This window comes from Lytechinus variegatus, chromosome 10 (genome assembly GCF_018143015.1).
Source record: "Lytechinus variegatus isolate NC3 chromosome 10, Lvar_3.0, whole genome shotgun sequence".
Taxonomy (NCBI): domain Eukaryota; kingdom Metazoa; phylum Echinodermata; class Echinoidea; order Temnopleuroida; family Toxopneustidae; genus Lytechinus; species Lytechinus variegatus.
Window position 1 is genome coordinate 12,849,773 of NC_054749.1, and position 122,666 is coordinate 12,972,438.

Consider the following 122,666-nt stretch of genomic DNA (forward strand, 5'->3'; position numbering starts at 1 on the left):
GATGTCATAGAGAACCTGAGGGAGAATATGTTGAAGGTTAAAAATGTGTCAATTTAATTGAAAAATGGCAATTTGAGTCTTCATTGCATTGCATATGAAGGATTTTGGGGACCATTTTTACGTTTTTTGTAAATATGAACAAAAGATAACCCACCATGCAATAACTTTTTTCTCATATATATATATTTTTTATATCTTTGTTCTGATGTATGGTGTTGTTAGGGATTTAAATCAGAAGTTACAAGACCAAAATGCAATATGTGTACTATTTATCAGTATTAAATGAGTTAACACCGTCAGAGATTATTTCGAAGACGGTTCTACACATCTTTTCTCTGGCCATGTGTCTTGAAATCACCCCACAAAAATGTGGTAGTGTTACGCTTTTTCAGTATTCATTTCAGTTTAACATACGATATCTCAGTTGAACGGAGAGATATTCTCATGAAATTGTATCAATTTTAAAGCTTAACATGCTCTATCATATCTGATAAAATGATTGCAATAGCATGTATATTCGGGACACCGCGACTGGTAGAATACAAAATGATGAGGGTGGAGGGGGGGGGGGGAAGGGGAAGCGGTACACACAAAGTCTCTGGGAGAGGCACGTTTCATTTTTTATATGTGAATAATATAAAAGGGTGCTCGAGATTTAATTTTGGTCTCATTTTAAAGCTTATGGTTAGTAGTATAATAATCTAACATTATTCACAATCTATTTCAATTAATTAATTGTAATTCATGATGATTATGATAACCCTAAAATTCTTTACATAAATTCACCAAAAGTTCTCACAGGGGAACACATTAAGATGTAATTTTTTTGCCAAATGGAAAGGAATTGTCATGATATTGGTGTCATTTGAAAGCTGAGTATAAGCTCTATTAGGGTTGATAGTATAGGTTTATAGGCACATCAATTTGCGACACTATGCTCGATAAAAAATAACAAAACAAGGGTAATTGAGGGGTGGTGGAAGCGGTACACTACATACAACTCTATAAGATTGTAAAGATTTAAACATGTGTAACATTTTCAGTGGGGTAGACCTTTGATTTTGGTCTCATTTTATAGGCATATACAACATATAAAACAGAATGCCTCTATACACATAGAATCGTTGATTATGATATGTTTGAAAACTTAAAAAAATTGAAATGTTGCATTCTCAAAATTTACGTAACTTTGCATATCGAAATGACCTTTATGAAATTAATGAATCGGTATAAGTTATATATCATCTAAAAGAAAATTATATGAGCAAACCAAATATGGGAAGTAATTAATGGTAGGGGTGAAGAAAAAAATATGGATGTTTGAATTTAATTATATTCGGGGTCCTAAAAAGTCAAATATTTTCGCTCATAAGATATGAGTTTTTCACCCTACCTCATTTCTAATGCCTTTTTTTAAAATCCTCATGAAAAATCTTTTCAGAAAAAGTATACGCTTGTATGGATACCCTATCAAACAGTAAACATATAATCATGCGCGATCATTGGACTTCAGCGATGTAACACAAATGGGGCGAGTTCAAGAGGCATGGCCATCTTCAAATTTGGGAAACTTGTTTGTGCCTCTCTGCTAATAACGTATCTACTATGGAGTTACAAAGTGCCAATACATGTACTCAACAATAGAAAAAGAAAAAGGAAACAAAATGAAAAATAAACATTGATGAGTAAACCTGACTTGTCCCATGTTCAATAGGGTATTTAAAGGACAAGTCCACCCCAACAAAAACTTGATTTGAATAAAAAGAAAAAAATTCAACAAGCACAACACTGAAAATTTCATCAAAATCAGATGTAAAATAAGAAAGTTATGGTATTTTAAAGTTTCGCTTATTTTCAACAAAGTAGTTGTATGAACGAGCCAGTTACATCCAAATGAGAGAGTTGATGACATCACTCACTATTTCTTTTGTATTTTATTATATGAAATATGAAATATTTTGATTTTCTCGTCATTGTCATGTAAAATGAAGTTTCATTCCTCCCTAAACACGTGGAATTCCATTATTTGAACATTTTGTGCTTCAGGCAAGGAGGTCCTAATTGTCAAATTCGTAAAAATTTAAATATTGTTTAATTCAAACAATAAAAAACAAAAGAAATAGTGAGTGAGTGACATCATCGACTCTCTCATTTGGATGTAACTGGCTTGTTCATATAACTATTTTGTTGAAAATAAGCGAAACTTTGAAATGTCATAACTTTCTTATTTTACATCCGATTTTGATGAAATTTTCAGCATTGTGCTTGTCTGATTTTTCTCTATTGATTCAAATGAACATTTTTCTGAGGTGGACTTGACCTTTAATGATAAAATACATGTACTTGTGTGTATATACTATTATTCCTGTTTGTAATATTTGAACTTTTACTATGTACCTAACTTGCACATTGTACAAATATTTAAGCAGCTGTATTATTATGATACATAATATGAAGTGCCTTTATTATGTACAATGTATATTGTCCTTAATTTAGACATTTTTTTTCCTTCAAAATGTACAAAAAATATTTAGAAGAAAAAATATATATATCTTGTCACGATATGCATTACCTTTGTGCCACCAGTCTTCATTTAATAATATGCATTAGATTGTGTAAATGTGCAATATGTATTGCACAATTTTCTCTTAGTTTTCATTTATAATGTTTGGTTACCAATTTAACATTGGTGGTGGTGATGGTGATTGTTTTTACCATATTGCTAGGAAAGCATGAATGCTTGTAAGCATTCAACCAGAGGACCAATGGCTAAAGGTCCTATTCAAGGTACCTGGTAATGAGGGTTAATGCCTTACCAAAGGGCAATAGCGTACCAAGTGGGAATAGAACCCGGGTCCTTGGAAATTGAAACCCCTGCTCTACCGACTGAGCTATCGCGCCTCCTTGTTGTTTCCATGTAGTTATGTTTTTATCATGACTCTTGAAATTTTGAACTCATTTTCATGTTTAGTTACAGCTTTGATTTCTATACATTATATTTATCTTTTATGTAAATTCCAATTCCTATAATCTTGGTGAAAATAACATGATTTGCTGTGTATATGAAGATGATGTTAAATCTTAATGTGTGCTATTCCAGTGAGATTTTTTTTTTAGGATTAAATATTCCTTCACTGTTCATGTTAATACATCTTGTATTTCTACAGGAGTTATTAATAGTGCCTTATGTCTTGTGACTATGGTAAATATCACCTTAAGTTAGTTTCTCTTTCGAACTTCAAGATCTATCAGTTGGTCATAGCAGACCTACGTCAATGCCAAAGTCTGTGTTGTATTTTTTATTCTGTTAATGACAGCTTATGTTTGTAGTAGAGGAACACGGTATTTAGTGAGTAAACAATGAACAGAAATACATGTACATGTATTTAGGGCAAGATTAAATACAAGGTAAGATAAAAGATGGAACACTAAACAAAAATTGTCTAGCCTTTTTAGTTGTCAAGAGGGCTGTGTAAATGAAGATAATGGAACCATGTAACAAACCAAATAGTAAATAGAATATCTAATTCTAAAGTGCGTCTTTCAGGTCATTTGCATTTTCTTTTTTTTCATGACAGGAAGCTCTCTACAAAAATAAAAGTCTTTAAAGTATTGTCAACAATCATGTTTCTTTTTCTTATAATCTTTGGAAGATTTACATTCCAATAATTAACAATATTTTCCAATAACCTTGTTGTGTTCTTCTACTTTGAATTCTTTAAGGTCACATGTTTACATATTTCTCTTTGTCGTACGATTTTGATATTCAAAATACCTGTTAACTTAGCATCTCTGCAATAATGGGTGTTTCTTTTATGTATTATTGAAAATTTGTAAATATTTCATAAATGTTTACTTAACTCTGTATCTTGTATCTTTGCATCTCCAAGCCTAAAGCAGGAGCAATAATATCTGAGTCCTTTGGAAGTGCATTTATTTTGCTTAAGGCTTGGTCCCACTGCCCTTACGGATGCAGAGAGGATGTAAAACGGAAAAGAATCTTGCCATCGTTTGGAAAACATTATGTATCCATTGTGTACTCTTTGCATACGTGTTTCATACGTTCTATATCCATCAAGCATCCGTCCACTGTTATTTCACTGTTCGCCCATTTTGTCCATTGTCTGGAGCGGATGAAAACGGATGGAGCCACCCCGAAATTTTGCTTGTCCGCTGTATCCATTATATGTTTTCAGTCCGTCAGCCAGTGGGACCAGGCCTTTACTGAACGGTATTGCTGTAAAGTGACTTGGCTTGCAACTTACAATGAAATTTTGAAATCTATGAACTACATATTTTATGCAACTCTTATTTCTTCTCATGAAATGTATTTATAACAAACTTAATGTCATTATTTTCATTAAAATAACAACTTTTGAAATTTGTTAGTGTATGCTTTTATGTACTTTTTCTCCATCGAGTGTCAATTTCCAATTATTTTGCTCTCAAGTCTCTATTACATAACACCCCCAGGCATGCTACTGAGTGAAAGACTGTTCTGAGATTGACATTGATTTCCCCATGATTTGACAATGGTAGGTCGCTTTAAAGGTCAAGTCCACCTCAGTAAAATGTTGATTTGAATCAATAGAGAAAAATCAGACGAGCATAATGCTGAAAATTTCATCAAAATTGGATGTAAAATGAGAAAGTTATGACATTCTAAGTTTCACACTTATTTTTAACAAAATAGTTATATGAACAAGCCAGTTACATCCAAATGAGAGATTCGATGATGTCACTCACTATTTCTTTTGTTTCTTATTGTTTGAATTATGCAATATTTCAATTTTTACAAATTTGATGATCAGGACCCCCTTGCCTGAAGCACAAAATGTTAAAATAATGGAATTCCACATGTTCAGGGAGGAATGAAACTTCATTTCACATGACAATGACGAGAAAATCAAAATATTTCATATAATAAAATACAAAAGAAATAGTGAGTGATGACATCAGTTCCCTCATTTGCATGCCGACTGAGATGTACATTTTTGTGAAATGTACTGTTTTGTGAAATGAAGCGAAACTTTAAAATGTCATAACTTTCTTATTTTACATCCGATTTTGATGAAATTTTCAGTGTTATGCTTGTTGAATTTTGCTCTTTTTATTCAAATCAAGTTTTTCTTGGGCTGGACTTGTCCTTTAAGTGTGTTTATACATATGCCCATCATGTGTGTGATTCATATCACATGATTCAATCTCAACCCCAAAAGTGCCCCAAAATGAATGAAAAACTAAACAGTATTTTACGATTTCATGGCACCAAACACATTTATTTCATTGTGCAATAAATTTTGAATAAGATTGGAATATTCTAGAATCTATAAATTGCAGCCTTAACTACATCATCTGCTTAAAGTTATATATACACTACAGAAATGACTCATGATTGATGTGAGACATGAATTTTAAAAGCCAAATGCTACATTTAAAACATTGTAATAATGCAAAATTCATAATTAACAAATCAGTCATTGCAATCTTATTCAATTAGATTACATTTACAGCTGTAGATCTGCTTGAATTTCATATTTATCAAATTTTCCATTTTTGACATCTAAGGTACATAATTCCAATGAGATCAAATAATAACACAATAGAAATAAAATGCAAAATGATATAATTGGGTGGTTTTAGGTGAAAAACTTGCACATGGTATCAATGTTGAATAGCTAAGCTTGTATTTTGCATTCCACAATAGCAAATTTCCGTGACGTGAAAAATGGTTTGATATAAAAAGTCAAATGTATAGATTATAATATTTCATTATTTTACAGTGTCAATAACAAAATCAAGATGACTATATAGTAGTTATCAAAAGTAATACTGATAGAATGATGTGCATAGATTAATATGGAAGGACGGAAAAAGAAATCTGGGCCCTGTCTTACAAAGATTTGCGATTGATCCAATCAATCATAACTATGAAAATCCATCAGTGTCAAAAATTTTCTACAGGAAATGTGCAAAATGTCCTTTGTAAACAAAGGAGAACACACCGATCTGTCAAGAAATAAATGAATTTATGGATGTACATTCATATCTAGAATTTTTTTTGAACAAACATGCATTGTATATGTTCACTTTGCTGGCTTTCCATAGTTGCGATTGATCGGATCCATCGCAACTCTTTGTAAGACCGGCCCCTGTTGTCCTATGACAAAAGGATGCAACTACTTTTTTTTCTTTTGAATTTACCTTTCCTTGATTTGGGATATTTTTTGTATGCTCTACATGATGCTATTAACCAGGAATTCAAGTCTCATAGCCCCCTAATTTCTGGAATATAGACATTTTGAACATATTTCCTCACAAAACGGTAACACATTTTCCTCATTTACTAAGAAAGTCATTCCACAGAGTTGCTTCATTTTGTCATAGATGGTGGAAATACTATGAGCATGAATCAGATGCTTCATGAATGTCAAATTGACATGGTCATTCACACACAGACAAATGGAATGTCAAGTTGTTAACACCCCCCCCCCCCAAAAAAAAAAGTAATAGTAATAGTTAGATCACATAGAGACATGTATACACCACTTGGCCTGTATTCTGAAGTCAGGTTGAACTTGGACCACGGTCTAACTCTGTACTAAATTATGGGGAGCCAAAAATTCAAAACTTCTGTTTATACTGTATATCTCTTATGTCTACTATTTTGTTTCCTCTTGCTTTCATAATGAAGAAAAATACTTCAGTTATCATTCCAAAACAATTATGAAAAATTTGAGTGTAAAATGAGTTAATAAATTGGATGTAAACATTTGTGCTCCAATTGGCTCTCCATAGTTAAACTACAACTTTGAACCAGGGTTTATTTAAACCCGAGTTCTGAATACGGGCCCTTGACTCCACGAGAGGAAAAATGCAGAAAAAGTCTTTACCACTCACTTGTATCATGTGATGCAAGCAACGTTGATAAATTCCCAATCATTCAGCTGCTTAAAGGTAGCCAAAATAATTCTAGCAACATAAAATATATATTTAACAATAAGATCATAATAATGTGCTGTTTTTTTTAAACCCAGGTTTGTAACATTAGAATACAGGTACAAAACTGCTAGAGCATTCCTCCAAAGTATGATCATTACTCTCCTCTAATCAAAATGCCAAATGCCAAGCTGGAAGTCAGAATGGTCTCATTTTGTAAGTCTTTAGTATGGTTTATATTCATTTGGTCCATTGTCAACTCGTCTACTATCATTTGGTCTACCATCAGTTCATCCAATATCCACATGGTCTAATTGCTATTTCGTCCAATCACCATTTTGTCTAATACCAGTTGGTCTAATAGTCATTTAGTCCATATACCATATGGTCTAATTAGACTAAGTGTTAATTCGGCAAAATAAATGAAAATCAAAAACGAATATTAGACCAACAGGAGGGTGTTTCATCAAAGTTGTCAGCACTGACTAAATGGTCAGTGCTGACTATTTCAGTGAAATCCTTGGTTTTGATTGGCTAAAAGGCACTGGCCTCTGTTACTATGGTATCTGTTGGAGAAAGACAACTTATCAATGCTGACAACTTTCATGAAACGGACCCCCGGTTATGAGACAGAATGGTCATAGATGAACTGGTGATTAGACAAAGTGATGATTGGACCAAATGGTTATTGGACTAAATGGTTGTTAGACAAAATGTTGATGGACGGAATGGCATTAGAATAAATGAAGGTAGACCATGTAGACCAAATTGGCAATTTACCTATAGCATGACTCAACCAGGGTTCAAACCAACCCATGACCCCCTGTACACGAGTAAGGCACCATCTACCACTGATCGAACATGCCAATAACAATTACTTTTAATAAAAAGTTGACACAATTAAAAAAAGTTTCACGATCTTGATATTTATCACTGCATCGCCAACACAAGAAATGTACAAAACTTGAAATGATGAATTTTAACGATAATGCAATCATAATGTACATCATATCTCTGACTTGTATAGAAAAAAAAGATATATCCGGATTCCACATGTAGAAGGCACAATGAGGTAAATTCAAGTAATGGTAAATGTATTACATACTTGGGACACATACCAGAAAATTTCACTGACAAATGAAATATATCAAAATTAATACAATGTTGTTTAATTATGAAATGAAGATGATCAAGTGAAAAAAAAAATTCCAAACAGTCTTTGCACTGTCCAGAGACCCGTTTCAGAAAGACCTACAAATATTGTAAATCTGCCATTAATACAAATTTCTTACATATTTCACTCCCAAAAATCCTTCGGCGATCGAGCCTTGCTCATGCCGGATCATCCCTGTGGAATTTACTACCACAGGAGCTGAAGAACTCAAACTCTGCAACATCCTTTAAGGGCAACCTAAAATTCCATTCGTGCACCAGGTTTTTTTCTCAGTTGAAATTCACCCTTTCTTGTATTTCTCCAAGTTCTCTTTACTTTTATGTTTTGCTCTCTTCTAAGCGCCTTGAGAATTTAATTAAAATGGAAAAGACGCTATATAAATCATATGTATTATCATTGTAACTACTGTACTATGGGAACCTTGATCATGATTGGTTACTGAGCCCTGTTATCATAGTAGTTGCCGTAATGACAAAGTTACTATTTAGTAAGTCTATATGAAATAGGTCCAAGAAGTAAAATGAAAGCTGACATTATTAGCACAACAAATACACGGCCTTATTTCTATAATTCTTTATAAAACAGATCAAGGCCACACAATTCAGTACACACAAATGCAGAATGTACCTGTTCCATTTATATTTACATTTCTAAGGCACATCTGAGGAAAAACAACACCTGTACAATGTACAATAGATAATTCATGAATGATTTTCAAGCAAACAGCACATGGTAACAAAAAAAAAAAAATCGATGACATGGACATTGAATCAATCAACTTATAATATTGCACTTGGAAAAACTAAAGAAAGTACGGTAATCCTTTCAGCCTCAACCATAATGAACCAGATTTCAAAAAGCTTATTATTGAGTACACTGCTATACTTAGTTGCAGAGCTGCCAACCTGAACAAGAACATTTCAGTATTTTTAAACCTGAAAATCAGTATTTTGGCGAGAAAATCAATATTTTCAAAGAAATACCATAAGACAACACATAAAACTGAAACTTGAGAAATCAGTATTTTGTGTGAAACCATCAGTATTCTTCTCATTTTTTAGTACTAAATACTGAAAATCCGTACTACTTGGCAGCTGTGTAGTTGAATTGGGAAAGCATACATCTAGCAGGTAAATCATGCTGAAGAATACAAGAGGCCTAAATATTTCATTGATTACGATATGTTACATTGACACCCAAAATGCCACATGCCAGTTCCCATCATATCTTTCAGCTTCCAGGATAACATCTTCTACACTCATTTCCTTTGCGGAGCTCTCCTTGGAGGCACACTGCTGGACCTCTTACCTCTTGCTACCTGTAGCCACATCTTTCTCTGTTTTATCTTCTCCTCTTCGTCCTGATCCTGGAAGTACTTCTCCTGGATTCCCGTCACGTACTGAAGATAGTCTTCCGTCTGCTGCCTGGTCCTGACCTGAAACTCACCATGGTGGGTCAAGGGATCTTTGACAGGCTTTTGGATCATGCTCAGTCTTGACGTGGTAGATGGCTTCTGGTTCAACTCTGATTTCCTCGCCTCCGACGGGTTTCCGCTGCTGCCTTTCCCGATCAGCATGGGTACAATGGTCACTGGTTCCGTATGGGACGTTGTCCAGCCGTGGCTTTTCTTTTTCCGTACAGGACTGACTGTATGGCTCACTTCAAACTGAGAAGTAGGGGATAACATGGACGATCTCAATGCCGATGCGCTTTGGCACCGACGGAGAGGTGCTGTGTTATTGGTGTTCATGTTTCCAGGTTGTCTCATCTCTGTTCTCTCTAGAACTTGTGCAGTCTGTGGTCTGATCAGGTTTGCTTTAGGGACTGTAGAAGCAGTGGTCTTTGGATGAATGCTCTTATGTGGCTTAACATCCTGTTCAACATGTTCAAGGGTTTTAACAATGATTTCCTTTGAGATAGGGGCTGTTGGATTCTTAGAAGTCGTGCCTTTCTTTGATGATGCTCTTGATATCGTAGACATACTTGAAGAGTTTGATGATACATTAGAGGGCCTGCTTTGGGCTGCATAGCCTACATAATCAATTTGCAGAGCATTAGCAAGGGTATTGTTGACTACTTCATTGTTCTTCTTGCTTTCCTCTATGTTACTCCAAGTCAGAAGAAGACGATCCCGCTTCACTCCCTCATTTGTGATCCTTTGCTGAGAGTGCAGAAGAGACTTAGCCTCTGACAGCGAGACAGCATCATCGGCAGTCTTGTTCCGTCTCACAGGAGCACTGTGGCCTCTCATGGGAAGCTGGAACTTTGTGGACTTAAGCCGACCACTCTGAGTTGACATGGCCGTGGTTGGACGCTTCTCATTCAATTCCCGACCAAGGGATACACTTGAAGTAGCAGCCTGCGACAGTCCTGGAGATACTCCTCTTGATATCCCTGAATGTGCCGTGGTGGGTCTCGACTCCACTCCCTTGATTGATGATGCTACACCAGACGGAGACCCTGACAGAAGCTCAGAGGATCCCTTGCTACTTAACAAACTAGACTTAGACCTTGATTTTCCAGTTGGTGGTCGAGAATTCACCCTGTACGTGGACGTCTGTCCATTAAGATCCATCAATCCCAGATCAGTTTCTGCATAAAGGTCTCCAGATCGAACGCCTTGTACGTTACGATACAAAGGTCCCTTCACGTTCTGCGTCAACGTGACATTGACACATACATCCTGGGTCTTTTTGGCACTCTGCAAGCTCCTGTTGCTCAAATGCCTTGTGCTATGGGTCAGGTTGGTCCTGCTCCTGTCCGTCTGGGCATTGGTGTGCGCTATGATTTTGGGATTTGCTGATCTGGCTAGCTGGCTTCGCTGCGCCCGCACCAAGGAATAGCTCTGTTGCCTAAGAGGAGCGTCGCCATAGTGGTTCTTGTACCGCAAGAGCTCAATCTTCTCGTCCTGATCATAGTTCCACTCGACTTCCTCAAAGCAAAGCATCAGGAGGTTGGTGATGGTTTGAAGCAACAACCTGGATTGATAAAAAAGACATTCATATTGTTTAACTGCTGGAATGCACTATAGGAGGATGTATATGGGTTAACGATGAAAAACAGAGTATTAACGGGAATGGAATGGGATACGTCAATGAAATCATGTTGTTAACAATCATAATTGATAGATCGCTAAATTTTTTTAAATTCAAAGATGCACCATGATAACGTGTGCATATTTTTTTGTCACTCTTCTCTCTGTTTGTAACAACTCATAGAGTAATACAGTACAGTATATCAAACATGTATTATAGCCTACATGTTTATGCAAAGGATAATTTTCAATTAATAGCTAGTAAAGGCTGATCAAACAGATGGGTCTTTAACAATTACACTTTTTCTGTCTGTCTCCCTATGCCGTCTTTATCCTTCCCCATCTTCTCTTTTCTAATACTTTCCATTCAGGCATGTACAATGTGCCTCATTATAGTGGTTATAATTTGCATATGTAATATTTATTATGTTCAATAGAACAACGTATGATTTTATTTACTTTCAACAATTTATTTCCTTGTATTACATGTACAGTAAGAAGTACCAGTAATTTCATATCATTTCATGTTTGAATTTGAGTATTATTCTGTTGTTGTAAATTGTACACGTTTTTATTCAGCCTTTGGCTGCGAGGCATGTTTTTATTAAAACAATTATTGAATTGAACTGAATAGTCAGTCTGTCTTCCATAAGTCCAATCATTACCTAACAGGGATCATCATTTTAGACTAGAATAGGCAAAACATTTTTTAATAAGATCTAAGTCATATTTCATCTCAGTCAAACAAATTTTTGTTGTCCCAAGAGGTTCGAGTTAAGTAGAGTCACCTGGGGGTGTTTCACAAAGATTTAAGTATGACTTACGTCTCACTTAAATGCCGACGCGTACATGATATGCAATGCGCAATCTTATTGATAGATACGCATTTGTGCTTACAGTGGCAAACCGAGACCCGGAGGAGACAAAGCACAGCATTGTTCACAAACAATACAGTGCCCCTCCAATCATTTTCTCCTCCGGGTCACGGTCCGCCACTGAGTGTGTGTCCTCATGACATGATCTGACCAATACGGTCAAGCCTTTCTCACCGTACGCAACTCGGTATTTAAGTGCGACTCTAAGTCATACTTAAATCTTTGTGAAACAACCCCCAGTACTTGAAACCATCATATTGATGGTTTCGTCCTTCAAGAAATAAAAAAAAAGCGAGGAAAACAATAAACCGTACCGTTCACCACATGGGTTGATGGCGACGATGGGATCCGAGCGACTGTTGCCTCTCATAACCCTGAGACAGTCTCCAGTAAACATGTTCCAGATCCTCAGCTTCCCATCTTCACATCCCGTAACCAACCGCAGGTGAGCCATGTGGATGCACAGAACCGGACTGTTGGTGATTTCAATCAAAGAACACAAATATTCAACTAATTGCTAAATATTACCAACCAGGTCAAAACCATGTAAAATTAATTGACCCTGTTTTATGTCCGATCCCAACATTTTTTTTTTCATTCTGACTTTTCTTCCAGAATAGCTATTAAAAAGCCAAGCGAACTTGAGAACGTTACATACTTAAACATAAATTAGAAAACAGAATGAAATGGTTTCAGGACAATCTCACATCAAGACCCTAATATTTTTTTCCCATTTTTACTTCACTTCAGGAGTTGCTTAAGCCATTATAGTTTGAGGGCATTACAACCATACTACAAACTATAAAACAGAATGAAATCATGTTTGGTAGGTTCCACAATTCGTCAGAGTTCATCCGAACCGTCTCATCAGCCAGTTTCGGTAAAAACAAGTGGAATGCCTCTGGCCGTCTCACCTGCATCACGCAGTTCAATATAGCAGCAGTGCTGACTTTGAATACTACTCTAACTCGCACAAGATGTTCAGTGATACATGGTTATTCTTATGTCCACTTTTTATGAACTAGACCAATAAAATTACAGAGATATGATGGTTATTCAACAAAAAACCCCAACATGGCCAAAGTTCATTGACCTTACATGACCTTTGACCTTGATCATGTGACCTGAAACTCGAACAGGATGTTCAGTGATACTTGATTACTCTTATGTACAAGTTTCATGACTCAGATCCATAAACTTTCAAAGTTATGATGGTAATTCAACAGATACACCCAATTCGGCCAAAGTTCATTGACCTTTGACCTTGGTCATGTGACCTGAAACGCACACAGGATGTTCAGTGATACTTGATTACTCTAATGTCCAAGTTTAATGAACTAGACCAATAAACTTTCAAAGTTATGATGGTAATTCAACAGATACCCCCGATTCGACCAAAGTTCATTGACCCTAAATGACCTTTGACCTTAATCATGAGACCTGAAACTTGCACAAAATTTTCAGTGATGCTTGATTACTATTGTGTCCAAGTTTCATGAATCAGATCCATAAACTTTCAAAGTTAAGATGGGAATTCAACAGATATCCCCAATTCGGCCAAAGTTCATTGACCCTAAATGACCTTTGACCTTGGTCATGTGACGTGAAACTCATGCAGGATGTTCAGTGATACTTGATTTACCTTATGTCCAAGTTTCATGAACTAGGTCCATATATTTTCTAAGTTATGATGACATTTCAAAAGCTTAACCTCAGGTTAAGATTTCGATGTTGAATCCTCCAACATGGTCTAAGTTCATTGACCCTAAATGACCTTTGACCTTGGTCATGTGACATGAAACTCTAATAGGATGTTCAGTAATACTTGATTAACCTTATGGCCAAGTTTTATTAACTAGGTCCATATACTTTCTAAGTTATGACATCATTTAAAAAACTTAACCTCAGGTTAAGATTTGATGTTGACGCCGCCGCCGCCGCCGTCGGAAAAGCGGCGCCTATAGTCTCACTTTGCTTCGCAGGTGAGACAAAAAATCGATTTGAGATTTTTTGCAGAAAATCAAAGTCCAAGACCTGTTCTGTTCACAACTAAAAACATTTTAGTTTCTTAGATATGAGGGGGTTTAAGTGGTGATGCCATACAATTTATTGATAAAATGTGCATACCTCAAAGCGAAAAACAGCTGCGCGCATTTATATGCAAATAAGCAGTCAGCCAAACTGTCATATCAGCGCTGCATTGACTTTGCATGCGAAAAAGTGAATACGACGTTTTGACTGACTGCGCGCGTTGAAATCGTGGTCAGGGTTTGTTGTATCCCCTATGGCATTTCTGTACGGGGGAAATCCAAACCGCTCAAACCGAAATTACAAGCATGTAGCTGTTTTGCGATGATTTCTCTCATCCTTGGTTTTGTGTAAAAATTAAGATACTAATGTAAAGTAATTGTCTTGGTCTTTCCAACCATGTATTTTTCTAGCAATGAATGTGTTGTAAGGCTAGGGAACTAAGTGTGAATATCACAGTACTTTCAAGTCGATTTTCTCTGAAATGTGTTTGCACCGTTGTATGTGTGGTACGACTGTTCGGATGACCGCCGACGAATTAGTGTACAGATTTTGGAATATGTTTTGGCCCTGAGCAAAGAGGAAGAAAGAGATGTATACTTACTTTGGATGTCTTATGGCATTGATACATCTATCATGGTTTCCTACGGCACTCCATACCAGTACATAGCCATCCATACTCCCCGAGACGATGTGCCAATCGTCTACTTTCAGACTGGTGATTGCACCCTGATGGGTGTTTGGGTTGGGGAGACCAAGGCGGTTCAGACGCTTTGGTGATTGGTAAAGCACCTATGAAGATCAATAAGAGAATACTGTGATGATCGATGGTAACTCTTAAGTTTATTTTCATTACAGTTTTATTAGTTCTGTCAGTGATTTATACTGCCGTTGGGGCAATATCTACTAATTCACCAAATTAACCACAGCAATGGTTGATGTAGGAATGACCAGCAAGAGGTCTAAAAGGGGGCCATTTTCTCTTCAAAACTTTTACGAAAAGCAAAAAATACAAATAAAGGCAATCACATCAATTACCCCCCCCCCCACCCTTTCCCCGATGCAAGGGGATTTATTTTTGCACACATTTCAAATTCCTTTTTAAAAGGCTTCACATCTTTCTTTTTTTTTCTACATCAGTTCCTCGCCCTCCTCCCAATCCAACATTATATGAAAAATGAAGACCCTTTCAGAAAAAAATAAAGTAAAAATAAATGGAGTAGCTAAAATACGCCAGTGGAGAGCTTACGATCCACAGAAACTCATTTGCATGTTAATACCTTCAAGAGACAAGCATCCTTTATACTCCACACTTTGACCTTGCCTTCTTCGCATCCGCTGACGACGGTGTCTTTATGAACAGCTATAGCATTGATCTGATAGCGATGTTTGAAGGTACGCCAACATTTCCCCGTTTCAAAGTTCCACACTATTTACACAGGTAAAAAAAAATATAGAAGAATCTATGTGAAAGAAACAAGTTCATGTACAGATAACTTAACCCTGAACCCATATAACTCCAAACAAATGTTCTACGAGAATGGATCTATGCCCTTTAAAATAAAGTATATGCATGACCAAATCATTTTCAAACACCCCTTATAAAAGTTTTTTCTCTGCAAAATAACCCCCTGAACAAGTTTTTTGTGGGCTTTATTGACACACTTTGGCCCCTAAACAAGTAGTTGCCAGAATATGACCCCAGGGAAAAAGCTTGGGGGAAAAATATACATGTACCCCAAACACATTTGGCTAGTGTTTAAAAAAGCTTTGGAAAAAAAAATACCCTAAATACGTTTGACCCCATGATTGACTATTGACCAGTCTTTAAAAACAACCCCCCTATGGGATTTACCATAAACAGATGTGGAAACAGAAAATGTTGACATTTTCTGCTTCCCATAACTCCAAAAGCGATAGACTGCACATGGTCCGTGGACTTCAGAATACGGGCCGATCATTCAATACAATTGAATTATTTTCCTCTTTAAATCTTTTTTCATATGTACAATGATAGCTGAATTAACATAACATATAGTAAGATATACTTAAATTTCTACAATAACAGCATTACAGGGCCTCAGCTACAGGTACTGACTACATGTAATTCTGAGCATGCTCACTGACCTTTGACCTGATTGTCTTTGCTTCCTGACACCAAGGTGTTTTCATACATATCTAAACAGAGGATGGTTCCTACATGACCGTGAAAGATCTTCACTGGACGCCCGCTTACAATGTCCCAACACCTGAAGAAAAAAAATCAGAGAGTATAAATTCATCTTAATTTACATGTACATTTAGTGTCTGTGCCGGTAGCACAGAAATTTTGTTAGCACTATTATATTAAACAATGCACTATAAAGAGAGGCCCTGACACAACCAGTAATGTCACAGTGATGCCTACTGTTACAGCAAAATATGTTATTTGCAGCTTTGAGTTTGATCAACGTTTGACATCACAATCACAATAATTGACGTTTGACATCACAATGACAGATTGTGACTTGGCCTAGTTTTAGTGCTCTGTTAGTGCTAACAATGTTTCTGTGCATCCCGTTTTGTACAATAATGCAATTAGTTAGTGATTTAAACTATTTTGTTCTGAGCCAATGACGGGCAAGGGTCTATAGCAGGGGTTCTCAAACTTTTTCTTTGAAGGGCCAGACGAGACTCCAAGTAAACCTGAAAGGGCCAGGGTGAAGTGGATACTTAAAAAATGTGCGCGAAGCGCAAAGACCACAAGTCAGGGTCCTAGATGCTTGTGATTTTTTGCATGGCCAGCCCCTCCCCCACTTTAAAAACCGTTCCGCGGCCCCTAAGGTACTTCGGTATGAGTTAGTTCTTTAAAATGTTCATTGTGGAAAATGCACTTTCGCACCTGTATGCAGATCCAATAAGAAAGTAGATCGACAGGACAGAAAAGACTCCACAGTCTCCACTAATTTGTTTAAAAGACAAATATATTTGACTGCCATTACTTTTATTATGGTTAGGTCTACATGGATACACAATGTAATCATATTGAGCTATGTTTCATATTGTGACTTAAAAGTGATTTTAAAAAAACCCAGCAGAGTCTCGCGGGCCGGATCTGGCCCGCGGGCCGTAGTTTGAGAACCCCTGGTCTATAGTATACAAATATACCAGGCTTTGAGTAAGTATAGCGGGAATTATTTGTCTGAGTTTGGACTGGCATTATGATTTTTCCTGAGGGGTGAAGCCCCGAGGGAGTATAGTTACTTTGCCAGCACAACCGAGGACGAACAATTCGCTCTAATCTTTTGAAATAAAGGCCTGATTTGTTTTATATCCTACATGTACATTTAATAAGTTACAACAAATATTGATAATATACTTCTTGTACATGTAGTTCATCCGTTTTTTAATCTGAACCAAAATATACATGTAGATAATGCGCTGCGCTGAAGACCTTCTTTTCCTGAAGCCACGCAATCAGCGGAACGCGGATTTGTGCCTGAGCGGTCCCTTCACGGGACTTGACCGGTAGAGTCACCTCACTGACAAGTGCGCCCAAGAGATTCCATGATCTGTGACGTCAATGATAATTTTTTCCTCAATGGGGGTTTCATTTTCAACATCAGCGCACAAACTAGTGAGAATATGTTTGGTCACATGATGCTATTTAAACTAATCAGCATTATTTACAGGATATAATTGATGTAGAATATAATAGCTGCTCATAACAGTGAATATTTCAGTTCAGTTCAACTTATTAATTTTCTCAGCATAATAATGATATACGATCTTTACATGTAGGAACGATAAATGACTAGGTTTTAAGTCTTTATACACATAAAAATATTAAAAAAAAACAAATAAACAAAAAAAAGCTTTGCAATGATCATCAACCCTTCATGGTTGTGGATATCAAAGAGAAGATTTCAGGCTCTAAATAGATTACATAAAAAAAATCAAACACAAACATGTATGTTGCCAAGAGACTGGTAGAATTTGATCAATATACAATAAACATTATATGCAGTTAACCCATTAAGAGCTACATTATAGATCCTATCTGAAATCACTTGGGCTTGGGTCTATGGAAAATGTGTATTATACTGAAAACGAAATCAATGAGCTACATGTAATAAACAAACAAGCTAAAAAAATAAAAAACAAAATGTATGTTGCTAGGATACTGGATGTGAGATAGGTATCAATGTTTCAATGGAAAAATCAATTAACACAACAAAAGTGTCTAAAATCATAGGCCAGGTTCTATGGAATATATGTGTTTATTATAGAGAAAGGAAAATATGAGCCTACACCAGAAATGCTCCCCCCAAATTACATACAAATTTCAAACACAAACTTGTATGTTGCTAGAATACTAGACATGAGATAAGATCAATATTTCAACGGAAAATCTATACAATTAACACAAAAAAATGTAATCAGTATCTGGCAATCAAACCATTCTTATCTTATTCTAGTTACGATGGTAATTCAACAGATACCCCCAATTCGGCCAAAGTTCATTGACCCTAAATGACCTTTGACCTTAATCATGAGAGCTGAAACTTGCACAAAATGTTCAGTGATGCTTGATTACTATTATGTCCATGTTTCATGAATCAGATCCATAAACTGTCAAAGTTATGATGGGAATTCAACAGATACCCCCAATTCGGCCAAAGTTCATTGACCCTAAATGACCTTTGACCTTGGTCATGTGACATAAAACTCATGCAGGATGTTCAGTGATAATTGATTAACCTCATGTCCAAGTTTCATGAACTAGGTCCATATATTTTCTAAGTTATGATGACATTTCAAAAACTTAACCTCAGGTTAAGATTTCGATGCTGATTCCTCCAACATGGTCTAAGTTCATTGACCCTAAATGACCTTTGACCTTGGTCATGTGACATGAAACTCTAATAGGATGTTCAGTAATACTTGATTAACCTTATGGCCAAGTTTCATGAACTAGGTCCATATACTTTCTAAGTTATGATGTCATTTCAAAAACTTAACCTCAGGTTAAGATTTGATGTTGACGCCGCTGCCGCCGTCGGAAAAGCGGCGCCTATAGTCTCACTCTGCTATGCAGGTGAGACAAAAATGACCATATGATTGTGATTTTTTTTGCATGGGGTCAGCCCCCCCCCCCCACTTTGAAAAACGTTCCGCGGCCCCTGCAATCTGACAGATTGTGACTTATTCTGACAGATTGTGTGCGTCCCGTATTGCTCAATAACCCAATTAGTTAGTGATTTAAACTATTTTGTTCTGAGCCAATGACGGGCAAGGGTCTATAGTATACAAAAATACCAGGCTTTGAGTATAAAGTATGGCGGGAATTATTTGTCTGAGGTTTGACTGGCATTATGATTTTTCCTGAGGGGTGAAGCCCCGAGGGAGTATAGTTACTTTGCCAGCACAACCGAGGAGGAATAATTTCCTCTAATCTTTCGAAATAAAGGCCTGATACATGTATATTTGTTTTATATCCTACATGTACATTTAATAAGTTAAACAAAAACTAATAATATATTTCTTGTACACGTAGTTCATCCTTTTTTAATCTGAACCAAAGTATAGATAATGCGCTGAAGACCTTCTTTTCCTGAAGCCACGCGATCAGCGGAAAGCGGATTTGTGCCTGCGCCGTCCCTTCATGGGACTTGCCCGGTAGTCACCTCGCTGACTAGTGCGCCCAAGAGATTGCATGATCTGTGACATCAATGATCATTTTTTCCCTAATGGGCGTTTCAAAATAGTGAGAATATGTTTGGTCACATGATGCTATTTAAACTAATCAGCATACAGGATTTAATTTATGTAGGATATAATAGCTTCTAATCACAGTTTCAATTGATCAATTTTCTCAGCATAAAAATGATATATGATCTTTACATGTAGCGACAATAAATAACTAGGTTTTAAGTCACTTTATACACTTAAAAATATTTTTTTTAACACACAAATAAACACAAAAAAAGCTTTGCAAAGATCATAAACCCTTCATGGTTGTGGATATCAAAGAGAAGATTTCAGGCTCTAAATAGATTACATTAATAAAATCAAACACAAACATGTATGTTGGCAAGAGACTGGTAGAATTTGATCAATATACAATAAACATTATATGCAGTTAACCCATTAAGAGCTACATTATAGATCCTATCTGAAATCACCTGGGCTTGGGTCTATGGAAAATGTGTATTATAATTATACTGAAAACAAAATCAATCAGCTAATAAACAAACAAGCTAAAAAAAATCAAAGACAAAATGTTTGTTGCTAGGATACTGGATGTGAGATAGGTATCAATGTTTCAATGGAAAATCAATTAACACAACAAACGTGTCTAAAATCATAGGCCAGGTTCTATGGAATATATGTGTTTATTATAGAGAAAGGAAAATATGAGCCTACACCAGAAATGCTCCCCCCAAATTACATACAAATTTCAAACACAAACTTGTATGTTGCTAGGATACTAGACATGAGATAAGATCAATATTTCAATGGAAAATCTATACAATTAACACAAAAAATGTAATCAGTATCTGGCAATCAAACCATTCTTATCTTTTCGATCACTATGCTGGAATCCTTTCTATTGTCAGATTTTCAAGGCAATATTGATTATGTTTCCTGTTCAATTTAGGATTGTAACTTCCCTTCAATGGTGCTTTACAGCACTAAAACTTGATTGTATGATTATACTCTCCTAATATTTTCTATTATTATTATTATTTGTTTCGCATCACCTGTGCCTGGGAGGCGAAAAGCGACCTGAATCACTATGACCCACAGGTCTCTCCTCCCGATATAACTGATTGGGGGAGTGCAGGTGGACCACTACACCGGGGTTTCCCCCTACTCTTATACGAATAGTGCAGTGGGTTCTTAACGTGCAAAGGTGGTGACTCTCCCCTACACGGGGCCTCCATTTAACGTCCTATCCGAGGGACAGAGTATTTTCCACTGTAACATGGCCTGCACCAACGGAACATGGGAAAGACACATAACGCACTGGCTTCAGTCATCCGCCCTGGATCTTTGGTTCGACGGGCAGTCGCGTTACGGACTGAGCCAACTTCCCTCTCTGATTTTTTTGCTGAACTTCTTACCCTATTGTGTCCCTCTTTTCTTTCTTTGATATCAGTATCACATACAAGGCATAGGCCTACCTAAAAACCATTCTGCCTACTTCCATTATACTAATTATGATGTTCATGTCTATTTCAATATCAGCTAAATGCATCAGCATGGACAAAAAAAAACAGGATGGACATTCTTTCATATGATTCACAAAAATGATGAATGTTGAATTCTATTGCATCTATTTAAACCCAAAAAAAGATTATAGAGTAGTTGAGAAACTATGAATATGAGACAATGAACAGTTTGGATAGCATAGCTTTTGAATTTTTTTTTGAAAGGGTAGAACAAAAAATATTTCAGTGCAAAAACATGTAGCACCCCTTCCCCCCAAACCCCCCCCCCCAAAAAAAAAACAACTAATATGTAATTAAAATAAATCTCCTTATATGGTAAGGAAATTATCGGTCTGTCCCATGAAACAGATATTCATTCATAAATTTACAATCAATGAAAATTACCATGGTAAGATATAATCAACAACCAATAAATATGAAAGACAGTAAGCAATAATCGCATATCTCCTGTACAGCAGCGTAATCAATCAAAACATTTGAAATGGCAGAAAAATTTTCTAAAAATTTTTTAATGAAGCAAACAAGCCACCAAATTTGAAAAAAAAAATAAAATGAAAATAAAATTTTGTGACCAATTTTCAACAAAACATTAAAAATTGTTTCAAATTCTACCCTTGTCCTTTTGATTTCCTTTCTTCTCTTCTTTTACGGGGTGGGAGCAACACTCCCTCAAGCTGCTCCCCCTGTATAATAACGTGAGCATGTAATTAATTTTACTTTGAATTAATTCATGTACGTCTGCAGTGAAATTTTCACTATACCTGATACTGGTGTCATAGCTTCCACTCATGACAAAGCCTCGGGCCTCATTGATATAGAGTGATTTGATAGACCCTGCATGCCCAGTGATGATAGGACCAGTTTCTTGACCACTGATACAGTCAATGAATCTTACATGACGGTCAAACGATCCGATGGACACAAGCTGACCAAAGTTATAATGGACTACCCTGTTAATGTCCTCTCTGTAGAAAACAGAAGAAAAAAGAAAAGTAAAATATCGCAAAATGAAAAAAATTATCCTAAATTACTACGACTCTGTTACAATCATATGGCTTTCAACCAATTCATACACAATTCTTGTAGGTACAGTAGCAACAACATACATGTAGAGAAATCTTGCAAAAAGTCATTTATTATGCAACAACTTTACATTATTTTAGCTTTAATGGATTTTTACCACTCCAAATAAATTTTTATTATAAAAAACACAGAAAATCCTGCAAGAGATAATGAATGAATATTTTTTTTTAAGAAGGAAAAATAAGGATTGCGGAAGAAGAATCTGTGGAGCGTTGCAGAAAAGTTTTGATGGCGATTCTCACTGACTAAGTCGCTCTCGGCCAATCAGATGCAAGTATTTCAGTAGCTTACAACAAAACTGAGTGAAAATCACTGACTATTTGTTTTATGAAATGCTCCCGTGGTCATACTCACTGGTCACTCAGCACCATAACGTTGTAAGCCCCACAGTAGATATTCCTTTCCTCCATCGTCACATCCCGGGTGACGACCCCGCTGTACGACGACTCCAAGGTGATGTCACTCTTGAAATTGATCTCCTCCGGCGGTACGTCAGCCAGGAGGACGTCGTAGGAATCGCCTGCCAGCCGAGGCACGGGAACTTCTACGTGCTTGGCAAACATGGGGTTTCCCCCCTTGGCCGATGAACCCTTATGAATAAAAAAAAATAAAATGCATTTTAATTGGAAAAAAAAATCCACCAGAATTGTACTTTTATAATTTATAAGGATTTACTGGAAAGTACACAGTGATGAGCTTGTCTCTCAAATGTAAGGTTCCCACTGTATTTCAAATTTCAATCACAAAAACATGGATAATAATAATAATGATATATTTACAAAGGGTAGCCACTTCAGTTTCGAAAACTGTTCTCCCAGTGGGCCCTGCTATTATTATGACCCGGCTAAGCTAGGCTACCTATTCAGGTGCACACAGCTATTTGAGGAATTACTTCCTGCCGATACCCATTTACCTCATCTGGGTCGAGTGCAGCACACTGTGGATGAATTCCTTGCTGAAGGAAATTACGCCATGGCTGGGATTTGAACCCAGGACCCTCTGTTTCAAAGTCCGGAGATTAATCCACTGGGCCGCAATGCTGCACTGTTAGCTTTCTACATGTGTTCTTCTTTTCAATTATAAAATATGATTCTCATGGTTTACTTCGACTACCCATTTATGCTTGTGTGTTTTAGTAGTTTCTTTGAATAAGATCTGACTGTATTTCATGTTATTTTTATGGGGTTTTAAGGAGAATGAAACCCTGGGAGAAAGTTGGCTTGTGTGAAGAAACAAGTCACATTTTAAAGTCCATCAAAAGATCATGCGTTATCTTTTCAAGAGAAGACATGTAATAGAGATCAGTGTTGTAGTCAAGGCTCAAGCCTCCAAGGCCAAGGCCAAGGCTTTAATACCCAAGGCCAAGGCTTCAATAACCAAGGCTGAGGCCAAGGCATGGAAACCCAAGGCCAAGGCCAAGGCCTGAAAACCTCAAGGCCAAGGCCAAGGCCAAGGCATTTCAATTGTACAATATATGGAAAAAAAGTTAGACAACAATGCTTAGGCGGCATACATGACACACAGGACCAAATGTATAAAAGGTGTGAGCGAGCAAAATTTTTGACACTTGTACATTTAAAACGAAAATAATTTCATGATAGATCATGTAGATTTAGACATAAAAACATTTAATTATTGTTCTAGGCGATTCACATTGCAATAATTATTATTACCAAGGTGATCTGATCCTGGCATGCCCATTCTCAACATATGTCTTTCTCCTCTACCTGGTACAGGGGAGGCAGAATGTATTTTTTTTTTGGGGGGGGAGGTCAAAGCCAAAAATGCACTTACAATATAAGTCAAAATGAAAATTTTGGTGCAATTCAGTAAAGCTTTTTTTATTAAAAAGTGATTTCTAATTGATAAGGCAGTTATTTTGATTTAGGCTTTGATTTCCCGCTATAGAAAGCATAGCGAGCAAGTGGTTTTGAAAAAAAAAATCAATTTTGAAGTTGTAAAACTCGATTTTGGGTCAATTATGGTGCTAATCACTGTTAAAAGGGCATCCTTGCGAGATGTTGTAATAAGATGTAATAAGAAATGAAATTTGAATATTTCAAGCTGTTTTTGTAATCATGAAAAAGGTGTGCATCTTACTAAACAAATTAACGCGAGCACAAAACACAAGCTGAAATTTTTACTGACCAGAAAAGGAAGCTGTTCTGGACTGCATTTAGTGACTCATAAATAGGATACATAACTCACCAATCAAATAATGCGAGCACAAAGCGCGAGCTAAAAAATTTGTAATATTCCGACCTAAAAACTAGACATTCTAAGCATTTTTTTTGGTGTAAATTGAATGCGAACCTTACTTAACAATAATTTATGCAAGCACAATCCAAAATTTTTTTATTTTGAAACCTAAAATTTTGCTCTGTATGCCATGCTTGGCCCCTCAAAATTTTTGGCTCATCATGCCATTGATGCCATAGCCCATTTGGAAATGACGAAATTGAAGTTTGTGTTCAAGTTTACCGAATCTTTTCAGAATATCATTAAGACTTAAACATTCTTGTTGGTCAAAGAAAATAATACAAGGAAAACCTAATGGAATAGAAATCAACCTTGTTATCATTCTTTAGAGTAAGCTATTTTTAAAGTATGAAAATTGTTGTCAAAATTGCAGTCAGATCTGTCAGAATTATTCCTGTCATAAAATCACTATAATCAGTGGCGTACCGTGGGTCACGGCATTGGGGGGCACCAGCAAAAACTTGGAACTGCCTATAGTGAGCTCGCGAAGCGCGCCCAGTTGCCAGGTTTACTGACCTAATAGAGATATTTTTATAGGGATAGTGCCAATAAACGGACATGTATCTCACTAGTCAAATAATGCGAGCGCGAAGCGCGAGCTTAAAATTTTTGATATTCAAACCTAAAAAGGGACATTACAATCAATCTTTTGTAATCATGATACGTACCTGTCTCGCTAAATAATGCGAGCGCGAAGCGCGAACTGAAATTTTTGTAAATATTGACCCCAAACAGGAAGATTTTAAGGACTATATTTAAGGAATCTTTTATCTATTAAGATTATACACATCTCACCATAGTCATTTAATGCGAGTGCCAATAAGCGCTTGCTGATTTTGTTAGAATTACATCAGGGCTGCCAACCTTTGAGAAGAGTTTGGAGTGAGACATACCCATCTCACTAATCAAATCTTGCGAGCGCGAAGCGCGAGCTTAAAATTTAGACCTGAAGAGGGGCATTTTAAGGCTTGTTTGTAGGAATTCAAGAAGACCTTACATGTATGTAGTTCACTAACCAAATGATGCGAGCGCGAAGCACGAGCTGAAAATTTTTGATATTCAGATCAGAAAACAGAAAAAGGGACATTTTAAGGACTCATTCTAGGAATTGATGGAGAGCAGACATCTTTCACCAATCCACTACTGCGAACGTAAGCACGGATAGGAAATGTTTTATATCAAGACCTTAAAATGGGACAAACACTTAAAGTATTCATGAAAAAGAAGCATACTATTGTACATGTAAAAGAATAACTCGAAGTGCGAGGAAATATATTTGGTAGTTTGGTGTATATTGACTTGAAAACGGGAGGTTTTAGTATAACAGGATTATATATCTCGGTAAACAGACAATGGGAGCACCAGGAACAATGAAGACATATATGCCCTGAGCCAATTACATGTATGTTTCATTTATATGAAAAAAATGTTTCTTATGTAATGTAACATAACATAATAATAACAATATAATAAACATTAATGTCTTCTTTCCCACTACGTTTCTCTTCCTTTCTCCCTGTTTTCCTCCTTTTTTTAGTCAGCCGATGGGGGGGGGGGGCACGTGCCCCCATGCCCCCCCTGTAGTTACGTCACTGACTATAATCCTAATCATAATTATCATAATTATCATAATTACTATTGATATTGTCATTATCCTTATTAGTCATTATTACATCATATTACCAATAAATAATATTAATTTTCATCACTTCTCTTTGTTACATACATGTAATTATGTGATGATAACTGCAATTGATGGCACTGCTAAGTACACTTACTGCTTCTGCTGCTGCTGACTGGTAGTATTTAGTGTCATTAGATGTACAGAACAATTGAAACATTTATAATTACTTTTATAAAACAAATGAAAGTACAAAATACAAAATGCCTTGAAAAAGCCTTGAAAATGCCTTGAAATTTCAAGGCTCAAAATCCTCAAGGCCAAGGCCAAGGCCCTCTCAAGGCCAAGGCTTTGAAAAAATAGGCCTTAAGACGCCTTAAGGCCAAGGCCGAGCATCAAGGCACTACAACGACTGATAGAGATTCTATAAAATTTACCATGAACAAAGAAGCTATGCTATCATCAAAATGTGCAAAAGTAGACACTTTGGGGAATATTGTCAGTGTAAAAAGGGAGACTTGTGGCATTCAAATGCTATCATAACTTCCTCATTTTTTTTGTCCAATTATTCTTAAATTTTCATTGCTCTTATTCTTTGACTTTGATTTCATGTACCTTACTTGTTCAAAGTGCTAAATCACTTTCCTGTAATGAAAAGATGTGCTTAGTATTAAAGTTTGTTTTGTCCCGGTTTGTTTTGTTTTTTATTGTCTCATTTTTAGTGTAATTTCTACGTTATTTCAATTTTTACCATTAAGTATCTTGGGCCGTCATTTATATAAGGTTCGTCCTTTCTTGCCACTGCCCTCACCCATGTTTACTACAGATTTTATTGTGTATTCATGTACATATGATTATATGTTTGTTGATCAGGGCCTTGGGAATTATTTTATTGAGTGGGGGTGCTGACGTAAATTTTAAAAGCCCCCCCCCCAAAAAAAAAGGGTGACACTGCAAAATGAGGGTCCTTTTTGTTAAATTATTTCAATTTTCCACATCTTCCAGAAACTCTACCTGGGGATGATGCCAATTAATGGAAAATAATACATGCAGCACCCCCGCTTCCCAGGGCCATGTTGTTGATTGATTTTTCAGTGGAAAAATGAAAAAAGTATGAAATTCTTGAATTGAATTAAACTATGGACCAACCTGCATAAGCATGACCTCCTCCCACACAATCTGCCTTAGCTTCATGTCCTCTTCCACCTCTTTAGAGATATAACACCAGTGGGGGCTCACCCCTCCGCAGTTCATCAGATCCTCATAGTCCAGGAAACTCAGGATGTATTTGGACAGGTGGACCGGCAACTCCCGGACAAAGTCCACATACTGTCTGATCCCGGAGAGAGCCTTCCCCATGGCGGGCACCACCACGCGGGTCGGATCCAGGGAGGCCAGGCTGGAGCTTGACAAGCTGCTGACGGCGTCGTCCTCGGACTCGTCCTCCACGGTAACGTGGTCGGGGGCGAGGAGATCGTCATCCTCCTGGAAGGGGCTGATGGGGTGGGAGTAAGCGGAGGAGGCCGCGCGAAGGAGATTGTGATCGGGGTGCTCGAAGGACTGGTAGGAGAAGACGGTATCCGCTAGAGACTCGTTCTCGTAGTCTGGCAAATAAAGATGGAAGGTAAAAAAGTAAGATAAATCCCACATTATCACACATCGACACCCTTAATACTTAGTTTCACATCAATTTTTTTTCATGTAGAATGTACTGGGGAGATGGCATATACAAGAGGGCCTATATGCTAGCTCCCCTATCTTATTTTAAGTATGTTTACAATGAGGCCCTATGTCATTGTAAAATTAATTTGTTTCTTGTTAAAAAAGAGTCCTTCTTTGTAAATTAGTGAGTTATATGTGTGTGAAAATTATATTAAACATTTTACTATGATACTTGCGCAACAAATAAAAAGAAAGTATAACTATAGGCCTACTATCACATCAAAAGAAGAGAATGGGAAAGAAGTTTTTATCCTTTTATAAAAAAATTATTTGTTGACCATTGTGGTCTTATTGTTTTGTTTCGGATGGGATATGTGCTTTGCGAGGCAGTAGTAGTACTGGTGAAGCACATACATGTATGGCTGATGCAATACACCTGTACAGAGATGCCCAATGAAAGATATTCACCAAGCAAGACACACTGTCAGCAATGCAAACACAAGACAAAAGCGCACCAATGTATCAATCTGATTGTGTTGCTACTCTTTTGTCCACAAACTGATCACAGGGTAGCTCTATTCCTCAATGTATTGACACTGTGTCAGGAGGGTGTTAATGGAAAGGGATTAGGCCAGCTTTGTTTTCTATTGACACCTACACATAGCATTCTAATCCCTTTTCAAACACACATAATCCCTCTTTGAATCAAGATAATTGCCATTCCAATACATACACATGTACATGTACATGTAGATACAGAGTTGCCAACTGGCACTGATTTTCAGAAGTTTGTACTGAAAAATTACAAAAATACTGATGGTTTCAAGCAAAAATATGATTTCTCAAGTTTCTGTTTTAAGTGTTATCATATGGTATTCTACTTTGCTGTCCAAACCAAAATACTGATTTTCAGCTCCTGAAATACTGCAATGATCTTTTTCAGGTTGGCAGCTCTGTAGACGCTTGATTAATGCAAGAGGCAAAATGGGTATGGGCATCAACCGGTGGACCCATTCACATTCGTAAGATTAGACAGATCAGAATCAAACAGCAATTCAGGATGAGAATAGTTACAAATCAGCAAAATACTTCTGCTCATTTCAATTGCAAAGAATCCGCAATTTCAGCTGCTCATCTAATTGCAATATCATGTGTGGGTAATCTCCTTTTCACCGACATCGTCCATGTAAAGTGTAGGTAACTGTAACATCTTTGAACCATGATGCATCACAAGTAAAAAGATATCTGTATCCTGTAATCGAATTTAATCATTTTAACATCTTAATTGGGCGAATCATATTCTGATTTTTTTTTCTTTAGATGGGGAACATAAAAAATATCTACTGAACTTAAAAACTTACCAACATTCTTGTTCCTTTGTAATTGTTTTTGCCGTTCATTCATCAGCATGGTCTGCGATAACTTGTATACGGCATGCACCAATTCCCCATTGCATGTCTGCAGCACGCCCAAGGCATAATTAGACTTACTCCAATACGGGGCACCAGCAAACCATCTCAGAGTATCAGACATCATGGTTTCTATCACCTGTTTTCTTAATGCACGATCACAGCCTGCATCGACGTGATCACCAACAAGCCCTGGATTGGCCCTGGAGCGTGAATACAGGTAGTCCTTGCCACAGAGCGGTTTCAGAATGCCGACTATGTAGGAGAACAGATTCGCACTGTTGAAGCGCCGGACAAGCCCCAGGACAAATTTCTTCCTGGAGGTCTCCCCAGCCCTCGGGAACCACTGCCTGGTTTCCAGCAGTCGGGTGCGGACCACGCACGACTCGCAGCGGGTGCAGGTTGTTGTGCCTTTGGCTGCCAGACATCGAAGGTCAGGGGACTGGCCGATGTTGAACTCAAAGTTCTCTGTGGACGTCGGCGGATGTTTCATGATGCTTACAGAGCTGGTCGCTAGATCAGAGACAGGCATCATGGCAGGGATCCTGGGTAGCTTCAAGATGGAGTCCGTTTCCTCACTCCTATCTACACCATCTGAATATAAAAAACATATAAATAAATGATAAACATTCAAATCAACCAAAGTGAAGTGTTTGCCCACCGCTATATACACCATCTGAAAATAAGTTCAGGTAAATAATGAACATTGTAATGAAGTGCATATCGCTTGACATTATAGTAAAACTAATTTTAAAATGTGTATACACGTAAGCCAGAGCTTACCTAATGGCAATAACATTCAATAACAATTGATACCAATACTCCACAAGTGCTCCATAAATTATAATTTGTGTTCTTAAACAAAACACCTACTAGATTTTCGACTTGGCCCTCAAAATGTAGAACAATTTCAAAGCTTGACAACATGAAACCATCCAAACAATGTCAAAATGATATTTATGAAAGCTCCATTGTACCTGTAATGCTTGAATACATTGCAATTTTTCTTCAAACTGATACAAACAAATCAATGCACATAACAAGCTCATCTCATGTCTTCCGGCTAAATGAAAAGAAAATCATTGTTGTCAATCAGTTTGAGGATCTCCAAGGATGTGACAGTAGATCTACACTACTGCTCTTCTATTTGTAGATCAACACCACTCCACATTAATGGACACGCCGCATCACAACAATAGCATGGAAGAGTATCAGTCAGCTAAAAACATTGGTGGTCAGATTTTTAAAGGGGAAGTTCACCCTGACAAAAAGTTTATTGTAAAAATAGCAGAAAAAATAATAAAAATATTGCCGAAGGTTTGAGCGAAATTCATCAATAATTAGAAATTTATGAGAATTTCAATTATTTGATTTGTGACGTCATATGCGAGCAGCATTCCTACATGCATAGCGAATGGTAAAAAGTCAATGAAATGTCCTTTTCTCAGACAATTGAACATGGTTTTCATTGTACCTTTTGTATATCAATAGACAAATCATTTCACACCCAATCATGAATAGAAAACAAAATTAAGTCAGCAAGAACCATACAAAATTTGAAATTCGTGCATTTCATATTACATAACACATGGGGCAGCTGCTCGTTTAAGACGTCACAAATCAAACACTTTGAACTCTTCTTACTCTTTAACGGATTTTCCTCAAACCTTCACCAATGTTTTTTTTACTACTTTTTCTGCTATTTTTACAACAAAATTCTTCAGGGTGAACTTCCCCTTTAAGTAGCCCATTCAAAATCAGGCCTCTCTGTGTGATTGGAGGCCCTAATTTGGCATTCACCTTATCACTCAACATTAGACAACCATTGTACAAACTACATTCACGACATTTTTTATATCAATACAATACATGAATAAAATAAAATACAGTGAAGGCTAGATCTAAATCTAAGTAAAAATGAATAGAGTAACACGCCCGGAAGGCAAACTCATTTCACAAGCCAGCACAGTCAATCACCACAACACACACCAAACACATCATTGGGTCAGCTGAATAAAAATTAGTAGCAATCATTGGCAAGCAATTGCTTTATAAGCACAGGCAAAGCAAAAGATCATGCAATTTCAGCAAGTGCTTTATTTCATATTATAACCCTTTGCTAGTGCTTGAACCTTTTTCGTGCCTTCAGAAAGCAATTGCTAGCGGATTGAACAAAAGCAACGTCATGCTGCAGCGCTCTGGTGCAAACACGACTCACAGAAAAGGCTGGATTCGTAGTGCAAATTACCGCTTTCATATAACATCTTTTCCACAGAAGTGGTGTCAAACTAACTTATTTCTTAAATTTATGCACTTAGGAAGAAAACATGTACATGTAGGCTATGGTACTAGTACACCTCTCTCTCGGGTGCATTAACATGATTAAAAAATTGTGAACGCCCTGGTCAAGCAAACGCTCAAGCTGCTCCGACAGAGCAAAAAAAAACCCAAGCAAGTGCTTAAAGGCAAAGGTAAAATGTTCGCTTTATGCATACACTTTTTAGCAAAACCTTTATCCTCAAGGAAATGCTAGCGTCAGTTAGCGATTGCTTGAACTTACTAGCAAAAGCATTTTCTAATTTATATGTATACATATGGAATAAAGCAAAAGCCTAGATATAGCAAATGCATCTGACCCATTATGTACAGGCACTATCACTCACCACATGAAACTCACAATTTCAACTCCAAAATCCCCCTTAAAAAGTAAAATTTTGAGCTTAAAAATGCAAAATCTATGCCATATTTTCAGAGCACAAGGTGGCCTAGCCTAGCCAAATGAAAAAAAAATTTGTGGTTACGTTCCGAGTATGCAAACATTCTTGCAAATTTATACGAAATGACCAATCAAAAAAGAAAAAAAATACAGAGAAAGTGTACCATATTGAATTTGCACAGAAATCAAGTTAATGATTTTGACTTCCAGAGATTCTTATGACCCTTGCTAATTATGGGCTCCAAAAGATCGATGACCAAAAAAATCTCGTACTTATAACAAGGAAATGACTTCCGCAAGAAATATTGCCGCCGTGATCACACATGTTTGATCCATCGCAAAAAAATGGGTTCCCCATGGTGGAAAATTCGACACCCTTCCAAATATGGCACGATCCCAAACATTGCACATATCGGCCAATAGAATTGGAAATATGTGCTGTTGATGCTTGTTGCCAGAACGAAGTCGCGCGCAGCAGAGCGAAGACATCCGATGTTTAGAGCCGAAAGAGATCTGTTTGGCAAGTAAATCATCATTATTTACCAAATTCTATATCAACTTTCTTTATAGTAATAATTAAAATCGGAATTCATGCAGCTAAAATAAAGTATTTTATCAACAATTAAGAAATTATTTTGCAGTCTAGAGCGCAAAATCGCCGAAATTGATCACAGGGCACGACTCTACGCATTCGATATTTGGAAACTGCGTCCGATTTTTTGAAAAAAACAAGCTTCTCCCTTCTGGTAGTGTGTGTATTTTAGTTTTGTCAGACGTGTTTCAATCAGATATGATTATTTACGTCTGGGCCCGACCTTTAACGTCACCATCCGAAAGACGTGACCAGGGCTCGAACCTCTGCATCAATTTGTAACTTCCCCACAGCTTGGATTACAGGCACACACCACAACGCCCAGTTGTAAGTAAATAATTTCCATTTAAACTCTACCATAATTTTTTCAAATCTATTTCTTATGACATTAATATTCAACATTTGTACGAAAATAATCATGATTTTTAGTATTTGGTTCAATGATTGTATTTTTGCATTTACTATTGTTGGTCAAATTATGCTAAAATGATAATGTCCGATATTTAGGCTCTTTACTCTAGGATCTAGATTTCCAAATTCAAGACTTTTTTTATCTGTTTATGAAATTGAAATAGGCCTACTGAGATTGAGAAAGGAGAAATCAGAAAATAAACATTGCAAATGAAAACAATTAATTAGACTCAGTCATGTCAGTCACTCAGTCAGACTACAGCCAGCACAGATCTCAAATGTAAATTCAACAAATATTGATGCAAAATTCATTTTGTGAAAAGACATTTCTTAGAACCAAAATATATATTGTATAAAATATTAACTGTCGTCATTTCTAGGCGGGTTACTTTGATTGTAGTCTTTATCCAACAACAATTCCATCGCGTGGGACTAAAACTAAAAGATTCAATCTGAATCTAGTTTACAAACATGATCATGACAAAATACATATTTTAGAACTTTAGAAGCATCAAAAATTTATTTGCCATACCTTTTGCACAGTCATATATGTAGCTAGATCCACAACATCAGACCCATACAAATAGTTTGATTTAAACAAGTAAATTCCATGGTATCGATTGGCTTTCACGTTCTTCAGTCTGCTTGCATATCACTCATTGTTGTGAAAAGAAATCGCATTGTTTGCGCGTGTGCAAATCAATCAATCATATAAATAACGACTGGTAATAGTGGTATACGTATGCTGCTGCTACGCGACGGATACTAAAGTTTGTCCCTCGCAAGATGGCAGCAAAGCTATATGATTTAGTGTAAGTTGTGAGTGTGTAGGGAGTTGTAAGGTGAGTGTGTAGGCTAATAACCTTCCTCTAATTCTAATTAACCTTTAAAATAACCTTTTATCATTTTTTCTTGTGCAATAAATATATGTGCAAAAGAGATTATTTTTATTCTATTCAGGGAAAAAAGTCATCTTTTGCAAAGTATTTTTTTATTTGTCGATTTATATGTTTTTTCCCCCCTTTGCTTTCACATTGTTATGGAAGAGAAATTAGGCAGTTAACTTTATTTGTAACCATTCTAAAATATTTGTAATATCATTGATATTGATATGTTTATTTGTATCGTATACATGTACAGAATCTTGATTTATATGAATTGTGATTGTAAACTGATTTGTAATTGATTTGAAAGAGGAAGAAAAAAAATAGTATTCAAAACAAAAAAGTGAGTTGTTTTTGTAAGTTTGTTTGGGTATGGGGGGCAGACAAAAAGGGCTATTTTCCACAGCCAATTTTGTTTTCTATCCATATTAATTATGAATGTGTTATCATTATATGTATTTTGCTTGAAGAAGAGAAGAATAAAGAAATGAGATCTTCAATAATGGGTTCATCCATTTGAATGGACAAAACGTAATGTTTTTTGCCCCTCTGTATGTAAAGATGGGGAGATAAAGTTTTCAACCTTTTCAAAAATTGGTTTAGATCGTTTTGATATAGAAGAGATACTCGATTTTTTTTCCCCATACATTTTGAAAGATTCTGAAAAAAAAGAGGGTCAAAGTATCAAAGACAGCGATTTAAATTTAGGGTAGGGTTTTTGCCTTGCAAGACATCACATAAAAAAGAATCTCTTTAGAACGGATTATACCCAATGCAAGAAATCTTAAGGAAAAGTACAATATAACCATCCCCCCAAAAGAAGATATTTCTAACCTTTTTAAGACCACGAAAATCCACTCTGAACAGAAGACTCATAGAATTTCAACAATATACACACAAATATTTGTATTCATTTGAAATGAAAAAAATATATAATTTATGTTCATTCTGCAGTAAGGAAGAAGAAATGTATTTATATTGATATATTTATATATATATTCATTGTTTTCCATTCATTATTTTCATATAACGTCGCCTCCTATTTTAAATCTGGGTTCTTCACCGTTTCCCACTGTTAACAAATTTAGATGTTACTGTGAGTACTCCTTTTATTTTCTCCCTTTTAATAATAAAAAGAAAGTGTCCTCTGCCTAATAGGCCCTTTTGTCTTGGTTTATCCCTTGTCTTGTCAAACATGTCAAGCTTTTGTTAAGTATAGGAAATAGGCTTTCTTTTTATATATTTTCTCTTCCACTCAGTGGCGTAACGATGCTCCGATTTTAAAAAGATACTCCAGGCTGAAGATTATATGATTTGAACACATAACGAAAAATCAGAAGAAAAAAAAACATTGAAAAATTGATAAAAATCGGACAAGCAATAACAAATCTATGACACTTTAAAGATATGCAATATTCCAGTGAAATAGTTCTAGAAATGTCTTCATGAATATTCAGTGAGCAAACTGAGATGGCATTATATCCACACTGTTCTTTTGTATTTTATTATATGGTTTATTCAATTTTTTTTCTGCCAAGAATTAAAAAAAAATGGATTGACAACTGATTTAGTGCATTAGATATTAATTGCTATAACTTAATTCATGTTCATTGGGCGGGGGGATGGGGGCGCTTCGGCCCCCACTTTTTCCAAAACCGTGTACAAAAAACGTAGAAATGACCATATGATTGTGAGTTTTGCATGGTCAGCCCCCCCCCCCACACACACTTTCGGCTCTGCCCTCCCACTGTGAAAACCGTTCAGCTGCCCCTGAATTATTCACCGGTTTATGAAAAATGAAACAATGATGATTTCATGTTGAACATTAGAAAAAGGAAAGAGTGGGTGTTACTGACAGTCTGACATTTTCAGTCCACCTAATGAATATTCAAGATGATATAATATTGTTTTGAGAAAACATTGCTAAACTTTAAAGTTCAATAACTTCGTTATTTGTTATCAGATTATATCAGATTTTCATCCTTTTGTTTTGTGAATTTTCCTCTATTTGATTAGAAATAAATATTTCCAGCCCGGAGTACCCCTTTAGGCAGCTTAATTTGATCATCGCTTTGTCACCGATTCAAGTGTCCGAAGCATAAATACATAGACAATGATTCTCTCTTGATGAATATTACGCTGTATTGCACAGAAGAGATTCCCAGTGACAAACATTTTTGCAAAGGCATATCATTGCTTTGACGTTGCCAGCGAGAGATTGGAAAAAATAATCTAGGTGATCCAGGATAGGATGAATAAAATTTAAATGACTTATATTTTCAATTTCAAACGTCATTTGAAAGCAAAGTTTTAATTTCTGTTATCAACATTCTGTTTTTGTACCTATTTTGTTAATCTGTTTAAGCTTGTAATGAAAAAAAAATCAATCAAAGTTTTTTTTCGGTAGGCCTATAATTTGAATCAAACTGAAAATGTTATTTTACTGGCATGTATTTGAGCTCATTAAGGGGGAATACAGCCTTGGTCATAAAATGGTGTGTTGAGAAAAATAAATAAAATAGAATGTTGAAATAGCAAAAAGAAAGTTATGGCTGTTTCAAAATTGAGATCCCTAAGACTATGCAGATTTAAAATTGGCAACTGGGTAATTGACAAGGGGCAAGGGCAACTTCCCATAGGCCACTATATACTTAAAGGACCAGTCCACCCCCAACAAAAACTTGATATGAATAAAAAGAGAAAAATTCAACAAGCATAACACTGAAAATTTCATCAAAATCGGATGTAAAATAAGAAAGTTATGGCATTTTAAAGTTTCGCTTCATTAAAAAAAAAACAGTTATATGCACGTCTCGGTCGGTATGCAAATGAGGACCTTTAATTATAGTCGACTATAATTTCTTCATTTCCAAGGGGATCAACACTTTACAAGCTTTGCTTTTTAGTGGATCTCTCATTTCCATTTATGGTCTGTATTATACTGGTTTTTTTGTCTGTTTTACGAAGTAAGAATGCCCTTCTGTAAAATTGTACTTGATTTTTATTGCTTTATATTACTTTGTATTAAAGGGGAATGAAAACTTTGAAACAAATAGGCTTGTGTAGAAACAGAAAAATCAAAGAATGAGAATAAAGAAAGTTTGAGAAAAATCGGACAATAAATGAGAAAGTTATGAGCATTTAAATATTGCAATCACTAATGCTATGGAGATCCTCCCATTGGCAATGCGACAAGGATGTGTGATGTCACTGATGAACAACTTTCCTTTTGGTGGACTATATACCCTCAAAATGTCTCTTTTTGCTTTTTCTTATGATGATACAAACTCTTTATCCATGATGTATTTCAAAAAAATATGTATTACATGCCCTCATGTAGAAAGAACACATGATCTATGGATAGATGTGATAAAAGAGGCAATTCAAGTGAAATATATACTAAAGTAATGGGGAGAGTTGTTCATCAGTGACATCACACATCCTTGTCGCATTGCCAATGGGAGGATCTCCATAGCATTAGTGATTGCAATATTTAAATGCTCATAACTTTCTCATTTATTGTCCGATTTTTCTCAAACTTTTGTTGATCTGTTTCTTCAATTTTTCTGTTTTCACACAAGCTATCTTGTTCCAATGGTTTCATTCTTCTTTAAGTTTTGAATGCTGGAAATGAAAATAAAAAGAATTGAATTGAAAAAGAAACGAGGAACTGATGACATCACCCACTCATTTATTATATGAAACATGAAATATTTTTATTTTGTCGTCATTGTCATGTGAAATGAAGTTTCATTCCTCCCTGAACACGTGGAATTCCATTATTTCAACATATTAATTAGTGTCAGCTGGCAAACTTATATCTCTTTTATCCATTTGGAGAATGATTCAGTAATACCTGGCGTTGAATAACCCGCAGTTGTTTTTTTTCATTTGGAAAATAAGAAGAAGGCCTACTCCCAGCCTATATCTATCACGCAACAAATCTGCATGTTTGAAATAATATATAGGATTTAATTATTAACCGAACGAAAAATATAATTACTTTTTTTCAATCAATTTATTTTTTCAATATTAGCCCAACAAAAAATCGTATCTAGTAGGATAATATTAGGCCCATTAAAGATGAACCTCTTTTAGAGCTTTTTTTTTCTTTCGCAATTGGTCTATTAATAGATATCGTAACCGAAAGTCTAAGAAGATCAGAACGTGAAAATCTTTGCACCAAAAATTGAATATTAGGTTTAAAAATAGGTAAAAATGGCTGAAGATGGCAGAATACAGAAAATGGAGGTGGATTACACAGAGACAGTGGATAAGAGAATACCAGAATGTGAGCAACTTGGAAAGGTGAGGTGCTAATAACTGGTAATATTTGTGGGCGACAAAGTCTGACAAATGCAAGTCATCGATTGAGTGATGGACCCATTAACTGCAAATGGTGTTGGTTTTACGTTTGGTTTATGCTGCGCCTGGCTTGGTGCATTGGCAATGACAAACTGTGGTGTGTGGTTCTGAGACTCAGCTATGCCCTAGCATTTTAGCAAGGCTCCACCAAAACCTTCATCTAATTTTTTTGGTGGCCCGATATTAAAGTTTGGTGATCGGCGCGGTGGCCCGAAATTTGCGAAAAATATAATTGTAAATTGAAGAAAAACATTAACAACATAAACAACAACAACAAAAACATTAAAAATCAATATTAAATTTAAAACAGACTTCTGAAAAAAGTGAAATACGATTCAGCAGCCACTTTTACTTTATTTTCACCTTGTACATCTTGACATGTAAACCAAGGCTCGACATTAGCGGTGGCCCGGGGCCACCAAAAATTCATCTCGGGCAACCATTATTGAAAAATGTTAAGTTTTGGTGGCCCGAATCGGGCAACCAATAATTTTCAAAGTAGCGCAATTTTTCTCCCGATTTTGCATGCATTTATCAACTTTCTACAGGGTGATTCCATACGTGTCGTACGGGACATTTAGAGAACATTTGACAGTTTTTGACAAGAAAAAACAAAAAATATTCCAGTAACTATAGGTGGTCATCAACTACTACCAGAGTGTAAGAAAAACCAAGACTTAACATGACTTGAATTCACATCCTGTATAATACAGATTAAAAATAGTAATGTCTCGTACGGACGCAGAAAAAGTGGCTTTTTAGAAACCTCAAGTTTGTACTCAAAAGTCTGTGAGTTGGGCAGATAAATATCATAGAAACTGAACTCAAATTGACACTCAATTACCCAAGAACAAAAACATTTATAAAAGAAAGCAAAATAACCATTCATGAATAAATAAAGCAAATTATAATTTTCGAGAACATTGTGGCGTACGGGACATTCAAAAATTGTCGTACGGGACATCTCTAAATTGAAGCCAAACTTTCTTACTTTATGTCACTTTGACTTCTTCAATCACATTATTTGGCTGATGGTAATGATAATCCTATCAAACTAAGACATTCATTAGGTTAGAAACCGCTATTAGGTGAATATTTCTGTCAATATATCATAAACAAAATAATGTGTCGTACGGGACAATTGTGTGTCGTACAGGACACTTCTGTGTCGTACGGGACACTTGTGTGTCGTACGGGACACTTGTGTGTTGTACAGGCACTTGCGTGTTGTACTGGGCAGCCTGAATAAATAAACATGAACTTTTTATCAATCAGAAGGAGCAATGCCCCTAAATTCTTGCTTATTTATGAAAAAATCTTTTAATAAGTAGTCATTCAGGACAATACAATTAAGTAACCTCAATATATACAATTGGGAACAATATGTTATATTTTTTTCATGATGGAAATGTACAAGTGTTCACAGCATTTTACAAGCCGAAAAACTTCAGGTTTTGTGTGAAGTTATATTTTAGGGAATTAATTGATGATTTCCAAACACTAAACAATGAATGAATGAAACTTTGTGTAAAATATGGGGCTAAAATGTTTTAATTTTTTTAAATAAAATGTATATCTACATGATATATGTCACAACTGTCACTTTTTTGCTTTTTTTAGTCACAATTAATTTTTTCTAAAGAAATGCGGTTCTACTTTTTCAAACCCATCTGCATTTCATGAAACCATATGGTTTGTCTTATTTTCCAGATTTTTTTTACAACTTGAAAAAAGTAAGGAGTTTCAATACTGTATTTAAAAAATAGTGATCATCAAGGGAAGTCCAAATAGATGATCATGATGATTGATATGTATTTTTACATCTTATAATAATTCCACATTAGCATGCAAGAGGAAGTCATCTTCCAGGCTAGGTTGAAATGATTATAAAAGTTTTCTTTTCATGCTCAATGAAAAGAAATTAACCTTGCTCTGATCAGTGAAAATCACCAGTTTAGCTGAAGGGATTCACAAAAGAATAAGCCTACATGAAATCAGTAAAAATGTTTAGATTCACTTATTTCATGTTCTATGGAGATAAACAAAGTCCTTTTTCAGTTCACTTTATGTTAAATCAATTAAATGAATTTAAATATGCCTACTATTTATGGTTTCTGAATCCAAATCCTGCAATTAAATGCATTATTATATTGTGTGTCGTACGGGACATGTCCCGTACGACACAGTGTGTGTCGTACGGGACAACTTTTAATAGGACAATAATTGAAAAATGAAGGGCAGTAATTAGATCCTTATGGGATAAATCGATCACCCATGGGTCAAACAAAGAGAAACTGATTTTATGAAATTGCATCATCAAGAATAAAATTGTAGGAAAAACTTTTTCATTGTCATGTGTCGTACGGGACATTGCCAAAAATAGGTTCGGAAAAATCAGGGCTGCCCCTATTATGGATCATGAAAATGTTGTAGATATTATTTGGAACCATCATTGATATATTATTCTATTGACCTGCAATATTTTCAATCTTCTCATGCTTTGCAAATAATTGTTTCAGGCGGAATTTGTACTTGACTATTCAATGAGCAAAATTATTGAAAATTTAAAATTCCATTGTTCTCCCCAAAAAAATATATCTGTCTTCACTTTTGGTTAAAAGTCATAATTTTCATAATATTTAGGTATCATAGTCAAATATTACACTACTTATGACTTATTGAAAGCATGTTGAAATTTATGATAATTTTGACGTTCTAGTGTGGAATCGCCCTACAGTTCAAATTGCAAGTCTATTCGTCATGCGCCTTTTTTGTTAATCTACACACAAATACACACACACAAAGATTGCATAGTCATGACAGTATGTAGACCTACCGCTAGCATACAGTAACTATTATTCAGCCGGTTGTCTGGCTGAGCTTTGCATGCGTGAAACCACTGCAGCTGGCTGTGCGCTAGCAGACTATTCAGACTCGGGGAGCTGCGATGCGAAATGTTACTGCTAAGAAATCTTCCCCAGAACTTTGAAAATCTACGTCGAAGTCACATTTTACACCAATGAAATGCCCTTCTACAGTTCATATTACTGAAGCCTGATAATTTGCAAGCATTAAAAGGAGGAATTATGACCTCTCTTTTGACTCAAAAAGACCGATTTCCAAATGCATTAATACACATAAAACACTTAGGTGAGTACATCACAGTCCCACATGTGCATTTGTATGTATGTTGATATTTGGTTTATTTTCGAAGCTGTCTTGAATAGACAGCTTCTTTCTTTCTTGTTTATAAATGACTTCTTAAACCACTCCTAAGGAAGTAAATAATTTGGGGAGGCATTTTATTGATATGAAATGTGAATTTTTTCCATCATTTTGTCAAATATAGGGAAAGAATTTTCTCACTGTTTTTTCCAGATAACTTTTGCCGTTTTCTTATTTTTTTCTGTCATTTTTTTTTACAGTGATTAAACCATTTATACCCCTTCCCATTGAATATGCCTGATTAAAGAACATGTTTCTACTGAATAATAATAATAATTTTCCCATTTTTTCTGATAATTTTGTCTTATTAATTTTTCTTACATTTTCTTTTGTTTTTTTCTCAATTTTTTTTCCTGTTCTTTGTTTTTTCTTACTTCATTTTTTTATTTGTCTTATTTCACTTATTCATTTTTACAATTTTTGTTTCTTTTTTCAATATACTATTCTAAAAATTATTTTTGTTTATTTCCCCCTTTTATACATTGTTCTAATTCTGCAGCATATTTTCTGTGATTTTCTCCTGCTATAATATGCTGGAAAATAAACTGGATTTGGGGCCTGCATAATCTAGGTTTTACGATCAAAAAGGAAGAAAGGAAAAATCATTGTTTTGTAAATCAATCTGAGTTTGCTATATGCACTATTTATTTACTTTACCATTATGAGTGTGTGTCTATATGGAGATTAAAAGTCCACACAACCTGGGAACAATACAATTCTTTTATTCTCTTTCAATCATTTCATATTCACAATGATAGAACAATTTATATATTACCACAAAATAAGCAAAGTAAAATAACAGCAAGCACGATTTACGTACAAGATGTACAAAGAATAGTGGTACATGGTAGTGACTGCAGAATATTTCAGTTTGTTTTATTCATTTTTAATTAATGTTTTTCTTTATATTTTTCGGGCCACCAAACTTTACTAATGGGCCACCAAAAAAAATCATTTGAAGGTTTTGGTGGCCCGAACGGGCCACCACCAAAAAAAGTTAATGTGGAGCCTTGTGTAAACCCTGTTTCGTGTTATTTTAATTTGCAAATTGATTTGTGGTTAAATATAAATTGTTCTATCATTGTAAATTATGAAATGATTTAAAGAGAATAATCAATAAATGAATTGTATTTTTCTCAGGTTGTGTGGACTTCAAAAAATCTCCATATAGTCACTCATTCAATGAACAAGGTTATGATACAAGATAGTCAGACACACACTCATAATGGTAAAGTAAATAGATTATGCTTAAAAAACTCAGGTGTACAAAACAGGAATTTTTCTTTTCTTCCTCTTTGAATCTTAAAACCTAAATTATGCAGGCCCAAATCCAGTTTATTTTGTTTTCTCTTTTGCAGCACACATGTATTAGGGTGTCCAGATCATTTTCTATTTTTTTAATTAAAACAATATATACATACATTCCTATCTACCATAGATACAAATTTATCTTACGAAAACCACTTACCAAGGTTAGTTATGATGTAAAATCATCCAGGGAAGCTATATTTTGAGGAATAAATTTTAATTTTTACCAAATAAAAATGCTCCGATATTCTGCATGAGCCCTTGAAAATCAAGTTCTGGCACTGTGGTAGTAGTTTGCCAGGTATAGCACCGTAGCGACCAATAAGCATAGACGCATGCCAGTTGCTGTATGAAAATTGCTGATGCGTTTAGTATGTATGGTCCATTAGTTCGATCAAAATTGCATAGATTTTAATTCAAGAGCCACAATATCAAATTATTTGTGTTTCTTGATATATTTCCTTTCTTGTTTCTTTTGTATTTCCTTCCCTCCTTTCTTTCTTTCCTTTTCTGTCTTTCCATTTATATGTCCTTTTCAATCTTACTAAAAATCCTTTACTTTTTATTTCCATCCCTCTTTGTTTCTCTATCCCCCTCTATTAATTTTTTTTTCTTTCCTTCATTTTCTTTTTTTCATTATGTTGTATTCAAATGTTTGTTAGATATAGAATTATTTTATGATTGAAAGATATTTTGAAATAAAAAAATAAATTAGTACTTCACTTTCCTTCTCTTCTTGGTCTTTCTTTCCATTTATTTGTCCTTTTAAATTTTCTTAAAAATTATTTACTTTTTGTTTCTTTCTTTCTCTCTCTATCCCTCATTTCTTATTTTTCTTCTCTCTTTCCTTCATTTTCTTTTCCTTTTTATTATGCTGTATTAAATACGTTACCAGGTATAGAAGAATAAATAAAGAATAAATGCTTCACTCTTATTTCAGAGATGTATTCATCATAGGTGATACTGGAGGGGATTATTATTATTTTTTTTTTTTTATAAGTATCCTTCCTTGAGGTTTTTTATGAGTTTAAAATTTCATGTTTGATCATTTTGAATTATTGTTGTTGTTATCGAAATGTAAATTGGGTATTTGTCAACCATCTTATTTGTATTCTGCTAAATATGCAACCTTGCCTTGGGATAATTTTTTACTGAATGATAATATCCTCTCTTGTTTTTCTTTCTTTCTGTCTGTCTGTCTGTCTGTCTTTCTATCTTCCTTCCTTCCTTCCTTTTTCTTCCTTTTAATTATTTATTTCTGTTTTCTATTCAGTGATTCCGCCTTTTTATTGTGTGCTGCAATCCCCCCATAAAAAAACATGAATATGATAAGAGTAAATTAATTAAAAATTATATTTACAATGATACTGGGTCATGATAAGTAACGACGCATTTTTATAAATAATGTTACCGAAATGCTACATGTATATTCTAAAATGGGATGCTCTCCAAGACAAGAGAACAAGTAGCCATTATATTTTTGTTTGAAGAAATACACAATATAACTCCATGAAATATAAATCAAATCACTTCCAAAGCATCCTCCATGCCAACAAACAGAAAAACAGACAGACTCATGATTTAAACTTCAAATAATAAAGCAAATAAGGACTGCTATAAATATTCCCTCTATCCTCTTACGATTGTAGAGTGGAATTCACTTTCTCCCACTACTAAAAATGCATCAGATCAAGCTGCATTCAAAAAACAGCTTAGCAAAAATATGCTGATTAAAAGAAGTAGGGGAAGGCAGGTTAAGTTGTGACAATTTTTGCATTTTGCATGTTAGAATTGATATGACTAATAATATTGTAGTTGTAGGTACATTACCTTTAAATTTGATTCTTGGGAAATATTTTTGACCTATATGGGTCAATCCACGTCAAATCAACCAATTTTCAGACAATTTGTCACCCGACCCCTTTCGATTTTCTTTAAACTCGCGCCAAATGTTCCCCCAAATGTCTGACGGAAAAATCTGAAATATTTTGCCCCAAGGTCAAACGGTTGCTAAGATACGGCCTCCCTTAGCAACCAATTCGTGGCCAAACAACCAAGTTTTAAAAAAATTTGCTATTTTTGATCGACTGCTGCAACCAAGTTTGATGAGGTAGAGTGCTTATTTTCTGGAAATTGGAAGAACTTTTTAGTCTTAACATGCACAGTATATTACGGCACGGATCTGACCAGCCGTTATTGCGCACAAGGTCGCCGAAAATGGTGTTAAGCATCCAAGTCAGTGATTTCGGGTGCATGTTTGGAAGCTCATAACTTCCAAATTCAATTAGCTTCTAGCCCAATATCATGCATATTTGAAGACTATCACTTGCTCAACAGACCTACAAAAAATTGGCCCAAACGTGCACGTCGATTTCTTGTAGGGCGCCCTCAAAGTTGGATTTTTTCTAAAAGTTGCCAAGTTCAAGGTCACAGATCACCCCTCGTCCCATCGAGGAACAACACCAATTTCTGTATACTGATAGACAATTACCTATATTTTCATGGGATACTTAAATTTTTTGTGACCGAAATGTTTAATAGCTCGTTTACGCATTCGAAAATGGTCGTAAACACCCCAAAACCAATGCAAAACGATACATACAGGTTTATCAGCACACTTTACATTGCAATAAATCAGAAATGAAAAGCCAACAAACACTGGTATTGTCTGTAATGGTAGGCTGTAATAAGTACTAAAAGGATATGCGTCACAAATAGTTTGACTTATTGGCAATGACCTTGAAAAATACAACTGAAAATCATTATAAACAATAAATCAGGTCAATTTTCCATGATTATAGGGCACTAAACTGTATTTACAAGTACTTTCACTTGTGTGTCATTTCAAAACGAATGATGATTTCAAGCTGATAATTGCAAATCCTGTTCCTTTCAGGTTGTATTTTAATATCCAAATAATACATAAAGTCACATCTGTATCTTTTGACCTTGACATTGATCTAAAAATAGCTGAAAAATGCCTTAAAATTAGAATATTCACAACACCCGTGAGTTTTACAACACATGTCAGAATTGATTTTCTCACAGACTAAAAGCCTGATCATGTTGATATTTGCAGTACTGATAGTCCATAATGTGTACTTGGATGATCTTTTATTAATTCATTCTTTTTCACACCACAATGACCTTGAAAAAATGGCTGAAATTCATCCAAAAATCTTTAATCCGCCAATATCCCACCATTAAAGGTTGTTTACACCGACTTTCACTTATGTGTCGTTTCAACACCAATGATGATTTTAGGCTGATAATTGCAAATCTTGCTCCTTTTAGGTTGTATTTTAATATCTAAATGATACGTAAAGTCACATCTTTATCTTTTGACCTTGACATTGATCTAAAAATAGCTGAAAAATGCCTTAAAATTAGCATATTCACAACACCCGTGAGTTTTACAACACATTTCAGAATTGATTTTCTCACAGACTAAAAGCCTGATCATGTTGATATTTGCAGTACTGATAGTCCATAATGAGTATTTGGATGATCTTTTATTAATTCATTCTTTTTCACACCACAATGACCTTGAAAAAATGGCTGAAATTCATCCAAAAATCTTTAATCCGCCAATATCCCACCATTAAAGGTTGTTTACACCGACTTTCACTTATGTGTCGTTTCAACACAAATGATGATTTTAGGCTGATAATTGCAAATCTTGTTCCTTTTAGGTTGTATTTTAATATCCAAATGATACGTAAAGTCACATCTTTATCTTTTGACCTTGACATTGATCTAAAAATAGCTGAAAAATGCCTTAAAATTAGCATATTCACAACACCCGTGAGTTTTACAACACATTTCAGAATTGATTTTCTCACAGACTAAAAGCCTGATCATGTTGATATTTGCAGTACTGATAGTCCATAATGAGTACTTGGATGATCTTTCATTAATTCATTCTTTTTCACACCACAATGACCTTGAAAAAATGGCTGAAATTCATCCAAAAATCTTTAATCCGCCAATATCCCACCATTAAAGGTTGTTTACACCGACTTTCACTTATGTGTAGTTTCAACACAAATGATGATTTTAGGCTGATAATTGCAAATCTTGCTCCTTTTAGGTTGTATTTTAATATCTAAATGATACGTAAAGTCACATCTTTATCTTTTGACCTTGACATTGATCTAAAAATAGCTGAAAAATGCCTTAAAATTAGCATATTCACAACACCCGTGAGTTTTACAACACATTTCAGAATTGATTTTCTCACAGACTAAAAGCCTGATCATGTTGATATTTGCAGTACTGATAGTCCATAATGAGTACTTGGAAAGATCTTTTATTAATTCATTCTTTTTCAAACCACAATGACCTTGAAAAAATGGCTGAAATTCATCCAAAAATCTTTAATCTGCCAATATCCCACCATTAAAGGTTGTTTACACCGACTTTAACTTATGTGTCATTTCAACACAAATGATGGTTTCAAGCTGATAAAATCAGCATATTCACAAACCCGTGAGTTTTACAACACATTTCAGAATTGATTTTCTCACAGACTAAAAGCCTGTGACTGATATGACTTTATGTATCATTTAGATATTAAAATACAACCTCAAAGGAGCAAGATTTGCAATTATCAGCTTAAAATCATCATTTGTGTTGAAATGACTCATAAGTGAAAGTTGGTGTAAACAACCTTTAACGATGGGATATTGGTGGATTAAAGATTTTGGGTGAATTTCAGCCATCTTTTCAAGGTAATTGTGTTGTAAAAAAAATAAATTAATATTAGATCATCCAAGTACTCATTATTGACTACCAATACTGCAAATATCAGCATGATCAGGCTTTTAGTCTGTGAGAAAATCAATTCTGAAATGTGTTGTAAAACTCACGGGTGTTGTGAATATGCTAATTTTAAGGCATACAGCTATTTTTAGATCAATGTCAAGGTCAAAAGATAAAGATGTGACTTTATGTATCATTTGGATATTAAAATACAACCTAAAAGGAACAAGATTTGCAATTATCAGCCTAAAATCATCATTTGAGTTGAAATGACACATAGGTGAAAGTCGGTGTAAACAACCTTTAATGGTGGGATATTGGCGGATTAAAGATTTTTGGTGAATTTCAGCCATTTTTTCAAGGTCATTGTGGTGTGAAAAAGAATGAATTAATAAAAGATCATCCAAGTACGCATTATGGACTATCAGTACTGCAAATATCAACATGATCAGGCTTTTAGTCTGTGAGAAAATCAATTCTGAAATGTGTTGTAAAACTCACGGGTGTTGTGAATATGCTAATTTTAAGGCATTTTCAGCTATTTTTAGATCAATGTCAAGGTCAAAAGATAAAGATGTGACTTTATGTATTATTTGGATATTAAAATACAACCTGAAAGGAACAGGATTAGCAATTATCAGCTTAAAATCATCATTTGTTTTGAAATGACACACAAGTGAAAGTACGTGTAAATACAGTTTAGTGCCCTATAATCACGGAAAATTGACCTGATTTGTTTATAATGATTTTCAGCTGTATTTTTCAAGGTCATTGCCAATAAGTCAAACTATTTGTGATGCATATCCTTTTAGTACTTATTACAGCCTACCATTACAGACAATACCAGTGTTTGTTGGCTTTTCATTTCTGATTTATTGCAATGTAAAGTGTGCTGATAAACCTGTATGTATCGTTTTGCATTGGTTTTGGGGTGTTTACGACCATTTTCGAATGCGTAAACGAGCTATTAAACATTTCGGTCACAAAAAATTTTAAGTATCCCATGAAAATATAGGTAATTGTCTATCAGTATACAGAAATTGGTGTTGTTCCTCGATGGGACGAGGGGTGATCCGTGACCTTGAACTTGGCAACTTTTAGAAAAAATCCAACTTTGAGGGCGCCCTACAAGAAATCGACGCGCACGTTTGGGCCAAATTTTTGTAGGTCTGTTGATCAAGTGATAGTCTTCAAATATGCATGATATTGGGCTAGAAGCTAATTGAATTTGGAAGTTATGAGCTTCCAAACATGCACCCGAAATCACTGACTTGGATGCTTAACACCATTTTCGGCGACCTCGTGCGCAATAACGGCTGGTCAGATCCGTGCCGTAATATACTGTGCATGTTAAGACTAAAAAGTTCTTCCAATTTCCAGAAAATAAGCACTCTACCTCATCAAACTTGGTTGCAGCAGTCGATCAAAAATAGCAAATATTTTTAAAACTTGGTTGTTTGGCCACGCATTGGTTGCTAAGGGAGGCCGTATCTTAGCAACCGTTTGACCATGGGGCAAAATATTTCAGATTTTTCCGTCAGACACTTGGGGGAACATTTGGTGCGAGTTTAAAGAAAAACGAAGGGGGTCGGGTGACAAGCATTTGTTGATTTGACATGGATTGACCCACATATGACTTTCTAATTCTACCCCCACACTGAAAGTCATTGTGACCTTTGAAAAATACGATGTCAAATGGCTCAACTTGCCCCATCTGTGGGGTAAGTTGTGCCACCTTCAGGGGTAAGTTGAGCCACAAACACTATGTACAAAATGTATGCGGGAAGAACCAGCATGTCCATTTTTTATTTAAAATCTTTTCATTAATTCTCTATATATACTAACATCCTCTAAAAGTAAAAGAACTCTACTATGAATTTTCTCTGTTCTGCCTGCATATCAATTGCTTTTAAAGGTTTGCTTGTTTTTATTACACATTACCATAAGAATTACCATGGCTCAACTTGCCCCATGTTGGCTGGCACAAATTATCCCAGTCTGAACTTAATGCAATATTTTCATATCCACACATTTCTTATGCATCCATCATGTAAAAGACTATGACAAGAATGATAATCCATACCTGGACTAACAATATTGTTCTTATTTCTTTATTATATTTCAAGATGTGTGTGGGTAAAAAGTTTATCTATTTCACACCCTTTTTTTACTTTTTTGGCTGAAATTGTATTTTTCCCTCTCAAAAAGTACTTTTTGTTTCAAAGTTGAAAACAATGTGGTGGGGTTAAGGGTTATGTAATGGGTCATCAATACATGACACTACCACGATGTCTGACTCATTCATTATTGGCCTGGGGGTGGTGGCTCAACTTGCCCCTATGCTCAGCTTACCCCACCTTCCCCTGTATAGTGTATAGCAGCAGCGATTGCATGAATGGCCTGCACGTCTATAGTATCTTGAGGCGTTCAACTGCAGTACTTACAAGACGACAAAGTCTGAATTAGATCTAAGTTGAAGAGAGGAAAGAGAATATTCCTGTTTAGAAAAAATTGAAAGGACAACAAAAGCCTGAAAGGAAAATTTGAAGAGGAAAAGGGTAAGGTCTACATCTACTAGGAAGGGGGGGAATAGATTGTTAGAACAAAACATCCAGGAATGTTGAGAAATGAGAATGACATGAAAGAGGGAGATAGAGGTGGAAATTAAAATTTATCGTGAAAACCCGGGGGGGGGGGGCACTTCCATTGACGAGTGGATACCATGCGTGAACGCGGGGTCTTGAAAGCACCCTAAACACATATTTTCCATATTCTGAAAATGCACCTCTTAACAAGTATTGGTGTGTGAAACCCTACCCTTAACAAGTATTGAAAACAATTGGCAAGTATTCCTAGAACTGAGCCCCTAAACAAGTACAGCGATGTATTTTCCATTTTCTGAAAAGGCACCCCTTAACAAGTTTTGGAAACAAAACGATACTCTTAGCAAGTATTACTGAAATGAACTCCTAAACAAGTACAGAGATATTTTATTGTTATGTCACGCATCTGCAGTCGTCGGTTTTACTTTAGACACCATTATTTTGGTTTAGTACGGCCCCACCTTCCACACTTCGCGCCTCAACACTTAGTGTTGAGGCAAAAAGCACATCCTTTATAAAACATTTTGATTTTGTTTTTATCATCCCTGCATATTTGACCCTAAACACATATATTTTTCTGATCGAAATAGATACCCTTTTTTCAATATTTTTTTGTTTTTGACACCCTAATCACGTTACGTACGTGCCCTATCTTGAAAAAGACATCCTTTTTACATGTGTTTTTGGTCGGGCATGTTATCCACTCGTCAATGTTAGTCTAGGACTTTACTAGTTTTTCAGAGAGTTCGATCCTTTGACTGTATGATTTGTATACTTTTCGATTTTTATTAATCATCTGAATATTTATTGCAATATCTTTATCATTATTATTTTTTCTTGAATAAACACAATCATATATAAAACACAAACATTTTGTTTTCTTTTCAGGATGGAAAGTTGAGTGAAGCTTTGGAGAGTCTGCTCTCCCTGGAGAAGCAAACAAGAACAGCTGCTGACATGCATTCCACAGCACGCATCCTCGTGGCTATCGTCAAAATCTGCTTTGAGGCGCGTGATTGGGACGCCCTCAATGAACACATTGTTCTCCTCTCAAAACGAAGAAGTCAGTTGAAGCAGGTGGGTGAATTTCCAGGAAACTTTCTCAGAAGATATAAGTCAAGAAATTTGACTTTATTTGCATTGAGCGTGTGTTACTCAGTCACAATCATAGCCGTAAAAGCTGGAAATGTATATATTTTTTAATAAATAGAATCAATATGCAAAGTATTATTCATGTGAAATAGAACATTCAGTGAATGATTTTACTACATTCAATGAATGACTTTACTAAGTATGCATGAGTACTCAGAGTTGTGAGTCATGTACTGCACTCATTACATGACATTTTTTAGCTATTATGTGTATATCTATGGTTATTGAAAGATATTTCATGGGACTTTTTGTTCTTCAAATCTTTTTTTACCTATCAGTACATTAAAAAGAAGAAGAAGTATATTATGAATCAAGTTTTTTCTTGTCAAAACCTCAATTTACCATCTTTTGCATTCTGACACTTTCCCAGGCTGTAGTAAAGATGGTACAGGAATCGTGCACCTACGTGGAGCAGACGCCAGACATGGAGACCAAGCTGAAACTAATCGATACACTAAGAACCGTCACAGCAGGAAAGGTATGCTGAAGAAATTACTTCCAACTACTTAAGGGGATGTTGCAAGAAAAGACGCATGGGCACAGCCATTTTTTCCCCTGCTTGTTCAGGAATCATCTATACTCTGCTATCTGCAGGGGAGCAACTAAAGAGTCCTACTTCTGGGGACCGTTTCATCAACATTTTTGTCTGACAAGTTGTCAGATCTGACATCTTTCCTTGATTCTGATTGGCTGAGAGGCACTGTTACTGTAGTAACTGTCGGATAAAATGGGACTTGTCGGATAAAACGTCAGACAAGTCCTTTCATGAAACGCTCCCCAGGGAACCATTTCACACAGCTTCACAAGACTTCAAGTAGTGATTAATTTTCTTGTGTTTTAATGGATGACTTTCATTTAAATGGTGATGCATTTCTAAATTTATTGGCTGGAGAGGTTTAAAAAGCTGATGCAATCAAACTCCAGAGTTTATTGCATCGGAAATGATTAGTTGTTCAAGTATTATCACCATCGATGAACAGTTGGGGATATGTGAAGACTATAGTGTGTGTCTTCGTTTTAGCCCGACCAGTAATAGATAATAGATGGTTTACTGAATGTTTGCTTGATTTACTTGCTTCCAGATTTACGTTGAGATTGAACGGGCTCGTCTGACGATGACCCTCGCAAAGATCAAAGAAGGACAAGGGAATATCACAGAGGCTGCTGACATCCTACAAGAACTCCAGGTATACCCACCTTCATATCCACCAGCAATCACATCAATGGGTGATTTCAAGTTCAGTGTTGACCTTTTGGTGTTGGTGTTAAGGTCAATTTTTACACGAGTATAACACCAAACATAAAATGAAGGCGGTCCTGAAAAGTCACTCACTAGTTGTTAAGAAGTCAATAATGTGATCTGGTTCAGTTTTACAAACTCAGAATAAGTTTTGGAACTAGGGGAAGCAATTTTTTCCCCTATATCTCTTTGTGTGTCTGTCTCTATCTATAGTCTTTTCTTGTGAATGCAAATATTTATGGCCGTCATGTGCAGCACCTTATCAAAAGCCTGTGATGTGCCTTTTTAGCAAGAATCTCATTATGAAGGCACCATGCCTCTATCACAACAGCCTTTCCCTTATTCCTCATCGTTTGTCTTTGATGAACGTGAGGATTCGCAATAAAAATGCGCTTCCAGTATTCCCGTGTGAAAGACCCTACATAGACCTTCGGTTTGGTGTCTAAAGTTGGCCTAATCCCAACTTGGATGAAAAAGATGGGACGATATTACTTAAGTGGTCATTTTCAAACGTGAGTGACACGACAATCGGAGAGGTTTAAGGGCTCATATCTTCAAACTTAAAGGTTATGAATCAATCATGACTACTATATTATATACAATGTAGGACTGGCATGGGCCACTACGAGTTTGATTTGAATTCAACAATTCGTTTAGTAGATATGATTAAAAAACGGTGCGTGAGTGACACGACAAATTTTGGACATGGGTTTCTGACCACTAACACATACGGTTGGATTCGTGCCCAAGTAGTTGTCATGGAGTACTGTGAGTACCAGTAAATGGACATAAATAGTGTACCTATCTAACACATATAGTCAAAATCAATCAAACCTTCTCTATGGAAAATGGTACCCTCCTATATACCGTGAGTGACACGACATCCAAAACGTGAGTGACACGACATCCAAAACGTGAGTGACACGACAAGTGCAAAAATACAACATTTATCTCAACATTGAAAGTATTTTTGCATGATGTAGAAGAGTAAAATACCATTAACCAAAAAACAAGCTTAATTACATAATAACTGCTTTCTTTTAAGTTCATAATATGTCATCCTGATGTTTTATTCTTGGTTTATGGTCATATTTGCCCATCAACTCACATTCCCTATACCATACCACATTGTCACACTAGGGCTTCTACCACTCTCCTCTTTAGAGGAGGAGGGGGCACTTGAAGGAGGTGTTATGAGGTCTTGGCATTGACATCAACTCAAACATTCTTTTTGTGGCCTGATATCATTCAAAACTTTAACTCTTTCTCCCTATCTGTATATGACAGTTTACGTGTTTATACAATTCAGCATCCACAACAGATGGAATAATTTTTCCTTGTAATGTAAGAAAGGTATTCTCAATAGTCACTTGCATCATCTGGCATGGTCTGGAAGCCAATGATGTCATGTATGACTGCCTTTTCTTGAAATATTGGATTTCAATATTATCCTCCTTTAATATTTTTATAGGCATTGTCCAAATAGGACATGGCAGTTTAAATGTCTTTTTTGGTACCAAACCACAATCACGTTGCTGCACACTTCAGATGGACTATCAGCAAATCGCCTTGAGAAAATTGGAAATTCAACTCAACAAGCATAGGTTTTCTCCTGAACACTGCTTGTATGTGGACCCTCCCAAGGCAGTACATATGTAGGCACTGTACCAAAATTCAGAGCTATGCTTTTTGCTGGAATTTGTAAGCGCCTTTTCATTGCTAATTATTTGATCATATACCATACCACGGGAATCCAGGGAAAGCCACAAGGTGAAAGACGCAGTCAGTACCTGATTCTTGCAGTCTGCTACTATTACATAACAACTACAAGTCATTAGCCTTTCCTTTTCTAAGCCCTTGGATGTCACACTAAAATCCAATTCAACATCCCAACCAGGCTCCCTTTACACCTCAATAGCTTTTTCCCCTCCTTATCAGGGTACCCCCCCCCCAAAAAAAAATGATCTACTGGTACATGGCAACCCATCCAAAGTTGCTCAAATCAAAATGCGGTCTCGGTTGGGACTTGTTGGGACCTACATGAACATGCACCATTTTGTTGTAATGAATATGTGTAAATGCAAATCTGCTCTGAACACACATCGCCCCCCCACTTACGGTAGTTTGCTGTACAGACCATACATGTAGTTAATCACTAGCGGTATGAATGGTGGCCGAACAAATAATGATTTTGAACTTGGCATGTAGCTGCTTCAAGCAATATCCAAAATGTTCTATCAAATCTCAGTACATTCTCACCTGAAATGTTTGTTTTCTTGCAAATTTTTCATGTCCTGGAATACAAGCTTTATGGCAAATGAAAAGGTTGATTTAATCAATCAGAAGGTAAAGAAAAATATTTTCTTTTCCGAATTTGAAAAAATGTTTGGTGTTCATGGTGATCTCTTATATCTCATGTACACTAATTTACCACTTAAATTTCTGCAAATTTCAAAAAAGGATCTGTGACTTTTCTAGCTGAGTATAACAAAGAAATAACATTACTCAAAAGAAAGGTGAACTTTCTGCTTATTTCTGTAAATGGAGACAGAGAATGTTCGAGTAATACCTAGGTATGACTTGAACCATCACCATCACCAACCCTTTATGCATTGTAAATATGTCCATTGCTTAAGTATAGTGGTTTTTCTCTTGATACATTCATAATTTTGTGTTGATTGATTATGTTGTTATATTTTTAATCACAGTACATTCACCAAAAAATCCGAGTCTTCACACCAATGGAAAATTGTCAGGATTTTTTAAACCAAGGCAACCACGGAGAGGAGAGAAAATAGATGAACTCAATGTCAAATTCAATATTTCCATAAAAAGGAGTAAAATTAGGAAGATGGAGGAAATTATTAGCCTAAAATAGGCCTAAATGATGTCAGGAACAACATTTTGACTGTATCCCTGGTAAAACGCTTCAAAAATTACTGGATGTCCTTTTTTATACACAATATAATACCGTGAGTGACACGACATTTCGTGAGTGACACGACATTGTGAGTGACACGACACAACTTTGACTGTTAATTTTAGCTTTACCTTAACACATTGGACCAAGTTACTTTATATACAATAAGGTACAGATAAACTGTATTTGCTCCAGTACTGGGATAAATTAATTTTCAGAATACACAGCTCTAGAAAACTTTTTGCATTTAAAACGTGACACGACAACCAGTTTTGAAAACTTTGAAACCCAATTTTTTTCAGAAAAACACTTCACAGAATTTTTTTTTGCTTTTTAGGAGTTAGATACAATACACAGCTTGTATCTTGCCAACAAATGTGCTTCTAATACAAATTTTATATCGTGATAGGCAATATGTGAATTTTAGTGCAAAAATCAACATTTTGTATCATTTAATTTCCCTTGCATAAAATTCACTGTATCTCAAGACATAATTAATAATTTTATGTAAATGAAATGGAAAAATATACTTTAAGATGTCTAGTTTCAGAAAACATTGAAGCCTAATGATTTCTAGCAAGTTTTAATTTTCACCCCCATGTCCACTTTTGTTTGAAAATGACCAAGTACATAAATTTGAATAATTTGTTGTTGATTTAACAAACCACCCCTTTTCTGGTTCACCCCCCTCTCCGAATCTGACCGGCTCCAGGTGGAGACCTTTGGCTCCATGGAGAAGAAGGAGAAGGTGGAGTTCATCCTGGAGCAGATGCGGCTTTGTCTCGCCAAGAAGGACTACATCCGCACTCAGATCATCAGCAAGAAAATCAGCACCAAGTTCTTTGATTCTACTGATGAAGAGGTCCAGGTATGGCATGTGCATACTGCATGCAGAGGTTCTTTCACTTGGTCTACGAGTAGTTGGTCTGCTCTTCTGATAGTCTAAAACCACCTGGGCCAAAGCCATTTGGTCTATTTTCAATACACCCACTTCGTAGTTGCTTAATGGGCTATTTGGGTTGAATGACCTTTCATTTCTTTCATTATGATAGGCAGATTTCAAAGCAAAATATTATGTAAGCTTGCCTTACATAGCAGGATGGAGAAATTGAATAGACCTGGGGGGTGTTTCACAAAGATTTAAGTATGACTTAGAGTCACACTTAAATACCGGGTTGCGTACGGTATGAAAGGCTTGACCGCATTTGTCAGATTGTCTCAAGAGGACGCGCACTAATGCGTATCTATCAATAAGATCGCGCGTTGCATATCTTGTACGCATCGGCATTTAAGTGCGACTTAAGTCATACTTAAATCTTTGTGAAACACCCCCCAGGTGACTTGAATAGCACACCAATGAACACTCTATGAAGGTATTTGTTGCATTTCTACTTTGAATGCATCAGCATGTTGTTATAACAATGTACTTTTCCCAACTGTGAAATACCAGTCGCTAGTGGACGTATTGTTATTTTTTGTGGATCTAATGAAAGACACAATTTATAAAAATATATGAATAATCAAGACATCAAAGTTGGTGCTTATCTCATTAAATATTAAACCACCATTTCACTTAAGGACCAATGACCACCTTCTGATCATGCGCGAATGAACTACGATATGGCTTATCACTAGAATGTGGACACCACGGACATACACGGACTTTCAAAATGGATCCTAAACAAGTAAACATCCGTCGATATCAATAGTACCCTAAACAAGCATTTTTGCTTGTTTTCCATGAATACCTCAAATATTTCATTTTCATGTTAGGTTTTAATTTTGTGTCTTCCGAAATTGACAATTTTGATACCCTTTTCATGATACACACACACAGTGCCGGACCGAGAAAAACGACTACTTTGTTTGCTTTTGTGTAAGAGTTTGGTGTCCATTTGATATAGTAATTTTGTTGTATCTAAACCATAACAGGAGCAAAAGTTGAAGTTCTACAAGTTGATGATTGAGTTAGACCAGCATGAGGGGGCGTATCTTGATACCTGCAAGCATTACCGTGCCGTCTATGACACGCCCATCATCCAGAAGGAGGATTCTAGGTGGAAGGAGGTGAGTACCAATGCATGTTGCATCTTATTCTTTGTCTCCCTCCGATCAGTGACGGAGAACAACAGCTGTCAGCTGGAGGGAATTACCGTTAACTCTGAAGTACAGCTGCATACTAGTCAGTTCGTCAAGAAAAAAAAAAGAGGTTCGGTTTTAGATCTGATCAAATTTCAGATCTGTTCCAAGCGTACCTCGTGCATGCTGTTCTCACTAATGCCTTCGATGCTGAGATTTATTTGTTAACCATAATATCTACATTTTCTATGTATTTGTGAATTTCGCCTCGCAGTAGCAGAGCCCGCATTTCACAACCAGCTGATATATTGCTATTGTCGGATATGTGGCTGATCATTGGCTAACTGCAGATCTGCCAACTGTTAGGAAAAAGGTCTGCATGTTACGCAAATATGACAGGATCATGAATAAAGACCATCCAAAAAGTATGAATGAAGGGCTGAACTTTATGAAAAGAGAAAAGAAAAAGAAGAGTTAGATAGATATTTTTGTATGAATAACTATTATTGTATGTAAACATACAGGCACTGATAAACACACTTAATGCTTTAATTAGTGTTGAGTGCTATTTGTCCATATGATGTATAACAAAGGTTTGAATCTTCCTGAAAGTTCTGGATGACAGTGGAATGACAATTGGGATGCTAGTAATCAAAATGTTGAGTCTAGAGTTGATGCAAGACAGATCTTTGTGATTAATTATCAGGTATTCTGCTCTGCATTTCAGGGTTGGGCGGTAAATACCGGTAGCGGTAATTACCGGTGGTAAATACCGTCCGGTAAATAAGATGGGCGTCCGGTAAATATGTAAAAAACGGGAAATATGATTTATAATTCTTTTTTTTTCAATCATTTTTGTTGTTTTTAACCTCAACAAATGAAAATAGTGTTCTGAAATAATTAGAATCACAAAACTCATAGAAGAAACACACAAACAGATAAAATCTATACTGCATACATGTACATACCCAAACACACATAGGATCTAAGTCTACACATACGTACACAAACTCAAATTATGTTCCTGGAAATGGAATAATCACATTAAAACATAAATATTTCTCCTGGGGTTTAAATTTTTACATGCCATTGTATCTTATTACAATATGATTTTTGTTTTTAAGTATGAATAAAGCTCAGTATTCTACTTTGAAGCACATGGCATTTTGTTCATATCCTAATACAAGTTTATGCTCATGTACATGTAGGTATTCATGAATATGGCACCCTAGGGTTCATTACCATCCTGTCTGTGGGGAATCTACAGGTAGGACTATGGTATGCCAATGCTGTACACAGCACACAATTTAGAAATCATTAAAATATCACTTTTGTGACCAAAAATACTAATTTCCATACAGTTTCAATTTATTTTTCATTAGTAACTTGGGGGTGAGTTTTGTATTCACCAGAGTGCTCGAAAACTTGAATGGAATTTTTTGCATATTTTTGTGTACGCCCTATATTGGTGGAAAGTAATATGGCAAGACAATTGTAGTTTTTCAATCTCTATTTTTAATGAATAAAAATAATTTGAAGAATCAAGTTTACTTAAGGAGGATGAAAGCTTTGAAATAAGTAGGCTTGTATCGAAACAGAAAAATCCAAGAATAAGAACCAAGAAAGTTTGAGAAAAATCAGACAAATAATGAGAAAGTTATGAGCATTTAAATATTGCAATCAGTGATGCTATTGAGATCCTCCCATTGGCAATGTGACAAGGATGTGTGATGTCACATGTGAACAACTTTCCCTTTGATGGACTATAAAAAAATACCCTCAAAATGTCTCTTTCTACTTTTTCTTGAAGTGATACAAATTCTTTATCCATGATGTATTTTAAAAAAAATCTGTATTACATGCCCTCCTATAGAAAGAACACACGATCTACTGATAGATGTGATAAAAAGAGGCAGTTTAAGTGAAATATATACTAAAGTAATGGGAGAGTTGTTCACAAGTGACATCACACATCTTTGTCGCATTGCCAATTTGAGGATCTCCATTGCATTAGTGATTGCAATATTCAAATGCTCATAGCTTTCTCATTATTTGTCCAACTTTTCTCAAACTTTCTTTTCTGTTTCTTCAATTTTTCTGTTTTCACACAAGCTATCTGGTTCTAAAGGATTCATTATCCTCTAAGAGCCAAGTTATATGATGAATAGCTGTAATGGAACCTGACAGTGTAAAAAAAAATCAAGCATTTGTCTCAAAGAAAAAGATAAAATAAGCCAAACATTGCCGAACTTATTTCACCACACAGGGAGGAGTAACAGAGAACAAGGTTATATCATAACCTTGTTCATAGAATGAGTGTGAATATGGTAATTATTGACTGAATAATGAAGAACATCATATCTGAATTAGATGTATATTTTGGATCCTTTTAGTATTTTATTGTATTTTTTTTCCAGCATTTCATGTTAACAGACATATATAACACCCAAACACAAACACACAGACAAACACACACACACTCAGACAAATGGTACACACCAGAGCAACTATACTCACCACCTTTGTTTTTATGTTCAAAATTTGACAATCCCTATAGAAAAGTGAGTGGAAAATTATATTTCCCGGTATTTCCCGGTGAAAAGTGGTAAATACCGGAAAAAAGCGGTAAATACCGCTTATTTCCCGGCGTCCGGGAAATAAGCCTTCAAAGCGGGAAATATGCCAACCCTGCTGCATTTGGATGACGGTGGAAATCGTCATTCCCTCTGTGCTTTTCATACCAGCCTTTTTTTTTATCACCCCTCGGCCAAGGTCTTGGGGTGAAACATTGTAGAAGGGCCAGAATGAACCTTGGGGAAATGATAAATGCTATAGGCCCGTATTCTGAACTCGGGTTTAACTTAAACTTGGGTTTAAAGTTGTGGTTTAAGTATGGTTAGCCAATTGTTACATGAATCACTAACAATAGAGATTTCACCTCATTTGTCTCTCAAATCAATCATAATTGTGTAGGAAGTATAAAAAGATGATTGTCTTCACCATCAATGAATCAGGAAAGAGCACAGCAAACATAAAAAACATACAACTTCATAAAAATTTTGACACTTTTGGCTTTGCATAATTTTAGCAGAGAGTTAGACTGTGGTCCAAGTTAAACCTGACTTCAGAATATGAGCCATAGTCATTCTCATGAGCATTTTTATTATAACCAAGGACAGAGTTTATTTCCTGGAATACTACAAACCTGTGAGGGCTCACATGGCCACGGGCAACATTAGCGAGTTTAGTCTTGTGAACCCCTGGCCCAAAGGGTAACTTCTTACTCTCGTCTTCTTTCCTCAAATTTTTTTAATTCATTTGTATTCAATTATGGAAGTTTTCAATTTTTTCATTGATTTTAAGATTTGTCTGGCTGATTTTTATGGCTGAATAAATAGTAATAATAAAAAGAACAACTAGATTTTGGTGATTGATTACTGAAGAATACTGATGATTTTTTTTTCTCAACTGTCTTTTTCAATCTGCATGAGTTGATAATTCCCTCTAAAAATTACCTCACTAAACATTTTTGGTATCCTTTAGCTTATTGATCAGGCAGTGGTCTTGTAACTTGGGTTCAAAGATCAAAGAGATGTTAATGCTTTAATCTCTATTGATTAGGCACATACCCCTATAGCAATTCTGTTGTAGAGGAATAAATGGTTCCATGACATTTGCTCTGGTGACATTTGCTCCGCTGCTAATTCACCTGTTAATAAATGACCATCTTCAACCCTGGATTTAAAAACTATACCCTATCCTAAACTTAACACTAAACCCAAGATAAAACCTTCTTGGAGCCCTAACTCTTTGTCTTTGACGAAATAAAGCCCGGAGCAAATGTGTCGCTGATAAACATTTAAGTGCTCTGGTCACTTACTTTCATATGGATAGATAAACAACTATTAAACTCTTGGTAGTCACTTTAGTTCACATGTACTTTTATTGGAGCATTGTGGCCCAGTGGATTAATCTTCTGACTTTGAAACAGAGGGTCGTGGGTTCGAATCCCAGCCACGGTGTAATTTCCTTCAGCAAGGAATTCATCCACGTTGTGCTGCACTCAACCCAGGTGAGATGAATGGGTACCTGGCAGGAATTTATTCCTTGAAATGCCACCGGGCTATATAAGGCTGCGCGGCTAAAGCCAGGGTAATAGTATCTAAGTCCTTCGGAAGCGCATAGGGACATTATGACATAATGTGATATGCACTATACAAGCACCGGCCATTTGATCCCAGTCTTAAGCAGGCAACAATGTTTCAAAGTTGCCCTTCTCAGATGTCTGATACGGTTAATAATATTTATTATCATATTTATTGTTATCTGAATTAGACAATGAAAGTGTTTTTAAGTTGAAATATTGAAATTGTATTATATCCGTATCTTGAAATGTACTATTCCATATGTTGGAGGCATGAATTTTGACTTCCACTTCCAGCTTATTTTGTGTGTTTAATACAAATCTGTCTTTGACAAGGCAAGCTTATTTCTTCTCTTCTTTGAAAGGGTTTGAAGAATGCAGTCCTGTACCTCATTCTGGCTCCGTTTGACAATGAACAGTCTGACCTGATTCACAGGGTCAACCTGGAAAAGAAGCTTGAAGACATTCCAAAATACAGGTGAGTGCATATTAAGATAGTATTAAATTGCTTGGTAAATCTTTGATGACAATGATTTATGTGAAATATGTCACCATTATTCAGGTGGTGGGGACACAATCATACAAACACAACACTAATGGGGGGTTGCAAGAAAATTGCGATCAATTGCAAGTCTATTTTTGTTCCTGAAATCAAGCATATGCCGTGCAATTAATTGCAAATATGCGATTGATTGCTATTCTGCTCCATGGAACGAGTGTAAAATGATTTGCTATAGTTAAAAGTGATCAATCAATTGTAAAATTGCAACAGAATATTTGCGATTGATTGCAAATATTTTCTTGCAACACCCCCTAAATGGAAGTGCCGTGGTGTAGCGGTTCTGACTCTCGCCTTGTGATCAGAGGGTCATGTGTTCGAATCCCAACATGGCCTGGCATCTTTTGGCAAGGCGTCAATCCACAATTTGCTACTCTCCACCCAGGTGTTAAATGGGTACCCGGTAGGATGCGAAAGCTTTTGTAGTATGCCTAGCAATTGAGTCTTGGAACTCTTGTTGGAATGCTCCCCAGGGAATGGAGAAGGTGCATACATTGTATGCGGGCATATAAGGATCCGATGACCGGGGTAATATATCTGGAAAGCGCTTTGAGACATCGTTCCGATGTGTTAAGCACTATATAAATGCGAAATATTATTATTATTAAATCATTCTTGGTAATGGTCCAATGATGTGAATTATACTGCCTCAAGTATCATCTAACATACCCAATCTTACTTGTTTTTTAGTCGTCGATCCTCTGTGCACTTTCAAATATGTAAATCTTAGAGATATCTAGTGCCCTCTATTGGGGATGTACGTGTATTTATTTCTTTCCAAAAAGTGGATTGGATGTCAGAAAGCCATTGACAAAGATTAGAACCTGAAATTTTCAGCCTATCCCATGCATTTGGATAGGCTGTGTATAAAAAAAGGTAAAATATAACAGGCTGATTTTTGTTATTTCGATTGGGTGCCCTATTACAATAAATGTCCATGTAAAATAACCATGATTTATATCCTGCAAAACACGTAATCATTTTATGTTCTCTGTTTTAGAGCATACACCTCCATATTATCTAGTATTGAATTGAAGCAGTTATAGACCATTAGGGGTTTACCAAAATAGGAGACAGTCTTAAAGTTGGGTTAAACACAGTTTCCAGTTATGGTATCAATCTCAAAATAAGTTCAAACGAGAACTTGCAATTACAATGCCCTTTGCTGTTTTGTCACTCGACTTCCACCTTCAGGGATTTGTTGAAGTGTTTCACGACCCCAGAGCTGATGCGATGGCAGCAAGTTTGTGCAATCTATGAGAGTGAATTAAAGAAGGGTTCCACCGGAAGCCCCCCAACGGATGTCTTTGCCGAGACCGAGCAAGGTGCACTTCGATGGAAAGATCTTAGGAACAGGGTCGTTGAACATGTAAGGGTTTTTATTCTGCTTGTGTGAGGCAAGGTGGGAGGGAGTGGGATTTTTCTTTTCTCTTCTCATGCACTTTAGAGTGTAATAGCATTTTGAAAAAGATTTTGCTGTACACTCCTCTTATTTATGAAACTTTCTTCCCATCTTTCACTTTTGTTCCATGAAACATCTTTCATCTTTCATACTTTCATCTCTTTATTTTTCATTTCATCAGAATTATTTTTCTGTCTATTTTACTCTCTTTTGTTTGTTTCCTCTTTATTCCAGTTTTATCCCTCTTAAGTTTTCTTTTGCTTATTCTAAAGGTGTACTTTTTACAGCATGCTACACACTGTAACTAAATTGCCATTTAAAATAAGTATACAGATAATTGCCAATTGTAACAATTTCAAATGAGTACGCGCAGAATATAATCAAATGACCAACCAGTTTTCTGTGTGCATAAATGATAAATATGTGCCAAAGATTCGGGAAGAAACTGTGTAATTGCTTCGAAATAGGCAAAATAAGAATGGGATTTGACCTAAAAGTTAGGTCTTTTTCCAAACAGTAATATTACACTGTCCCACATGTGCTAATGTGTGCTGGCAATCTACAGTGTGATAATATTTCAGTTTAGATTTCATGATGTTACAACGTTCAGATCAAGATCCACAATGATATGTCACAATTAATCTCTGTTTCACAGATCTTCTCATGAAATCAGCGTTTACTGCAACCACTTTCTTTTATATGTATATTTTAACGTCGATCCCCACAGAATATCCGAGTGATGGCCAAATATTACACCCGTATCACAACTGCAAGGATGGGAGAACTCTTAGAACTATCAGGAGATGTAAGTTTGAAAATAGGAAAAAAATATGGAGAATCACGTGTCAATTTCATGGAGAGAGATATGGGAGAAGGGAATAATATTATTTTTTGTCAAAAGAGAAAAGTCTTCAATTGCATTTTCTAGTGTCCTATGAAAAAAATTGCTATAAAGATGACTTTTTGTGTAGCTGTCTTTACAAGATATGTCGCGAATTGAGATGTGATACCAGGAAAATTATCCCCTGGGGGAGTATTCCATGAAGAAAATGATTATCACTGAACAATTCCTTCTCAGCCAATCAGATTCAAGGATTTTAGTAGCTAATATGTTTCACGAAACTTTCCCTAGGTCTTTTCAAGTATTGGCAGCAAAAGAAAATTGCTTTGATATTCAACAGGGGGACTTGGTTATACATTAGAATGGCACAGAATTTTATAAATGCCCATAAACATATATTGTCATTTTTTATCCTTTTTTCAAGTTAGTATTTAAATAATTCTATTTCATCCATTCTGCTTATTCAGTGTGATTATATATTTAATATATGTTTTTGTTTGTCATATTCTCAAGCATATTTGCTAACAATGACAGTTCATCTTCCGCGAGTGATTTTATGTTCAATGATGCATATATCTGGTTTATTGTCAAAACTTCTTTGTTATATTTGTGTTACCATAGTATATTGTTATGCAGAAGAATGATAAATCAATCAAATCAAATAATTTCTTATTCACATATTTCTATTGAAAAAATTGCTTTCCCTTTTACCCACCAAATAATGATAAACTCTATTGAAAATATATTCCTTAATTGAGGAATTTTAAATCACACGTTCACAGAAAATATTCAAGTCAACATGGGGAAAAGAAATTTATATACATTAATTTATACACACAGCCTTCTTTTTATTTTAGTTTTTTTTTATTAAAGAACAGTCCACTTTCTCTCATTTTGACACCCATAAACATTTATTTGTCAAGTAATTTCCACTTTCTGTGTACATGTTACCCTCTAAACAAGTGCAAACCCTATATAAACTTATTGATTGAACTTAAAATTAACCAGCTAAACTTCTCCAGGAGATAATTATCCCACAAAAACTTTACAAAACATGCATAACTTTCATGATCTTATCTACGTCATTATTAGTGTAGAAGCATGCAATGCCATAGAATATCGCCAGCTACAACAAAAAAATTATAAATCAACCAAAGATAATTTTCTACACACGAAATAAAACCCATTTCGTGACAGTATCTTACATTGTTGTACATTGTGTGTTTATGTTCTCTTGTATCATGCGATCCATTCTAGGAGGCGGAAGCGTTCCTGTCCAAGCTGGTTGAGAAGAAGACCATCTACGCCAAGGTAGATCGGCTGGCTGGTATCGTGGACTTCATGCCCCACAAGGACCCCAACGACATTCTCAACTCTTGGTCCAACAACCTCAACGATCTCATGCACCTTGTCAATAAGACTACCCATCTTATCAACAAAGAGGAGATGCAGCACCAGTTTGCTCACTGATTTCCGATTATTATTTATGAAGAAAAATTAGTTCCACTTTACAAATATTGGCAACGTGCAGGAAGAGAAATAAATAGGGGATGCACTAAAAGTTAGCTCTCTGATCCCTGAAAATTAGTTCTACTTGAACATTTTGCAATATGCATGTAGAGAAAACAATAGGGAATACAATATCAGTTAGCTCACTGAACCCTGAAATTTTTCTACTCAAACATTTTGCAACATGCACAGTGCCGCACGAAAGTTAGTCAACCTTGCCAGAAAATGAATATTTAACGTATTCAAGCTCTGCCATGTTTTAGATATTTGATGGTTAAGTCAAGTGATAATATATTACATTAATAAAATTTGTTTCGCTTGGCTCGCCGAATATTGTAATGTCTTTGTCTACAATACATTCATTACTCCTCATAAAGGAGTGCATTTTGTGAAGGGGTTCACTAACTTTTGAGCACAACTTTACAAAGAGAAAACGTTAGGGGATCCACTACCAGTTCACTCACTGATTCCTGAGGATTATTTCAAAAGAAAACATAGTTCTTCTTCATAGACAGTGTGCAGCGTGCATTTGGAGAAAAAAGTAGGGGAGGCACTACCAGTTCCCTCTCTAGTTCCAGATGATTATTAAAGAAATATAATTAGTCCTTGATAAACATTTTGCAACATGCATGTAGAGAGAACAAGGCACACTGCCTTAATCATCACTTTGCCCTGATCTCCATACAAGTCAAATAAATAAAATAAAATCCCTGACATAATGACTTCGAAAAAAGAGCAGTGTTTTGTCAACACGGCATCGTTTCTCGACAATACGGAAAAAAAATGTATGTCTGTGAAGAATGTAGTCGGTTAATATCTTTCCCAGGAAAACTTACATGTACCTGCGAGACTGAGGGGGTTCCGATTGATGGCTTTCATACTTAATCAGAAATATTGGGCAATTGTTTTCAGGATTTCTTCAACAGGTAGTTTGTAGTAGCTGTTTGTCCTGCCCTGTTATAAAAGAGAAGATTGTTGGCTACCTTTATATACATGCATGTTAAGGAGCTAAGAACAGTCACATACCAACATCAAAAGTCACTGTAGCTTATTAATTGGAGTCTGCCTACAACATACCCACTTGACATGCCACATATCCAATGGTTCTACTTTTTATGCCTCGTATATTAATTTCAACTGGAAGATTGAATAATGTTTGGGGACTCATGCAGGTCAATAGTTTGCAAACTGATCTCTCAATGTTTTTTTTATGGTCAATATATACTGTCAAAAGTCTTGTTTATGGCATTAAATGTATTGTCTAAACATGCTTTCATGAATACATTTTCACCACAATTTCTTGATGAGGGCAATGAATATGGTCTTCATATACCTTAATGAATGTGTTTTCCCCTCATTTTTTTTTATTCGGGCGATAATGTTCGTGATTTCATGTTACGCAGGTAAGATGGTGCGTATCCCATGTGTTATTTATGGAATATCTTCTTGAACCCTACTTGTATATTATGCCTGTGAACGTTTAGGTATGTACCTGCTCAAACCCTGTAAGCATCTTCGCTATTATTGTTTGTATTGAGTCTGTAAAAGACAATAAATGATTTTGTATATATGAATGATACGTTGACCTTTCTCCTTGGTTTATTTTCAATGGCCCGTATTCTGAACTCAGGTTTAAATTAAACCCTGGTTTAATTAACAATGAAGAGCCCATTGGAGCACAAATCACTAACAGTGCACATCCAATTCATTAACTTATACGACACACAAATTGTTCTTAATTGTCTGGGAATGATAACTGAAGTATTATTCTTCATTATGAAAATAAAAGGAAACAAAATAGTAAACATAAGAAATATACAAAATAAACATTTTTTTTCCTTTGGCTCCCATAACTTTAGCACAGAGTTAGACCGTGGTCTGAATTAAATCCGACTTCAGAATACGGGCCAATTTCTCTATGAGAAATAGGTCTAATACTCGCTTATCAATTCGTCTTGTGTCTCCTGTGAAAATGGTCTGAATTCCTCATGTACTGTACCAGTCATTTTGCACTTTGTCAAAATGAATATTTGATTCACAAATCTCTCTCTTTCCCACTCTCCCGTTTTTGTTCTCTTTCTCTCTCATCCACATTATCTGTCTCTCTTGTTTTCTCTCTGTTCTTGCATTCCTCACATTCACACACTCAATTTCTGGTTGTGACGAAAGTCTGCGTTCGCAGAAGTGGAGTGGGGGTGACTGCACCCTTTCAAGAGAACGGGGGGGGGGCTTTCTAGAATGGGTGGGTCGAGTGGGTGGGTCGAGTGAGGGGACTTGGGAGGCAAATTAAAGCGTCCTTTCGAGACAACAGGGGGGGGATTGAATATGTTTTTGAACCAGTCGTCCCTAAATTATGCAACAGAAACCGAAATATAATCTAATAATTGACCAATTTTTTGTTTTCACCTTTATCTTTCTCCTAGCAAATAGGAGAAAACAAGTTTGTTCAGTTTCATTTTTTTTAACACGGAGCCTGTGTATTTTGATAGGAATGGGGCAAGGTGATTGAAAGATGTCATTTTTTATATTATGAATAACATGATAATATGGAGTTCAATGACCGACATTTCTCTGATATTTATCTCTCCCTTTTCCTCACCCCTTTTTTCTCTTGTTTTTCTACTTGACATCAGGGAATGGTAGTCCACTCAGCCCCCCTTTGCAATTCAGCACCGCCTCGTGTGTGTGTGTGCAAAAATCAATGAAAACATTTAAAAAAAAAAATTAAAGTGGCTAAATTGTTGGATGTTATTTCTCGTATTTCAAAATTTGTTCTGTAGGACTTTGTGGGGTTTCTAGAATTATGAACTTACCTAGTAATGCAAATCTATTGAAACTCGGCAAAAAGTGGAAGCCCCCTCTTAGTATTATAATAATGTTCTTTGATGTATGAATTTCATAGAAATGACTGACTACTCAACTACATTCCTATCATGGTAAACCCCCCTCAAGGGGGTGTGGCTACTTGCCAATTCAACCCCACTCTTCTCCCGCTCTGCAAACGACTGTCACAAGCCTCAACTTTCTCTTTCGAACAAGCAACAATTCACCATGCCTCATTTTCACACCATGACCCTGTCTTACAAATAGTTGCGATTGATCTGAACTATGGAAAGCCAGCAATGTCAACATCTAAACTGTATGCTTGTTCAAAATATTTTATAGATAGGATGTATATTCATGCATTCATCATTCTGAAAACTTGGCACTGTGATTCTGTATGTTTACTCAGGAGATTGTGAAATTTTTTCCTGCAGAAAGTTATGGCATGGTTGGATTTCCATACAGTTGAGATTGATTGGATCAATCGTAACTCTTTGTAACTCCTTGCCAACAATAAAACAGGGGCTAAGAATGGACAAATCAGAAGCACTTTCAGAAACGTCCAGCAAACATGTATTTATCCAAACGACGATAAACAATAATAAATGAAGATTGTGAATTAGAGCCCTTCTTTAACATCACTTCAGGATCGTTCAAATCATTTGATACTGCTTGAAAAGATGAAAGAACATTTAAGAAAAGACAAAATAAAGAATGAAAATATCGCTCTTGTTTAGATAGGAAATACATAAACTTCGATGGCAAACATTAAAATGGTTTGAAATAACTTGATCTCTCTTCGAGTAAATACTGTTACATGAACAGCAACTAAAACACTTTTGTTATGCTGTTTTCTTGTACATAAAAGTAACACTGGTAAATAAAAAAATCCATTACATCTACTACTACATGTAGTTTTTATACGACCAATGTGCCCAGTAATTTTACTAGGGCTTATCATCCACATACTCATTTCATCATCACTTAAATGGTCGACCTCACTTCAGTATAGGCCTACCCTTCAAAGAAACCTAAATATCATGATCATCATCATGATAACGACAATTTAAATATAACATATTCATGACCATAGATTTTCGACAATAAAACAACCGATGATATTCTAAGCTACATGTTTCATTATGTAACATGACAATTTCTGTGTAAATTGCAAAAAAGGGCAAAACTCTCAATCATTTAGTAGGCTTGTCGGACAGTTGTCCCCAAAAAGAACAAAATTGATAGAAAACAATGTACAGTATATACAAGTGATGTTCATAACTTTTATACTACATAAAAGTATAACTTTATGATCATGATTGTCAAGCGCAGTAGACTATATGCAATTGTAGTAGCTGCGCTATACAAATGGAACATATTATTACCATTATTAACTTTAAAAAGCAGAAGCATATAGTTACAAATGAAAATAGGCTTGCCGCTGTATTTCCCTTCATATGTCATATATGAAGGCTTATATATTTTTATATATATATAAATATATATATTTTCTATTACAGACATAGCAACAAGGCTGCATATAGATTTCAGTATTTACATTGAGTTTTTTCGCTTTCATTTTTTAAAAAAAATATTCAACTCAACAGAACAACCTTTTACCGCTTTTGCTATTCGTTCTCAAACGTTTAGTTTCCATATTGACACCGTTTTTAGAACAGGCCTTCACTGCCTTGGAAAATTACTGTATTTCAAAACCGACAACATTATGTACATACATGTAGTTACATAAAAACCTATCCAAATAACAAACCTTTCGATTTTTCAGCATACAGTACAATGATATAATACATTCATAAGCTCTTATGCAAGTAAAAGTACTTTTATATTTTTTGACATGGGGGCTAATTGCCCCTTAAAGGATTTCACTTATATCCAGTTCTGTCAAATTTGAGCTATTCACAATACCTTATGAGGAAAGAAAAAAATCTGTGTGAGATTGGAAGGGGGGGGGGGGGGAGGACACCTCCCAAATTCCACTTCCCCTTAAGGCTTATTAAACAGTATGCAAACATTTCCTATTTTTCAAAATTTCAGTGAAATCGACATAAATCACATACACGTATTTAATATGGAAATTGTTTTTTTCAAAGAATAAAATTTGACAAATGGTTAAACTTCAAGAAAATATAAGCTATATACAAACAATGCAATATCAGATGAACATCTGTTGTATACTTGAAGTATTTTCGTTCCTCTCATTCAAGAGTGATGTAAACCTTTCAGTTTACTGGCCAAAATGAAGTACAATGATTTCTGTATTTAAAAAAAAAACTTAAACACCAATTTATATTTACATACACATACTTAATGGAAATGTCTTTTCTCATTGAATTAATTTTGGCATGATCCACTTTTGCAGGCTATATAATATCAGGCGAATATCAATTATGTATAGATAGATATATATATATATATATATATATATATATATATATATATATATATATATATATATGCTAATGAATGAAGATTGTTTTTCTCTACCATATCTCTTTCATTGAAGAGGAAGATGGTTTATCATGAGCATGCAGTTCAATTCATTTTGACGTACAGGATATTTAAACAATCATTTTCATGTACTTTACTTAATGCTTAGTTACAATCACCAACAGCAATAAGACCTATACATTCATGCGTACTTCATTGCGGGTGTGTCTTCTCACTGAATGAATTTTTACATATAATATTTGTTGAAGCGCTAGAAACTCAGGCTTGTATACAGACAATATCTAATGAACATCATACACTTTCATGATATATCTTTTTCTTTCTTTGAAAAAAAAATTGGACATAATCAGTTGAGCACAGTACTCAGTTTCAAATGTAGCATTATATGAAATTAAATTCAATTTATGTGTTTTTTTAATATATAATTCTCACAATTGTCTTCTAGGCCGATGTGAACAGAGATTGAAGAGAACTTGAACACCAAGATCGTAAAATATGTAAACCCTATATGGGATGGAGATGAAACAAAGTTGAAGAGTTGCACTACTTTCCTCGTCATAAATATGTTCGAAGAAATATAAGCAAGACAAATAACATTTGTAATGTCGATAAAAACCTGGTTTAAGTATGAAAAACATTTACTGCATATAAAAGGCAATATACTCCACAGAAAACATTAAAACTCTTGCATCATGGTGACACAAAAATACATGAATAGAACGTTATTCTCACAAAGAAATTTTACGATTGGAATATAAAACTTTCATAACATTCTGTTAACCTGCAAAAGCGTTACAAGAAACTACAAAATATCTGCTAATATCGTATGTCATCGCAAAGTTTAATATGTTCAAAATCAAAGATAATAATGTTACACTTTCGAATATGAAGTGCGTACGTTAGCAGTTTAAAAAATCCTTGCACAATATGAATTTAGCAATGAGCAATCCAGATACAAAATACGACTACCGTATCACTATCAATATAAGGTATTATTTACAATTATGAATGAGCAAAATATGATTATACAGAAAAAAGTTAAAATGATTCATAAATCATAGCGACAACTTAAATTACAATTACATGGTAACTCAAAATATCAAAGAAAAGGTGCATTTTTTTAATACATAGTATTTATGAATAATTTACACGCAATGATATAAAGGTATCTATGCTACAACAAGAAAAGTGATGGAAAACATATGAGCAAAGAATTCTCCTTGAAACGCCTATTATAACACATCTCTTTTTCAGAATCCCACACAAAATAAAGATTCCATCAGCATATAAAACAATGGTCTACATCCAGGCAAATTCTAAAAGATAACCCATTGGGCTAAACAGAACAGAGTTTTGAACTTAAAAATGATTTGAACCTTCCAAACACTTGAAAGTCTCAATTGTAAATAATATTTCTGGCATAATCATTTGGGATATACATGTATTTACTCAAAGTATTTTCAAAGTTATGTGACTCAGGAAAATACAACAGAGAAAAGATAATTATCATCCAAGTACCAAGTACCAGTGTTACTTTTATGTACGATTCTGTTATGTGTTACGATTGGATAAACATTTACATGCGTAAATCGGCGATAATCGGTATGTCAACGAGAATAGTGTATATCGTACCAATACGAACACAATTCATGCAATTCACATTAATTCTCATGCTTGAAATCGTCTGTCTACACAACAAATTTAGCGATACAATCCATACAATAATACAGTTCAGCAAACAGGGTAAAACAAAATATATGATTTTTAACGAAATAAACATCAGACCACAATCGTTTCAATAATGATATGTAGTATGTAGTTTAACTTTCTATTATACTCTCGGGCATTCACCTTCACTTGTTTACAAACTTCCCCAATGTCATCTCAGAATTCCAAAACCCCTATTACCATTTAAGTCCTAAACCATGACCATAAATGACCAACCCTCAGTGACCGTCAGCTAACTTCAAGGAACAAAAGTTCTAAGTATTGACTCACACTACCTGTCCCAGTCAGTGCGCAGAACATTCACCACACCCCTTATACCACAGAAAGTTTGATAGACATTTACCTGTAGACCAATCAGAGCAAGTTTATTTCACTAACACTTTAAATGGTTACATCCCAAAACTAATGATATATAGACCTCTTGATTATTAGATAGATATACTAGACCCACACTCATCCAGATAGACTGACATTAAGACTGAATTAGACGTCCATCCACTATTAATTCAACTTCAGGATCTTAATCTTATACTTCGAAAATATATCCATCGTCTCATGTATTATCCGAATCTCCATTGATATCTCCACGTTACTTCGAATTGTAACTGTAGCTTATTATTGAATAAATACCTGGACATTGAATTGTATATAACTTTCTCAAGAGTTTCTTTATTTACGCTTCCCTTCTAAAAAGATATCGGTCTCCTACACGACACTTATAGCATCATATTCTATTGTCAAATTATATCGTGTACACACAAATTCCAAACTAGTGCTACAGTATCGTAACCATGGTAACAGTAATTCTCGGCAGTGACGACACCGGAGTAGACTTGCCTTATTGTATGTATCAACGAAACTCCTATATCGTTTTCGATAATTTTCCTTCAGACAAATATGATATACATTATAATTGAAGTATTAAGACTCATTTAATTAAGGCAAAACACTCACTGCAATAAGCCAAACAAGTAAACTCTTTCGTTTATAGATTTTGCCAGGATATTGATACTGCGACTGTGACCTATTGGTTTGATGTACCCATTATAGCCACTGTGATATAACACAAAAATATGCAAAAGGAAGATAACATTTCTATTTACATACTTTTGAAATAACATTGTGAATATGAAGTTATTAAAATCACATTAAAAATATTAATAACATGGTAGATCTTTGAGTTTACCTTCAATATTGAATATTGTTATCACTGAGCTGCTCGCAAATAATAGAAATTAAACAGATACATGTACAATGCTATTTCTATGCATGTCATGTAAATTCCTTTTACAAGTAACATTGCGACCATGTATTTTGGAATATCAACTTAAGTCAGAAACAAAAATACAATTCAAATCAATCTTTAAAGATGCAGCAAACGTATCAATAACAACTCAATGGGTTAAATTCAATAAGTTAATCATAGTTCATATGTCACATAGGCCAAAATACAATATATTACAATATAGCCAAATCCATCTGCCTCACTAGCCTACATGCATGTAGATAAAAATTCAACTTGATGTAAAAAATGGCAAAAGGTCTAATTTACATACAAATACAGCAAGCAACCACATTCCACTGAAGCGGTAAATACAGCGAGAATCAAAGCAAAACAACAAAAGTATTTCTCATAATTATTCAGCTAACTTTAGTACGAAGTAACATGTGGACTATTTACAATACATATTTTTCATAGACTTCCAATTCTTGAATTTAACACATTTTAGGCATTCATGGCTTGGTCTATGTGACCATACCAATTTATAGACTTAGAATTACATGTACAAACTGTCAGAGTGACAGATGAATCCTCATAAAATATACAACATGATAATCTTCCACAAAATATCAATCAAAGTGCCATTTAAATTCATGGCTGGAGAATTACCGGAGCATCATTATAGCAATCATAATACTACAATGTTCTAGAAAGTATTTAGCGTATAAACTCATTCAAAAATCCTATGGCTATATACAAGTAATGTTTAATGCTTGATCAGATGCAGATTGTATTGATTGTCACAATAGGAAGATAAATATAAAGGCAAAGATATTCATTATTTGCATATAAACGGTATGAAATGTTCATTATGACAACATCAACAACAACAAAACCCATAACAAATCCATATAACATATATATATATATATACAATATCGGGCATTTTATTTTGAGTAAGTCAAGAAGTAAGATGCAACATGATTGTTACATTGTCTACACAATATGAGATGGCAAATAATTCAACACCATCGTTGATAATAGCCATAAATGGTGTGACTATTTGAAAATATCTAATTATTAAATATCAAAATGCATGGATATCAATAGATGAAAACCTAGCTAAATAACCAATTATCATCTTTAAACCAGTTAGAAGTGGTATCAACAACAAAGAAGGAAATGATACTAGTATTGTCTTTTGCAATAACGGAATGAATCAATTTAATCAAAAACATAGTACAACATACATTGAGTTAGACAATATTGGCTGTCTAGCATGTCCAGTGGAATATGAACTAAGACTGGAATGTTTTTTTTTCATTCAAAGAACTATGACACGTTGACAATATTTCTTCTCCAGTGAAGTCTGAAATTTAGAAATATTCGGGAAAAAACTTTTCCATTCAAATTTTGCGACCACGTGGATAATGCGAACCCTGATGAAGCAGTCGAATAACATTTCATGATTTGGAAAGCAATAAGTAAATGGTGGTGATTTTTTATTTACTTGATTGCCAGGAAAGCTGCAGGACTGCTTGTAAGAAATCAACAAGAGGACTGTGGAAAAGACAGATCAAGATGAAGCAGTTGCAATTACCATTTCAGGATCTGGGAAGCAAAAAGGATTGAACATTTCCAAGAATTAGTCGGGCGAGGTCCATCATTTCCACACCCCGTGACTTCTCTCTAAAGACTTCGTGAGGAATCTGTGAAGAGGCACATCTGTCTGGGTAACGAGCCCGTTGATCATTTACAAGAGAACTGAGCTTGTTCACATTCTGTAGAAAATCAACCGATTTTATTTTGCCTTCAACTTGAAAGGCTAGAGAGGAAATGGAATGAGTGTAGTCATGTTGTCCATCAATGGCTAGTTTAGCTGCTTTGAGTGCCTTTTCTACACTCTGATGACACTTGTAAGCAACCCATTCTAATGACGGCTCGTCATCGTGTGGGTTAAGATCATGTCGGGCAGCACGAAGATCTTCTTGTCCTTGCCGAAACCAACGGCGTGCATTGCGGATATCTGGTGTTCTTGAAGCAGAAGTGAAGAAATCCTCAAAAGAACTGTAGTCGCTTCCACAATTCCAGAAACCAGATCCAAAGCTCCCTCGTCCTCTGAAACCACCTCTTCCCCAAAATCCTCCGAAGTGAGTATACCTCCGACGGTCTTCCCTTGCTCTCTTTTCAGTTGATCTGAAGAGGTCTTCATAAAATGAACTTGTTCTTGAAATACCTTTTTCTAATCGCTGCAATTCACTTTGGAGGTATTTAAACGCTTCATGAAATAGTTCCTGCGGACCTTCTGGATGTTTGTCTGGATGCCATTTCAGCAACATTCGCCGAATAGCCTTCCTTCTATGTTCCTCTGGAAGCTTCCAGATCTCCTCCAATTCGATTGTCACTTGTCGCTTCGCTTGTTCCACGTCAGTTGGAAAAGATGATTCTCGATTCTCAGTGAGAGATGGTCCTGCATCATCCGAGTGAACTTTTTCAGATAGAACAAGCTCCATACCTGATGTGGACTTAGGTATGTGTATCTTATGCGTGTCCAACACATTTGCTTCTATTGGTTTGTCCTTTCCAATATTGATAAGATAGACAGAATTGAGTGATTCGTTGGATATCCTCTTGACAACTATTGCATATATGTAGTATTCGCCATCTTCATCAGTTTGTGCATACGCTATGAAATCATCAACACTGTAAGACGTCCAGGGGTCTTGCTCTATGAGATGATACAAATGTTCTGGAATGGTAGTTCCAGGATCAGGTAGCTTGAAACTTGTATCATCTTCCATGCTCTCTGCAGCAATGTTGAACTTAGCAAGTACTTTGTGTAAGGTAGAAGGTGATTTCTGGGATAATAGGACAGATAAGTAGGTTTTATCTTCAAACACGTTTCCCAGGATTTGATTGACATGAATCGCAACACTTAAGAGTGTTTCCATTATATTTTCGCCTTCACTGTGTTGTACAAACAGCTCACCGTCACTGTTAATGAAGGAAGGTACTTCCGTTTCACTGCCTTCTATGTATTCACCATTGATTTGTAGAATCGAGTGTAATTGCTGCATGCATGTTATCTTCAGGCCACTCAACGAATTTCTAAGGCGTGTCTTGGTTTCCTCATCAACTGTTTGTCCCTTGTGCTTCATGATGATACAAACTGCCTGCAAAAATTCCTTCGATTGCAGGATCTGAAGTCTTCTTGCAAATTCACAAGGTTCCTGTCCAGTTAGAAGACATCTTTGCGACCCATTCCCCGTCTTGCTAAGTATTTCTTTCACCTTCGTGCTTACTGATGTCGGTTTCATCGTCTCTGGAAGCCTATCTATAGCTTCTTGTGCAACGCGTTCCTGACCTTGAAAGAACTTGATGAGGGGAAGCTTAGATTTACGAAGTCGGCGTAAATAGTGGTCAACATCGTTAAGTAGTAGCTGATCTGATCGTTCCAAGTTTTGATGACATGATGGAAGGTAGAGGACTTGTCCAGAATGAAATAAAGCTGCTACCTGCCTTTGATCTGTCTTCCTAAGCTCTTCATACAGTCCGGTTGTTGCCCTCTCTACCATGCTTACTACATTTGGGTTTCCCCATGCATTCTCCCCTCTTTCATAGATACTTCTGAGAACGGAAGCATATTGTCGAATGGAGGCTTTGCCTGTTCCACCAAGCAACTGAAATAACTTGAAGAAAGGAACCCACTTGTCAGGCAACTGGTAAAGAAAAGGCTCGAAATTCCCTTCCAAAGTACGAGAGATCTGCTCTGCTTTCACCATGCGATGTTCATCCTCGAGCTCTAGAAAGACAATTGGAACATTCGGCAATTTCGCTCTAATGATACAGCAACCTTCACATGGATCTTCCTTAGAGCAGCTTTTCCCTGTACACTTGGAAGAGAGGAAGGTCATTATTTTATGTAGCACCCTGGATAGAGCGTCTGAGAAGGATAGCTTTTTGCTGTTATTTTCTTGGAGTCTATTGCTTATATTCTGCAGATGTTGGATAACACTCTCTAGTTCAGGCTCTTGTGCCTTGCCCAGTTGATCATCTAGTTGGGTTTTACAAGACCAGCATCGCTTATTGATCTCATATTCTGCATATTCTGGCAAGATGCTATTAGTAGACCATATTAGATTCCTGTGTTGGGAGGATAATGAGCTTGAAAACCTCATGAGGGTTCCATCCTTGATGAAAGGTAAGTGAATGGATTCTAATTGTTGGTCAATCCTGTCAGTAACAAGAAAATCAATCACACTGGCTTCCTGGCAGAAGATATAGTTTTTGTGAAGGCTACAGTTCCCGACCAATTCTGACACGAGTGCAGTGGACTTGATTTTCATATCTTTGGCATCGGGGTATGATTCCCGCACCCGATGGGCAAACGAAAGGAACAAGTCTGCAGTAACGGTGGTTTGTAGTCCTATTTCACGAAGGAATGTGAGTCCCAATTGCTTTATGATATGTTCTGAAGGAAATTTGTCCTTCAACATCAAGGAGAATACCTCGACTTCTGGGTCATACAGGTCCCTGGCCTTCAGCAGATTTCCAGACGTACCATTTATGAAATGCAGATCTCTCAGTCCTAACCTCTGAATCGCTGCTTCCCTAATATCCCTATAATTTTTTCTTTTAGGAATGGGTAGATAACGAAGCAGCTCATTGATTCGTACAAGATGTTCAAGACGACTTTCCTCGCTGAGCTTACCAAAGACTGGCAAAATGTATTTCATGTACACGTCAAACTCTGTTGTATCAGTTAGCACTAGGTTCTTGTATAATGGTTCAAGTGACTGATTGTACTGCAGGAATATAGTACCAGACCCATCAATCCATTTATCTTGTTCCTTTTCAGGAATCATACTTGGGAGAACAAGGACTGTGTCGAATTCCCTGATACTCACAAAGTCACCTGCAATGGTCTTGAAGCAAGGAAGGTACTTCACTCTTCTAAGATCAGCTGAGTCATCACAATAGCAAAAGGATCTGAGGATTTCATTATGTTGTCTTTCTTTCAGAATTTTGAATCTTCCAGAGTCTCTTTCTACCCAGTACATCAAAGCATCTAGAACCCTTGCATTATTCCCCATGTGCTCATGAAGGACAAGATGTTTTATCAGTCTACGATTGTTTTCATCTAGAACAGACTTCTCAATCTTGTAGACATTAAGTGATTCAAGTGCTGAATAGAGTGGCCAATTACCCCTTTTTAACTTGCTTGGCTGATCTATAACCGTTGATGATAAGCTAATAGCTACCTGATATCTCCTTGGTCTGCCATCAGTTGGCTTGGTTTCTGTGACTGGTAATATTGCCCACCTTCCAAGTTCAACTTTTAGATTGTTAGCGAAATCATTGAAGTGTTCAACATTTTTACTCAACGATTCAAGAAGAATCCATAACCTACAAAACCATTCTGATGGATGGCATGTGCGAGGACTTAGCATTTTATTCTCTGTGCACTTGAGAAACGGAAAGCAACCATCAAGAAGCTTGGATACCGCTATCACATCAATCTTACAAAACACATCAGCATTTTGTGACAACCTGTGTAAGAAATCAATGTGTAAGAATCTATGACTTTGAGACTCAAAAAGATCATAGAATTCTGTTTCAAATACTTGATCGTAACGTGAGAACATCCGTAATGTTCCATCCATGGTTAAGAGCAACGGTAGACCATTGAGACTTTCTTGAAGGTTAGGTTCTTTACTCATCTTGCAGTAGTTGATAAGTCCAATCAGTCTATCTTTGTTGTGGATCCTCGAGCTTGAAATTGCTATTGGTAATTGCCTCTGAAGGGGATTGTCTCCATGAAGGAAAGATATCACATGGGAAGGCGTAACTTCACAAACCTCATAGTTTTGTTCTCGGTCACTGTCGATGGCCCCTTGATTAAGATATTTGCATACATTACGCAGATTGTACATTATCCTTGTTGGAGACTCTAGTAATGGGAATGTCACTTCAATCAGGGTTTCTTTCAGATTGTTGATGCTCTCTTGAATCTCAAGCCTAATGGAATAACCGTACATGCTACTTGTGCAGTGGTCAGTCATCTGCTTTGACAGTGTGTTGAAATATCCAAGATCTGACTCATTCGGAGACGAGATGGGCGTTTTCCAACTCAAGAAAAGGTCATTTCTGCCATCATCCTTTCGATAGAGTGAAGGAAACAACAGTAAGGCTTCCACAACAACAATTTCAAACACAGCATCTTGAAGTTTTTTCCAGTACGATCCTTTTTCGGTGTTAGGAAAGTAGGTGTGATATTCTTCAAGAAGCTTCAAAGTCTGGACCTTGCTTTTACTTGCTTGTGATCCTGACCAGTCATATTTCTCTATGAAAAAATTCTGAATCCATGACAACAACTGTATATAAGCAGGTGCAATAACTCTCTGAGTAATGTAAAGATTCCACTTTGTTTGCTCATCCGTCTTGCTACCATCCCACAAGTTTCTTCTGCTTTCATGGTCCAAGGCAAAGTATCCATGCACATGAACCGGAAGTCCCGTCTGAATAGGGAGTGGTAGAAAGCAAAAAGCCTTGCCTTTGACTCCCTCTCCTCTTTTATAACTAATTCCTTCTCTTGTTTCAGGTAGACGAGCAGCAACAGCCCCAACTGGAAGTAACTTGTGTTTTTTCCTTGAGTGTTCTTCATCTGCACCTGAATAACTCACTTGCTGGCATATCACCCAATCCTCTTCTCTTTGTACCCCTTTCAGTTTCATCTGGTAGATGACTTCCACTTGTTCTGATTCCAAAGTTCCATCATCTTGTTTAGTCAAGGCAATGTCCTGAACTTTCTGTAGAAAATCCATTTTCTTTGCATATTCACTTCGAGTCATCTCTGCACTGACAACATGAGTAGATCCAATAACTCCTGAACTCGTTACCTCTGAGATGCTGATTTTAGTGACGTGTTTCAGAAACAAAAGACATTCAAATGCCGCATTCTCAAAGTCCCTAAGTAGCTTCCGAATATGTTGACCTTGCCAGACATTGGGGCTTAGGGTTGAAGCTTCTTGTCGCAATGGAAAACGAAAAATGGTGAAGTCCTCTTCTCCACCTGTGAGTATGTCTTCCATATAGCACTGAAAGTTATGTGGGTAAGAACGACGCACACTGCTATTAACTTTGATCTGACGACCTGGTCGTGTTGGGTTTGCTCCTGGAACATACTTCAGAAGAGGGTCAAACATACACCATCGTTCACCTTTGGAGATGAAACTAGGGCAATCTGTAAGTTGATATACTGCATTGAATCCTACTCCATAACGCCCAATCTTTCCCATATGGTCAGCTTTACTTCCTTCTCCAAGATTCTGTATCCCGCGAATGTCATCGTCGGTGAAAGACTGATTGTTGAAGACACAAAGAGCAGGACCCTGCAAGGCTTTCATGCCATCTCCTAGAAGCTTGTGTCCCTTGTGTTTCCGAGGATCGTACACAAAGTGGATTTCAGTAGCTCCAGCATCGTCAGCATTTTGAAGAAGTTCTTTCAGTATTGTTTCATCGGATGGGTAAGAGTCGAGAATACGTTTGATGCGGGTTGTAAGTTTCTCATGTTGGCCGAATTCGTCTCCTGGGAAATCCATATCAAATGCCTGAAGCATCTGTTGTCGAATATCCTTCACCTTCAGCTTTCTCGCGACCATGAAACTGATTTTTGTATGACACCTATGAAGTTCAATTTCATCATTTTCAAACCAATCCACATCTCTGTAACACAGATTTGATACAGGCCTCATGCAGTTCTGTTCATCTGGGAGAAATGTATCTGCATGTTCTTCTTCTCCGTGGGGTAAACCTGAAAGTCGTTGTGCAGCTAAGATAGCCACCTCCGTGTCATCATTACTTAATGGTTGCCCATTACTCTTTGTGTACAGTTGATGAAGAACACCTTCATAGTCTCTGGCATCAAATTCATTCTTCAATCCTGCCTGTTTTAGAAGACTTGGATATCGTTTAAGGAAACGAGAAGCTTCGAATAGATACGGCGGAAGGCTGTTTTTATCGGCAATCACAGAAATTTCAACAAACCTGCTATCTACAAGGAAGAATGGTTGATTCTGCAGATCATTGGAAATTCCATCAACAACGCTTTCTCTACATGCATTTTCAACACGCTCATAGATGTCTTTGCATATCGTTTCCAAGTCAAGATTAGAAATGGATTTACTATTCATTTCATAATGACTCCGAATGTTCGAAAACTGCCGGATTACATCTTCAGTAGAGGGATATTTGTCTCTGATACCAAGAAATTCCTCAACGTTCAAGGGAAGTTGCCAATCATTTGATTCGTGCACAACATTGTACATACTGCTCACAATATTTTTCTTAGAATGAGAATAGATATCATAAGCAGATGCATAAGGGCAGGTGTTAGTGGTTTCCACCCATGGAAGGGCAGGGTCTTGGTTTCTCTCACATAAGATAGGCAAGAATGGAATTTTCGCAAGGTGTTCTTTGAAATGTCTGTCCCTAGTCCAATGACCCATTCTCAACGTCTCCGACATTCTCAACGTCTCCGACAAATAATTCAGTAGGGCATGGGATCTATTTTGAGCCCCTTCCTTGTTGACTGAATGAAGAATGTCAACTGATCTGCATCTCTCAAGGAAAACATCCTCATGAATATAATCCTTTATCATTCCTAACTGAGTGAGTGATGTTAGTGTCTTGGTGTCATTGAACATGTTTCCTAGGGGAAACACCTTATCAGACTCAGAATACAGCGCCGCAACCTTACCACTCGGGTGTACTAGATCACAAGGTTTCCTAAGGTCAGATCCCCCTACTGCTGGTATGCATTCCACATCTTTCAACTTCTGTTTTAATGCATCTTCACGTTTGTTTAGTGCAAACAAAATCATTTGATTTCTCATGTCACTCGGCACCTGACCGATTCGTTGGAGAAAGGCTTCTGTGAAGAATCTATTGAAATCATACGTACTTTCCAGAACGCTGTCAAGAAGATCTACTCTCTCTAGTGCTCTCCATATTTTATCAGGAAGTGACATCACTTGCTTTGATGGAAGGTAGGCGCTTAGAATTTTTCTCACAATATCCCTCACTGATGCTTCCTTTTGGACTTCTTGACCGAGGAAAACGACTTGTGAGAACTGATGCAATTCGTCATCGTTCCAGAACAATGATGGTTCATGACCTTCAAAGCCATTTACCATTGCCTTGTAGAAAGCATTAAACAATGCTGAACATTCAGAATTCTTCGGAACATCATCGGTATCAGGCCATAGCTGGTCAGGGGAAATATCAGGACCATAAACCTCCTTTACACGCTGAATAAACACAATGTCAGACATGAGTGCAATGTAAGCCCGGCATATCACATCTATGAAAAGCAGGTGATTCCACTTCTCAGATATCAGCCTTCCATTGGGAACTGGCATGTGAAGACTCCTCCGATCCTCTTTGACAGCGAAGGCACCATTAATATGCACTGGAAACATGCTTGTTATTGAGAGAGGAAGAAAGCAATATATCTTTTTCTCAAATGCAGACATCGATGGTTCGTGGAAGGGAAACGCAACCGCACCTTCAGGAGATAATCCACAATCTTTCCCATCTGGAGATCTCGCAAGAGCAGAAGCTTGATCAGAGGTCTTGCAGGTAACTTTGACATTATCCAGGTTTTTACCACTGTCTGGTTCATGAGCCATCACTTCACTTCCTTTTGAAGTCATTGTAAATTTGAAGGATTCTGTTGAAATTTCAATGTTGTCATTATTCATCCTATTTGACTGCTCGGTCTTCTGAATGGCAAATAACTCTTCAGCCATGGAAGGATCGCTACATTTCTCATCAAGAAAAAACAGGGCAACCCTCTTGACATTTTTGGTAAACACCAAGAGGTTGTGAGATGATTCCCACATTTTTTTCATCAAGTCGATCAGTTTCGCCTCATTGTAGCTCTCCTTGCATATCTGACTTTTCTGCGCAGCTTCTTGTGAACGAAGAGGCAGTCTAAACAGCGTTCCACGGTAGTTGAATGAGTCACTCTTTCCACTGAAATCAATGCCAAACACTCCATGGAATGGCTTGAACTGATCGGGAAATCTCCGGAGTGCTTTGCTATTACTCAATCTGAGACGGACACCAGGTTGGTTTTTGTTTCGGAGAACGTTGCCAAGGTGTGAAGTATGAGGGTCAAAAAACTGCATGTAATCTCTGCTAACAAAACTGGGAACATCAGTAATGCGGTAAACCGAGTTAAAGCCAGTCCCAAATTTTCCAATCTTTTGGGCATCCTTTTCCTTGGTACGTCCGCCAAGACGGAGAATGTTTTCAAAGTCTTGGTCCGTGAACACTGCATCGTTGTATACCCAGAGTGCTGGTCCCTGACATGAAATCATTTCAGGATTGAACAGCTTTTGGTTTGCATCTTCATTTTTCCTCATGTCAATAAGAAAATGAACTACTTCAGCACCAGCGTCTTCTGCATTCTGTATCATCTCACTAACAATAGCAGTATCGACATAGTTGTTCTTTAGGATATTATACAAGCGCATAGTCAGGTGTTCGTGCTGGCCAGCTTCTGTGAAACCATCCAATTCCTCTGAGTCAAGAAGAAGTTGACTGACAGGTCGTACTCGAAGGAATGTAATCAGCTCCATTGGGATATCTGAATGAATCAACGTAAAGTTTTCATCATCATCCATCTCCTCATTTTCAGTGCTTTGTCTCAACCATTCCCTGTCTACATATGCACTATCTTCAACGGGGATAAGATGGCATTCCCCTCTTTTAGATGGTATGAGTAATTGCAGCCTCGCATCTTCCGTGAGCTCAGCAGAAGCATGTAAATGATGAAGAATCTGAAGTACAAGTTGGCGCTGTCTTTGTTGGAAACTTTTACTAACTCCAGTGGAGTTACATTCCCTCTTGATGTCATGTATAATTTCAACCAGAGCTTCGGCGTTTGTGTCCATGTTTCTCTTCACTCCAAGTCTTTCAAACAAGTCTTTAAACATACAGGCTGATTTGGGAATTGATGCCATGTAAGGGGCTAGATCAAATGGCAGATCACCTGTACACATCTTGCTTGGTTCAGAAAAGCCACTTCCATTCCACACACAACACTTCACTCGATCTAAGATCAAGTTCCTGACATGTGAATCATGTTCCAATTCCAATTCCAATTCTTTATTAAAAAATCCATAGATCGCCTTTAGCATAGGTATTATGTCGCTAACATCTCGTCCTGTTCTCTCTCTAGCATACTCCACACAATGCTCTAATTGTGTTATGACATCCTCGATCACTGGCTTTTGGGATGTTATTCCAAGCTCGATAAAAACTTTGGAAAAGAGATCTTGTTCGGAAACAAATGATTTAGAAGCTCCAGACGATAGCGCAGCTTGCTTTGATTCGATCAGAATCTCTTGAGGAGTTGCCAGTCGAGACGAACTTTTGCCATGCCATTCAATATCAATTGGGTAATGTTCTGGAGGAGACTGTCTGCAAGGAATGCATTTTTTTCGTTTCATATGATCAATAACATAAGTGGAAAGAAGACCCGGGTTATTGCTAAGGAGTTCTAGAAGCAAGAGAGACTTGTCAGGGTCTTGTGATTCCTCAATCATGTCAACACATGCAATTAGTTCGGATGAAGAAACTTCACATTGCCTACGCATGCCAAGCTGACTGAAAGCCTCTACAATCTGAGGTGAATCAAATGGATCCACTGGAAATACCCCTTGGGATTCAAACAGTTTGTAGATCAATGGGTCTCGTGGATCAAGTAGTTCTGAAGGACTAACCAACGATGCATTCTTATTGGGAAGGAATTTCATTTCACGGAGAATACCCACTATTGATTTGCAGTTTATCTTGACATCTTCCCATCGTTCCATAATCCATTGCAAAGCTACTTGTCTTTCATGTTGTGTGTAAAGTTGCCCTTTACGAATTTCTTCCAAAACATTCACTATGACTTGATACTTTGAAAGTGGACAAGCTACTAACTTTTGTAGTAAACATTGATTTGATTTTGCCCTTCCATCAATCAATAGCCCTGTCAACTTCAATGGGTTAGGAATATCTACCTGATTGCATTCAATATATCCCAAGGATTCTTCTACACTAAATGAATGTTTGTTTGACTGGCCAGTTCCATCTACTCTCTTAAACAATGGAAGGTGCTTCAGAAGGTCCTTCCCATTATCACCAAGCTTCGCTTGTGCAAGATATTCTACAAGGGTATCTCTATAACTGGCAGAGAATGAACGGAGCTTTGGGATCAGCAACTTCTGATCAGAAAGCAAAAGACATTGAACTACCCCATCAGGTGTTGGCATCTTGATATATCCATCCCGAATGACAGATGGATGGCGGAGAATGTAACCAGGACAATCTATGACTCTCATTCCAATATCATGCAGAATGTTTTCAACATCATCTGTCAATCCGACTTTGCCATCAGCCGTAATGTAGCATCTCTGGATAACCCTTGACTTGGAATAAAGTGGAAGAAGTCTCCTGGAGTCACTATCATCTGCAAACAATGGTAATAGATGGATACCATTAAAGAGTTGTAACTCACTTGGACTTTCCCTGTAAAGCATCGACCAGACGTCTTCAAGCCAAGTATTGAGGGTAGGCTCTTGGGGTTCATGTACCCAGATTCCTTGATCATCTATCCAAGATCTCTCCAGAGTCTTCAAGAGCTCTGCTACAATGTCGGTGGTTAAAGTTTCCAGCTGGTAATCTCCACCTACACAAGAAAAGGGCAGAAGGAAAAAAAATCCAGGAATTCATTTCAGCTATAATTCACTATGAAAATAGGGTCATATTTTTTTTATATTCAAATATGAATCATTTGACACTTTTTAATACTTGATTTAAATGGTAGATAATAAACTCCTCCATTATCTACTTTCTATTATTCCGTTTGACAATATACGTATGTTTTGAAGAAAAAAACAATCATGACATGGCAAGCTTATTTTATCTAACATGTCAACAATCAGTGCTTTATCTCTAGTGATACATTTTCAATTAAAACAAATCATGTTACAGCTTCAAAGAGTAATTTTAAGTAACCATACAGAGAACCACTAATAGGTTATGACACAAACATACTCATATTTGATAGGAGTTGGTGGAGTGGAAGTTCGTTTTGTATCGTTCTGATGAAATGATCACATCCACCTGGAACAAGATGTCGATGGAACTCAGGGGTTGGAATGTACACTCTTCTTTCACAAGAACTTGAGAACACATCAAAGCCTCCATTATCAAGGGGAAGAAGACATAACCCCTCCAAGTCTTGCATGGCACCCTCCTGCAAGATGAACTGCAGGATTAGAAGCTTCTCATCATTAGTCAACCTTTCCAAAATAGCTGGATCATCGTGGAGGCAACAGCAAAGGCTGGAGACAGAAACAGTTGATATCTTAAGATGGTAATACTTCCTGATGGACTTTCTACATACGCTTGGGACCCTTGCATGTGCTATGCCTTTGAAGTTGAAGCATTTGAGGATTGCCTGTTCTGTCTCTTCGTCTACTTGCAGCTCATTGAAGTGGACATCAGCAATGTTCTTCCATCCACTGTTATCGCTATGTATGATCGATTCACTGAACAGTGCATTGTACAAGGGTTCCAAGAGAATACCCCAGTTGCCACGAACCTCTTCATAGTCTGGCCATGAACGATAGATGCAATCAGCAGTCAAGGTTTCCCTAGATTTCTGCACATCAATGGTAAATTTGATAGCATCAACGTAAACCATGGGAATCAGTTCTCTAACAAGAAGTTGGTTCCATTGTGCTGGAGTGTCTGTTTGGTCTGGTCCAATCCACTTTATCCCCCGGCGATCACTATTGATACCAAAGAATCCATGCACATGAACTGGTAACCCTGTGCGACTCTCTTCACCAGGTGGCAAGGGAAGAAAACAGAACACTCTGCCATCGTTGTTCTCTGCTTCATCTGCTACATTGCTTGTCTCTGAAGAAGTCATGGGGATGGCAACAGCTACCCATGGCAGATGACCTTGCTTCCCAGCCAGGTCAGTAAGCGCTTGAGACATGCTGTCACCAGCGATGTGATGGCTAACAACCCAGTGCTCTCTCTTAGACTCATTCTGTGTTTCTGTAGTAAATGCTACACAATCAGTGAACTTTATAGACTCTCGGCACCCACTGGTATTAGAGATGTAGGATTGAAGACATGAGGTAATGTCCGCTCCAGGAGGATGCGCTTCTTGATCATGTTCCCGTTGAACTCTTACAATCAGTGACAGGTCTTGGTAATCAGGGGATCTCTTCAACACCTCAATGTTATTCAAGGAGCGCAGAAACAGCATAGTCACATGAGCATCTGCTTGGAAGGCCTGTAACACCTCGTCAAGTGTGTCTTCTTGTTGATAGGTTTTATCGCTCAATTCATTTGCCTCTTGACGCAGAGGAAACCGAAACAAAGTGCCATCAAAATATCCCGATGAAATCCCTCCCGTCACTCCAGGAAATACATCGTTGTAGGGTTGAAACTGGTCATGACTCTTTGAAAAAATTTCCCTGTCTGATCTCAGAGAAAATCGGCATCCAGTCATGACTCGTCCTTTACTATCAAAGAAGTGTTCCTCCAATGGATCGATGAAAGCCAGTCCTTGGTCGCTCATGATGCTCGGTAAATCTGGAAAGGTTAAACAAAGGAGAATTAAAAGGTCAAAAACAAACATTTTCAACAATGTATCCACAAATTTAAGCCTGTTTTGGAACACGTTAAAGATGAAAGAAGTTGTAATAAACACTGATGTAATGAGAAAGGCTGTAAAACCAAGAATAATTGTCTCCATAACTTCCTAGCTCTAGTAGTTATATAAACCAAATTTTGTGAAATGATGAAAACTAAGCTGAAAAACAATCACATAGAAGATCACCAACACAGATTAAACATGTCTACGACAATGTTTTATTAACAAGGCAGTTTGAAGAAATGGCAAGCTTATTTTCGTTATTTCTCAGCAATTACAAAATTTCTTCGAGATAGTTTTGGCATATATTTTTTATTCATAAATACAGACACTTCGGTTGTCATTATATTGCATTTTGTACAAAATCATTTTAAAGTCGTTAACAAAATTGGCGTTTACCTTCATTAATTTCAACACAGCTTCCTTCATGTTATACCTATGGATAGTTTTGTTTTTAAATCAGGTCATTACCCATTTCATAATATAGTTCTTACCTGTTATGTGGTATACAGAATTGAATCCAATGCCGAATCGTCCAACCTTCAAAGGATCTGTCTTCTTCCTGCTGCGGGCTGGTTGTTGAATCCCTTCCCAGTCAGCTTTCTTGAACTTGGCATTGTTGAAGGAATAGACAGCCGGTCCTTGGTAAGGTTGTAGGGAATCTTTGTAGAGCGTCTTGGTACCATGCTGCCTCATGTCATACAGGAATTTGACAGTATCCGCACCTGCATCCTCTGCGTTCTGAACGAGCTCCTGCATTGAAAAAATAAGACAGTGCCTTTGTTAACACGCACAGCGCCGACATATTGGTGCTAAGATAAGAAGTGGGATGGCATTAGAGCGAGCTAGGACAACTCGCTCCCCAAGAAGATAAAACGAATGAGCAGATGAAGAGGAGCAAGAAGAGCATCACCAGAAGACTGGCCTCTCCCCCACTTCCCCTATAATTCAACTGTAATTCAAATGATCACAGGTTGCGAAATACGACTTACGATCCAGTTATCACTAAAACATGTAAAATATGGTCAAGGGCTTTAATTTTTTTTTATTCTTTTAAGCGCTGAGAATCTTCTCTATGTCAATTTTCCTCTGCAAATTGTAAGGAAAATCGACTTTGTAATCTCTAAATCAAGAAACGTATGAAATCATGCAGCCAAGCAAAATGGCCGTTCAAGAACTGGAAGATAAAACAGACAATATTAAGCCTTTTTACTATATAAGAGATCTTCTCATTTGGAATTTTTAAATAAAAAGAGAGAACGTATTTGTTGATTTACACAATTCAAATTTATTTATTTCACTTCCATCAAACAAAAACAAATTGTATACCATATACAAACATAAATATTTGTATCCGTTGCAAAAAAAATAATAATACATATGTTGTGAATAAAACAAAACACTTGGGCAACACATCGTAGGTTTCAAATATGTATACTATTTTTTAATAGAAATTAAATTAAGATGGAAATGGAGGGACCCACTAAAAAGCAATGTTTGTACAATGTGGGCCCCTAAAAAAATAGATAACACAACAAATAACAAAATATAAATACAGATAATCAAATGAGAAAAAAAATAAATGAGAGGGAAATTACTCACAAAATAAATACGAAGTTAACAAAAATATATAGTTGATAAAGGACAAAACAACCCGTCCAAAATATATCCAACCTTCCCCACCCACCCCTCCCCCTCCCCCAGAAAAAGAGAAGAAAAAAGGGGAGAATGCCCTGAGAAGATGGATGGGTGCTGCTGTACGTAGATAGAACACATGCCATCGTGGACTCAAGCAAACTGGAATCAATGTGTATAAAAGGAGTAAAAATATATAAAATAACCTGGAAAATATATAATGCACGACAAATGTGATTGATGGCGTAAACAAATAACCGGTAGGAAGGCGGATAAGCGGACAGGAGAGGATAGACACAATAATGTATGAGGTTCAATAATGAGCACATCTGAGAAGGACTTGTGTCAGATTTTTTTTTCAATAAAAAAGGATAATAATTATTTTATGCTTCTATTGTAGTCTTTAAAGTAATAATGATAACTTGACAGAGATGATGAATTAAACTTAATTTGGGAGTATATTATAAGGTTTTAATAGAGATAATTTGAATTTAGTCTTAAAAGAGTTCAAAGATTTTGCATTTGTTATATCATTATGAAGTGAGTTCCATAACTTTGGTCCATCATATATAAATGTGTTCTGAGCCAGCAAAGTTCTTAAAAGTGGTAAATGAAATTCACCCAATCGCCTTGTTAGTAGTTGTGAATGGATTGCTTTTTTTTGGAAACATTGAATTAAATACATTTGGGAGGTTGTTTTTGTTGTTATAGTTATACATAAACTGACGTAGATTAAACAATGCAATGTTTCACGTACTGTATCAATTCAAATAAACATTTATTTTCCTCCATTTTACAAAATTACTTCATTTTTGTTCACAAGAATTCACTTCAAATCAATTTCTATAAAGAATATGAATATAAACAACTTATGTGTACAGAGGAAGGCGTATGTCCCTGTAGGTTTCACAGGCTTAATTCATTCCCCATAGACTCATGTGTTAAATTGGCACTTTAAAAAATTCATAAAAAATAAGGATGAAATTCGGGGGTTGAATGTTTACTACCAGTGGATAGGATTTATATCTGGCTATCCATATCTGACCAGAAAAGGGTACCTCGACCGGCTCATTTTAAAAATAAATTGGCGTGTTTGAAGACACCTTCGGGGGGAGCAGATTCATCACCTTAAACAGCAAAATAGCCCTAATCCTTCCGCCAGTGAAAATATAGTCCAAAATTGGTGATATTTCTTCCCAATTTGGGAAAAGGAAGTTCAGTAATTACCAAAAATAGAATCAGTTTTAGATGGACAATCATATGCATACACTTTGTCTATCAGCCATATCAAAATAAAAAAAATAGCAATGGGTTGGCTCGAATGAATATTTATGGCCTGCCACTAGTGATTAGGCCCGTGAAACCTAGAAGTACATGCTTGTAGCGGGATACGCCTATGGACAAATATATACAATACACAAAATACAATACAAAGATAAGAAGGGCTAGGAAAGGAGATAAGAAGTAGGAAAGAAAACGGGAAGAAAACGAGAGAGTGAGAAGTGAGCAGGAAGGCGGGCATAAGTAACCGAGTACCGTGCAAATAGTGCCTACAACAATGTATGATGGAAAGAGGGAGAGAGAAAAAAATAATAATAAATTGAAATGATCAACAATAACTTTTAAATAAAAGATCAATGAGTGAAGCTTATATGGGGAGCGTTTCATCAACATTTTTGTCTGACAAAGCTGTCAGACCTGACAACTTTTCTTCACTGCGAATAGCAGAGAAGCATTGGTTACTGTCAAATAGAATGGGACTTGTTAGATGAAACGTCTGACAAGTCCTTTCATGAAACGCTCCCAGCAAGGTCTATACAACTACACCGAAATTATTGAATTGCTCACCTTCAATATTTGACCATCACTATATTCTCGTAAAATGCCCTTTAGATATTCTACTAACGGTGGAACAGATATCCCAAACTTGCCTGGGAGAAAAGAGAAAGAAACAGACAAAAAAGAATATGTGAACTTCTAGGATTTTAACACATTGTGTAACCTAGTGATCATGGTGATGATCATGTGAGTCAGAAAATAAAATGTCTCTTCCTTTTGAAGTTGTATTGTCTTAAGTATGAAGATTTAGTCCTTGACTTATTGATATGTCCTGATAGGGTGATTCCCACTGCTCATTTTGTACAAAATTCATACGGATCTTTTGCATCCATGGCTTACTATGAGACCATCTCCAGGTCGTAAAATCTCAGATGCACCAAGTTACAGGGTGAATAATGAAACAAAGTGTGAAAACAGTAACTTCCGCGCATGCAGAAAGACACCTAACCATCATTCCTCACATAGATACGCCCACACACCACACTCACCCCTACACACCCATCCACCCACACATCATTAAAAGGTATTCTGTTTGTTGTTAATCCATCTCATTTCAAAACTCCTTGGCATGACATAAAGATTTCCCGTAATACACTGTTTCCAGTCAAAACTCCGAGCAAAATGGATATATTACCTTACATCAATCGCTTAAAGAGACACTCTTTTTCCATACAAGATTTCCATTAATTTCACTTTTTCAAATTAACCAGCAGTTCTTTGGCAAATTAAAAGAGTGAGACATGTAATTATATATCAAACCCATGCATGCATCTCATTCTTGCGCCTACGGTTATTGGCGATTGCACACACGCATATCCCGCATCCTCTCTCTCTCACGCACGCACATCCATCCACCCCGATCCATCCCGGCCCCTGGCCCTCCCCCTTGCCTACACATGCAGACACACACACACACACACTAAAACACACTACACCACACACACGCGCGCACAAGGGCAGTAAAGAATTTACTGTCGCATTAGATATGTCTGGGGTTTGAAACACAATGCACTTTGTTTCTATAAACAATTTACTTTTTATGATAAAATAAGTTTTATACTTACGGTCATTGTCTTCTCCCTCTCCCTGTGTCGCCTGTATGAAGTAAGACAAAAAGAGGGGGAAAAATAATACAAAATCGATCCATATGTTTCAATTGGCATATGATATGAAGAACAAAGGCGTTGTTGTATGTAAACGAATTTTCATCAAATTAGGAATTGTTATTGAATTAATGAATTCATACTAGCTATAGGGCCTTACGTTTCGTTTGCATTTAGTAATAAAATGTGTATTTGCGTCCATAGCCCATTAAAGGGGAAGTTCACCCTGACAAAAAGTTTATTGTAAAAATAGCAGAAAAAATAATTAAAAATATTGCCGAAGGTTTGAGAAAAATTCATCAAATAATTAAAAAGTTATTAGAATTTCAATTATTTGATTTGTGACGTCATATGCGAGCAGCATTCCTACATAGCGAATGGTAAAAAATCAATGAAATGTCATTTTCTCAGAAAATTGAAAGTGATTTTCACTGTAACTTTTGTATATCAATAGGCAAATCATTTCATACCAGATCATGAAAAGAAAACAAAATTAAGTCATCAGGAACCATACCAAATTTGAAATTCATACGTTTTATATTACATAACACATGGGGCAGCTGCTCGTTTATGACGTCACAAATCCAAAATTTTGAACTCTAATAACTTTCTTACTCTTTAACGGATTTTCCTCAAACCTTCACCAATGTTTTTCACTATTTTTTCTGCTATTTTCACAACAAAGTTTTCTTCAGGGTGAACTTCCCCTTTAAGGGTTAAATGACCTTTGATTTGGCCAAATGACTTGAAACTCGCACGGGATGTTTAGTGATACTTGATTACTCTTTTGTCCAAGTTGTATAGACTAGATCCATAAGCTTTTAAAGTTATGATGGTAATTCAACAAATACCCCTAATTTGGCCAAAGAAGATTGACCTTTGCCATACGATCTGAAACTCAGTAGGATATTCAGAAATACTTCATTACCCTCATTTTCACGAACTTGGTTCATGTACAATTATTATACAAAACTAAGAAATAGTGCGTGCGTGACGTCATCGGTTTCCTCATTTGCATCACGACCAGGATGTGTAAATAACGGTTTGTGAAATTAAGCTAAATTTCAAAATGTCGATCAGAACTCTCTTGTTTTACACCCGTTTTTAATGATATTCAAGAGTTATGCTTGTTTAGGTTTTCGCTTTTTGTTCAAATCAATTTATTGTTGTTTGGGTGGAGTCAACCTTTAACAATCTATTCTCAATTTTTTTTCAATTCAATTCTTTTTATTTCATTTCCATTCAAAACATAATATAAAGCAATACAAATCAAGTACAATTTTAAAGAAGGGTTTTTCTTACTTCGTAAAAGAGAAAAAAAACAGTATAATATTGAGCATAAATGGAAATGAAAATAAAAAGTAAAGCTTGTAAAGCGTGGATCCCCTTGGAAATGAAGAAATTATAGTTGACTTATTCTTACATGCGTACATGCATGTGTTACAGGAAAGAAAAAGGTCTTGGCGGTTATAGACCATGGCCAGGCGTAGGTGAGGGAACAGTCGCAAGACTAGAGATGGGGGTCAAGGGGGAAATCCCCCTGCAAAAAAAAAATTAAAAGAGACAAAGAGAGGAGGGGTGGAAAGAGATGAAAGATAACGATGAAATGGAAAGAAGAAAAAGACGGTGAAGAGCCTTTACGAAAATGTCACCCTCCCCCTCCGCAACATGCCTAAGGGATCACGTGCGTAAAACATTTCAAATAGACTCCTATCTTAATAGGGCACTGTTGAAAATTCATTAAAAAATAAAGTTTTAAGTAGAGGGTTGAATATTTACTACCAGTGGATAGGATATAATATATCTGACCTTCTATATCCGACCAGAAAAGCGTACCTCTACCAGCTCATTTTTTTTAAATGAATCGACATTTATGAAGACATCCCCTCACGGGATCAAATTCATCGCCTGAAACAGTAAAGTTGCAGTAATTCTTCCGCCAGCCAAAGGTATAGTTCCAAATTCGGGGAAAGGAAGTTTTAATAGTTGCCCTTCCTATAATTAATGTTAGATGGCCAATCATATTCAAACACCTAGGTCAATCAGCAATATCAATTAAAAAAAAAGAATGCGTGGGTTGAATGAATATATTTTGCCTTCATGTTACATTTTAGCTGGTGGCATCCCGAGACAAACAAATAGCAAAGGATAATATTAAGAAATAATAAAAAAAACAGGGGCCGCTGAACGGTTTTGAAAGTAGGGGGGGGGGGGCTGACCATGCCAAAAATCACAATTGCATGGTCATTTCTACGTTTGTGTACACAGTTTCAATTTGGGAAAAAAGCGGGGGAATGAAGCCCCTCCCCCGGTTCCGCAGCCCCTGAAAAAGTAGATCGGCGCAACTTTATATAATACGCAACTATATCAGTCATTCGTACCACCAACGCGACCAACACGCTTTCTACTTGTATTATTTGGTGCCGACTGTCTTGTTTAAGTAGCATAATTAATTTTGTAAATAATCGTATATGAAAGCTATTGGGTGATAGAATAGCCTGTATTGAAGTACGAACTAAGAAATCCGATGAAGAAACGCCCCCTCCCCCCTGCTTCTCAGGATCGCCACTCACGCATTTGACGTCACAATATCCACATTTAATTTCAGAGTACCCAGCCCATTTCGACAGCAATTTTGGACGGTAATTGCGCAACTTCCCGTACTGTCATACTGCGGAACTATATGTCATTGCGAAATACATCAATTTACATATCAGGATTGCAACATTATAATGCCTAGGCCATCATTCCGCAAAAAATGTCTACAATTTGCACATCAATATCAAAGGTAGAAACGGGTGGGGGGGGGGGGGTTGGCAGAGGGACACTGCCATTAAGCACGTAAAAGGGGTTGTTTTCACAATCATGCGATTTAAAAGGGTAGCTCATCTCAATTTCAATAATCACAATTGTTTTCTCTTTTATTATCTTGTATTCATCGAAAAAATATGCTTAACTTCCAGATTAATTTTAATGGTATAATTGAATTATCAAAGATGTAAGAAGAAAAATGAAAAAAAAAACCAAGAGACCTTTCACCGGTGAGCTTTGAAAATATGAAATTGCTCAATTATTTCATTACTCGGAAATCTTACTTTACTTCAGAAGTGATGTTTGTTGTTATGAAACGCAGAGTCGACCCCAAACACACAAAATGACATAATTCCTCATTTGACTTAAATTGACAGTTTGAGAGAGAGAGGGGGCCTTGGAAACGCCGGAGTGCTTTCCGAAACCATCTTTCATCTTCAAAATTAAGTCAGTTTGAAGCCTGATAATTACCTTTTATTTTGATACTAAATTGTCACTGTGTTTGAAGAGCATAAGTGAATAAATTGTAAATGATTGTAAATAGTGATATGATCCATAGCATTTATCATGGTTATATTGCGCCATATACAGTATCTGTTAAAACATCTATAGGCGCAGGCTCATCCATTAAGTTAATCACTACACATCCGAAATAAGTGAAATAAGTTCTTATTAGAGGTGTACCCGAACTTTTGACTGGTACTATACACAACAAAAGAGTAAGTCCCCCCTTGAACAAACATCAATAATTTCCGAACCAATGCGAGTTTTTGATATATTTCTACATGAGCATGTAGGTAATTTCATAAGCTACCCTCTGAGTAAATGTTATGGACGTATTTTACGTCATGCTTCAGTGAGCATGGTCAGAAGGCAAAAATGTCACTTTTCAAAAGTCACAAGCCAAAAATCATGAATTTGATTCCATTTTATTGGAACTGATTCCACATTCTCATCATGAAAAATAGTCAGAAGGCTTGTAAAAGATACTTTCTAAAAGACGATACAATTTTTTTGGCTAAATTTCACGGTTGAATAAACACAAGTCCAAATTTGCTTTAATTGGATTTTTTTACTCATTTTCATCAACAAAAATGATAGAATATGATAACATTTATTTTAGGGAAGAGTATCTTCAACAATATTCATCGTTTCACGGTTCAATGAACATTTAATGAAAATATCATAGGCAAGTATTGTTTCATTTTGGTAACTGAAACCTGGAAACTGATCTTTTATCAACTTTTTCGTTATGTTCAAGACCAATTAACATGCTTTAATGATTCAAAGGCGTTTAATTACACATTCTCACGTGGAAACATTCTCATGTGGAATGTGATTAGCTCGTTTTTACGTTATTGGAAAAAATGCAATTTGTAACTATGGATATCTGTCACAAACCTCCTTGCATGGTTCATTTGATATGATTTTTATTAAAATCCCGATGTTTAATGCATCAGTGAGCACACAATATTCGAAAATTATGCAAATGAGAAGAAAGTTCAAGGCCTTGGCCCCACTCTGTGCAGCATCGAATTGTTATTTTGGTGTGCGCGCCTTTTGGATAGTGTTACTCTGAAGCCACGTGCGAAGTTTCATGAAATAACTGTTGGCAGAAGTAACAAAAACTGTCCATGAAACAAACCCCTTATTTCATATTTGTTAAAATTTTGACTTCCTCTCTCATAGACTTGTGTACATTATGGGTGCATATGTTGAAGAATAAGTAACCCCTTATTCAATATGGTGGAACTTTTTTCAAGGCTGTCTTTAGCAATGTCATTTGGCAGTAATGTTTATCAACCTATGGGCAGAATTCTGTGCAAAAATGAAATCGATTTGTTTATTTACGGATGAGTGAGCACGCATCAAAGTGGGTAAATGGGTATTTTCAATGTCACATAATCATTTTAAAGGGTAATAAGGTGAAGGCAAAGTTAGTTTCAAATGTGATTTTAATTGCTGTTGTTTTAATCATCCATCATTTCTATCACCACACACTTTCCGAACTTTTAACATTTTCATGGTTGAGTGAGCACATTCGAAAACTTAGGAGTGAATACTCTTTATACTGCACAAATGTATTCTTTTCTTAACAATTTCTCATGATCAGTTTAATTTATGGAAAAATTAGTGGTGGATCCCGAATTTAATAATGGGGGAGGGGCCTATAATCGGGGGAGCCACCAACATTTTCAAATTTTAATATGACCTAACAAGTTGTAGAGGATACTACCAAACCCTCTGATGATACGTCACAAAACAGGGCCGCGGAACGGTATTCAAAGTGTGGGGAGGGGCTGAGCCAAAAGTGGGGAGGGGGGGGGGCTGACCATGCAAAAAATCACAATCGTATGGTCATTTTTACATTTTCGTACATGCTTTTGGAAAAAAGTCGGCCCCCACCCCGCTTCCGCGGCACCTGCGATATTGTGCTCACTCAACCATGAACATACGATATCAAAATTGTATGTGGAGTGACTAAATACTGAATAGTAAAACAGCATAACAACATAAAATTCACCTAAAAACAATTTTTGCCCAACTTTGTATTTGCACAATCTGAAAAACTACTCTTGTGACTTTCAAAAATGGTCATTTTTAATTCAATCTTTAATTACTCATGCATGACTCAACTGATCAGTCTCATTTTTCCCAGGAGTTGCTTAATGAGTGTAGAAAACCACCTACGAAATATATATTAAAATAACTCCGTTCAAAAGTTACAGCAATTCCATTTAGGGGGGACTTACTTTTTTGTGTGTATATATTGTGAAAGAAATGGATGAAGAGAACAATATAAATTAATACCATGGACACATTTGTTCTACGGCGACCGTACGGCGAGTCGAAACAGCCGTTTTATCAATTTTGATTCAAACCACCTATATGTATTTGGACAAAAAATGTTAAAACGGCTGTTTTCGACTCAAATGTGACCATGGCATAAGTGTATCATTGTTATATTATATGAAACATACAGTAATTTAGGGTGGCAAAACGTGACAAAAAAACTTGTTTTTGTACAAAGCAATTACTTGTTTGGTGCTAGCATGCTAGCATGGTGACAATCTTATAACATTTGACAGCACCCCCCCCCACAGCCCTATTAGTTGGATTTTTAGGTCATTCCTGAAGTTACTGTCTTGAGAGCATTTTGGTTCAAAAATACGTTACGGATTTTTTAAATGTATTTATTTTATTTTGTCTATTCATTTTATCTACTTATTTATTTATTTATCTTTTTTTTTTTTGGGGGGGGGGGGGGAAATGCACAATGTTTGAATGTCACAACATTCAAACTCTATTTCATACTCATAGTATCCTAACCATTTTTATAGCAAATACATTTTGGACGGTAATTGCGCAAACTTCCTCATTGTCATTACTACTAAAACTTTGTCATTGCGAAATAGTTTAAAGTACATCTAATGTGATTGCAACATTGTCATGCCTAGGTCATCATCCCGCAGAGCAACCTTCTACAAAGTGCACATCAAAATCAAAGGTGGAATCGGTGGGGGGGGCGCACTGTTACCCAGGATGCTCTTCCTTTAAATTGTGTGCAGTAGCATAATGAGCTAAAAAAAATTGAGGGAGCCAAAACATGGCGTATGAGGGTAAAAGTTGTACAAAGTTGCGAGAAACCAAAACGAGTGAGCAAAAATATGAGTTTTTATACAAAAACTTAAGATTTGACATGATGTTCAGAAAAACGTCTTTATACAGTGCATACAAAAAAAGGTTTACACTTTGAAAAAGCCCTGGGAATTAAAAAATATACAACATGTGGGTCATTGTGTCACATATTATCTTGGGTTTGGGTCTCATCTATCCAATGAAAGTAAAAGTTTGACAGAATACAAAGAAGTAAAATACGGGACAATCCCGGGAAATACGGGACGTCTGGTCACCCTGGGCAGATTACAATGAGTTGACTCTTAATTAAATCACAATTGGTAACAACATACACTAGCATTTTCACTGATGAATCGAACTTTATTACACATTTAAACAGGATGCAAGAGGAGAGCCTGGTAGTCTCGCCTGCATTACGTCATTCAATAGCAGCAGTGCTGACTTTGAAAACTACTTAAGAATAATCATTCACACCATTCATATAATGATATAATACTACGTTTATATCCTAAATGGCATTTGACCTTGATCATGTGACCTAAGACTTGTCAGTGATACTTGATTACCCACATATGTCCACATTTCATAAACTATAGCCATTAAATTTGAAAGTTATGATGGTAATTCAACAAATATCCCTAGCTTGGCCAAAGTTCATTGACCTTAACCCTAAGAAGACGGGGGGGGGGCCGGGGGGCTGATTCAGCCCCCCTCGACATTTTTCGCGATAAATCCGCCGCTCGAAATTGTTTTGACCGCGTCGCTCGCTGACTTTTTACTTTCAAGTCTCGCGCAACTTTTGAGACCAAAATTGTGACCCCCGGGTATGCGGTTTCGAAATTACGCAACATTTTGTAAGTGCATGCAGACCCAAAATTACTCAAAAACGTGAATTTTTGTACAAATCCAATTCAAACAGTGTTTTTAGCCAAATTCATAAAATGTATATTATTTTTCCTTTTACTGCTTAAATTCAATTAACTTTATCTTCTTTATGGTCAAAATAAAGTCCCAAACAATTTCCACTGAAAAAAACAAAAAAAGTCGAAAAACAAAGAAATACAAAGAAATTTAGAAAACAATAAAATACATAAGTAAGTAAATGTGATGCTGAAATATTTGAAAAATAGATTTGAGCAGATGAGTATGTGAAACAAAAATTAGCATTTTAGGGGCATTATTTTATTAATTAGAGCAAACTTATGATTTGACGCATAAATTAGCATAATTAATGAGAAATGAGATTTTTCGCAGAATTTGATAATATAGTTTTGTAGATTATGCCATGGGTAACGCGCGTGCCAATTTTCGTCGCGATCGCCTGATCGACGGCCGAGATCACAAGCCCCCCAGTCTTCTTAGGCGTCGAAATAGCCCAGTCTATTTAGGGTTAAATGACCTTTGATTTGGCCAAATGACTTGAAACTCGCACTGGATGTTTAGTGATACTTGTTTACTCTTTTGTCCAAGTTGTATGGACTAGATCCATAAGCTTTTAAAGTCATGATGGTTATTCAACAAATACCCCTAATTTGGCCAAAGAAGATTGACCTTTGCCATGCGATCTGAAACTCAGTAGGATATTCAGAAATACTTCATTACCCTCATTTTTAATTTTCACGAACTTGGTTCATGTACAATTATTATACAAAACTAAGAAATAGTGCGTGCGTGACGTCATCGGTTTCCTCATTTGCATCACGACCAGGATGTGTAAACAACGGTTTGTGAAATTAAGCTAAATTTCAAAATGTCGATCAGAACTCTCTTGTTTTACACCCGTTTTTAATGATATTCAAGAGTTATGCTTGTTTAGGTTTTCGCTTTTTGTTCAAATCAATTTATTGTTGTTTGGGTGGTGTCAACCTTTAACAATCTATTCTCAATTTTTTTTTCAATTCAATTCTTTTTATTTCATTTCCATTCAAAACATAATACAAAGTAATATAAAGCAATACAAATCAAGTACAATTTTAAAGAAGGGTATTATTACTTCGTAAAAGAGAAAAAAACAGTATAATATTGAGCATAAATGGAAATGAGGGGATCCACTAAAAAGTAAAGCTTGTAAAGCGTGGATCCCCTTGGAAATGAAGAAATTATAGTTGACTTATTCTTACATGCGTACATGCATGTGTTACAGGAAAGAAAAAGGTCTTGGCGGTTATAGACCATGGCCAGGCGTAGGTGAGGGAACAGTCGCAAGACTAGAGATGGGGGTCAAGGGGGAAATCCCCCTGCAAAAAAAAAATTAAAAGAGACAAAGAGAGGAGGGGTGGAAAGCGATGAAAGATAACGATGAAATGGAAAGAAGAAAAAGACGGTGAAGAGCCTTTACGAAAATGTCACCCTCCCCCCCCTCCCCCCTCCGTAACATGCCTAAGGGATCACATAAAACATTTCAAATAGACTCCTATCTTAATAGGGCACTGTTGAAAATTCATTAAAAAATAAAGTTTTAAGTAGAGGGTTGAATATTTACTACCAGTGGATAGGATATAATATATCTGACCTTCTATATCCGACCAGAAAAGCGTACCTCTACCAGCTCATTTTTTAAAATGAATCGACATTTATGAAGACATCCCCTGACGGGATCAAATTCATCGCCTGAAACAGTAAAGTTGCAGTAATTCTTCCGCCATCCAAAGGTATAGTTCCAAATTCGGGGAAAGGAAGTTTTAATAGTTGCCCTTCCTATAATTAATGTTAGATGGCCAATCATATTCAAACACCTAGGTCAATCAGCAATATCAAATAAAAAAAAAAGAATGCGTGGGTTGAATGAATATATTTTGCCTTCATGTTACATTTTGGCTGGTGGCATCCCGAGACAAACAAATAGCAAAGGATAATATTAAGAAATAATAAAAAAAAACCAGGGGCCGCTGAACGGTTTTGAAAGTAGGGGGGGGGGGGGGCTGACCATGCCAAAAATCACAATTGTGTACACAGTTTCAATTTGGGAAAAAAGCGGGGAATGAGGCCCCTCCCCGGTTCCGCAGCTAGCCCCTGAAAAAGTAGATCGGCGCAACTTTATATAATACGCAACTATATCAGTCACTCGTACCACCAACGCGACCAACACGCTTTCTACTTGTATTATTTGGTGCCGACTGTCTTGTTTAAGTAGCAAAATTAATTTGTAAATAATCGTATCTGAAAGCTATTGGGTGATAGAATAGCCTGTATTGAAGTACTAACTAAGAAATCCGATGAAGAAACGCCCCTCCCCCCTACTTCTCAGGATCACCACTCACGCATTTGACGTCACAATATCCACATTTAATTTCAGAGTACCCAGCCCATTTCGACAGCAATTGCGCAACTTCCCGTACTGTCATACTGCGGAACTATATGTCATTGCGAAATACATCAATATACATATCAGGATTAATTGCAACATTATAATGCCTAGGCCATCATTCCGCAAAAAATGTCTACAATTTGCACATCAATATCAAAGGTAGAAACGGGTGGGGGGGGGGGGTGGCAGAGGGACACTGCCATTAAGCACGTAAAAGGGGTTGTTTTCACAATCATGCGATTTAAAAGGGTAGCTCATCTCAATTTCAATAATCACAATTGTTTTCTCTTTTATTATCTTGTATTCATCGAAAAAATATGCTTAACTTCCAGATTAATTTTAATGGTATAATTGAATTATCCAAGATGTAAGAAAAATGAAAAAAAAACCAAGAGACCTTTCACCGGTGAGCTTTGAAAATATGAAATTGCTCAATTATTTCATTACTCGGAAATCTTACTTTACTTCAGAAGTGATGTTTGTTGTTATGAAACGCAGAGTCGACCCCAAACACACAAAATGACATAATTCCTCATTTGACTTAAATTGACAGTTTGAGAGAGAGAGGGGGCCTTGGAAACGCCGGAGTGCTTTCCGAAACCATCTTTCATCTTCAAAATTAAGTCAGTTTGAAGCCTGATAATTACCTTTTATTTTGATACTAAATTGTCACTGTGTTTGAAGAGCATAAATGAATAAATTGTAAATGATTGTAAATAGTGATATGATCCATAGCATTTATCATGGTTATATTGCGCCATATACAGTATCTGTTAAAACATCTATAGGCGCAGGCTCATCCATTAAGTTAATCACTACACATCCGAAATAAGTGAAATAAGTTCTTATTAGAGGTGTACCCGAACTTTTGACTGGTACTATACACAACAAAAGAGTAAGTCCCCCCTTGAACAAACATCAATAATTTCCGAACCAATGCGAGTTTTTGATATATTTCTACATGAGCATGTAGGTAATTTCATAAGCTACCCTCTGAGTAAATGTTATGGACGTATTTTACGTCATGCTTCAGTGAGCATGGTCAGAAGGCAAAAATGTCACTTTTCAAAAGTCACAAGCCAAAAATCATGAATTTGATTCCATTTTATTGGAACTGATTCCACATTCTCATCATGAAAAATAGTCAGAAGGCTTGTAAAAGATACTTTCTAAAAGACGATACAATTTTTTTGGCTAAATTTCACGGTTGAATAAACACAAGTCCAAATTTGCTTTAATTGGATTTTTTTTACTCATTTTCATCAACAAAAATGATAGAATATGATAACATTTATTTTAGGGAAGAGTATCTTCAACAATATTCATCGTTTCACGGTTCAATGAACATTTAATGAAAATATCATAGGCAAGTATTGTTTCATTTTGGTAACTGAAACTGATCTTTTATCAACTTTTTCGTTACGTTCAAGACCAATTAACATGCTTTAATGATTCAAAGGCGTTTAATTAAACATTCACACTTGAATGAACATGTGGAATGTGATTAGCTCGTTTTTACGTTTTTGGAAAAAATGCAATTTGTAACTATGGATATCTGTCACAAACCTCCTTGCATGGTTCATTTGATATGATTTTTATTAAAATCCCGATGTTTAATGCATCAGTGAGCACACAATATTCGAAAATTATGCAAATGAGAAGAAAGTTCAAGGCCTTGGCCCCACTCTGTGCAGCATCGAATTGTTATTTTGGTGTGCGCGCCTTTTGGATAGTGTTACTCTGAAGCCACGTGCGAAGTTTCATGAAATAACTGTTGGCAGAAGTAACAAAAACTGTCCATGAAACAAACCCCTTATTTCATATTTGTTAAAATTTTGACTTCCTCTCTCATAGACTTGTGTACATTATGGGTGCATATGTTGAAGAATAAGTAACCCCTTATTCAATATGGTGGAACTTTTTTCAAGGCTGTCTTTAGCAATGTCATTTGGCAGTAATGTTTATCAACCTATGGGCAGAATTCTGTGCAAAAATGAAATCGATTTGTTTATTTACGGATGAGTGAGCACGCATCAAAGTGGGTAAATGGGTATTTTCAATGTCACATAATCATTTTAAAGGGTAATAAGGTGAAGGCAAAGTTAGTTTCAAATGTGATTTTAATTGCTGTTGTTTTAATCATCCATCATTTCTATCACCACACACTTTCCGAACTTTTAACATTTTCATGGTTGAGTGAGCACATTCGAAAACTTAGGAGTGAATACTCTTTATACTGCACAAATGTATTCTTTTCTTAACAATTTCTCATGATCAGTTTAATTTATGGAAAAATTAGTGGTGGATCCCGAATTTAATAATGGGGGAGGGGCCTATAATCGGGGGAGCCACCAACATTTTCAAATTTTAATATGACCTAACAAGTTGTAGAGGATACTACCAAACCCTCTGATGATACGTCACAAAACAGGGGCCGCGGAACGGTATTCAAAGTGTGGGGAGGGGCTGAGCCAAAAGTGGGGAGGGGGGGGGGCTGACCATGCAAAAAATCACAATCGTATGGTCATTTTTACATTTTCGTACATGCTTTTGGAAAAAAGTCGGCCCCCACCCCGCTTCCGCGGCACCTGCGATATTGTGCTCACTCAACCATGAACATACGATATCAAAATTGTATGTGGAGTGACTAAATACTGAATAGTAAAACAGCGTAACAACATAAAATTCACCTAAAAACAATTTTTGCCCAACTTTGTATTTGCACAATCTGAAAAACTACTCTTGTGACTTTCAAAAATGGTCATTTTTAATTCAATCTTTAATTACTCATGCATGACTCAACTGATCAGTCTCATTTTTCCCAGGAGTTGCTTAATGAGTGTAGAAAACCACCTACGAAATATCATATCTTTAAATAACTCCGTTCAAAAGTTACAGCAATTCCATTTAGGGGGGACTTACTTTTTTGTGTGTATATATTGTGAAAGAAATGGATGAAGAGAACAATATACATTAATACCATGGACACATTTGTTCTACGGCGACCGTACGGCGAGTCGAAACAGCCGTTTTATCAATTTTGATTCAAACCACCTATATGTATTTGGACAAAAAATGTTAAAACGGCTGTTTTCGACTCGCCGTACGGCCGCCGTAGAACAAATGTGACCATGGCATAAGTGTATCATTGTTATATTATATGAAACATACAGTAATTTAGGGTGGCAAAACGTGACAAAAAAACTTGTTTTTGTACAAAGCAATTACTTGTTTGGTGCTAGCATGCTAGCATGGTGACAATCTTATAACATTTGACAGCACCCCCCCCCACAGCCCTATTAGTTGGATTTTTAGGTCATTCCTGAAGTTACTGTCTTGAGAGCATTTTGGTTCAAAAATACGTTACGGATTTTTTAAATGTATTTATTTTATTTTGTCTATTCATTTTATCTACTTATTTATTTATTTATCTTTCTTTTTTTTTTTTTGGGGGGGGGGGAAATGCACAATGTTTGAATGTCACAACATTCAAACTCTATTTCATACTCATAGTATCCTAACCATTTTTATAGCAAATACATTTTGGACGGTAATTGCGCAAACTTCCTCATTGTCATTACTACTAAAACTTTGTCATTGCGAAATAGTTTAAAGTACATCTAATGTGATTGCAACATTGTCATGCCTAGGTCATCATCCCGCAGAGCAACCTTCTACAAAGTGCACATCAAAATCAAAGGTGGAATCGGTGGGGGGGGGGGGGCGCACTGTTACCCAGGATGCTCTTCCTTTAAATTGTGTGCAGTAGCATAATGAGCTAAAAAAATTGAGGGAGCCAAAACATGGCGTATGAGGGTAAAAGTTGTACAAAGTTGCGAGAAACCAAAACGAGTGAGCAAAAATATGACTTTTTATACAAAAACTTAAGATTTGACATGATGTTCAGAAAAACGTCTTTATACAGTGCATATAAAAAAAAAGTTTACACTTTGAAAAAGCCCTGGGAATTAAAAAATATACAACATGTGGGTCATTGTGTCACATATTATCTTGGGTTTGGGTCTCATCTATCTAATGAAAGTAAAAGTTTGACAGAATATTACACTTGAGTGAGCACTGTCCATTTTTGTAAAGCTCACACACAGCTAAAATTGTGGTGTTAACCGGTGTACATAGAGGACCACACCAGTTATTTTACACCGGTGTTAAATTGGTGTTGTTAGATTTACACCTATAGGTGTTATTACAACACCTTTTGTTGTTACATTGACACTCTTTAGTGTTATGTTTAATCTCTAGGGTGTAATTTTAACACCTCAGGGTGTGGTCCTCTATTAACACCAATTTGTGTCAGTTTTTAACACCGCATGCAGTTTTTACAGTGCAGAAATCTGTTTGCGCAGAAATGCTCGTTTTCACGCTGTGTCAAGGGGAAATCAAACTTACCCTACGACACATAGTAAATACAACCTTTACCCTTTTTGTGTTAGCTGCATGGATCTGAGGACATGAATGAATCTGAACAAAGGTTTATATCAGACATCTCCAACAGTTTTTTTCACTAGGTTTATATCATTTTAAAGTGGGGTTATATTTCATTTTTCATTTAAGACTTGTTTCTCCACACTTTTCCCAAGGTTAACAAAGTGAAAATCAAGCCTATGCCATTTCATGTAAATCACAGCTCAGTGTATGCAAATATCGTCACGATGGCCTCGGTGTGTGTGAAAGTGGGATGCAATGCACTCTTCGAAATTTGTTGGGCAAGGAAACAACTTAAAAAAGGTAAAAATATATCTTCAAATCAATTTTACTAGATAAATTCCACGTGTTCTTCATGATCTAGATCTATTTTTATTCGCATAACTACTTCAAAGTTTTGCGCAAACCATTTTTCACTAACCTTTCAAAAGGAAGTGGTGGTCACATACACATAAGCGGAAATACTTTTCGACAGTTATATCGTTATTTGCTTAAAAGCATCTGTACCAATGTCTGTATTACAAATGTATAATTTTGTCTTAAGTATAAACTTTTTTTGATACGCACAGTATTATTATTAGCCGTGATTTTTTTTTTTTTGGGGGGAAGGGGGGATCCATGGCCCAACCCACCAACCCCCATCTTTACTCCAGTTCTTGTGAGCAACAGCATCAGATCAAATTAAAAATAGATCATGGAAAAAATCACTATTCTCGAGATATAATTGATTCCGGTTCGGTTTCCAGAAATTCCTCCGAGATACATCGACGATTTTTATCAGACACAGATTAACCATGTGTCATATATCATGAGTCAAAAAGGCCCCTCACACTGAAATGTGCCTTGCGATCGCTGACAAAAGGCATCTTTTTAACGGTAACTGATGGTAGATCGCATTTACCCTTCGTGTTTGGGTCCGTATACCTTCTGAACTAAAAGCTGCGATTATTAAAATTCGTGCGGAAATTTTTGACATGTTTAAAATCAATACCACAATAATATAGGCATAACAGCTTTGCATTTACATAATTTCATTTGAAACAAATACGTTTTCATTAAAACAAATACGGAGAAGTTTACACTCATGCGCGGTGAATTCCCCCCCCCCCCAAAAAAAAAATGGTACAGATTCTTTTTTATTTATTTATTTTATTTTATCTGTTCATTTTTATTTATTCATTTATATATTAACTTATTAATATCTATTTATTTATTTTTTAAATTTTTTTCGGGGGGGGGGGGAGAATGCGTAAGACGTCACAACATTCAAACTCTATTCCATAGTTCAAAGTACATCTCATATGCTTGCAGCATTGTCATGCCTAGGTCATCATACCGCAGAGAAACCTTCTACAAATTGCACATCAAAATCAAAGGTGGAATCGGTGGGGGTGGGGCGCACTGTCGTCTAGGACCAGTTGCGTTCCTAGCATTTTCCACAGGGGGAAAATTCGTCCGCCCAAAAATTTGACAAGCAAAAAAAAAGGTCTTCACGTTAAATAGAAGCAATTTCTAGGACGTAATAAGGGGTGATTTTCACGATCGGGCAATGCACATAATCATGCCAAATTCAAGGGAAAGCACGGTATAATTTTCATGAGTATTAACATGACCCTGGGAAGCTGGTCTGCTGGGCAAACCCTTCACTCGAAATAAGGGTCTGAATGTGCAGCCTACTCATGACTTGTGTACTGAAGTCTCTCTCGCTCAGGAACAGGAAGTTTTGTATGTGCTAGTCTTTGCGTGAGGCACACTTGTTGATCAAAGTTCCAATGAGGGTCTGTGCCTGCAGACTACTGGGAAGCGGGGGTGTTGAAATGATAACTGTAATTGAGGTATCAAATGAAAGAGCAGATATTCAACTTTTTGTGGTTTTCTTTTTGAAACCCAGAGACAGCCCGCCAAATGACTGTTTGGTATCCCCTCTTCAGATTGTTTTTGCTCACTCATGCGTGAATGAGAAATAATCTAAGTAATTTCAGATGAAAAGGGAGATTCTAAGATTTACAATAGTAGGTCATTTATCTTTTGCATTTGTGATAAAGTTATGATAAATCATCGCTTAATCTCGTTTTTTGTGGGACGCACTGTATATCATCGTATCAGGCATAATAATATAATATTTGAAACATTATTTAGGATGACAAAATGTAACAAACTACTCTTTTAGGTACCCCGATATCGAATCGAAGCCAGATTTCTTGTTTAGTTTCTTTCTCGAAAATCCTTCGAAGAGTATAGTGTCAACCTCGTAATGACAGCCCCACTCCCTCGGAGTTGATTTTCAGGTCATTTCCGTAGTTACTCTCTTGAGAACATTTTACTGAGAAATGTAAGCTCTTGATATCATTACAATTAAAATTTGATATTGCCAAGACAAGAGAAATCAATATTTTTATTATTGATATGATACTACAGTGCATCCCAGAAAAAATCTCTATCCGTGATTGAAGAGAAAAAAGGCCTAAGTATACAGTGAAGAGTCTCATCTTTTATCTAGTATAATGTTTGACAATTTCTCATTTACGCATGAGCGAGTAAACGGATTTGAGGGTACCAAAAAGTCACCTGGCGAAATGTATCAGAATTTCCAAAAGAAAATTTCATTCAGTATATAACATCATATCTTACACTTTTCTTCGCCTTTCTTTCCTCCTTTTCATTTTTGTTCTTGGTTGTTGAACTTTTTGGGGCCATGGCCCAACCGTTCTATCTGTGCAGTAGTATGCGGGTGGGGTTCGGGTCGGAGCCCCTGAAACTTCTTGATATCAAAGCCATTTTAAACTTTACAGATTGCCGCTATTTTTAATCAAATCGCGGGTATATACAGTATATAGCTTTTACACAACACATTAACTCAACGCAATTACGTGATTAATCAATTTTGAGGGGCACACAACATAGCAATGTGTGAAGTTTTGTTAAAAGGTTCCAGCGAGCGAAGCGAGCCAGAAAAAAATGACCTTTTGAAGTGAAGCTCAAATTATGCGATATATTTTCCATTATATTAAGTAAAAAAACACATTTCATTGTTTTCAACTCATTTCAATGCCTTCTATTTTTTCTTTTATTTTCCCTTGGGTGTAGAACCAAGACCGTCCCTCTCCTGTACTGGTCGTTTTGGTGTGCGACTGTAATCCAAGCTCTGGGAAAGTTACAAACTGATGCACAAGCTCGAGGTTCGAGTTCTGGTCACGTCTTTCGGATGGTGACGTTAAAGGTCGGTCCCAGACGTAAATGATCATATCTGATTGATACACGTCTGATAAAACTCGAATACACACACACGCCAGTGATTGAACATAAAGTTGAATGTAGGAAGGGTCCATACGGGGGAGGGGAGGGGGGGTATAGAGCCCTTTTGAACGTTACAGATGAAGAGCCCCAACTGGGTTCTGGGGCACAGCCCCGAGTAGCTTTGGAGATTTAGCCGAAGTAAACATTACGGACAGGTCCATCCCAACAAAAAGTTGATATGAATAAAGAGAGAAACAAATTCAACGAGCATAACACTGAATTTCATCAAAATTGGATGTAAAATAAAAAAAGTTATGATATTTTCAAGTTTTGCTTAATTTCACTTAATAGTCATATGCACATCCCGGTCAATATGCAAATGAGGGAACCGATGACATCACTCACCCCCTTCTTTTGTATTTTATTGTAAGAAATATGAAATATTCAAATTTTCTCCTCATTGTCCTGTGAAACAAAATTTTATTTCTCACTGAACATGTGGAATTACCATTTACATTATACGGTTCAGTCGAGATGGTCCTTGTTAAATCTGTAAAAATTGAAATATTTCATAATTCAAACAATAAAAAACAAAAGAAATAATGAGTGAGGCTTGTCTGAATTTTCTGGTTTGGTTCAAATCAACACTTTAATGAGGTGGAAATGACCTTTAAAAGACTTTTAACGGTAACTAATACCTTGGTCACATTTGATCTACGGCGGCCGTACGGCGAGTCAACAGCCGTTTTATTAATTTCAATTCAAACCACCTATATGTAGTTGGAACAAAAAATGTTGAAACGGCTGTTTTTGACTCGCCGTACAGCCGCCGTAGATCAAATGTGACCATGATATAAAGCTTTACCGAGGTAGGGACGTAACGTATAACAGGGGGATATTTCAAGCCTGATTGCGACCGTTATTGCATAAAATTAAGCAAGCTTATATTTATAACGCAATATTATTTGAAGTTCTTTCTTCCCGTTCTTTATTTTCAATCCTCGATCGGCAGCCCAGTCGTGTTATTAAGTTCTTCTTTTCCCTTTTCTTCGTTTTCCAATTTAGCTTTTGGCTCATTCCACCATACCTTCATAACCCGCTTTTGTTCGTCATTTTGTCATCTTTTGATTTTCCTCCTTTCTGTATTTGTAATTGTATCTATATCTTCCACTTAAAAAAAAAACATTTTATACATAAAAAAACGTATTCGTAAACATAGTGTATCAATGATCAATTTAACTAACATAAGTATTAAACACAATTAAAGTACACTACAAAATGTAAACAAAAGTGAGGAGCCTATAAAATAACAAGTGGAATGCCTCTGGCCGTCTCACCTGCATCACGCGGTTCAATATAGCAGCAGTGCTGACTTTGAAAACTACTCTAACTCGCACAAGATCTTCAATGATACATGGTTACTCTTATGTCCACTTTTTATGAACTAGACCAATAAACTTACAGAGATATGATGGTTATTCAACAAAAAACCCCAACATGGCCAAAGTTCATTGACCTTACATGACCTTTGACCTTGATCATGTGACCTGAAACTCGCACAGGACGTTCAGTGATACTTGATTACTCTTATGTCCAAGTTTCATGAATCAGATCCATACTCTTTCAAAGTTATGATAGTAATTCAACAGATACACCCAATTCGGCCAAAGTTCATTGACCCTAAATGACCTTTGACCATGGTCATGTGACATGAAACTCTAATAGGATGTTCAGTAATACTTGATTAACCTTATGGCCAAGTTTCAAGAACTAGGTCCATATAGGCCTACTTTCTAAGTTATGATGTCATTTCAAAAACTTAACCTCAGGTTAAGATTTGATGTTGACGCCGCCGCCGTCGGAAAAGCGGCGCCTATAGTCTCACAAAAAAGCAGAGCTTGTAGAAAATTAGGCTCCCATTAGGAGAAAATAAAAGTTGTTACTTTGAGCGAAAAAATGTGGAAACGGATTAGATATTTATTACGTAGATATTAAATATATCAAAAGGCTTCAAGCCCAGGCTTCAAGTTACCAGGAGAAGATCAGATGGAGTAGAAAAATATTTTGCCACGGGCCCTGACCCCTCCCCTGTACAGAACAAGGGATTTCAACTTCAACTGTATAACTTACCATTTTGGGGTCTCTCTAGTTCGTGGGATATCCAAAGAAGATTTCCGATTCCCGGGCTGAGCATTCCTCAGGGCAGTCTTACATTGTCTGATATCTTTCCTATTCTCTGCGGCCGGTGTACTGGTACAACCACAAAATACACAATCTATATGAAAGCTAACACGTGGTCGTGGCTGGAGGAACGGACAGACTAAAATGTCGCTTGTTCACCGGCCGTCTTGGTCGTGACATTGGATGAGAATTAGATCCACTGTACGGTACCGGCAACACCACTCCATCATTGTCCTGTATTATGTTCACTTCATAAATGGCAATGGTGATATAACAGGATGAGTCGAAAAACATATCTGCATATAGAGGGCCCAATCTAATGTATCGTGTGCAGCGGATTTATGGGAGCAACAATGAGGAAGAACAACTTCCCTCCCATTTCACAAGTGAAACTTCATGCTTTGATATACTGCAAGAAGCTAGTCTTACTGCAGTCATACTTATACATGTTATTCTCTCATGTATAAGCTCTCTTGTCAAATATCATAAACCTGACTACTTATGCTATATCTACACTTTCGTCTCTTACGTGCAAAAATACACCAAAACGGCCGAAAGCTATAGCCCTATACAGGGGCCGCGGAACGGTTTTGAAAAAGAGGGGCCGGGGGGATCGAACCCCCTAACCCCATATCCTTAACCCCGTACTATTTTTTTTTCCTTTTCACACATGCCAAATTGTTATTGCTAACGCCGGATAAGGAATGCTTGCTTTTTACACACGAAACTCGCTAACCCCGGACTAGTGGTTTTTGTCGATCATTCGTAGTACAAGTACTTCACTCGTACACTTTTTACTCACGCTAAAATTTCCTTAACCCCGTACTATAGGTGGGGCTAAATTGCTATTTAGCCCCACCTATAGTACGGGGTTAAGCTTAGCCCACTTTCGTTTTACACTAGCGATCTTAACCCCGTACTATCGCTCTTAGCACCGCAATGGCTGGGATAACCCTGCTTTTTTGCAGGGCCAAATAATCCCGTAGTAAAGGTGGGGTTAGCCCACTTTGCAAAAATCCTGTGTAAAAAGAAAGTGGGCTAAGCTTAACCCCGTACTATAGGTGGGGCGAAATTGCCATTTAGCCCCACCTATATTACGGGGTTAAGGAAATTTTAGCCTGTGTAAAAAGGGTATTACGTGCAAAAATACACCAAAACGGCCGAAAGCTATAGCCCTATACAGGGGCCGCGGAACGGTTTTGAAAGGGAGGGGCCGGGGGAACCATGCAAAAAAAAAGATAATCGGATGGTATGAGTCGATCCCCTGATTCGGGGTCTTCCCACAAGGCCTAGCTAGATTAGGCCTAAGTTTAGTTTTCGCTTAGCCTGATGATCTAATCTAACCTATACGGGCCTGAAACATTTTGTTTAAAAACATGCCCCAAATTACTCCGAAGTTGTTAATATGCCATGTTCTGCCTGCTCGATCTCAAAGTTTGGGAGAGAATATCAGCCGTTATAAATTAGGGCCGAATTACTCCAATTCCGTCACTATTTAAGTATATGTAATAAGCAGGGCGAAAATTTCTCCCAAACTGAAGGTGGGGGACAAGGGGCTGGTAAGTAGTATAACTGCGGCCTTTATACATGCATAATAAAAGTTGTGGCCGCTAGTCGGATTCATCTCATGTGTCAAATCACATCTGACGCCCATTAAAACATTCGGTTTGACGACGAAAAGTCCATAATTATTTCGAATTTAGAATGTATGGCAGGAGGTACCCATTCCCGGCGAAGAACACACGATTATCAGACAAGGCAATCGTGGGTCAAACGGTATAGCACAAAGATTTAGAGTTTAACTTATCAATGTAAACGGTGCTGTTATATATGAAGATTTGAACATAAATGTGTAATCAAGTCTAAATGCACAGACTAGCAATATGTATGAATCTGTACAATGGGTACACATATATAATTGGAGATTGCACAACACACACGACTGACTGTACAATGAAGGAGCAATAAAGAAACAACAGACATTTTGAGTAAAGCAAAACTTGAGACTTTAATGTGTCATTATTCGGCTGGATGAACCCAAAACATAACAAAATTCGGCGACGAGGATGGGATATGCTAGGATCAACTGTATTTGAATAATTTTGCCTGAGCCCCAGGAAAATAGTGGATGTGGATGGATTACAATTTAGGATTGTGAAACAATTTTTGTGTGATTCAGTCAGTACCATATCTGCAGTCCCAGGTATGAAAATCTGTGTATGGACGTTATGCAGTTATAAGTCACATTGATTATTGTAATGGTGTATTATGGACGTTATGCAGCTGTCAGCCATGTTGCATTAGGACTAGCAGTCTAAGTTACTTTTAAGACTGAACTTACTGAAGCCCAGTTCCTGTGTAACGTTAGAATTTAGCCATTTTGGAACCAGCAAGCCCAAGAACTCTAACGTTAGTCTTTATAATTATACGACACAGCTCGAGCCCTAGCATGAACTTTTGATCCAGCCTGATCAGTACAGGACTAGTCACAGCACACAGCCAAGCCAAGCCCATTGTTGGTCCAGTCTCAGCCTAACCCAGCCTAGCCTTGCTCCAGTCTCAGTCCAGCCCAGTGCAGATGGGACCTAGCCCAGCCAGCCGCCAGTTCCAAGCCAAGTCTCGCACTGATTGTGACCCTGCCTGGTCCAGCCCAGCCACCAGGCCCTGCCAAGCCTCGCACAGCCGATGACCCTGCCAGGTCCAGCCCATGTCCAGCGAAGCCTGAACTCTGAAGGATTCAGGAATCAAGCTCAGAACAGTGAATGCATGTATAAAACTTTGAAACTTTGCAATCAAGACTCTAGACTTGAATGATAACTGAACGGACTCAGTGTAAAGACTTTGAACTCAGTTTATGCTTAAAAGTTGATGCCAAAAAATTGATGGAATGTATTTGAGTTACCATAGACTTGTAATGCTATTTTGCTAAAACGAGCAGTAATTGCAGGTGTGCCAAGCCAATAATTTAGATACAGTTCCAGTTCCTAAAGTAAGGTAACAAATGGTAAGCTTTTGGTACAAAATTATTGTTGCCGATTATCATTCAAAGAGGTCTAATTCCAATGCCATGGTAGATCTATAGCAGTTGGTCTATTCAGCTAGTCTAACTTACATAGCCTCACTATTATTTATAAGGTCTAGGATCTACATCTAAGTTTGAACCTTGATACCTGAAGAGTTAGCCTAGATCTATATACACTACTAGTATTGGTCCAGTTGCTAGGACCAGGAACAATTTGAAGTTGGTCTAACTTGCTAGGACCAAGAACTAAAAGAATTTAGTCCAATATTAACAGGACCAGAACCTGTTTGATAAACTGAGTGATCAATAGGTACAAGGAATATGCATTGATTACTAGTATGAAAGCCTCGGACCAAAGATTGTTCTGTAACATCGGTCTAGCCCTAGAAATACAGCAGCCCTGTAAATTTGTATGAAACTAGAGTGCATGTTGTACAGAAATTCATAATCTTGTTGCACACGGCTTTCGAGTTATTAAGTGTGAATTATAGCCATATTATTGCAAGAGTGTAGTCTTAAGACCTGGTCTAGTTAATATAGACTCAGCCTATGCAGGTCTAGTAGAAGTATTTTACAGTGTATACCTACAGCCTAATTCAGTTAAGAGTAAGTACTAATCAAATATCTAAGATGGCTAATCAAGTTGTTGGGAATGCCCCCAGTTAGATTCTGGTTATACATTTGAAGAATGGACCGAAGTCTTGGAAGCATGGTTCACTTCTAATGACATAAAATCAGATGAAAAGCAAAAAGCATTGTTCTTATTCAGGATTAGGTAGCAAAGGTATTCACACCCTTCGTGCACTGTTACAGCCAGATAAGCCATTATCTAAAACATACAAAGAATGTAAAGATGCACTGACTACACACTATTCGCCAAAGCCTACAGAAATCGTACAAAGATATCGATTTTACACATGCACACAGCAAACAAATGAAACAATTCCTCAGTTCTTAGCAAAGCTCAGACAGCTTAGCGATGGTTGTAACTTCAAAGAACTTGAGAATATGTTGAGAGACAGGCTAGTAGTAGGATGTTCAGATGTCAACATACAACGAAAGCTATTGGGAATGCCCCAGTTGACTTTTGAAAAAGCAGTCAACATTGCAACAGCAATGGAAGTAGCGAAGCAAGATGTGGAACAGATCAAGCAGATACAAAAGTCACATGATGATCCTACAACGGTTCATAAACTTCAGAGGAAGATGACCGCTGAACCACAAAATAGGACTCCAGCAAAGATGGTTAAGTCCAAGGACAAGCGATCTACTCCAAGCCCAAAGAGATGTTGGAGATGTGGTGGTAGCAGCCATGAACCAGCGACTTGTAAATTTCGCTACGAAAAATGCTACAAATGTTCCAAATCTGGTCACACGAAGAGCCAGTGTGATCTAGTGAAAGCCTACCAGCAGAAATTCTATCAAAAGAAAACACAATCTTCAAAGAAAGCACACCACTTAGGTGATGAGGACTCTGCATCAAACTCCGAAGAAGAAAAAATGGATCATCTGGAAGATGAATCAATTTACAGATTATCAAATTCTGATCCATACATGACCAAAGTGATTGTGAATGGCAAAGCAGTCCAGCTCGAAATTGATACCGGAAGTCCATGGTCTATTGTTTCAAAGGCAGTGTTCAGTAGAATCAGCAAGGATTCCAAGCTAACTTCTAGTAATATTAGACTCAAGTCCTATACAGAAGGGAAATTAGATATTTTTGGTGAAGCCACAGTTGATGTTCAGCTTGAAACACAGATGAAGCCAGACAAGCTGAAGCTAGATGTTGTCCAAAGAGGTGCCAGCCTAATTGGAAGGGACTGGTTACAGAAGTATCCACAACTGTTAGCACATTTAGCCAATCATATTGCACAAGAAGCAAGCCCCAGCAGTATGCATAATTTGCAAGATGTTATGCTAGATGTATTCAAAAAGCATGCAGAGTTGTTTGATGATAGTTCAGTTGGAAAACTGATAGGATACCAGGCCAAGGTTTATCCCCAAGAAGAGAACAATGACCCAAAGTTCTACAAAGCAGCCCCCTGTTTCCTATGCTGCCAGAAGCAAATAGACAAAGCATTGGATAGCTTGTTGGAGGACGGCATCATCAAGCCAGTGAAGACCGCAGATTTTGCATGCCCAATCATTGCAGTTCCTAAGCCAGATGGACGGATGAGAATCTGTGGTAATTCCAAGCTAACTGCAAACAAAGTCCTGAAGGTAGAACAGTACCCCCTGCCAACTCTGGAAGACCTCCTACACGATCTTGAAGGTGGAGAAACATTCACCAGGCTAGACTTAAGTCATGCCTATCATCAGATAGAATTAGATCCAGAAGCCCGCAAGTACACAACAATCAACACACATAGAGGTCTCTTTGAGTATACAAGACTACCTTTTGGGATAGCCAGCGCTCCAGCTATGTTTCAGAGGACTATGGAGAGCCTCTTGGCAGACATCCCCATGTGCAAGCCATATCTCGATGACATAATTATCAGTGGCAAGACTGATGAAGATCATCTGAGGAACCTGGAAGCAGTTCTTTCAAGACTAGAAAGCAATGGTTTACGCTTGAAGAAGGAGAAGTGCGAACTGATGAAGGACTCAGTTGACTACCTTGGTCATCGCCTTGACAAGAAAGGTCTCAGGCCTCTTCAAGACAAACTTGATGCCATACGCAAGGCAGAACGCCCAGTGAATCAAAGCCAAATCCAGGCTTATCTTGGTTTACTCGGATATTACCGCAAGTTTATACCCAATCTATCCCAGGAGATAGTGCACTTGACTGAAATGCTGAAAGCAGAATTCAGATCAACCTCCAGTGGGAAGAGAAGCAGCCAGCCTGACCCTAAGTTCAGGTGGGGAAAGAACCAGGAAAAAGCATTTCAGAAATCAAAGCGTCTCCTACAGACGGACAGCATCCTGACGCACTATGATCCAGCCAAACCTATTCTGCTACAGACAGATGCCAGCCCATATGGATTAGGTGCGGTGATAAGCCATGTGGAATCAGACGGACAAGAACACCCAATCACATTTGCTTCACGCACCCTCATGCCAAGTGAAGTCAACTATGCGCAGTATGAGAAGGAGAGTCTGTCGATAATCTTTGGACTGAAGAAATTCCACAAGCAACTGCATGGAAGGTCATTTACGATTGTAACAGACCACAAGCCGTTGATGGGACTCTTTGGAGACCACAAACCAGCGAGCCCGATGGCCTCGGCTCGTGTTGCAAGATGGCACATGATCTTGTCGGCATACAGCTACAAGATTGTACATAGTGAAGGGAAGAAGCACCAAAACGCAGATGGGTTGTCTCGCCTACCACTCCAGGGAGAAGAAACTTCATGGAATCATCCAGAGCTCGCAGAGCTAGAGGAAGCACCAATGCCCCGAATCAACATGCTGACTGACCTTGAAACACGCCCTGTTGATGCACAGGAGGTGAAACGTGTCACCAAGAGAGTTAGAGTACTGTCCAAAGTAAAGCATCATATCCTGAATGGATGGCCAGCAACAAGAAATCTGTCAGATGTACTGAAGCCCTTCGCAAGTAAGAAGGACGAGTTATCCATAGAAGATGATGTAATCCTTTGGGGATCCAGAGTGATCATCCCTGACAACCTAGAAATGAAGGAGAGAATCCTGAACGAGTTGCATAGTACGCACCCAGGGATCGTAAAAATGAAGTCACTAGCCAGGTCGTACGTATGGTGGCCCAAGATAGACAACCAGTTAGAACAGCACGTAAGATGTTGTGGAAGCTGTCAACAGAATCAGCACAGCCCAGCAGCAGTACCCATACACCCGTGGGAGTTTCCTGAGAAGCAGTGGAGTAGGATCCATTGTGACTATGCCTCCATTGGTGATGAGAACATCTTGATCGTCGTAGATGCTCACAGCAAATGGCTCGAAGCTATTCGTGTGAAGCGAGCCACAGCCAATGCCACAGTGATCGCCCTTAGACGGTTGTTTGCAACACACGGATTACCAGAGACCGTGGTGACAGACAATGGCACACACTTTGTTTCAGAAGAGTTTGCCACTCTGTTGAATAACAACAACATTTGCCATATCCAGACAGCACCCAAGCACCCAGCCAGCAATTATCTTGCAGAGAGAGGTGTACAAACGGTCAAAACAGCAATGAAGAAGGGACAAGGAAGTGACTTTGAAAAGAAACTTCAAAGGTTTTTGTTGACCTACAGGTTTACACCACAGGAAACAACGGGAAAGACGCCCAGTGAACTGATGTTCAAGAGGAAAGTCCGCACAAGACTCGACAACTTGCGCCCAGATCTTAGCAAAGCGGTTAGACGGAAACAGTCTACCATGAAGAAAACAGGAGATCGAGGAAGCAAAGAAAGGGTCTTTGCTGTAAATGATCATGTGATGGTCAAAAACTTTAGCTCAGGTACAACATGGCTTTATGGAACAGAACTTGAAGTCATCAATGAAGTCATGTACAATGTTCAACTGACTGATGGTAGAGTTGTCCGCCGTCATATTGACCAGATGAGGAAGTACTCCCATGCCAACAGTGAGAGGAAGGAGTTCCAACGTCCAGAGGTACGTACAGAGGAACCACCAGTTGTGTTCCCTATGCCTGACATTAATCCAGAGCCAGAGAATGCTACAGAAAGTGAAACAAAACAAACAAATGAAGAAAATACAAAATAAACAAAACAAAACATGCCAGAAAACATAGACACACAACAACCAGAAAGACGAATGTATCCGAGAAATGTGAGCACACCAAAAAGATTTCAGCATTATGTGGTGTATTTCTGTAAAATATTTGGTAAAATTGTTATGTACAAAAGGTAAAAGGTTGCCTTCTACTTAGTTCCAGTTTTAAAAAATTAATTATTTAGTATGTTGTGTCATGCAAATGACAATAATTCATTAAATGTATGATTATGTTGGTATTTACCTGATGTGAGCTAAGAATTATACAAGCGAAAATAATTTGCATTTTGGATAACAATAAGGAAGAATGGTTACAAAATGTGGACATAGCTTTGGTAACAGCAAAGAAAAGTTGGTTGTAGAATGGTAACTTGGTATATATGTTTTGTTAAAAGGTAAAAAAAAAGATTTTATTAGCAGTTTAACAAGTGAATGTACAAGAAAACGTAAGTGTTTTAGAAATTAAGGCATAAAAAGTTAATGACAAGAAAGTAGTTCGTTAAAGTTGTGTTGTGAGATTGTTATATTTTATAATTGTAACAAAGGTTGTATTACTTACAAGTGTAAGAAACACTTTGCAGAGATTCATTTTAAATCCGAATACTGAGGATTGAGAAATTTGAAGCAAAAACTAAACATGATACAGTAAAATATTGCAAGTTGAAGTATGGAAGTGAAATATTGGTTGAAATTATAATGCCTTAATTGCATTATAATACTGATAGTGGAAATTGTTAATTTTAACATTTTGAAATTTACTCATGTACATTTATGTAAGGGGGAGGAATGTTATATACGAAGATTTGAACATAAATGTGTAATCAAGTCTAAATGCACAGACTAGCAATATGTATGAATCTGTACAATGTGTACACATATATAATTGGAGATTGCACAACACACACGACTGACTGTACAATGAAGGAGCAATAAAGAAACAACAGACATTTTGAGTTAAGCAAAACTTGAGACTTTAATGTGTCATTCCCGACCTTTCGTTTGAGGACGCGGACGCTTATTGACAACGGTAGTTGACTTTGGAAGGGACTTTTTGGGCCCGTCATCATGGTCGTAACACTCAGTCCTGCAATGCAAATTGTGTGACATGAGATTTTTTTTTCGTTTCGCATCTGCAACGGAAACATTCAATATGCGTTTCGTGTGCAAAATTCTGGTTGCTACTATGGTAACAGCGATTTATCCGAATGAGGACGACTTTCCAAAGCCACATTTGACTCCTCCTAGAGCTCGAGAGGCCGCCCGGGGGCCCACTTCCATTGATTAGTGGATACCAGTCGCGACCACCCGTAAAAGGGGTCAGAGTGGGCAGGTACGTTACGTATATAGGCCTATGTAACGTTATAAGGATGTCAAAACGATGTCAAAATGCTGAAAAAAGGGATATATATCCAATACTTGTAGGGTTTCACAAGCCAAATACTTGTTAAGAGATGCATTTTCATAATCTGGAAAAGAATTGCTGCCCTTGTTTAGGGTACTTTTCGAAACCCCATGGTCGTGCCTGGTATCCACTCATCAATGGAAGTGGTCCCCCCGGAATTGAATCTAATCCCCATTTCTGGGGAATGTAAAACATATTGTCCCTCACATCGTGTGCGAGAGGTATATCGTTTGTGTATAAGGAGTAAACAAAAGAAACAAAGAAACAAAAGAAACAAAAGGAAACGAGTTCAAAGGTATCGCATATGATGTGTACATATCAACGCATGCGAAATGTTCGGCTGGAGAGGTTGATCTGATCCATGAAATCAATTGCC

General features: G+C 36.8%; 4 protein-coding genes across 4 annotated transcripts; 2 read left to right on the forward strand and 2 right to left on the reverse strand.

The window, feature by feature from the left end:
• Positions 1–9,134: 9,134 nt before the first annotated feature.
• Positions 9,135–33,753, reverse strand: LOC121422486 (CMT1A duplicated region transcript 1 protein-like). The gene is made up of 10 exons (XM_041617560.1): positions 33,550–33,753; positions 29,251–29,892; positions 27,377–27,831; positions 22,702–22,937; positions 22,026–22,229; positions 16,178–16,299; positions 15,331–15,479; positions 14,655–14,842; positions 12,337–12,495; positions 9,135–11,091 (listed from the first exon to the last, which is right to left on the reverse strand). The coding sequence occupies exons 2-10, from the start codon at positions 29,831–29,833 to the stop codon at positions 9,372–9,374; spliced, it is 3,816 nt and encodes a 1,271-aa protein (XP_041473494.1). The 5' UTR covers positions 29,834–29,892; positions 33,550–33,753; the 3' UTR covers positions 9,135–9,371.
• Positions 33,754–38,033: 4,280 nt separating this feature from the next.
• Positions 38,034–67,586, forward strand: LOC121422488 (26S proteasome non-ATPase regulatory subunit 12-like). The gene is made up of 10 exons (XM_041617570.1): positions 38,034–38,209; positions 51,052–51,240; positions 51,686–51,793; positions 52,398–52,502; positions 56,188–56,343; positions 57,408–57,542; positions 62,064–62,176; positions 63,452–63,626; positions 64,387–64,464; positions 65,758–67,586. The coding sequence occupies exons 1-10, from the start codon at positions 38,120–38,122 to the stop codon at positions 65,968–65,970; spliced, it is 1,362 nt and encodes a 453-aa protein (XP_041473504.1). The 5' UTR covers positions 38,034–38,119; the 3' UTR covers positions 65,971–67,586.
• Positions 67,587–75,180: 7,594 nt separating this feature from the next.
• LOC121422860 (sacsin-like) lies at positions 75,181–113,403 on the reverse strand. Its single transcript, XM_041618081.1, has 6 exons — positions 113,124–113,403; positions 93,518–93,548; positions 92,463–92,545; positions 89,474–89,732; positions 87,362–88,918; positions 75,181–86,993 (listed from the first exon to the last, which is right to left on the reverse strand). The coding sequence occupies exons 1-6, from the start codon at positions 113,124–113,126 to the stop codon at positions 75,856–75,858; spliced, it is 13,071 nt and encodes a 4,356-aa protein (XP_041474015.1). The 5' UTR covers positions 113,127–113,403; the 3' UTR covers positions 75,181–75,855.
• A 3,864-nt stretch (positions 113,404–117,267) lies between these two features.
• LOC121422626 (uncharacterized protein K02A2.6-like) lies at positions 117,268–121,495 on the forward strand. The gene is made up of 2 exons (XM_041617786.1): positions 117,268–120,841; positions 121,434–121,495. The coding sequence occupies exons 1-2, from the start codon at positions 117,268–117,270 to the stop codon at positions 121,493–121,495; spliced, it is 3,636 nt and encodes a 1,211-aa protein (XP_041473720.1).
• The last annotated feature ends 1,171 nt before the right edge of the window (positions 121,496–122,666 follow it).

Coding starts and splice junctions, on each gene's coding strand:
- LOC121422486 (XM_041617560.1), bottom strand. CDS start 29,833: ATGATGCCTGTCTCTGATCTAGCGACCAGCTCTGTAAGCATCATGAAA. Junction 15,480..16,177: donor CAAAGACAATCAGGTCAAAG/GTCAGTGAGCAT, acceptor CTGTGTAAATAG/TGTGGAACTTTGAAACGGGG. Junction 11,092..12,336: donor ATCAACCCATGTGGTGAACG/GTACGGTTTATT, acceptor TTATCAATCCAG/GTTGTTGCTTCAAACCATCA.
- LOC121422488 (XM_041617570.1), top strand. CDS start 38,120: ATGGCTGAAGATGGCAGAATACAGAAAATGGAGGTGGATTACACAGAG. Junction 56,344..57,407: donor CTACTGATGAAGAGGTCCAG/GTATGGCATGTG, acceptor AAACCATAACAG/GAGCAAAAGTTGAAGTTCTA. Junction 57,543..62,063: donor AGGATTCTAGGTGGAAGGAG/GTGAGTACCAAT, acceptor CTTCTTTGAAAG/GGTTTGAAGAATGCAGTCCT.
- LOC121422626 (XM_041617786.1), top strand. CDS start 117,268: ATGCCCCAGTTGACTTTTGAAAAAGCAGTCAACATTGCAACAGCAATG. Junction 120,842..121,433: donor GCCAGAGAATGCTACAGAAA/GTGAAACAAAAC, acceptor ATTGTAACAAAG/GTTGTATTACTTACAAGTGT.
- LOC121422860 (XM_041618081.1), bottom strand. Junction 89,733..92,462: donor GTGATGGTCAAATATTGAAG/GTGAGCAATTCA, acceptor TTTTCAATGCAG/GAGCTCGTTCAGAACGCAGA. Junction 88,919..89,473: donor TTCTGTATACCACATAACAG/GTAAGAACTATA, acceptor TAACCTTTCCAG/ATTTACCGAGCATCATGAGC.